Source organism: Electrona antarctica (assembly GCF_951216825.1).
Source record: "Electrona antarctica genome assembly, chromosome: 1".
NCBI lineage: Eukaryota > Metazoa > Chordata > Actinopteri > Myctophiformes > Myctophidae > Electrona > Electrona antarctica.
Genome location: NC_136806.1, coordinates 42,916,947 through 43,035,853, shown reverse-complemented (window position 1 = coordinate 43,035,853; position 118,907 = coordinate 42,916,947). Strand labels below are relative to the sequence as shown.

General features: G+C 42.4%; 4 protein-coding genes across 4 annotated transcripts; 3 read left to right on the top strand and 1 right to left on the bottom strand.

The window, feature by feature from the left end:
* The first annotated feature begins 2,736 nt into the window (after window positions 1-2,736).
* On the top strand, window positions 2,737-37,544 carry gpm6aa (glycoprotein M6Aa). The gene is made up of 7 exons (XM_079509301.1): window positions 2,737-3,072; window positions 27,335-27,527; window positions 28,383-28,539; window positions 30,083-30,236; window positions 30,731-30,807; window positions 31,825-31,890; window positions 35,078-37,544. Exons 1-7 carry the CDS (start codon window positions 3,036-3,038, stop codon window positions 35,228-35,230), a joined length of 837 nt encoding a protein of 278 aa, XP_079365427.1. The 5' UTR covers window positions 2,737-3,035; the 3' UTR covers window positions 35,231-37,544.
* Window positions 37,545-43,422: 5,878 nt separating this feature from the next.
* Window positions 43,423-53,733, top strand: lrit3a (info leucine-rich repeat, immunoglobulin-like and transmembrane domains 3a; the record flags this gene model as incomplete). The annotated part of the gene is made up of 6 exons (XM_079497132.1): window positions 43,423-43,456; window positions 43,749-43,824; window positions 45,849-46,315; window positions 50,466-50,771; window positions 52,100-52,341; window positions 52,549-53,733. 6 exons carry the CDS (start codon window positions 43,423-43,425, stop codon window positions 53,227-53,229), a joined length of 1,806 nt encoding a protein of 601 aa, XP_079353258.1. The 3' UTR covers window positions 53,230-53,733.
* Window positions 53,734-59,656: 5,923 nt separating this feature from the next.
* egf (epidermal growth factor) lies at window positions 59,657-82,065 on the top strand (the record flags this gene model as incomplete). Its single annotated transcript, XM_079497120.1, has 24 exons — window positions 59,657-59,696; window positions 61,796-61,989; window positions 63,164-63,345; window positions 64,399-64,629; window positions 65,036-65,241; window positions 66,727-66,840; window positions 67,101-67,223; window positions 70,681-70,803; window positions 71,992-72,117; window positions 72,537-72,670; window positions 73,079-73,227; window positions 73,662-73,766; window positions 73,871-74,094; window positions 75,087-75,254; window positions 75,441-75,593; window positions 75,680-75,829; window positions 76,189-76,308; window positions 77,328-77,453; window positions 77,649-77,773; window positions 78,218-78,372; window positions 79,235-79,396; window positions 80,855-80,945; window positions 81,075-81,171; window positions 81,822-82,065. The coding sequence occupies 24 exons, from the start codon at window positions 59,657-59,659 to the stop codon at window positions 82,052-82,054; spliced, it is 3,531 nt and encodes a 1,176-aa protein (XP_079353246.1). The 3' UTR covers window positions 82,055-82,065.
* Window positions 82,066-93,109: 11,044 nt separating this feature from the next.
* elovl6 (ELOVL fatty acid elongase 6) lies at window positions 93,110-118,673 on the bottom strand. The gene is made up of 4 exons (XM_079509845.1): window positions 118,392-118,673; window positions 99,306-99,437; window positions 98,040-98,191; window positions 93,110-94,890 (listed from the first exon to the last, which is right to left on the bottom strand). Exons 1-4 carry the CDS (start codon window positions 118,472-118,474, stop codon window positions 94,451-94,453), a joined length of 807 nt encoding a protein of 268 aa, XP_079365971.1. The 5' UTR covers window positions 118,475-118,673; the 3' UTR covers window positions 93,110-94,450.
* Between the last annotated feature and the right edge of the window lie 234 nt (window positions 118,674-118,907).

The window sequence follows — 118,907 nt, the reverse complement described above, 5'->3', positions numbered from 1 at the left end:
TAAATCTACCACACATGGCTTACTTACATGGGTCGGCGGTTCGAATCCCGGCTCCTCCTGTCTACATGTCGAAGTGTCCTTGGGCAAGACACTGAACCCCAAATTGCTCCCGATGTGCTGGTTGGTACCTTGCATGGCTTCCGCCGCAATCGGTGTATGAATGTGTGTGTGAATGGGTGAATGTAATGCACAATCTATGTAAAGCGCCTTGGATAAAGGTGCTATATAAATGCACCATTTACCATTTACCATTAACAAGCACTAGTTTCTATCACACTTGAATAATCGCCTTTACTGCCAGCTTTACTTCCATCGTTATATAATCTGACATTACATAACAATGTAGATGATTAATGTTTGAGATTCAAAGAATGTATTGGTCACATGTGCATACTGTAGTGTACATATACGGTATGTGCAGTGAAATGTAGGATCTCCCCGAGATCAGATTGCCCAGGCTTATACGCAGTGGTGGAAAGTAACTAAGTACTTTTACTTAGCTACTGTACTTAAGTACAATTTTGAGGTATTTGTACTTTACTTGAGTATTTCCAATTTCCAATCTTTTACTTCTACGCCACTACATCTCAGAGCCAAAATTTGTACTTTTACTCCACTACAATTATTTGAAAACTTTAGTTACTAGTTACTTTGGAGATTAAAATTTTGATTAGAAAACATACATTAACCACTTCAACCCTATACATTTATATATGTGTGTGTGTGTGTGTGTGTGTGTGTGTGTGTGTGTGTGTGTGTGTGTGTGTGTGTGTGTGTGTGTGTGTGTGTGTGTGTGTGTGTGTGCGCGCGCGTGTGCTTGTGTGCGTGTGATGACTCACTGGCTTACGTGTATACTTATGTGTGTGCAATGCATGTTCACACTAAACCTCCATGAGAACCGAATGTGTAGTTTGTCATAGTGTCACCCACCGGCATAGGGTCCACCCGGGCCGTGGCCCAGTCAGTTTAGAGTCTAACTTCGAAAAAAGGGGGAACGAAAAAACAAGAAAAATAACAAGAGATAGCCTACATTGGCAGCCCTTCATCCCCTGTGCATGCTTCTGTCGTATGTCCTTAGACCTTCAGCTCCGTTGCAGCAAGCCAGTCCAGTGTGTCATTGTCTAGGTCAATTAACCCACGATCACCATTCAGTGGCCGGTATATGGGGCTGAGTCAGCACGTGTTCCACAGTCTGTAATGGGTCCCCACATTCGCAGTGGGCACTGTCTGTGAGACCCCATTTCTGCATGGCTGCAGCAAAACGTCCGACACCTGTCCTCAGGCGGTTGAGGGTTGTCCACTCCTTGCGGGGCAGGTGCTGGCCAGGAACACATGTGGGATCCTCGATGTAGTGGTGAAGCCTGGATGGTTCTGCTGCCTTCCACATGGTCCCTCCACCTCGCCTTCACCCAGGAAGGTTGGAGGTGTCGGCTGGTGTTGTGCGGAGCAGTTCCTGGGCCTGTGTGGCAAAAGGGCGACGGGACTTGAGGCGTGTGCGCTGTGGTGTCTCCGTGACGACCTTGTGGAGGAGGTGGGATTCGCTGAACCCTGCCTTCTGAGCAAGGGCTAGTGTGGCCGCCTCTCGCCTGACCTCTGCAGGGGCGATTCCAGCAAGTACTGGTTGGTTGGAGTGGCTCGTATGGCATCCGGAGACAGTCCGTAGGGCGCTGTTGAGGGCAGCGTCCAGCTTTTGGACATGGGGGCTACGGCACAACGTCCACCGACCACAGCCCCAGTGCTAGCGCATCTCCAGTTCAACGTTGAAGGTCTCACCACTGCCGTGTGCATGCAAATGTCTGTTAGTAGCGAACCACAGCAAGCTGCCTTTGTTTTAAATGGTCCACCATTAGCAATTTGGCAAAACGTTCACACCTATCGCCGGAGTTGCAATGACCGCACCCATGGGCAACCATGGGCACCACCTACTTTCTCAATCACAGCACAACACACCCGCAGCAGAGAGAACATCCAGCCTTACACACAGGACAAGAATAAATGACATCACATCCACGCATATAAATATTACACGTGCCAGGACCCTACAGCCTATTGTAACACATGATGCACATTCCTGTAGATACATGAGCAGATCTACGTGCCATTGTTCTAACACAGTAGCAGTAACACAATGCATTTTACCGTAACATTACAGGCCTTTACTGCGTTGTGCATCCTTAGCCAGCAGAATCACTGCAAGCATGAACATGATAAGAATCGAGTGACACCTCCTTTGTGATGGTATAATTGAATCTGGATGGCTAATAAGATTAGGAGAATCCTATTTGGAAAACACAGACCCCCTCCTCTTATTTAAGAAGAGGTTAACTTAATGCAGTAGAACCAATGCTCGGAGGGTTGGGGGTTGGGGGGGGTAGCCTCTACCACTTACGGGGGGCTAGGCGAGGGTGGGCTGGGAGAGGAAGTCTAATAACAGACAGCACTTCTCTTCTTCCCCTCTGGAACATGAGGAGGGTTTAAGGCTATATTCACTGCTCGCTCTGTGCTCCACAGCTGCTCCATATCCCCTTTGTAAACAGCATTCTTTTTTCTTGCATCGACTACCCACCATCGCTCCCTCCTCTTTTCATACAAACAGCCCCCCCGCCAAACAGCCCCCCAGTCCCCCGCCCCCCGCCTGCCTCTCACATAGAAATCACCCCCTCTCCCCCTCCCCTTCCGTCTCCTCTCCTCTCCTCCGTCTGAGACTGGGAGGCTCACAGCACTCTACCACAGAGGCTGCACAGTGATGGCCAGCGCCTAGCGCGGTAGACTTCAACCGCTTCTTCCCACAGACAGACTTCCCTTGACAGAGATCACTGCTGACAGTCAGCCACTCTGAAGAGATCAGTAGACAAAAGAGTGAGAGATAGAGTGAGAGATAGAGAAGGGGAGGAAGAGAAAGGAAGGCACAACGAGAAGGAAAGGGTGCTCTGTGGACTATATTCATCAGCCGGCAACCCGGAGAGAAAAACACTTTTTTTGAATCGGCGACATTTGTTTTCACCCCGTGTCTATAAAACTGTAGGACCTGCACAATGGAAGAGGACATGGATGAAGGCCAAAGTCAGAAAGGTGAGGGAACATAGGGGTTTATTTCCATCTGTGTAGATGTGACTTGATGCTTTGTCTGTGCGTCAGCCGTGCGCTTGCAAAGACTATTGTGCAAATGGAGCCTTTTTTTCTAATTATATATATTTTCCTGAATAGGATAGCAGCTGTTTGGAGTAATTCCTTTGTCCATTGAGTGTCAGCTCTCGACTGAAGAGCGTGTCCGTGTGTTTTGGTGGCTAGAGGGGTGTGAACTGCCTTGGGTGGGGGTAGCGGGCGTGGGGGGGCAGACTGTCTTTTGTTTGGGGGTTTCACGCTTGTCGCGGCAGCTGAGAGGGAAACACAAACCGAGCCTGTTCTGTTCTCTCAGTGCACCGAGCCGGTTCTGTTCTCTCAGTGCACCGAACCTGTTCTGTTCTCTCAGTGCACCGAGCCTGTTCTGTTCTCTTAGTGCACCGAGCCTGTTCTGTTCTCTTAGTGCACCGAGCCTTTGTGTCCAAACTCAAGAGATGCCGTACGTGCACTAATCGTGCACGGCATCGCCCGTGGCACCCTGTGAGGTTTTGACGCAGGGGGAGCAGGGGTTCTCTCTCTGTCGTTCAATCAATGGAGAGGAACTGTTTTCTTTGTGCGAAAGTGGGATGCCGTTTATGACACACACACACACACACACACACACACACACACACACACACACACACACACACACACACACACACACACACACACACACACACACACACACACACACACACACACACACACACACACACACACACACACACACACACACACACACACACAGCTGCTGAGTGTGTCTGATGAGGGCTTCTCCACAGACATGACGGATTGGTCATGTTTAGCAGCGCGGCAGTGTTTCATATCCAGTGTTCCATGATCGATAAGCATCCAACTCTCCTTCATGCACCGTCCCCTCTCCCTCTGCTTCCATCAGTTTGTGTGAGACAGGGGTTGTTTGTTCCTCTCTCTAACGCTCCCCTCCTTCATGCTCTCTCTCTCGTCTCCATCTCGTCTCATTTCTTTAAAGACCAGTGTTGCTCTCAGGCAGGGAGGCAGCCAGGGATGGAACAGTTGCCATGGCAGTGCCCGACTCCAGTCATTATCTATTCTCTTTTCTACAGCGCATGACATTTCAGTAGCATGAGCATAGTTCACTCTATTGAATGTGTGTGTGTATGTGTGTATGTGTGTATGTGTGTGTGGTGCGTGCGTGCGTGCGTGCGTGCGTGCGTGCGTGCGTGCGTGCGTGCGTGCGTGCGTGCGTGCGTGCGTGCGTGCGTGCGTGCGTGCGTGTGTGAGAGATAAAGTTTGCACATGTGTGTGGGGTGCATGTTGAATACTCCAAGGAAGTAAGTATACAGTACTGTGTGTGTGTGTGTGTGTGTGTGTGTGTGTGTGTGTGTGTGTGTGTGTGTGTGTGTGTGTGTGTGTGTGTGTGTGTGGTGTGTGTGTGTGTGTGTGTGTGTGTGCGCGCGCCATAACCCATGGACAATGATATAATGAGAGCAGTTCTTGTGATTGTAGCTATTGACAAAGACATCATTCCAATTGTGTGCCGTCTTCTACCTGTGGAACAATCAGCACCTGCTGCTGAACCCCTGACAGGAGATTCTGACTGAATAGCTCTCAGTCGCCATTACTAGGTGTGTTCACAACCCCCCTTCTCCCATTCAGGCACTAGATTTAGTCAGTCGAGGTTATGATGCTCAGCCAACTGAAAGAGGCTATCACACAAGCTGCACATGCATCTCTACAGCACGTCCCCTCATTTAAAGCTTGATTTATACTTCATATGGTTGTGTTGCACGCTGAAAATAGCTGCTCATTGTGAGCTTGTAGATCTGCCTTTTTTTTTGCGTGATACCGCTGTACGATGGAGTATATACATTAAGCATTGGCTTGTTAAAATCAACATCCATAATTACTAAGTCAGGCACTCATTCCCTGGCTGTGATCTCCAGTGCTCCCCTCTGGCCCAAATACTGTATGGCTCTCTGGCAAATCTTGTCTCCTGTCATATCTGGAGGAGATTTTGTTAGCTGTTCATAAAATATGCAGCCATCGCAGCTGGCTCAGAGCGGTGGATTAATGGTGTGTTCATTAATGCACTTCTTGCGGTGAGTCGGCAGTTGGCACCATGATGAGGAACTGCATTGGTATTTCACAGGAAAACAAGGATTTGTTAAGTGCAAGACATTTTAACCACACTACATTGTGACAAGCCTTATGAAATAATGAACAGCTCAGGCTTTGTCTACAAAAAACTGTGCACCCAAGCCCAATTTGAGAACATGTATATTACCTAGTCTATGGTAATGCACTTGACTACAGACTACACCAATGTCTGACTAGTGACTGATGCTCTTTTTGCACACTTGACCTAAGATTTACCAACACTTTATTACTTTCTAAGAATGTATTACTTATACTACTAGTAGTAGTACTTGCATTAGCTGTGCCTTGCATTAGCAGTTTGGTGGAGTGTGCCACACCAACATTTAACTGCACATACACATTGTATGAGCATGTGACAAATCAAATCTTAAAAAGGTTGAGAAAACGTGTTTTAAACTCATGTCACTGTGTGTCCTTTCCTCTACTCTACACAGCACTTTGTGATGAGAAACATCCTTGACTTGCAGCGGGCCTCTGTACGCTTTACTCGCCGCTCAGGTGACCCATTAACGCCATCACTAGATTTAGAGTCGCTTTAGTGCCATTAGATCATACGAGGTGGTAATTCGTCAGATTTATTTGTTAATCTGCTGATGGAAGAGCAGTTAGGAGTAGATGGTAGCCTGGGATAAATGAAGGCAGGACTTCTTGCTCAGAGGTTCTGTGGTCAGAGAACACATTGTAGAAGTGGGACACAGGTTCCCTCTCTAGTGGTTTCAACATGAAGGGAGAAAGATTACTGATCGCCCGCTATACATAGTTAACTTTAGTCAAATAATCTCCAAAAGGAAAGTTAATCATCAGAAATCTTGACGAAAGCCGTCATTTTTCACAAGCTTTGAGATTTCCTGCCAGGCTACGACAATCATTGCTTTTATTATTTATTATTATTATTATTATTATTATTATTTTATATCCTCTCCTATGTCCATCTTTTGGTGTGTGTATAAACAAAAACGTTGTCCTAACACAAACATTAGATGCCATTGACAATGAATGGACAATTTTTAGCACAAACATAAGCACAAACATGCACAAACATTGCATAACACAAGACGAAGGTGAGGACGTACATTCTGATTGGCCGGAATGAGATGATGTATGATGATGTTTGTACGATGTTAAGAGTGCCCCTCACTTCACACGGGTGTGATTTTTATTTTTGAGTGTCGCTAGCCCCTCCTATATACAGCTTTCCCGTCACGTCTCACATTTGCCATTGACAATGAAAGGAGAATTTACGTAATATGTGCCTGAAATATGACGTAGGCCTACATTTGTGGCAACACAAACATTAAATGCCATTGACAATGAAAGGAAACTTTACGTCATATGTAGACGAGCAAATCGGCTAACCAAAATTAAATTCAGTTGTCAACTTACATGCTCATGGTGACAACAAGATGGTTTTTTTAAACATTGTATCATGGTTAAAAGATAAGTTGACAAATAAATTCATGAAGAAGTATATTCATTTTTTATTGGATCATGTACGACGACAAGAGCGCCCCTCACTTCAAATGGGTGTGATTTTTTATCCAACATTTGACCTAGTGTGTCTATAGCAGCACGAGTGCCCATATATGGGCACAAAAAGGGCAAGGTCCATAATCTCCATTTGTTCTCAGAACTGCTCACGTTTTGGCCCCACTGTTTGGCCCCACTGCTATACCTGCATCACTTACTTCAACACCTGGGTAGGCACCGCTCACTTCACTGGGTGTGATTTATTTCACTTCCTTTATTATTTTTGAGGGGCACTAGCCCCTCCTATGCCCAGCTTTGTTTGTGTGAACACAAACACGATGATTTGATTGGCCGATCACCCCATTGCGATGGTTTGATTGGCTGAGCAAAGTACACATTGAGGATAAAAAGTGAGGGCAGAAAAGTGAAGACACCAAAAGTGATTGGCCGGAATGACATTTGTGATGACTTGATTGGCTGAACACGGAATGTGTGATTTTTGAGGGGCGCTAGCCCCTCCTATGGTTTAATGTTTGTCTTTAGTTCAATGTTTGTTTAATAAACGCCATTGACAATGAAGGGAAAATGTACGTATTTTGTAACTCTTTACGTCATATTGTCTCTTTATTGTTAATGGCATTTAATGTTTGTGTTGGCACCGTCTGTTTTACATCACCATTACATCACCTAATCAACATGAGTTCTAAAGAGAATTGTTCCAATTGCCTCTATATAGTGACAGTTTGTGTGTGATATGTCAGACGTTGTGAGAAATAAAAGGATAAGGTACTGTTATAGTGTGGTGTTGGTTGCTCCTATACTGGGATATCTCAACGATAAGGTACTGTTATAGTGTGGTGTTGGTTGCTCCTATACTGGGATATCTCAACGATAAGGTACTGTTATAGTGTGGTGTTGGTTGCTCCTATACTGGGATATCTCAACGATAAGGTACTGTTATAGTGTGGTGTTGGTTGCTCCTATACTGGGATATCTCAACGATAAGGTACTGTTATAGTGTGGTGTTGGTTGCTCCTATACTGGGATATCTCAACGATAAGGTACTGTTATAGTGTGGTGTTGGTTGCTCCTATACTGGGATATCTCAACAGTGTGAGGTACCATCAGTGTGGTTGCTTTTAACTGGGAGGTCTCTCTGAGATGAGGTATTGTCACTCTGTCAGTGTGCTCCAATAAAGTAACTGGGATGTCTCTCCCCTTTCAGCTCAGTGAATGGAGCACAGGATCACAGCTTTGGCTCTGCTTTTGCTTGCGAAGAGGACAGGAATTTGTTCCCTCACTTTATATCCTTGTACTTGTTCAACAGTGCAAAATCTGTGCTCATTTACTAAATGAATGTTACGGGGTCAAAAATTCCCAGTATGTTTGCATTGTGGTCTCCTGTTATTACAGTCTCAGTGAGGCGCTGCATATGGGACCAGGCAGTGGAAGATAACCCTTATCTGAAAACTCTGGGCATTGAGCTAAGCAATACCAACAGCACAAACCATTAATTTGTCCATAAGGCCAGTTTTAAAAGCCTGTAAATGTAACATATTGTTGTATTCTCTAATTTATACATGCCAATCTACAATCTCGCAAATCATAAATCAGGCTGTAGTAGGATAGCGGAGGTTAGGGGGTTCTATCTGCTGTCGATAAATGGTAAATGGTAAAGGGTGCATTTATATAGCGCCTTTATCCAAGGCGCTTTACAGAGATTGTGCATTACATTTACCCATTCATACACCGATGGCGGAGGAAACCATGCAAGGCACCAACCTGCACATCGGGATAATTTAGGGGTCTTGTTCAAGGACACTTCGACACTAACTCTGAGGGAGAGAAAAAAGTCTCCAGGGGGCACAGTGCTATAGTTCAGTCCAGGTGAGACACACACCAGGTGTGCTTTAGGATGTTGTGTCAAACACAGTGCAATATACATGCAACTATAGGCCTACAAAGGTTATGAATTATCTTTTAATTTACTACTGTATACTGTATGCAATATATTAGGGACATTATGTACTGTACCCTAAAAAATATTTAACTTTCATCCACTTTCAACATGCAGGCATGTTATTATAAGCAAAAATCTTCATTTATTTTCCATAAGCTGACAACGTGTCATGATGTTGTGAGCTTATAGATAGCTATTTCCTCTATTTATTTATTTTTAAGTGAACGTTTTTGAAAAAAAATAGGGCTCAAGTGGTTAAACTTTTTGAATACAGGTGTGCCCTAATTGAGATTTTAACTTGCCCTCTGGTGTGCCTGCTGTAGTCTATTACAATGTGCCTGCTGTAGTCTATTACAATGTAACAGACTCAAACTTTTAGTGCAATAGTGCAATGTGCATTGTGCAATAAATACACAAGCTCTTAAAAGTACTAATAGTTCACTAATATGTCTTTATAGTTTATAGTTTTATAGTTTTGTTTTTAAGCCGTCGTGTTGCTAATGTCAAACGTGCTGTCAAAAGTCTCATTTTAAGGCATTTAAGTGAAGCAAAGTGTGTCAAATGCTTATGTTTTTGTGACTTTTTTAATGTGATGTGACAGTTACATCACATTTAAAAAAAAAGAGTTAAGGTGAACTAATAGTGCTTAAGTGCTTGTGTATTTATTGCACATTGCACTATTGCACTATACTAAGATTTTGAGTTCAGCAGCTTTATGAAGGCTGGAACAAACGATAGCTTCAAGTGGTTTGAGTTGCACTTTGGCACAGGTTGATGGCAGAGGTTTGTATTCGGAGAATAGGAGATGTTGAGAGTCTGTAATGATTTGTGTTGCTTGTTTCATGGCTGCCTGCTCATACAGGCTTTTGTATGGGCTTATAGTCTTTCCTCCCTATTACTGTTTTGTGCATTTTCTCAATCTCTATAAATATTTGTTCTTGTAATACTGTACAGTTCAGTTTAATGATGATGACATCACTGGAAAGAAGCCATATGAAAATGGAAATAGACAGGTAGTGGCTTTGCTAAAGTGGCGCTGATGTCAACGAGTGCACTAGCACCGTCTGTCTTCCTCGGTGAGGCGGTAGATAGAGGATTATGAGTCAGAGGCACCAGGTGGGCTCTGTTCATTTCAGCTGCTGGCCAAATAGCTGTGTGCACACTCTGAGCCAAAGGAGCCATCCGGGACTCGAACCAACGTCCTGCGGTACCACACACTGAGCTGAGCTAAAAACCTGCACTGACAGTTTACACAGACTTCCCAGCTGGCGGAGTAATAATGAAGCCGTTCTGGGAGATGTGTTGAATTCTCTGTAATAATAAATATATTTTCTTGAATGATATGAAAGTTTCAGCATAGAGATATCAAAACAGTGTCTGTTTTTTTCAGTGAAAAGAAACATAATTCACAAAAGTCCTCCCTCTGTTGCTTCTCATTTAACGTATTGCGTGATATTCACAAGTCTGACTTCCGTAAATAAAAAATACATAATGGAAATACATTGCAGAATATTTTGCCCAATTAATTAGGGACGTTTACAGATTATGCTAAAACCGTTAATTCATATTGCCCAGGTCTGTAATGACACCAGTAACCAGTGGTGGAACAAGTACTGAAATGTTTTACTTAGCCTAAGCAAAAGTATCAATACTGCAATTCAGAAATACTCTGTTACAAGTAAAAGTCTGGTATTCAAAATGTACTTGAGTAAAAGTACAAAAGTATTGGCATCAAAATGTACTTAAAGTACCAAAAGTAATATTACTCATTATGCAGAATGTCTCGTTTCACCAGTGTTCACAAGTGTGAAGTACATCGGTTTTCAAATAATTGTAGTGGAGTAAAAAGTACAACATTTGCCTCTGAGATGTAGTGGAGTAGAAGTAAAAGTATTGAAAATTGAAAATACTACATAGTTGTACTTAGTTACTTTACACCACTGCCATTAACGCCTCCGCCTCTGTTCAATCTGAATGGAAAAAAAGACACCTGTTATCATTTCCTGCGCCAAGAGGCCACTCTGCAAGTCATCGCCATGCCCCTTCTGCTTCAAGGGTTCCATCAAGGTATTAGCAAGGCGTGCTGGGATAACATGATGATCTCTATGATATTGGATAGTGTCTTATATACACACTAAAATCCAGTGTTAATTTAACCCTGGAAGTGCAAAAATGTAGCAGACTCAGGGAAAACAGTGGTCTCAGGTTGACCTTCCCAATCTTAAAATCACATGAAATAATAAAAAGCTGAATACCAGAATAAAGTGCTGAACAAAGTACTGCATACAAGTGCAAAGTGCTGAGTTTCAGGACAGCTACTACCCAACAGTTACATACAAGATAACATCAATATAACTAAAACTCTACGTGGTCAGGGTACAAAACCACAACCCTCTCTTCTGTCTCTCTCCTATTGTTCTGATCCTCATTCGCCCCCAGTCTACTGGGTGTTGAGGGAGTTCCTCCAATTGTTTATGCAGGGTTATTCAGGGCTATATTAGTGCAATACTTTTGAAGGTTTTCTCATTGTTCCGACTAGAATGACTCAGTGGCCAGAGTGAAGACTGAGGACATGGGGTAACAGGTGCTGAAAACATAATGTCAGACGAGGACATTCCAGGGGAGTCTCTCTAGTCTCTACCCCATATGCCTCATTTTATGTCGAGGTAAATATTATAAATCAGGCTTTACAAGGTCTCTCCAATGCTGAGAACCTCATAAATGCCATTGTACTATAAACCCTGCGTCTGCTTGGATTGGATTACAGTAATAGTCTCTCTTGTTGATAAACAACCACTGTTAAAGGCCGGCTGACAGTTGGCACTGTACATGCATCAGTCTCATATTTACTATAATAGTCTGCACATAATATATCCAGTCACAGATTCATTGGGGATGGATGTACAACATTCATTCACTGGTGATAGATTGTGAAAGGTCCCTGCACACTGCTGTCTTTTTCAGATTTTTAGCTGCATTTCTTCCCAGTTTTTCCTGAAAAACGTATCCAGTCTGCAAGGCCCTTTATACTATTTACAGAATATAATAATGAGTCTATTTTATTAATTTAAAAATATATATCTTATTCTTATCTCTCTACTCTTACCGATTACTCTGCTGTTGTTGCTCATTTGCACTGAATTTCCACTCATTTGCTGGGTTTTCCACTGACAATAATGTTATTGAAACTATGGGCTCCATTTTCATTCGATCTTTCTAAATACACTGTTTGGGGATTTAGCAGTGGGGAAGGGGTGTTCCCCCACTAAAGTTGGTTACCTGTCTAAATCCCTAAAACATAGGTGTGCATAGCTGTGGTTTGGGCGTTACAATAATTAAACCAATCAGGGGTCCACATGCCATTGCCTTTAAGAGATCCCATATCCGTTGCCCGTTATGCCCAGTGCTTCATAGCCTTACGTTCTATAGCCCATGTAAGAGTGCTGCTGCCTTTACTTGTGATGCACCCTGCTTTTTTTCCCCACCCCGCACAGAGCCAAGAACACTCGTCTTTTCATTGAGTCACAACTCCCTCAAATCTCGCCCATTTTAAAAAATTCAAAGTTCTACAGTATGTAAACTACGAAATGAGGGCTTTCGTGTGTGTAGGCCGTCTCTACGGAACGATATGAAGCGAAAAGGAAAGTTCAGCAAATCGGATTAAACCCCATTTGCTGCTATGCGGTGATGAACTGCAAATGGAATCTACCAAACTAATTTGGCACGGCTTACGGGTAAGTTACGGGTGGTTTTAAACTCCACTATGCGCCTTCCCAAATGTGTGTGACCAAAATAGCAATTTAGGGGAAAGCGTGCCAGCACGTGCATGACCAACACCTCTAGGCGCAAATACCGGTGTCGGCAAAAAATATAGCGTGAGACGCTGGACCAAAATACCATTAAGAGACCGAGCAAGCTCCTATATTCGTAATTTTCGGGCAGCGGCTGAATTGCGGGCTACGTCACAGGTAAAGGCAGCGACACAAATGGAGCCCTATATGTTCAGGCCGCTATGCAGCTTTCAAATCAGTTCCTTCCGTATATTGCGCTGCTCAGAGCAGTATAGTCACTGAATTATGTCCAGATGTCACTTTTGTGACGTCCACCCCAAAAAATGAACCAGTATTTAATGTGTAAAATCCATGATATTTACATTGGAATGAATGAGCCCGGCTGGAAAGTGTCCAAGTGGGAGTGTCTAAGTGGGAGAGGCCGGGTCTTAGCTATAGGTCCATTGTTATCCAGTGGCCTAGCCCTAGTGGTAGATCGCCCATAAAGGTCTGATCCTAGAATCGCAAAGCATTATGAATTTGACCTGATATGAAGTGAGCTGTAACATGCAATGATGATTCAAGGATTATATATTATGGCATGAATCATAGCCGTGATCTAATCATAAAACAGGGATAGGTGAAAAGATAATCTGTTGTCTGTTAGCCTATGGCACAATGGATCTAAATGACCACATAACAATCCCAAATGATAAGACTTCAATAACAATTATGAACAGGCTGACACAGTATATAACAAGAAAATATATAAAAAATGGTTTTGAAAAAAGGCATGGCCCTTTAAACATTTACACTTACACCTTATACTTCAACTTGGCGGCTCTCCAGGAGTCTATACTAGTGACTCCTTTTTTTCTATACAGCAAGGGCCCTATCTTGCGTGCCACCATATAAAAAAAGCAGATCTACAAGCTCACAACGCACTGTCGATGTAGATCAGCTAGTTGAACAATTTCAAAATGTTTTTCCAAATATAGTAAGGGGTAAGGCGGTGTGCAAGATGCGGGCCTCCAAATCTCTTTGCGGAAAACAGTAGATCTACAAGCTCACAACGCATCGTAGTGGTCCATCTTCCGGTCGACGAGTCTTCGCCCTCAGAATATGGGCCGCGAGGGTTCAAGTGGTTACGTGAAAGAAAAAGAGACTCCTTCATGTCTTTACATTAGTGGCATGTCACTCCAGCCGCCTGGAGTTAAGTGAGCTCAGACAAAAGACACATCCATGCTCAGTCGTTACACGCAAAGGTTCAGCGCGCTCCGTCTCTCCAAGGGAGGAAGAGGGGGGAAAAGGAAAGTATAAAAAAGAGAGAGAGAGAGAAATGAGGCTAAGTCGTTTCTGCCTTGGCCCGTGCAACGTTCGTTCCTGGGACCGTGGGGCTAATCTGTATAATGTGTCTGCCTCACTATTGTCCCAGTGAATTTGTTGACGTACGCTAAGTGGGTCACAGTGCTGAAGTAGCCCGGCCTATTCTCGTCCCATTCCACGCTGTGGTTGACATGGCAACCATAGTGGTTGATTAAACACGCGCTGAGATGTTTGTGTGTGCGCGTGTGTGTGTGTGTGTGTGTGTGTGAGCGAGCGCACGCGTGCGTGCATTGGGGGTATACTTAAAAAGGACCTGCTTGCTTCAGGGGAGGGGAGGTGGTGGGTGGATGCAGGGTTATAGGGAAGCGCAGAGATACACACACACACACACACTCACTCCCCCCTGCACTCGATCTCTTTCTCACCCAACCCCCCCATCTGTGAGTCTTGGGATCCAATAAAGATCATGTTAGCTGTGCATCTTTTGGCTGTGAATCGGTGATTGGTGTTGTGGTTAGAGAAAACTTAACTGATGCTTGCACTGAATCTTCATTTCCTCTCCCCCCACCCCTTCTCTCTCTCTATACAGTAGCCTATATATATCATTACATTTATGTTGCTTGACTCATTCGCTTTGATCATAACATTAGAGGCAGTGCGGTTCTATTGGTATGTTGGAATGTTACATGAACTAAAGCATGCACTACTTATAAGTCAAAGTCATAGAAGAGTATTGGTCTGTGGTCATGGTAACCCTAAGGACAACAGCGATTCAAATACTGTACCTCAATGAGCAGATCTTATGTACAGTATCCGTTTTACTTTTTACTTGGAGGCAGTGCTGGCCTGTATAGGACCTATAGGTGGTGTCACAATATTGACATACTGTAAGAAAGATTAAGGCTGCAATCTGTAATTTATTTTAATGAATAAGTATAATATATTTATAATATACTTAAAGAATAGCACATCTGCAGTGGTTGGAGGTGGTCTCCCTACTATTCCAAATGTAGGTATAGGACACCAACTGGTAGAATTAGTACTGCCATGAGCTCATAAGCACAGCAGTTGAGCTCCCTGGGCCAAGCAGGGCTTCTGTCTTGATAGAGTAGTATTTAGAAGTCCACAGTTCAAATCCCGGATAGGGTGTGAAACTTACAGATTTGCAACATTAATGTTAATATACTGTACACTATGTACTGTAATATATAATATATTTTTTGCAATTACACAGCAGCTGTTTCATGTCCTTATTGCTCATATTTTGTACTCAGACCTACTTTTTGCTACATATAGCTCTCCTATGCAACTTTGAACTACTTATAGGCCTACAACTAAAAATATCTCCACTCAGAAGAGAACTCTGGGTAATGTTAGCCCTATTCTGTTAAAGAGATTCTAAAGACACTCCCAGTAGTTTTCAACGTGGGGTCCAAGGATCCCCAGGGGTCATTGAGGGGTGTTCCAGGGGTCCCCAGACAAATCAGCAGCAGTTTAATTGAACTCTAAATCAATTCAATTGAAATAATTACAATACAAAGAAATAGAGATATCACAGCCACTGTGTGTGAATCTACTGTATTTCTCATGTGCAATTTTCAGAGTTGAATTTGAAACCAAAACATACTTTCCATCAATAACCATTTTAAATGGGGGTTATTTTGGGGTCTGCAAAATTATTAAATTAATTAAGAAGACTGAAACCAGTGAATTCAGAATGCGGAAGAAAAACGCGATCCAGGTAGGATGTGTAAATTACGTCAGACTTCGGTGCTCTATTGGTAGGCAGGTTTCTGAACTGTCCACAGCCCACCAATGAGACACAGAGTAGAACTGTCCACAGCCCACCAATGAGATACAGAGTAGAACTGTCCACAGCCCACCAATGAGACACAGAGTGAGTAGAGAGAAATTGTGCCAGCGGCCAGTTATGTGAAGATACCATTGAAAATGGGTGAAATGCTTCTTTAACAACTGATCTCAAGTCAAGAACAGAGTAGGCAGTCGGAAGTGAAAGAGTGTGCGGTGCCTAAAAGTGTATGCGAGTTGGCGTGAGAGAGTGTGTACAGTACGTGTGCATGTGTGTTCCTGTCGGACGTGACGGGGACAGATGGAGCGAGGTGGGAGGTGGGCCGTTCTGGGTGGATGGGGGGTCGTCCTTTCTCTTTATGGCAGAGAGACGCCGTCTGTTGATTGGAGCACGGAGGAGGTTCGGGGTCATGGGCAAATTACAGCCAGAGTAAAAAAGCTTATCGTGACCAAAGAAATGCCAAAAATAGAAGATCTACAAGTTCATAACACGTTGCAATGCGACCTGTTGTGAGCTTGTAGATAGTCTATTTTTAGTGAAGAGATTTAGGGCCCTATCTTGCGCCACCCCTTTACCCCTTATCCCTAAACTTAAAACATTTTAAAATTGTTCAACTAGCCGATCTAAATCGACACGTTGTGAGCTTGTAGATGGACTATTTGAACTATTTTAAAAGGATTTTCAAAATAGTAAAAAATGGCAAATAGGTTTAGGGATAAGGGGTAAGGGAGAGCCCCTTGATGTAGATGGGAGGAAAAGCGATCCAAGTACAGAACCAACTCAGGTCTTTTTTACTAGAGGTCTAGAGGGTTTACTTGCAAAAGCTTCCCCATCCGTTGGCTTCACTCAGCATTCATGAATTAATCCCTCTATTGCTGGATTTGAGTTAGTTGAAAGATGTCAGTAATTTACTAAATTAATAAACCAAACTGCTTCTCAGTCTTAGTTTCCTCTGGCATCTAATTTACATGGTGTACTGTATATGGACATGCTGTTTTTAGTCAACTGTGGGTTTGTCAGTCAATATAAAGCACATCAAAATTACAAGAGAAATTCTCCATCACAAATTGTCAGAAAAAATTAAGTTTACCAGAGAACATCAAAATAGCTCCTCATTATATCCTGTGTGACGGTTAAAGAATCAGAACAAATGCTAACTCTATATGTGAGGTTGTAGTCATCAGACTTGACCACCAAGTCAATTAGGCCAACCTTTCAACCGGTGTGGCCGTGGAGTCAATACATTGAAACAGGCATATGTTCTACAACCATGCTACAAACTGCGTGGGCGAGATAGAATTGAATCGACTACTTATGAACCACACATCTTTCATCTTTATCACAGGTAATGTCATACTAATGCAGAAAGCTATAAATAATGAATGCGAGAGGCTTGTGCTTGACTGAGCTTCGCTGCTGCTAAATTATGAATCAAGCAGCTCCCACTGTCAATTCTCACCACCTCTTGTCATTTTTCTCCCATCTGACAGAGTGAGTTCAGAAAAGATCTCTCTGTAGCTCAACAGAAAGAGAGAGAGAAAGGGAGAGAGAATGAGAGAGAGATTGGCCCTGCAAGCTATAGGCTGCTCACTACAGACACCTGAAACCACACACACACACACACACACACACACACACACACACACACACACACACACACACACACACACACACACACACACACACACACACACACACACACACACACACACACACACACACACACACACACACACACACACCCTGACTAATGCATCCATTGCTTAACTGGTTGTCATACATCACATGCCGTCATGTGACAAGACACAATTTCCGTTCACAACATTTAGAACATAACTAATCAATAAACCATCACCCTCCTTCCTCTAATCCTCTCGTGTTCCATTCCTCCTTCTCTTCCCCGGACATACATATATCCTCCGCTGTTTCCATAGAGACTACACATTTCCTTCGACCCAACACTCAGTCACAGTGTTTTAATTATGACTGTGCTTCAAGTGTGTTATCCGTAAAACGACTTCTCTGGTGATAAAATATCTGCGACATATCGCACAAATAAAATAATGTATTCTCTGTAGAAAATGTAAATGAAGTGGATCCCAGTGGCTATTAGCTCCCTTTCCTCTCCTATGCAGTAATGGCAGATGCCTATTGATTGCAGTGGGAGTGTTCTCCATCAAAGCTACAGCCGCAACCACAGTTTCATTACATGCAACATGCGATTGAATTCCATGGCTAGGATGGACAAAGATGTATTACTGTTTCAGACGGCAATGCAACGCTGAATGTTGTTATTCAAGAAGTAGACGAAGACACGAGGAAGATGAAAAATGTAATGACTAGAATGTATGACAGAGTATGTTAATACAATAATAAGTAGCACATCTGCAGTGGTAAGAGGTGGTCTCCCTACTCTTCCATTGAGAAACTAAGACCTTGATATTACTGTCTCACAAATATCAATAAAGTTATTTGAAACACTGGATTAACTGCTATCATTACTTACGAACGTTATACGAAATTATTGCAAGAGACAACAGAGTGCACATAAAACGTATGGATTGTAGCTTTAATGATATCAGCACAATTTTGCATTCCTGTGAAGTAGTCGCCACTTAGATACAGTTACGTACACCTACAATATACATCTCTTCTACACATGACACCACCATGGCAGTCATCTCTATACACCTCTTCTACACATGACACCACCATGGCAGTCATCTCTATACATCTCTTCTACACATGACACCACCATGGCAGTCATCTCTATACATCTCTTCTACACATGACACCACCAAGACAGTCATCTCTTCTACACATGACACCACCATGGCAGTCATCTCTATACATCTCTTCTACACATGACACCACCATGGCAGTCATCTCTATACATCTCTTCTACACATGACACCACCATGGCAGTCATCTCTATACATCTCTTCTACACATGACACCACCAAGACAGTCATCTCTTCTACACATGACACCACCATGGCAGTCATCTCTATACATCTCTTCTACACATGACACCACCATGGCAGTCATCTCTATACATCTCTTCTACACATGACACCACCATGGCAGTCATCTCTTCTACACATGACACCACCATGGCAGTCATCTCTATACATCTCTTCTACACATGACACCACCATGGCAGTCATCTCTATACACCTCTTCTACACATGACACCACCATGGCAGTCATCTCTATACACCTCTTCTACACATGACACCACCATGGCAGTCATCTCTATACACCTCTTCTACACATGACACCACCATGGCAGTCATCTCTTCTACATATGACACCACCATGGCAGTCATCTCTATACACCTCTTCTACACATGACACCACCATGGCAGTCATCTCTTCTACATATGACACCACCATGGCAGTCATCTCTATACACCTCTTCTACGCATGACACCACCATGGCAGTCATCTCTATACACCTCTTCTACACATGACAACACCATGGCAGTCATCTCTTCTACACATGACACCACCATGGCAGTCATCTCTATACACCTCTTCTACACATGACACCACCATGGCAGTCATCTCTATACACCTCTTCTACACATGACACCACCATGGCAGTCATCTCTATACACCTCTTCTACACATGACGACACCATGGCAGTCATCTCTTCTACACATGACACCATGGCAGTCATCTCTTCTACACATGACACCACCATGGCAGTCATCTCTATACATCTCTTCTACACATGACAACACCATGGCAGTCATCTCTTCTACACATGACACCACCATGGCAGTCATCTCTATACACCTCTTCTACACATGACACCACCATGGCAGTCATCTCTTCTACACATGACACCACCATGGCAGTCATCTCTTCTACACATGACACCACCATGGCAGTCATCTCTATACATCTCTTATACACATGACAACACCATGGCAGTCATCTCTTCTACACATGACACCACCATGGCAGTCATCTCTATACACCTCTTCTACACATGACCCCACCATGGCAGTCATCTCTATACATCTCTTCTACACATGACAACACCATGGCAGTCATCTCTTCTACACATGACACCACCATGGCAGTCATCTCTATACACCTCTTCTACACATGACGACACCATGGCAGTCATCTCTTCTACACATGACACCATGGCAGTCATCTCTTCTACACATGACACCATGGCAGTCATCTCTTCTACACATGACGACACCATGGCAGTCATCTCTTCTACACATGACGACACCATGGCAGTCATCTCTTCTACACATGATGACACCATGGCAGTCATCTCTTCTACACATGACGACACCATGGCAGTCATCTCTTCTACACATGACACCATGGCAGTCATCTCTTCTACACATGACGACACCATGGCAGTCATCTCTTCTACACATGACACCACCATGGCAGTCATCTCTTCTACACATGACGACACCATGGCAGTCATCTCTTCTACACATGACACCACCATGGCAGTCATCTCTATACACCTCTTCTACACATGACGACACCATGGCAGTCATCTCTTCTACACATGACACCATGGCAGTCATCTCTTCTACACATGACGACACCATGGCAGTCATCTCTTCTACACATGACACCATGGCAGTCATCTCTTCTACACATGACGACACCATGGCAGTCATCTCTTCTACACATGACACCACCATGGCAGTCATCTCTTCTACACATGATGACACCATGGCAGTCATCTCTTCTACACATGACACCATGGCAGTCATCTCTATACACCTCTCTACACATCTCTTCTACACATGACACCACCATGGCAGTCATCTCTATACACATGACACCACCATGGCAGTCACCTCTTCTACATGATGACACCATGGCAGTCATCTCTATACACCTCTCTATACATCTCTTCTACACATGACACCACCATGGCAGTCATCTCTTCTACACATGATGACACCATGGCAGTCATCTCTTCTACACATGATGACACCACCATGGCAGTCATCTCTTCTACACATGATGACACCACCATGGCAGTCATCTCTTCTACACATGATGACACCATGGCAGTCATCTCTTCTACACCACCATGGCAGTCATCTCTATACACATGACACCACTATGGCAGTCACCTCTTCTACATGATGACACCATGGCAGTCATCTCTATACAGTATACACCTCTTCTACACATGACACCACCATGGAGGTCATCTCTATACACCTCTTCTACATGATGACACCATGGCAGTCATCTCTATACACCTCTTCTACACATGACACCACCATGGAAGTCATCTCTATACACCTCTTCTACATGATGACACCATGGCAGTCATCTCTATACACCTCTTCTACACATGATGACACCATGGCAGTCATCTCTTCTACACATGATGACACCACCATGGCAGTCATCTCTTCTACACATGATGACACCACCATGGCAGTCATCTCTTCTACACATGATGACACCACCATGGCAGTCATCTCTTCTACACATGATGACACCATGGCAGTCGATCTCTTCTACACATGACACCACCATGGCAGTCATCTCTTCTACACATGACACCATGGCAGTCGATCTCTTCTACACATGACACCACCATGGCAGTCATCTCTTCTACACATGACACCATGGCAGTCGATCTCTTCTACACATGACACCACCATGGCAGTCATCTCTTCTACACATGACACCACCATGGCAGTCATCTCTTCTACACATGACACCACCATGGCAGTCATCTCTTCTACACATGACACCACCATGGCAGTCATCTCTTCTACACATGACACCACCATGGCAGTCATCTCTTTCATCCAGTCTTGTCAGTGACCCTTTCATTTCCTTGTCGTACAATTCTCAGTGTAAAACTTTACTTATAGTCCAGCTGCCGGGGGTGTGGAATGGGAAATTTGGTATAAAAATATTGTCTATATGCATAAATTCATCAATCCACTTGCTGACTGCGCGGCCGTCAGCATTGAGGGGTTTATATGTGACCATACCATTAACAACCTATGCAAGGCGAAAATGTCAAAATTTCATTATGCCTTAAGTAGCATGTGACGTGTCAAACTAGGGGGTTTTCATGACTCTCCTTAATTGGGCTAAAAACGGCCATAGACGAGGTCAGCACATTTTGGGCACATTTGGGCAAGTTGCTATGGCCATTTGTAGCCCAAGGAGTGTTTTTTGTGCAAAACTAATGCTTAGAATGGATTCAGAAAAAAAGAAGAAAAAACCTAGTTTGACATGTCACATGCTACATAAAGCATAATGAAAATTTGAAAAGCCTGCCTTATATACTTTACAGTGGTTGTTAATGGTATGGTCACATATAATTGCCCTATAAAAGAAATTGCTCAATACCGACAGCCGGTCAGCAAGTGGATTCATGAATGTAAGACAATATTTTAGGCGAATAAAAAAACCCAATTACTACTAAATTTCCCACTTTAAACAAAAGAAGCCTGCCGGACTATTAGAAGAATAGGCACACTCAAATGAACGCTGAGTATTTTACTGTAATTATGGGAGAAAGGAGGACATGGATCCGGGAGAAAAGAGAGCAGCTATGATTGGTTCACTTTCCTCTGCAGCATGTACAGCTGTGATTGGCTCTGCTTCTTTCCTCTGGCCACACTCACTGCAGCATGGACAGCCCCTGTCATCGCCTGCTCCCAGCCGCAGGCGATAAGGTTGATTAAATGGACCTACTGTACAGAGTTTCTTCTGGGCAGAGAGATTGAATAAGTAATGATTACCCCTCCCTGGACCACCATTGAGTTGTCCTCCTACACAGTAGAAGACTGTGGTTGTACTGGGAAGCTCTCACTGGCCAACAATATAAGACTGTGGTTGTACTGGGCAGTTCCCAGTATTCAACAGTAGAAGACTGTTTTACTGGGCAGATAGAGAGTCTACTCTAATGGGTACATTTTGTGTGCAGTTTGTTAATGAAGTCACACAAATCACACAGCCACACTATACAGGCTGCTTGTGTGCATGTCAGTTTGGAAACAGTCTACATCTGGTTTGGCCAGTATTTATTTTATAAATACTTCATCTAGAAGAATCAAAGTGCTTCTCATGAATAATGTTAGCATAACTAAAAGATTCACTTGGGGCCTGGGGACAACTGGTTGTACAGGGAAGCTCACAGTTGCCAACTGCAGAAAAACATGTGGGTACTGGGCAGTATACTGAGTATAGGTCCCAGTTATACCTGTAGACATTATAAAAGTAAGCCTGTGTGGTTATACTATGTTAATTCAGTCAGACCCAGTGTGAATGTGTATAGTGTCAGGCTGTTTATTCATTACTCTACTTTCTCCTTTACCTCTGCTCTCCTGAAATTCATGCTTACTGCTGTTGCTATTTAATTTTAATTTTTATCTGTATTCAGTCAGAAATTAAAACAGCACAAGGTACAGTCAGACATCCTACTATAAATGTGCCACGTCTCTGTGTGTCTGCGTGCGCGTCTGTGAGTACAGTTGTAATGGACGTAACTCGACAACCGTTTGCCCCACCAACTTCACATTCGACACACGCGGTCAGTGCAGTGCCCGGTATCGAGTCGGGCGGACCCACGGGTATCCAGAACCACCACAAAAGGCTCTGGTCAGGCTCTGCCAGTGGGCCTAATCAGCCTAAATCCCCTCACCTGTGCAATTTCCAGCCTCTGCCTAAGCCAATTGATTGCCATGACAACCCCACACCTGCAAATTGATTACTTAACCACTCCACTTTTCACAGTCAGTTTGCACTCTTCACACACCGGTGGACAGACAAATACAGAGATCGGTATCTGTGAGATGTGGGACACAGACAGATAGTTAAAACTGGTGCTATGACAGACAGACAGACAGACAGACAGACAGACAGACAGACAGACAGACAGACAGACAGACAGACAGACAGACAGACAGACAGACAGACAGACAGACAGACAGACAGACAGACAGACAGACAGACAGACAGACAGACAGACAGACAGACAGACATACAGACAGACAGACAGACAGACAGACAGACAGACAGACAGACGAAATAAAAATACAGGTATGGGTAGAGAACAAGCACAAACGAGTAATAACACTAGTAACAAAAGTGTAAAAAAGGTACAAAGACGGTATAAGAATGATTTAACATCCAACCTGGCCTAGAAGTCAGTAGTTGTGGTGGACTGGGTTGGGGTGAATGTATCTGTAACTACACTATAAGCACTGCAGTAAAAGAGCATGTGTGTCAGCAATCCTCACTTGGATAAAGATTAAATAAAAGAAATGGGGAAGCCGCTGAGCAGACGGCTGAGTGACGACACGGTCTGCAGCTGGATTACATCTGCCAGGATGCAGATAATCTGGGCGAACCCCAGGCAGGGCATGTGAACAGCAGCGTGTGTCTGAGCCTCATGCCTGATTTAGGACGCACGCCGCGTCGCCGAGCACTGAATATATCAGCTGTATAAGCTCACGACGCGCTGTGAGCTTGTAGATCAGCTATTTTTCAGTGCTGACACCAAGTACTATATAAGACTACTTGGTATTCAAGTCAGGGCAAAGGAAGGCAGGGAGCAGGAGGAAGGAAGAGGGATGCCCCTCTAGTTTTGTAATGCAGGTGTGAAGCAGGCAAGCTGGTGTCCATGAAGGAGACGAGGCTGATAACAACCATGATGAGTGATAACGAGCAATGAGCACCCACTGTGTGGTCATACGCTGTTCAGTACGACAGGCATTGCAAATTCATTAAATCAAAGGGGAATTCTGTTGGCGATGTAAAGGCATTCTGTGGTACTACGAGCGTGAAATTACACTTCTGCATTTCGTTAGCCGACTTTATTGATGTGATAGACTCTGATTTGGAGTGCAGTGAGCATTTGTATAGACAAATCCATGGAGCGGTGCCCTGTAGGCCAGGTGTGGGCAATCAATGCTGATGTGTCAAGCTTTAATGTTACACCTCAGCTACGGCTGTGCCCAGGGCACCCCTCCGTGGATTTGTCCATACAGGAAAATGCCCAACCATTTGCAAATGTCTCTAAGGACCGCAAGTTTGTCATTGATTCCCATGCACTCAGATCAGCTTGTAAATTGTGTCTGGTGGCTGTCAAAGTTTAGTTGATGTTACTCTACTTGACTGAGAATACTCACCCCAACACACATCCACAAACCACACATGTGTATACAGTACACACATTACACAGTCACATGTATGGTAGAAAATCCAAGAGAGAGTATGCAATCAATTTAAGACAGCACATGCTACACACCACCCCCACCCCCCCAACAGGCAATGTGACAACAGATTGAAGCCAGCTCTGAGCAGAGATTAGTCACCTCAAGGGGCCCCACAAACAGGAAGCCAGGATGGGGTCAAAGTCCAGGTTCAGAGTACAACTCTCTTTCCGTGTTAAATACATGTCAAGAGGAGGTTTGTAGGGCTTACAGTATATACTAAGGTTTGTAGAGCTTACAGTATATACTAAGGTTTGTAGGGCTTACAGTATATACTAAGGTTTGTAGGGGGAACACACTAAACCACCATGCGCTAATATTTAAGGAGTGCAGCTGGACCCAAATATGTGATTAATGTACTATGATCTCCCATTCAAAAAATGTCAAACGCGATTTGCCAATTACAACAGTGGAATGCTGGAGGCGTTCATATGGATCCATATATAGGCCAGTGTTTTGAACTGTACTCATGCAGAAGGAATGTACAATAGGAAAAGCTAGACAAAAATCTCCTTCTCACATTTTGATAATTGCAACAAAAACCTGAAATGGGCTATCCCAATGGTTCCAGCCCATGTTTTATTTCCTCATGTAACGACAATATGACATCACATGACATGATGACAATATAACCTTTCTGAATTCTCTCTAATGGAATATTTTCTCGAGCGAGTCACTTTGGACGAGTGAAGCTATAGTGAGGACAGATTAATTATAAGATGCTATCATTTCCATCTACTCGCTCAAGTGTCTCAGAGGTGCAGCTGTGGACAATTCAGAAACCTTTCCAGGAAGACAAAGGCTGTAGTTTCCATTAGTTTGAATGGGTCAAGTGCTCCTTTAAAAATCAAACTGGTGTGAAGTGGATTTATATTGGCCACATGACGTATCACGAAACTGCTGCCCTAGACAAACATTAAGTCCATAGACTTAAGGCTATGCATTGGAGTAGCCTCACAGTGGCCGGGCAAGCGCCCCCTCAAAAATTGTTTCTACAAAATGCTTTGAGCAGTGTATCAAACTATGTGGTTTTTATTAAAGTGACACTGTCACAATCATCTCTCTCTATATTTGTTGTAGAACTAATGCTTCATAGGCAGTCATAAAACTATACAGAAAGCCTATGGTGCATTTCTGAAATGTTGTGCTGGAAAGTTTACTGCAGTGATGTCAGTGGGGTCAAATCCATGAATGTAAAAACTATAACCCTTACTTCCTGGTCTTTAGCCACCAGCCTCGGTAACCACAATGTTGTCATTGTTCACTGTGATCTTGACTTAAAAATATGAATGAGTTTGATGTAATGGCAACCAGAGGCTGTATGGGCGATTCTTATCCAAGAAGAATTGTGGGAAAACGGAGAAAGCCTGTAACATTGTATCATTCACAGATATTGTTTTGAGACATGGCAGTGGCTCAGGAGGTACACACAGAAAGTTAGGCATGTTTGTGGGTGGGTTGGTTCTCTGCATCTGCACTAGTGACTTCTACATGTTAGTTAGGACGCCCGTTTAGCAGGCAGCAGATCTGGGAGGGGTTCCTAGTCTGCATGTTTTATGTAAGGATGTCCCGTTTTGTTTTTGCTCCCGATCCGATTCCAATCATTTGATTTTGAGTATATGCCAATACCGATTTTTACCGATCCGATAGTTATATTTTTATAGAACACTTATGCCATATCACAATAGTACCAGTAAGACGCCTGAGGGCGAGAAGCGACCTCGCCCTAAAGGGCATATATAACTGGCCATATATGGAGCGTATCTTGAGCGTATCTGATGAGGTCAGATCAAGATATGGAATGTCAGAACAGGTCAGCTCCATATATGGAGATCTAAGGGTGGCAGCGGGGGCAGTGTATTGAATGTACAAAGTTTGATGAGGGCCCAGGTAGGGCCGGGCCTTAACTTTCGGGCCTGTTGAGAACTCTAGTTTTCGCCTCGGGCTGATGTCACGTGATGACATGATGACCTGGGGGCTTGCAGTTAGACGTGACAGAGTGACAGGGATTGTGGGTTAGGTGTCAAAAATGCAAGGTTTCATAGTTAACTGCGACCTCCGGTCGCAACAATATCCAAAATCACAGACAATATTCATCATTATAGTCATGATATGGATAGAATATTGATACTAGGGAAGTCCCGGTCAGGTTTTTTTTCTAATTCCGATCATTTGAAAAATTTGACGTGATCGGCCCCAATTCGGAACAACCCTAGTTACGACCTCCAGGTGAAACTACTCAATGTCAGTTGAAAAGAAGCATAACCGAGGAGGTGTGCATGGTTGTCTAGTTGTCTACACCCTTTCCAAGATCAAACAGGAGGCATTATCAGTAACAAGGACTATACAAAACATAAGGACTAAATTGGAAAGATAAACAGTGTTGTCCTGGTCTCTGTCACAGCCAGCCAAGCATGATTTTTCTCTCCCCATGCACCTTATTTGCAATCAACCGTAACTTTTAGTCACTTAACTGATCTTAATCCCCACTTCTGTATGTGTGTGTTGATTTAGGATGCTTGGAGTGCTGCATCAAATGTCTGGGTGGGATCCCGTACCCTTCCCTCATTGCCACCATCCTGCTGTACGCTGGCGTGGCGTTGTTCTGCGGCTGTGGACACGAGGCTCTGTCTGGGACTGTCACCATACTCCAGAACTACTTTGAGGTGGCACGGAGCCCCATGGACACACTCGACGTCTTCACTATGTGAGTGTATACGGCTTACTACTGGACCGGAATGCATTTTCAACTGCTGCCATGGCATTGGTCCGACGGCTCACTTCACCCTAATCTAAAAATGTTGGGACTATAAGGGTTCCATGATAATGGTCTGTCGGACCAAGGCTCAGTCACACTTTAAACCACGTATTCCTAGTTTGGGCATGTCATTATAGCCTGGCGGGGCCAGACTCATAACGTGGACGCTTCCTCCCCGCATATGAGGCGGAGTTTGGCCCATAGACAGAGTATGCGGAAGCTGGAGACATCAGAAAATGACCGGGGCTAATCAGTGACTGCGTTCCAACTGCTGTCCCTACTCCCTACACAACAGTGAAAAGCTTACCCAGGCTAGTGAAAAGCAGCTTCTGATTGGTCCATGTGTATATGGTGAGGTTACCCAGATTAGTTTAGTGTTACACAACACGTCATTATTTCTAAGGTTGTCTTTCTTTGCAAAGACGGCAGAAATCATTAATATTCGACATAGCTCGTAAGTATTAAAATATCTAGTTGTTTTAGCACGGTCTGTGATGACGTCAGGTTTTTGTCTGTCAAGACACCCACTTTTCAAGCTGTCTCATATGCGGGGAGGAAGCGTCAGGGAATCCACGTTATGAGTCTGGCCCCGCCAGGCTAATGTCATTATACTGTATGTGACAAATGTCCAAATATGTAATACAAATATGGGGTTCCAAATGAACCCTTATAACTCTGTGTACAAATGGAATCACATGTACACTCTCAAAGTTGTGGGGGTCCTGGAAATTAAAATGTTTGAGAACCACTGGTATACACAGTACAGTAAGTAGCTAAGTGGCTCTGGGTGATTCTCATCTCCAGGATCGATATTATCAAGTACGTCATCTACGGCATCGCCTCTGCGTTCTTCGTCTACGGCATCCTGCTGATGGTGGAGGGATTCTTCACCAGCGGGGCCATCAAGGACTTGTATGGAGACTTCAAGATCACCACCTGCGGACGCTGCGTCAGCGCCTGGGTAAGAAAACACTGTAGTCTCATGTATGGAGCGGCATCACCCCCATTGAATCGATTCTTACCGTTTGGAAAACGTTCACTGACGGTCGGCAAAACGGCACGAGAGAGAGAGAGAGAGAGAGAGAATCCCTCACATTTTCCAGTAATAAGTAGAGTGCAGGATGTTACTTCCATCCTGGTCCGTGCTCTGGGGAAAGCCACCAAACCACGTCCTGTTATGCTCTGGCCCACGGTGTCTCCTGCACTCTGACCCCTAAGCGTGAGATGTGGAGAGGATCCTTCCTCATGATACTGTGGGGAATGTGAGTAAAGTGTCCTAACATTCAAAATCTAAACTCAAACTTCAATTCTCATCTAAAGAACAAAAACGGTCCATATGGCTTCTGGACAAAGAGCTGCATCAATAAAACCACCCACAGTTCGACAACTAACCTAATGAACTCCAGTACCAACAAAACCACATCATGTGGTTGCTTTTCCTCCCTGTGGCTGAGCTCTGGGCTCGGCAGGGTTTGTTGTCTGCTGTGTCCAAGCACTAAATGTACAGTAGTGTCTAGTTGCAGTTTCTATGTGAGGCAGAGCATAAGCAGGTTTTCACTCCAAACAAATACGGATACATATGTTCCACTGCTGACCTAGTATCAGGTCCCAGCAGAGTCCGCTCTGCTGCGTCTGCCCTTCACTTTCCTCTGCACTCTGCCCTTGATGCCCCACAGTTGGCCACCACTGCACGAGTCCCTTCTTAGAACAGGAATCCACCTTGTATCTGTGGCACAGTCAGGTTGAGATCCTATAGGACATCCAATTAATGCCCATCAACAGCCATCCAAGTGTAACTGAGGAAGATGACGACACCATCTCTACTTTCTCACTCAATGTACGGGAAGAGCATCACCAAGAGTCCCTGCTAGCAGACCCTAGTGGCCGTGCTGCTCCTGTACAAGTTTTTCTTAAGGGAGTCACCAGAAGTAGCAAGTTACATGACGGTCTACCCATTAGGGGCAATAGTACATTTTGGCCTAAGTGCAGTGCTATTAGAAAGGCCATGGGGTCACCAAAATCAATTGAGGTCATCCTCGAGAAAGCGTGACAATTCGGTAACTTATATTGATCCCTGTGGGGAAATTTGTTCTATGCATTTGACCCTCCTAACTATTAGGAGCAGTGGGCCGCCACCTAGGGGTGCTCAGGGAGCAGTTAGGTGCTCAGTATCTTGCTCCAGCACACAAAGCCAGGAGGAGGCAATCCAACCAGAGGTTTTTGATATATGTTGTTTGAGACCAAACTGGTAGATGGACAATAATGCTACTAGCCACGATGTCCGATAAAGGCCTCAAATTACAATGCAGAGCACGGATTCAGACAGCAAACAATACCAGGCACACTGTAAGACATGTCATATGGCTTAGCATTTAGTAGTACTGACAGAATAGGCAATTCATCCTTGTTCAATATAAATTAAACGGTGTGTGTGTGTGTGTGTGTGTGTGTGTGTGTGTGTGTGTGTGTGTGTGTGTGTGTGTGTGTGTGTGTGTGTGTGTCAGTTCATCATGCTGACGTACATCTTCATGCTAGCCTGGTTGGGAGTGACAGCCTTCACGTCCCTGCCTGTCTTCATGTACTTTAACATCTGGACCATCTGCCAGAACACCACAGTGCTGGAGGGAGCACAGCTCTGCCTGGACCCACGCCAGTACGGTGAGGAGGCTAAAACAACTGTCCCTCTGGACCTGTCGCTCTCTCTCTGACACAGACTGTCGTCGGGGCGATAATTTCACTAGACTAGTTTTGAATCTCTATCTGTCTCTCTCCACTCATCTATTCGCAATGATTCTCTCTTACTTATACTCAACTTCCACCCTCTGATTGTTTTCTTCTTTTCTATCTTCTTGTTGTTTCTCTGTCCGTCTGTCTTTCTCTCTTGTTGTTGGTCCAGCCCTTCTTATCTATTTTTATGTTATGTTTGAGCATGAAACAGGCATGCTGTCAATTAGAAATGAGTCTAGTTCATCACAGAAGAACAGGTTTTGCACGAGAGATATGGAAGAAAATCGTCTGTGGGTGTTTAATTGGTAGCAATCATATAAACCCAGCACCATGTGCTCTAAATACCCTCAATTTCAAAGTCGTGAACTTGAACTTTAAGGGATGCTCTACTGTTGATCAGAACCTGAGTATGGACTCTTTTTCAGGTATCGTTCCCATTGCTGAGGCCAAAACTATTTGTGCTGGATCTGAGAAGTTTTACAAGCTGTGTGAATCCAACGAAGTAGGTGAAAATAACCTGTACCTGTGTCAACCATTTTATGAACAACTAAATTAATAAACTACTTTGTTCATTTTCAACCTAATCTTCATAATACGTGGTCCTCATTAATGCTCATTATAACTTATAAGTTGGCACAATTTATTTGAATTCACTCTGTGTCTCATTGGTCAGACAGTTCAGAAATCTGCCTACCATAACCTCAATGGGGATTAAGTTAAACTACAGCCTTTCTCTTACTGGAAGGTTAGAATGTAATATAAGCCATTGTTCTTGCATTAACGTAAAAAACAAAGTTTGAAATGTTTTTTAGAAATGACCATGATGATGTCACTGGTAGCCAAATTGTCCACATCCCACCTCTGAGATGCAGAGAGGGAGTAGACAGAAATGATACCCTCATATAATGAGCATTAGTGAGGATCAATTATCTGAAGATTAGGTTGAAAATGGGTGAAGGGTCGTATAAAGGGGGAGTAAGCAACATGTGTCTGGTCAGGCGTTGGATTTAAGTGCTGCAAAAGTTGCTGTTTCACTATTAGTTTATGTGACTAAAATAGCAGCATTTGAACAAGCCAGTCAAAATGTCCCCTCATTGTGATCATCGGGAACATTTTGCAAAGGTTTTCCATTACACTAGCGCTGTCCTGTGCTGTAGTCTACAGTATACTCACAGTCACCATATAGGCCTGTCATTATAGGCAAAGATTTTACATTTTTCAAAAATAGCTATTGTAATCTACAAACTGGTGAGTCCTTTGTGGAGATGGTAGATCAGCTATTTTCGAGTACAGCACAGTATAAACCATGCTGTGGTTAATGACAGAATCACTACACATTAGTCTTTACTGTACTGTAGCTTTATAATGTAATACTGGGCAGCATCGTTTACAGTTAATTATAATGTTCACTACAGGATTTTCAACTGTGAACGTGGATGTTGTTGACCTTCACAGGCTATTAAATCAGAGTAGATTAAGAAGGCTAGTAATAATAATGTATTGTGTGTTTCATCTCCAGTTGGACATGACGTTCCACCTGTTTATCTGCGCTCTGGCCGGAGCAGGAGCTGCCGTCATCGCTATGGTGAGAGCACAAAACACACATGGATATGTACATAGATTATGGTTGATATCGACAAACACACAGATTACTGTTTATATATCTGCAAGGCTAAGAACTATGCATACGTAAATAAATATGTCACATGGTGTAGACACAGTTCAAGTTCTATGTAGTCCACCTGGATTGACATCTTCTCAGGTAGTTGTAATGGTGTATAATCAGCTACTCAATGAATACATCTACAGTAATTCATACTCCATAGCACGACAGTGTTGCTTGCTGAAATTAATTAACGGTCACACCTCCTGGCAATGGAGTATAAATGAAGCTTTAGTCGTGTGGGTTAAATAATTAGTACTTGAAAAGATGAAAATATATACAGTACAAATATCCGTACCATGGAATGAAATATTGTTCAGTTTCTCATCATGTGTGTTCAACTCAAGTCACATGGTAAAGTAATGCTGAGCAGAGAACATACCAGCGGACATACTTGACATAATGAATAATGAATCTCTTAAACAAAACCTAAATTGGTAGTGCTGTACAATGTGTTATATTGTTACTGTGCTGTTTTTCGTTCAACCTGCTGCACAAAACCGTATTAAATGCATAATTGTGTCATTCAGTACTTAGTACACAAGATTACTTGCACGATGTTCCATTAATCCATGGTTTAATACTCTGGAACAAGGCAAGTAAATGACTCAATGAAATAAATAGTAAGCCTTTTAATTACAGACCAAGTATGCGAGTAAAATAGATTAAATAATCAGTTAATATAGCATAATAATTTTATAATTGTCAATAGTATACTTACATTAATTACTAATGATGAACTTTTGAGGCTGTAAAATGTATTAATAACAGTAAAGCGAGACAAGGACTGAGAGGGTAAACTGGCTTTTACTACTACTACAACAACAGGAAGAACAAAGGTACAACAGACATCGTATGTAAATGCGCGAAATATACTCGCAATAGCTCAAAATATGACATGTACCCCTGTTGGTACTAGCATATGATTTAACCCATCTTTTTCACCATTACAAAACAACCACAAAAGAATAGCCTTGAAGTGTGTAGGCGAGCACAGCTTGATGATGGTCAAGAACCAACGACAAGGCAGGCCGAGCCAAAGTAATTACTGCATTAGGCTACTTTTTTCTTTTTCTTTTTTACTGGAATATTATGCATTAGACATTATACAATTATGCAATAGCAATACATTATGCAATCTTAATTCATTACATGGTCATTAAATGTCATGAATGCATTAGTAACAGCCTGTACCTAGGTCCTATTACACACAAAAATAACCCAAACAGATGATGCATTTTGAGCTTGTAGATGTGCTATTTCACTATGTTTTAATTGGTTAAATGGGTACCTTACCTTCTAAAGTGTTGTTGACAAACAAAAATAAACAGTTTCCAGGTATAGTGTGTGTGTATATGCTATCGATTTCCTCACATCTGTATAGGGAATAACAAATTAATAACTAATGTTTAATCTGTAATTATTAATGAGTATAGTTAATTGAATGTAATCGAAAGCAGTATGCTTGTTCTTCATGTGGGAAAAGACATGGTTTCTAGATTGACAACATAGTGATGGTGATTAGCTTTGTGATGATTGTTGTTTTGGGAGGGGTGACTGTTGACAGTGACTGGCTTTCTGGCTGCCTGTGTGGATAGCTGCCTGTATAAGATCAGAGCGAAAGCATTTTGGCGCAGTAAAAAGACGAGGGGCTTTCTCTCCTTCGCTCCCCTCGTTCCCTCCCTCCCTCGCTCTCTCCGAGGCGCTGGGCATGTCACAGTGTTGTCATGGAAACTGGGAAAAGAAAAGCCGAGAGCTTATTGCCAACATCGCTCATTAATTTGTGAGGAGCCATTTTCTGAGAAACAGAATAGTGCTCCTCAGAGGAGGATGATGGTGCAAAATGTGGCGAGAAGCTGACATCTCTTTTAACCTAAACACCATCGATGGGGGCAATTAAAGAATAGAACAAAGACACATGGCAACATGCGACATCAGACAGCTGGCCTGGCCTCACAACTGGACACTAAATCAGTGCAGAGTGGCTTCATGTTCAGCCATGCGAGAAAAACTCATCAGATCTAACAGATGGCTCATCAAGAAATGTATAAGTGAGTGATAATTGCCCAGGTTATTATTATTAATTATAATTATCATATTTTTTGTAGTAGTATTTCTGCTTTTCTGCCTTAGTTGTTTACTGTAATACAGTATAAGCAATAATACATATTCTTAAAAGAAGGTGCTTGCTGGTGAAAGGAGTGGCCGTTAAAATACAATACATTCACTCTGCTGCCATGGAAACAATGAAATAAGGACCAAACTTAGCACAATACCGCCACCTGCTGGTCCACTGATGATTGTCCACTGTTCAATTAAAATTAGATTTACAGTACACATAATACATTATATATATATATATATATATATATATATATATATATATATACTGGAGGTTGGTAAAGACCCTGAGAAGAAATAGGCTGTGTGAGATAACATGAAACATTCAATTTAGACAACATAAGATTATGAGAAAAGAACATTGATGACAGGGTTTAAATTCATGACATGACAAACCATGAGAGGAGAAGACATGAGAGGGCAAAATTAGATGTGCCACGTGGACATAATTTCTCTCCGTTGTCATTCTACCTCATCAAACCTCAAATTAACATTCTCTCTGTCCCAAAAACAACATGCTATCTAAATAACATTTGTGGACAAGCAGTTACGTGAAAAAAGTTAAGTGAAAGAAATCCCCAAAATGTACCAACACATCCATATTTTAAAATCAATGAAGGACAAAGTAGGCTTTGGCTTTCCACTTTTATATTGGCACACACCAATGAAAAAGTGGATTATTTGAGTACTTTGTCTGCCAGTGTGACTCGATACTGGAGTTTTGGTCTAGAAAACCTATTATTGATGCAGTAAATCTATCTAAATAACATACACTCAGTTCAGTGAGTCCTGACAGGGACGGGGACAAGGAGGGAGAAGAGCCTAGCATGATTGGAGTATTGGTCAGGGTGTCATAGGGAAGAGAGGGACATATCACATATGCTCTGTGTTGGCTGATCAAAGTATGCAGGAAGAGGTGTAGGAGTGGATCTGGCCATGTCTTTGATTCTCTCTCTCTCTCCCTCTCCCTCTCCTCTCTCTCTCTCAGATCCACTACCTGATGGTCCTCTCAGCCAACTGGGCGTATGTGAAGGACGCCTGTCGGATGCAGAAGTACGAGGACATCAAGTCGAAAGAAGAGCAGGAGCTGCATGACATCCACTCCACTCGCTCCAAGGAGCGGCTCAATGCCTACACCTAAATGCCCAGCATGAGGCCTGGCCCTGCCTCTCCAACCCCCCATCCATCCTTCCCTTCCTCTCTCAACTTTCTCTACTACAACTCTCTCTCCTCCTCTCTCTCTCTCTCCACCATCCCCTCCAGACAAACATGGGGAAGGATGGCACACAGGGCCCGCAGCCACTGCTGATGTCACCGGTGCGTCACATGACCAAGTTGGCGTGGGGGTGGGGTGACATCACATAAAGCCCTCCTCCTCCCCCCGCCACCGCAAACAGCATTTCAAGTTGAAAAAAATGAAAGGCCCTTTACCTCTCTCATGGACGGTGTTATTATTATTATTATTATCATCATCATTATGGCCCTTTTTAAATCTTCTGTTCCAACCGAAGACCAGTTCTCTTAATCAGGTTGTATTTCAGAAAATATTAGTGTCACAAGTAGCGACAATTTGCATACGGTATACAGTATATTTGCTTTGTTTTTACACACTTTTGTATGCGATTTAAATTTACACTTTTTTTTCCAGTGTATTTATTTTATTGCTGATTTCTGAGGGGGTCAACTGGAGCTTAAAAGCCCAAGCACATTCTCTCATGTCCGTGTTCCTGTGGAGATTCATGATGAAGAACTATGTACTGTACGAGACTAGGGGGCTAGGGAGTTATGGAGACTGAAATATTTAAAATCTCACTAAGGCAACTATAAATCAACGTAAGCCTTTTAAATATGCTATTCCCAGGGATCAAATCACTTTGATGAGAAAGGGATTCAAATCTTACCGTTTTCTTTTATTTCTAAATGATAGCAAGACAATACATGAATACAATAATAGATACCAAATTAATAGAGGGAAACCAAGTATTTGCTATTGCTAGCTGTGCCAAGCCTGTTAAACAGGCAACAAAGATCAATATCAAAGACAGTAATAGTCAGTAATTGTCGATTAACCACTTTATGGGTTATTTTGTAATACAAGGGGAATGGCAGCAGTTTAAAATGTATTTTAGGACTGTGAATGATTCCATTGTCTTTAATCATGAGCCACAAAAAGCACATGCAAACATGCTTTCATAACCCCTTTTTTAATTTCCTAAAAAGTTGAACTTTATAAATAATACTATTATGAATCCAGTGTTTTTTTTTCTTCTTTGCAGAACTCTGCACTGTAAATATTGATATATCAAAAGCGTACCTATATGTGAAGCACTTGAATTTCAGGACAACACCTGTGAGAATAAAGCATGATTTACACTTTGACATGCCAGTGTCGTGACTCGCGCACCAAATATAGACGATCTACATCTACAAGATCACAATGCGTTGTGATGTGACATGGTGTGAGGTTTTAGATCTGCGATTGCGTGAGACACAGCTGCATGGCATGGTATAAATTAAGCATAAGATGGATCACGGAAAGTCAGTCAAACTCTCCATCCTCATCGGTCTCAGTGGAAAAAGTTAATTATCAAAAAACCTTGGTGATAAAAAAAAATTAAAAAACGTGTTGGGTGTAATGGCACTTCTTGGTGGAGTAATGAGCTGTGAGAAATGTTTGTGTCACAGTACCAGTACTTTTTCGTCCATGACCAGTAACCAGTTCCGGTTTGTTTTGCCAACACATCCCACTGGCGCCAGAAGACATAATACAATGGCCTGGCCTTTTCATTGCCTGGCAATATTTTGTCAGTTTTGTCAGTATTTTTAAATAATTAAACAAAACAAAAAAGCTAGTTTATTGCACTTATTTGACCATTTCTGTGCTCTCTCTCTCTCTTTCTCTCTCTCTAGATGTAAGCTCATTGGTGTTCAACTCCGAGTTGGATAACTTGTACGTTAGGTATAACGAGTGTCAGTTTAGATGTTTTTCGTGGCATGGACATGCATTAATAAGTATAGTATTTCTGATTCAAAAAGTCATTTTATTTCACTTGTTTATTTTTTACACTTTTGACCGTCTTGCTGGATCAACCCTTTGTTTATATGTGCAGTAAAACCTACCCCCATCCCGGCTAACCGCATTATGCTACTGTTAATAGAGCCTGTAGTCTTTGAGTTGTGTCTCTTTAGTTTGTGATGATCTCTCAAACATGTCTTAAGAAACTAATACTTGTACCAACGTTGCTTACTCGGTAATGATCTGAAAAAAAAGTATACGCTTTCAGCTTCCTCCTCGTATTAGTCTTTTTGTACTTTCACTAAGAATGCTTAGTAGCCGGCTTTAAACTGAATCTGTTTTGTACATTCATGTGCCAACAGCTTGAAGTGGCTTATTTGACCTGTACGATCAAATCTGCTTGCATAAATAAAATCACTTGTGTACTTGTTAATAAATACTCAATGACTCTGGTGTATTTTTTGTTCTATTGTGAAGCTCTTGTTTCTATTAGTAGTTTACGAATTGTTACTATTAATAGTTGGAGGTATTATTAGTAGTTGAGGTATTATTATAATAAAACTCCAATAAAATGTGTTTTCTTATCATTTATTCTGTATGTGTCATACATGTCTATATAGGACAAAATAAGACTTTTCTTTTAATTGAATGTTTTTTTTTATATACTGTATGAGATGAGATGTAGTGTATAGTTCATGCATTGTTGTTCATTGTTGTTTTGTTTATGTCCCCACTTTCCATATTTAAGCCCCTAGTCTGTATATCCACAGGCTCACCACAAGGGTGCATCCTTTCACCAATATTCTTTATCATGTACACTGACAAGTGCAGGAGCTTTCAGAAGGACATATATGTGGTTAAACTTTCTGGAAACACTGCATTGGTGTCCTTTCTCCAACTTTCAGAATCAGAATATGGGAATTCTCACTGACTATGTTTTAAGGAACTAAGGAACTGATCATTGATTTTGTAACAGAGATGCATTCAAATCAGAGGGAACTAGAAAAAGTGCCCCTCGGGGCACAGGTCTCCACCAGGGCAGGTCAGGTTGTGGCCTCCTGGTGGCGCTATAATAGGCCAATGTGAAAAGGGTGCCATTTCTTCATACGCCTTTGATGGCAATTGGATGATTTGAGGCATTTTGTTCCAAAAATGTGTTTTGCAAAAATCAACCTGTTGGTGGCGCTATAACAGGCCAATGTGAAAAGGGTGGGATATATTCCTCAGCCTAGTAAGACAATGTGTGAAAGATTTCACGTAAATTGCATGCTGCATTCATGATTTGAGGCTTTTGTTCAAAACGGGGCAATCTTGCAAACTGTGAAAGCCAATTATAGCCAATTAGGATGGAATATGAAATATCGGACAGATCCAACTTAAGCACATGACCATAGAGATACTGTGTAACGACAAACGACAAAAGTCGGCCTCTTGGTGGCGCTATAAAAGGCAGATGCGGAAAATGCAGGTCAAAGGTTTGTCCTTGGCCTCTAGGGAGTGTGCATGCAACGTTTCACGCAGATCGGTGCAGTTTTAGGTAAAAAATGTGAAAAGCTGCCTCATGGTGGCGCTATAACAGGCCGTTCTGGAAAATGTGGGGCAAAGGTTCATCGTTGGCATCCAGGGAGTGTGTGTGCAAAGTTTGGCATCGACCGGGTTAACGGTGCCGGAGATTAGCTGGTAACAGACGGACGGAAGGACGGACACACACACACACACACACACACACACACACACACACACACACACGGACGGAGTGCAAAACATACTCTCTCCCCATGCCTTCGGCCTGGTGGAGACAAAAATAGAGTGGCCCACTTACAAATAATAAGCCCTATTTTAAAAACAAAATGCCGGTCTACAAACTTAATTTTTTGAAAAATGTAATCAAATAAATCTAACATTGAAAATGCTTGTATATAATGACATGCCCAAAATAGGAATGCCAGTTTGAAAATGGCTAATGAATATACAGTATATGTTTGCAGACAAGAAAACATGTGTCACGTCATAGAGTATTGACATGAAGATAGATGGGCATGGTTTGAGATAGATGCACTCAAGAGTCAGCGCCCATATGCAAAAAAAAATCAGAGAAAAATATACATAAAACTAGAAAAAGTGCCCCTCTGGGCACAGGTCTCTACCAGGCCAGGTCAGGTTGTGGCCTCCTGGTGGCGCTATAATAAGCCAATGTGAAAAGGGTGCCATATTTTGTTCTTACACCATTGATTTGGATTGGCCTTTTGTTCCCAAATGTGTTTGGGAGGTGCTATAACAGGCCAATGGGAAAAGGGTGGGATATATTCCTCAGCCTAGTAGGAAGGTCTGTGAAAGATTTCACGTAAATTGCACGCTGCGTTCATGATTTGAGGCTTTTGGTTTCAAAAGGGCCAATCCTGCAAACTTTGAAAGCCAATGTTAGCCAATTAGGATGGAACATGAAATATCGGACAGATCCATCTTGAACACATAACTATAGAGATAGTGTGTAACAATTTGTTCCGTTCTGGAAATTTGGCATCCAGGGAGTGTGTGTGCAAAATTTGGCATCGACCGGGTTAACGGTGCCGGAGATTAGCTGTTCACAGACAGACGGACGGACACACGTGCAAAACATACTCTCTCCCCATGCCTTCGGCCTGGTGGAGACAATAATGGAATTTGAGGATAATTGGTCTCTTCTTACAAATTCTTCAGTACTATTTTTTCTTAAATTTGATGTGAACAAAGGCACAAGGAAAAAGTTTTGCTCTTGCAACTACATTTATAAGCATTTCTTGTGTCATTGTTACTTATCTCTCTTATCCTAGAAACACATGCAGGGGTCAGACGTAGAGTCCCTGTTTACTACGCAAAGTATGCATATAGAGAAACTAAACTTAACTACTATTAGTATTAACTCAATCTCATTGTAATTAAGATATTCGATAAATATTTGCTGCTACGTCTGCAAGCTTCCCATGCAAACTGCTAGCCTAGCCACTTAACCGGCTAGCTGCTCTGCCAAGAAACCGATCAGCACAACTCATTTTTATATTTTCATCTATTTTGATGACGGCTAGGTGTGCTGCTGTAAGGCTCGTTTGAGCACGGGTAGAGAGCCTAATTCTAGCCTATTTTTAATCAGATTGCTTGGTCGTTACTACCTATACTATAATCTTTATTATACAATAGTGTGTGTGTGTGTGTGTGTGTGTGTGTGTGTGTGTGTGTGTGTGTGTGTGTGTGTGTGTGTGTGTGTGTGTGTGTGTGTGTGTGTGTGTGTGAGAGAGGCGGCACAGTTAAGGTTACAACATACAAGTAAGGATAAGACGGATACAAAAAAGTACTGTAGTATACAGAAGAAACAAGGCAGAAGGAAAAGCAAGGTGCATAAAGAAACAATAATAATAATAAAAGTAATAAACAGGGCAAACAAGGATAAACAAAAACATATATACAGTCGATCAGTGCGTCATAATAAAGTGTGTTACTACGTCTCATCATAAGAAAAACAAGACAAAAATAGTCAACAGTGCAAAGCCAAACAAAAAAAGTGTTGGTGGTCAGTGCAAGAAAGCGTGGGACGTGAAAAAAACAGCACAAGATACACTCAGAAATGTCTTAAGAGGTCAGAGTCATGATTTATTTTTAAATAAATCCAGGTTATGTTTTGATTGTCCTAGCCAAGCGGCCGTTGTGTGTCTCGTTGTAACCTTTCAGCGCAACAGGCACAAAGGACTTCCCAAGTCTTTCACACCTGCGAGTCGGGAGGGAGAATCTGTCGTTCCCGCGTTTGCTCCAGTACCCCATTATCTCTAGGTGGAGGGGGTGGGAGGAATTATTCAGGAATTATTCATTGTTGTATGGCTCTCAGACACTGTAGGTAGTCGGCCCCTGTCCACTCCACCCCTCTAGTACTCCCTGTCACGTTATAAATCACACACACCCCATGTTACAACTTACACCATAGTGCCAGACAGAAGGGCCTCACGCAACCACAACACAGCCCTCTGCAACAAATTAACATTTAAGGCATTTAGAGCTGTCCATCTAAGTGACATCTAAGGAAACCTGTGTCTGTTGTCCGTCTGTCTGCCTTTCTGTCTGTCCGTCCGTCTGTACATCTTGGCATCATGCAAATCGAGCTTCATGCCAAGACGTGTAGGTGGAAAATAGCCGATTTGCTCGTTTTCATATGATGTAAATTCTCCATTTATTGTCAATGGCATTTAATGTTTGTGTTAGCACAAAAATACGGATTTGCTGGTCCTACCTCACCGACCGGACCTACCAGGTTTCTTGGAAAGGTTTGCAATCATCCCCCTGAACCCTCCAAACTGGGGTCGCACAGGGATCTGTACTTGGTACCCTCCTTTTCTGCCTGTACACTAAATCTTTGGCACTATCATCACTGCTCACAATCTATCCTATCACTGCTATGCCTATGACACGCAACTGTTTCTACCCCCCCCCCCCCCCCCCCCCCCCCTCTGCTACTCAGGTGGAAGAGCGCATCGCTGCATGCCTGGCTGACATCTCACAGTGGATGTCTTCTAACCACCTCAAGCTGAACCCAGACAAGACTGAGCTTCTCTTCTTCCCAGCTAAGTCCTGCCCCATGCGGGAGCTAACTATTTCCATAGACAACGCCTTGGTAACCTCAGCAACCTCAGCCCCAACGGCAAAAAACCTTGGTGTTGTCCTGGACATGCAGTCAGCTCTTGTTCAAAGCACACATTACAGCTGTCACTTGATCCTGTAGGTTTACACTCTATAACATTCAACGAATTAGACCCTTCCTCACCCAGGAGTCAGCCCAGCTCCTTATCCAGACATCAGTCATGTCAAAACTTGACTATTGTAACTCCCTTCTTACTGGCCTACCGGCATGCGCACTTAAGCCTCTCCAATTCATCCAAAATGCCGCAGCTTTCTTGGTCTTTAACCAGCCAAAATTCTCACATGTCTCCCCGCTTCTCTGCTCCCTCCATTGGCTCCCGGTCGCTGCCCGCACAGAATACAAAACTCTGATGCTGGCATTCAAAGCAACCAAAGGCATGGCACCCCCATCTTGCACGTCTGATCGAACCCTACAAACCCTCCCGCGCACTCAGATCAGCCAACGCAGGGAAGCTGGATGTACCTTCACTAAAAACGCCGGGACAACGCTCCACACGTCTGAAACTCTTCTCCCTTCTGGCTCCAAAACTGTGGAATGCACTTCCCATTACAATCAGTAATCACTGCAGACTCACTCCCAATCTTCCCGCCGCAGTCTGAAAACCCACCTCTTCAGACTCCATCTTGGCCCATAGCACTTGCTGTAGCACTCGCCCTAGCCCAACAACCTTACAGGCGAATGCAAAGGCTCAACTTATGTAACTTACATAGCATTTTATGTAGACATAGCACTATATAGTATATATGCAGTTTCATTATATAGATATATTCCACTGTTATGATCGTAACTTCCATATGTTTCATGATAACTAGTCTTTATGTACAGTGTATATGATGTATCGCCATGTTTTTGTTCTTGCTTAATGTAAATCGCTCTGGATTAAGAGCGTCTGCTATAAATGCCTAAATTGTAAATTGACGTAAATTCTCCATTCATTGTCAACGGCATTTAATGTTTGTGTTAACACATATTAGCCGATTTCCTCAGACACATATGACGTAAATTCTCCATTCATTGTCAATAGCATTTAATGTTATAGGACAAGAATCTACACTATAGGTGAATATTGGAGGGCCCTCAAAAACCACAAGTGTATGTATCCGTCTGTCCACAGGTCTGTGGAGGACGTCACAAACCCAACTTCCATCGTTCCATCCTGACTTCTGTGTGTTTAGAATGCAACATAGAATAAGTTTGAATCCCAAATTCACCAATTTTACAAGCAACCACTAAACATAATGTTTGCAACCGGTAAACGCAAGAGTGTTAGGGTCGAAGCCAAATCACAGAAGGTGATATAAGCATTGCTGTGCAGGAGATATGGTGAAGAGAGCTGAGAAGACGGTCAAGAAGAAGAGTGGGTGCAGTCACGTTAAAGAGGGTGTGAGTATGGACGTACAGTATAAGACAATGTGACGTTACTTTCCTGCGACGGAACATGCATGCTCTGCAGGCCTCGTACAGATCATTCCAGGTTAATATAAGAGAGGGGGAGGGAGTGAGGAAAGAGAGAGAGAGAGAGAGAGAGAGAGAGAGAGAGAGAGAGAGAATGGAGTTGACAACCACGTGTTTTCCAGGGGTGTGGCTATGTCACATGAGGGGAATCCTCTCCTATAGCTTCATATCAGGTGCTAACTAGACGATTAGCGCCATGCCCAAGGGAGCGATTCAGCCCCACCTCCGGGGTGAGTGACCCAGTCAACCAAGCGAGAGAAATCCTCTGCTAATCCTCCCCACCCCCTCCCCCCGCGACACATCACACCCAGAGGTCACCTGCAAGGAGATCTTCAGCAGGTGTCCCGTTGCTATCTAACAATTATTATTTTTGGTCTTATTTAGTTTTTATTTTTCCTTTTTTTCCTTCATCTGGGTGTTTGTGGTGATGTGTTATCATCCGGACGGCTCCTGACCTGTCCTCATTCGGTGGAACCATGCGTCTCCGTGTCCTCTATGTCTCCGTGCTGCTCTACTGGCTAGTCGGCATGGTCCACTCCTCTTGTCCGGCCCGATGTACGTGTAGCTTCTACGGACGCATAGACGGAGCAGCACTAAGGTATTTACACTGACAAATGTACAATTTCTTAAACTCTTTATCTATTTGGCAACATTGTTCTTTTGTCCTTAAAAGCCCATATAGCTGAACGGCATTTATAGTGGGACATTATTAAATTAATTGTGTGTGTGCGTGCGTGCGTGCGTGCGTGCGTGCGTGCGTGCGTGTGTGCGTGCGTGCGCGAGAGATAGAAAGAAAGAAATAATCAGGGGTGCATACTTAGTTTAGACTAGTCATTGGTTAGACATGGGTTAAGGTTAGGTTTAGGTGTGCTGCCCCGTGGGAGGTTAGGTTTAGGGTGAGGGTTTGAGATAAATTATAATTGTTTTTTTTGTATATTCTATACACTTAAATAACTAGTGTAAATACACATTCAAGTCAATATTAACGTTAATATTGTACCATAGTTTTTTTAATTATTATTTGCTGGACTGTTTGTATGGTCAACATGCAGGGCAGGTTCAAAATCAGAGATATAGCAGCAAAAGCTCATCCCAGAGGTCATGAGTGGCCTGGTGTGGTTTGGGTTCACGTACAGTACAGCCAAGAGGGCAAGATCAAGAATATCGCCTACCACAACATTTGAGTGAAAATATGGGCCCACAGCATTAGTGTTGGTGGAACATGCTTAATCATAACTAGCTACTATGAGGACTCCTTATGATCAATGTTATATAATGCTTTAAAGTGCAATACCACTCAACGTAAGACTTTACTTATTACTCAACATTCCCATCAGGGTTTGTGATAATGAACGTTCTCCTAAAACTGGACACCACAGCTTCAAGCCAACACAGGAGACTCACTGCATGCTTGTTTACAAACAAATCACCAACAGTGTTCCTTTAACAAGACAGTGCCAAGAACTCCCATCTTATCTCCAAAATCTAACCCTGGTTACTCCTCATAGTACCTTTCCATATAGTGTCTTTATGTATGGACTCAGTTATTAATATAGATCTGCTTCTATCTCCCTAAACATCCCACTGCGCACCAAAACTCAATTGTGTCATTTTTCTAGTAGATGACGCATCATCCTGAAATGCCACCGTGCATAAATACTCATTCCTTTTTTAATCCAACAGCAGACAAGCTGCCAACACAGACGTATGGTCTGTAATTAGGTCTTTCCATAGCGGTAATTAGATCTTTACTCCTGGGGGTGAGTGGATTGATTCCCTGCCAGGAAATGTACACAAGCTTGGCGGAGAACCCCTGAGCATTTCACTGTGGCAGAACATCATGTTAGCTTTAAGCATACTTTAACCAACCAGCAAAATACCAAATGACCGATTTCTTTATAATTATTTCTCTCTTATTCATTTCTTATTTATTTTTACAATTCTGTATTTTCTCTTATCCCTTTTTCAATACAGTAGCAAATGACTGAACATTATTTACACCATTTTCTTAGATCCTGTATTGTCTTCTTTTTTGGGGCTATGCTTTGCATCACAATATATATATTTTTAAAATTAAATCATTACATGACTACTATCAACTATACATACTACTACAGTGTACCTCCTTACTGTACAGGGACTACAGATTTAACCCCAAATGTAATTCTAAAGCTAATTCTGGGACAGTTGTTGCACTGTCCAATATAATATCAAATAAACTGTACTGGAACTGGAACAGATTTACCAACTGCAGTACTGAATCAGTGCCAGGCCCATAGCAATATTATCAGGGACTGGTCAATTGGTAGCGATCATAGAAAGCTCTTCTGTAAGAGAATTCTAGGAGAATAAACTCGTAACCTGGCACCACTATACCCTACCACTTTAAACCTACAGTAGCATCCCTATTCTGGGGGAACGAAAGTAGCAGAACTATAAAGCTCAAGGCACGTTGCAATGCAAGTCATGCGACACATTGTTAGATTGTAGATTGTCGGTGTCTATTTTCCGCAAAGAGATTGTGTAGAGGGGGGAAAAAAAGTACAGAGTCACCCAAGTCAAATTATTAGAGGGTTTAAGTGATTAACCCAAGAAACATGTACACATTTTGCTTCCTCTCAGGACGGTGCTCTGCAACGACCCGGACACTTCCCTCATTCCCGTCAACATTCCGGTGGACGCCATCAAACTCCGCGTGGAGAGGACGGCCGTGCGGCGCGTCCCGGCCACAGCCTTCTACTACCTGACGGAGCTGCGCTACCTGTGGCTCACCTACAACTCCATCAGCTACGTGGACCCCGGAAGCTTCTACAACCTCAAGGTCCTTCATGAACTGCGTCTGGACGGGAACAGTATCTCCTACTTCCCCTGGGAGTCACTGAAGGAGATGCCTCGACTGAAGACGCTGGACCTCCACAACAACCGGCTGCACAACATCCCCACGGACGCCATCCAGCACCTCTCCAAACTCACATACTTGGATCTATCCAGCAATAGACTGCAGACCCTGCCCACTGAACTTTTGGATCTCTGGCCTCCCTACAATGGAATGCCTGTCACCTCCAATACCTCACAGAAAATTGTGCTAGGTAAGCAATAATCGGGGGGGTAAAGTTCTTCTTGGCTTTGGACCTGCGTTTCATCTTTCCAGGACCGGGATTTAGTTCATCCTGGATCCGTTGTTTCCGGGGCTCCCTCTTAGCGCTTCTACTGCCTGTCTCACTACAAGGGGGATACATTTGTGTTCCACTCGTCCATCACAAATACATGTCTTGGATGCATGTAGAAACTATGTTCCTACATGTGAAATCTATGGGCTGTTAATTAGAAGTGCATCATAAATCTAGGTAGCGACTTCAGGGAGGATGATGTATTACCACTGCTCTGGTCTATTGGGAGCAGTAACAACATTATGCTAATTAAATGTCACACTTTGAATACATATCTGATGTGCTTGTCTGCACTTGTGTGTTATAATAATAATCATAAAATAATTGGCTGCCTTTAATAACATATTATATTATAATAATCCAGTTCAGTGGGAAATATTCCAGACATATTTTGTGCAGGAAACATGGAAAATCACACCCGTGTGAAGTGAGTGGTGCAACTCCGTGTGTGTGTGTGTGTGTGTGTGTGTGTGTGTGTGTGTGTGTGAAATCACCATATATACAGTTAAAATGTGCGTGTGTGTTTGTTTGTGTGTGTGTTAGGTTGCACACAGGTGGTGATTAACAACCATGCTGTTTTCGTGCTCAGACGCACCCAGCCACCCACCCACCCACCAACACACATAGCAAGGGAGTGGTTGCACCACTCAAAAATCACATCTTGTACACGGCGAAATTACGACTCAATTTTGTGTAGAGTTGCAGAGGTCTCTACACCACATCTCTTTGCCAAAAATAGCCAATCTACAAGCTCACGTGTTGTGAACTTGTAGATCGGCTACTTTTGCCAAATGTTCACCTGTTACAACATGCCCACAATAGGGTCTGTGCATAACTGTACTCCAGGGGGTTCTAGAAGTTGGCAAAGTCATTTTCTGTTCCAACCAAGTTCATTTTCCTATACCTGCGTTGGCTTGGTAGCCGAATTGAAACAGACCCACATATCAGTCAAGTTTATTTATATAGACCATTTCATACACAATATGACACCTTCATATCGTTTTTTCTTTTTTCTGTGCTATTGAACACCCTTTACATCTCTGTGTGGGTTTTACCAATATTGAACCAATGAAAAGTATTAAAAAGCGACTAAATCTCCTAACTCGAACTCCTAAAACTGTCTGTAAAACCACATAAGCTTTGAAGATAGCTGTTTTTTCCTTAATTGATTAGAATAACGAAATCAGACGGAAATAAATCCTATCTCCACATTAATGGTCAAAAACGTCCTAACTCCACTTGATATGAGCTGGATTTGGGTAAAGCGATGATAATATACTGTAAGGACACATTCAAGTATCTGAGAATGTATAAAGTCACCGTACCAACTTTGATGAGGCAGTATTGTGTTCTAAAAACATGTTTTAAAAATATACCGGTATATATTATTATTATTATTAAATAATAGCTATAAACATATATATATATAGACATATAGACATTAAACATAGCTGGTTTATGTGCGACAGCAGAGATTTGTGTTTCCAAACATACACATTTTCTGCAGAGCAATTCAAACGAACCGGAACAGGAAATGTGTATGCCACCATCATGCACAGAGCCTATTTGGGAAGGGATGCTAGGGTTCATGTGCTTAATAACTAGAACATCTGCAGTGGTTGGAGCATGGTACTTGACCCTGGTGTCGGGTAGGACAAGTTATTTGAAGCAGACACCAGACGGCACACTTATACTTAATGTACATCGTTGCAATTACTGTAGCTTTCTTTGTCAGGAGAGGAAGACAACAGACATAACATTTTGGATTATATCTGAGCAGGATATACTGTAGGGCAGGCTATGTATAATGTATCTATAGAACAGTGATCTGATAACTGGGTTCTAACATAATTCTGTTAGAATGAGGGGTTAGTTTCCCTACTGAAGCTGGAGCCATGCAACTTATAGCTCTTTAATGCATAATGACACTTTGGTAAAGGTTTGGGTTGTGTAGTTGACGAAGAAAAAGTTGAGTCGGCAACTCTGGTAAATAATACTCGGCTCCACTGGTTTATTGCTTCAACGTTTCAATCCGGTTGGATCTTCTTCTTCTTCAGGAATAACAAGAATAACAATATTATTGTCATGATACCTTGTCATGATGTAACTTCAAATATTAGTGATATTTCTTCAATAGGTGTTCCGGTGATAAAAAGTATTTCCTACAGCTTTAAGTCCAAAAATCTGAACCAACCCCTTAAGGCATAGGTTAAACTAAAAGCATCTCTGGCCATGTCGACCACTATTACAACCCGGTCTAGGGCAGATGTTAAGTCATGTGAACCATGGGATTTATAAAAGTACTCGTCTCTAACTGCGTACTGTTTCATGCACACAATCACCAAAATCGATGATTTGCGGCTCAATTTAACTACATGAACCCTAGAGTCCCTTTTCTGGGCATGTTATAATAGGTGAACATTCCGTGAAAGAACTGCAGATAAGACTGCCTATTCTTGGCAAAAAGGGTAGCAAGTACGGACCCCTAGCTGAGGGGACCCCGGGTCAACAAAGTATATCGGGTATAAGTGGTTAAATGTAGCCGATCCTCACACTATCATGTATAACTAAATACCGGTATCATAAATTCACAAAGCCACCTCCAAATGCCAGGACTCTTTTATTTTTATTTAGTAAGTGATTTGAATAAAGTCTACCGAGAATGATACATTTCAAGCCCTTGCTGCTGCATGAGAGATACACAACATGCCAATGGAGATGAAAGTGTGGCCTCTTTAGCTCTGTTGCAAACAGGAGAGAGGGATAATGTTAAGAGGGTCTTTAACACCAAGTGAGCTAATCCCTACTGAAAAAGCACTGGCAGTACTACTTGAAGGAGAAACAGATTACACTGTAGCAAAAACACCTGTTGTCTTTGATAACTTTTTAAATCTAACTAAATATAAGTATCTAACTCGTAACTAAAAAATATATAAATATATTGTTCTAGTAGGCCTATAAAGGTTACATTCACCAATTAACTGAACCCAGGGGAAGCAATTGCGGTATTTCTCTGATCATCATAAGCACTTCTAAGCGGAATCTAAACGGATGCATACTGCAAGCGAGTTCAGTGTGTTGTATGAAGACTGCTGTAGTGCATTATAACCATATAAAAGTGTATGGCAACATGGGAGGGAGCTGATGGAAGGAGGGACTTAATACCACATAGTGGACGAAGGCCAGCTTTAGTGTTTGGCCGCCGTTAAGAACATGCTAATCTGGTTAATTGGTTTTCCTACACGTGCTTTCATGTGCACACAGTGTGTACAGGAGTGGTTGAAGTCAATGAGGTAACAAAAAGAAAAAGACCCAATAATACTATTCAGTTTTCAGCGTCACCCAGCTAATTGCTGTCCAAGTGGTCAGACTTGAGCAGTTAACGGTCTTGCTCAGGGACAGCTCAATACATTGCCTGTCTTTAGGGCAGGACTTCCGTTGTATGTACAAATACTTATCAGAGCATGAATGTCAGTCAACAAATGGCAGGGTAAATAGTCACATTCCTGTGTTATTTGGTGTTGTAGGTTGAAACATGCCCATGTAGAGACTAGAGATATATTATACGGTAGTTACTTTGTCAAGGAAGCTTGATTTTTTGAGTGTCTTTAAAATATGGCAATTTTCATCCTCCACATAAGAGCTCAGCAGGACAGCCTGGGACCCTTTCTCAATCCAGGCCCATACTGTAGTTGTGGTTTGTTCTAATTTAAAACCTATTTAAGCCTTACGTTATCTTTACTTATATGTATACTGTGTTTACATGTATTTTTTAAACAGCAAAATCATAATTTGTGGGATTGCAATTATTACCGTATGACACAGCTCTGTTTACATAGCTCTGTTTACACATTTATTTATTCATTATTTATTAGGTCTATATCTGAAATTGTACGTACATTTCTTTACTTTGGCAATATAAACATGTTTCCTGCATGGGCCAATAAAGTCCCTTTGAATTGAACTGAATAGATAGCCACTTCACCTGGAAAGACAAATAGTGGTAGGCAACTGATTTCAAAGTAATCCTACCAAACCATATACTTTATATCATATCTCTCATCATCAGGTATGCAGGACAACCCCTGGCAGTGTGTCTGCCGCCTCTCTAAGTTGATCGAGACTGCCAAGATGACGGACACACCTGTGATTCTCATGGACCGGGTCCTGATCTGTGTGGAACCAGAAAATCTGTCTGGTGTCCTTTTCCAACGTGTTGAACTGGACCAGTGTGTCAAACCAACAATCATGGTCTCTGCCAAAAAGATCACGTCTACCATGGGCAGTAACGTCCTGTTGCGCTGTGATGCCACGGGTTTACCAAACCCCAACCTTGTCTGGACCACAACAAATGGCGCTCTTGTCGACAACACAAGTAATACACTAGTACACACTGACAGCATACTCTCAGAGGATATACTCACGTATAAACTAACTAATGTATATATTTTGAAAAGCATAAACAATGGCAGACACCTCAATGTCTTAAAATAATTTCTGATTTGACTGAATGTTATTGCTTTTTGATTTGCATAGAAAATGCGGTAACACTTTATATTAAGGTCGCCTTTATAATGCATTATAAGCTAATTTATAATGCATTATAATGTGCTTATAAGGCATTATAACACTTGTTATACATTTTTGTAATCATGTATAACAAGTTATAACCATGTTTATAACATATTATAAGTGCTGGTCATAATGCATTATTATGCTCAGTGAACAGCACATTATAACTATTATAACTTAGGTGGTTATAAAGGCACATATAGAAGTGCTGTAATGTCTGTGTGATAATGCATTATAACCAATGTGTTTATTAAATGGAATAATGTCTTATAAACATCAATAATATGCTATAGCATATTATACAAAGTTCTTTCACTTTACTTAAAGGTCACAAAGTCATGCAATAGGGTATTATAAAATTATACAACTGCTAATAACCATTAAAGAATGTTGCCACTTTACTTAAAGGTCTCAAAGTCCTGCTATAGCATATTATTGATGTTTATAAGACATTATTCCAATTAATAAACACAATGGTTATAATGCATTATGACACAGACATTACAGCACTTCTCTATGTGCCTTTATAACCACCTAAGTTATAATAGTTATAATGTGCTGTTCCACTGAGCATAAGAATGCATTATAATATGTTATAAAGGTGGTGGTTATAAGTTGTTATACATGATTATAAACATTTATAACGAGTGTTATAATGCCTTATAAGCACATTATAAATGCGCTATAATGCATTGTAAAGACGACCTTAATATAAAGTGTTACCGAAAAGGCATTTTATTCAAAATTACAGTGTCCAGAAATATTTTGTATCTACCTCGTCAGTTAAGTACTCCAATACTGAGGCGCTCACATTGTGCAGGAGTAAAGTTCCTGCCTATCACTGCGGAGACTACGGGTTTGAATCCTCTGCGGTGCCTCCGGTTTGGGGGGGGGTCGTCTCAACTAAAACAATTAGCCCATTGCTAAGCCTGTCAAGCTTTTACCACCAGATATTGGCATGTCAGCCGTTTTCAAGTACTGCCATGACTGATGTGTAGGAAATATTATACATTAAAATGTCCTTAATAGCCCAGTTTACCCTGTTCAATCCTTTAGAGAACAGGTCAGGAATTGAGGCATTTGATAATGCTTGCCGTTATTTGACTTCCATGTTTTTGTGTCATTTAACAGTGCAAGAATCTCCATCGGAAGGTGTGCAATGGTCCATCATGAGCATAAATGGGGTTATGGCTACAGATGCTGGAAACTACAGCTGCACAGCCAAGAATTTTGCTGGCAAAGCCATTGCCACCATCACGGTTGAGATTGCCGGCATAGAGAGTACCACCATCATCATCCCGACAACTGCCAGCAGCGGGACCGCATCGGCCGGCCCAACAGGCCCGACCGCAACAATCATCACCTCGTCGGACGTCTCCATCTCACCCTCTTTGACCACAACCCCTCTTCCCCCAACCACCAGCACCACCCTTCCCCCAACCACCACCACACAGCCCGCCCCACCACCACCCCCACCCCCACCACCCGCCCCACCCACCACACCCGCCCCGCCCCCCAAGAAGAAACCCAGTGATGGCAGTAATCAACAGAAAGGTCCCGTTAGACCTTCCCAGGTCCAGCAAGGAGAAAATGTAAGAAAACTGGCTGCGGACGAAAAGAGCCAGAAGATAGACGCTTCAAAGTCGCTCAGAGATATGAGCATCGTGGAGGAGACATCGGACAGCGCTGTGCTGCTCTGGACAATCGATGGGATGCCTAGTGACTCCCCACTGACAGTCGTGTACTCGCCATACGGTGAGGAGGACATCAAAGACACAGTAGAGACCACCGCCGGCACCGGCAAGGTGTTACTGGAAGGACTGGTATCTGGACTACGGTACTCTGTGTGTTTGGTGGCAAAAAACACTGTGGGTAAAGACCCCTGTGTGGACTTCTACACGTTGGAAATCATACAGGTGGAAGATCAGAATGGGCTCCTACTGATAATGGGCACTGCAGCCTGCATCGTGGTGCTACCTCTTATCGCCCTACTGCTCTATAAGATCCTGGGTCTGTACAGCCAGAGCAGCAGCTCACCTCCGGACCCAGAGGAGTTGCAGAACGACAGCTATGTCACGTTTGAGACCATTACAATGAAACAAAGGGCAATGAACTCGAACTCTCACCCCACCCCACCTCAGATGTGGCCCAGGAGACCGACTCAGTCAGAGTCAGATCGATTGTTGCTATGCTCCAGGTCCAGTATTGACTCCCATGAGACCTATAAGAGTGACAGCTCCAGGTCTGAGTTTCTCTGTTGACATCAGGGGACGACAGCCATCTAGCAGACCCACTTTAAGCCTTTAACAAGCCTTTTTACGTGACATTGCTGAGTTATTAACGAACATGTTAATAATTCACTGATCAAAGGTAGCCTGTAAAAATTGTTGCGTACACTTGTGGAGATGGGGTTTGTTGGTTTGATAAAACTCAGTCAATACAATGACTTATTTTTATGTACCTATGGAGCCTTACATTCTTCAATATGTTGACATGGTTGGCATCATAGAACCACACTATTGTTGGACTTTGCTCAATCTTCAACAAAACCTTTTAAAGAAAGACTTATTATTACATTAAATGCCAAACGTTTTATTGAACCTTGGGCCACAGTTGAAGACGATGGTGACGAAAAAAAACTAAAAAAGATTTTAGTGTAGCCATTGCAGAGGCATCACACTTGCTGAACTGAGCTGGTTCTGTGCTTTGATCAACAGTCAGAAGTCAAACCGACTGGTGTGGTAAACACAAGACATTCATGCACAGTGGGGCGTGGTCATCGTCTGAAATCCACGTAACTTGAGAATTCGACATGCGCGTTCCACACCACCACAGGGAGTGCAGTGCCCAGTGTCGAGTCGGTCGGACCCATGGTTGTCTAGAACTGACACAAAAGGCCTCTGTATGGGCTCTGGACCTGATCTCTTATGGAGCTGTCCTGTTCCGACATCATTCTGACATCTGCATTTCCAACTTGCATCGTTCCAAGTAGGCTAGAGCACAATGGGCACCGCTCTAGAGGCTCTGGACAGGGCCCAAATTAGCCAATTGATCACACCTAGATCTCCATATATGTAGCTGGCCTGTTCTGACATCACAATTATGTTCTGACATCTGCATAGACTCCATATTTGGGGATGCCTGATAAAGAACTCCATATATGGGCATAAAAGGGAGACAGACAGCAGTCTGCCGCCAATGAGGCGGATGCGTGCACGAAGCGACCTCGCCCTCAGGGCGAGGTCGCTTCTCGCCCTCAGGCATCTTACTGGTTAACTATTTATCTCAAATTCATGAAATCAGTTAAATCTAACTAAATTAAACTGATTAATATTTCATATGCCATATATTTTCAATACAACCAATTGCCAATAAGTCAGCCACCCGCCAATAAAAACAAGTTGCCCGCTAGCTCACTGCATACTTTTCTTACCTGGCCTTAGTGACTTTTGAATATTAAAGCGAAACATTTTATTTTTTATGAAATAAAATAAATGAGTGCGAAAGCAGAAGCACCAACAATTCATCAGTATCAGGAATTGTGCTGTTGAAGGTCATACTCGGCTGAAAGGGTATTGTAGCGGGTGTACACTAGTAAAGAATGTTTGAACTGGGTTATGGTATCCATAACAACAAGCATTATCAATCCCCGAGCAAAATAGGTGGCTGTGAACAAGGAAGTATGACACACACATGTTATGACCCATCCATGCTTTTATATCCATATGTGTGTGCTTCACTGATCGACTTGTACTGATTCCAGATCAGTGCAAGGTCTTCTACTCTGGCTACAAACATGTCCGACATCACTGATCTTTATCTCATGGTTGCTTCAAGCTAATTGTTGCCTTATTCTATAAAAACAGACATGTTTTTTCTAATATATATTTCCAGTCTTTCTGACTAAATGTATTTGTACATGAACAATGTTGTGAATTTATTTTTAATAAACTGAATATTTGATGAATTTGAACTTTAATTATAATTCATGAATTATACCCGTGCTGTGCTACCACATCTAAATCAGAGAAAACACAAATCAACTAAGGCTGCCCCAAAATAACTAATAAATAAATGTAAGGTTATATTTATGCTAATCAAACAATTAATAGTTTAACATATGAATCTGTGAACTTCTCCCAGAAGTTCAAGAACGTCTCCTAAACAATGCAACCTGACACACCAAAGAAAAGATAGCTGTGAAGTTACACTGATGTAAGCTTTCGATATGACACATGTATACAACTGAATATTTGGTTGCTTTACTTGTGCCTGCCACACACACACACACACACACACACACACACACACACACACACACACACACACACACACACACACACACACACACACACACACACACACACACACACACACACACACACACACACACACACACACACACACACACACACACAGACACAGAGGATGGAAGTTTCAAAGACTTTGGAGTTGCTACTACATCCTCTGATATACATCGTACGTTGCAAAATGTTAAGAAGGGAAAGAAACTAAACAAATGTGAAGTATAACGTCACATTCATACAGCTCCAACATCTACACTCAGTTTCCTAGACAACGTCATCTAGACTCGCTGACTCTCATGGAGAGTCATTATCATTGGACCACACCAAGTCACCGTACCGCTATTTACAGACTCCAGGATGGTCATTGTTGTCTGTCGGGGGTGAAACCTTGGGAAAAGGTCAATGCCCTGCTGTTAGCGGAGAGCATTATAGCCTGGAGACAGGACAACTTTCTCAGCCAGTCTGTGTAACTCCTCTATGAGGTGGTTAACTGACTGACGTTGCTGCTGACAATACGACAGTCATGGACGCTGTGAATGAAGCCGTTCTCAGCAGTAAAAAAAGAAGGGGAAAAAAAGGAAAAACATGATATTAGATAACCAGGTCCGCCGCTCCTTCCCAGTTCTCTGCTAATGACTCAGACAGATAGACAGGCTGACACACGACACAGACAGACTGACGTGCAGGCAGAGATGCAGACAGACAGACAGACAGTTCAACTTCAAGGCAAGGCAATTTGATTTGCATAGCACATTTCAATCACAAAGCAATTCATCTTAAAGATGCTTTCTATTAGGTATAAAAAGGTGCATTCAGAAGAAAGAAAAGGCATTCAAAAGCATGTCAATTTGGAAATAAAGTATAATTAATATGGTACAATTATTATTATAATTTTTTTTAATAAAATGCATTGGACATTCATTGTTGCCATAATCACAAGCCTTTGATCCTATTTGTTCTATGTGTGAAATAATATCGAAATGTGAAATTTTAAATCTGTGTATATGTATTAGACTGGTCCTAACTGGTCTCGATACTCAACACTATGATATCATTTAGAATTGGTATCATGTATAGCGTTTTCTTAGTTCTAGTTAATCACCATTATTTGTATACCACATAGTTGACCCAATTATATACCATATAGGCAAACAAAAGACAAACAAAATAAGCTTTTTTTTTTTTTTTAATGTTTTTTTTTTGTGGCTTTCGCCTTCATTTTATATCTTTTATGGAGGGACAGACAGTAGGCTGACAGGAAATGGGGAGAGAGATGGGGGGGAAGACATGCAGTAAAGGCCGTCGGGATCGGGAGTCGAACCCGCGGCACACTGCCAGACTGGATTACCAGCCAAGGTGCCTGGACCACTGAGCCATAGCCCAGGCCGACAAAATAAGCTTTACTCACAGTATGTATGTATGTACCTGTACTGTACACAATATTTAACAATAACGTACAACCTTGAATAGTTAGTAGAGTTGACCCAAAATGCAATGCAAATTTGTTGTCTGACCAAAACAACAAACATGAAAGTAGACTTAAGTGTAAAATACATAAATCACAAGAACTCATAATAACAAGATTATTATTAACTTGATTTGGCTATTCAACTTTTGATCTGAATCCATAACTATACCATGATCCCTGGCTTGGCCTTTATTGGGCTTCAAATACAAGGAGTCAAGCCGGTGAGCACTACATAACTCAACACGCTGTGTTGTGTGTGTGTGTGTGTGTGTGTGTGTGTGTGTGTGTGGTCTTTCGATGTGTGTTTGTAAATGTTCTGTTTAGCTAGCTAGGGATACCACAAATCAACAGAATTCTGTGAGACCCAAAGAAGATGCCATATATGCGTCCAATAAGACACACACACACACACACACACACACACACACACACACACACACACACACACACACACACACACACACACACACACACACACACACACACACACACACACACACACACACACACACACACACACACACACACACACACACACACACACAAAGGACAGAGATCAGGGGGTGGGGTGAGGGTGACTTTCACTGTTATTCTCTCTAGCCAGCCTCATTAGGTGCATATTCCACATTCTATCTCAGACTGACTACAGCCACTCAGAGAGACCAGTCCTTCTACTAAAGCTGATCTGGGATGTGTCAAATTCACCACACGGGTGTCAGGAATTTCATACTTTGCTTCCAAAACAGCCAAGCTGCACGGGGGCCGCAGTGAAGATCCAGTGGGATCCAGACAACCTGTTCTGAGTGCCCAGACATCAACAACTGTCCTCGCTCACTGGCATCTTCTCCTTTTTCCCTTTTTTTGTTTTGTTTTTGCGCCTATCTCAAAGTCAGTGATGTAAAATCGGCCTTCAATCTCTCTCTCTCTCTGCCTCTCTCTTGCCCACTCTTGCTCTCTCTCTGTCTCTCTCTGCTGGCCGAAGCTTGGACAAGGATGTCATCATTGGTCCATCAGCGAGTGTCACAGGGTTTCGGGGGATTTGTGTGTGCTGGTTCCGACTGTGGGAATGCCTGAGAAGAAGTGACACGCCTGGTGGTGCATCTCACCGGAGCACAGGATTATGTTGGTTGCCACGCTCGTGGCCGTGCTGATTTGTTTTATGGTGCAAAGCTTAGGAGCCCCGACCCCTGGCAAAGCATGCTGGGAACGTGTACCGTCGGATGCTGGCAGAAACAGCAGCTGTGTGGGTGAGTATGTACAGACTATAGCTTAACTACAGCAAGTATACTGTACAGAGATATTCAGTAAAGTACAGGTGACATCCTGGGTCATATGTGTCAGTACAGTGTGTATGCTGACATTCTGCAACGGACTGTTTACTGTCAAATCTAAACTTTGGGGCAGCAGGGGCTCAGGAGGTAGGGCGGCTGTCGGGGAACTGAAAGGTCCCCGGTTCAATCCCAGGCTCCTGCTGGCTTTTTGTGGAGGTGTCCTTGACACTGAACATGTAATTGCTTCTGATGAGCGGGTTGGTGCCTTGCATGGTTGCCTCCGCTGTCGGTTTGTGAATAACTGTAACTAAAGATGATTACTGTAATGACAGCAAGGAACTATAGTTATATATTGTATATTGTCCCTGTACCATGTCACCCTGTGTATCTGTCCACCACCAAGAAAGGTTTGTTTATAGAGACAGTCAATCCTTTATGATCTTTTTCTTGACTATTACATTTCAAAACAGACGTCTTTAACCAGAAGAATCTGGCCAAGGAAGTAATACAACTTTTATTTATTTGTTTTGCCACTTTTACTTTATATTATAAAGTTAAAGCATGACTTCCAAAGTAATGTACTTACTTAATTAGTTTAACAGTTACCGGTATGTTTAAATTAAAACATTATCAATACTTGACAAAAAGGCAATATTAAATTGTCATATACTGGGAACAGTATCTATTTTCATATAAATTATGGAACACAATTCATTTTTGAATGTCTATATCACTAGGGGTCACCTAGTGAAGACATATTTGAAGACAAACTACACAGTCAATCACAGATATGTAAACTAGTTGCACGCACGCACACACGGCACACACACAACAAAGGTGTAGAGGTAATATGTTATTCACTACTTTATGTTCTTCTGTCTGTAACTTAATTTCCTACAAGATTCAGTTCATTAATGATTTCTACAGGAGCAAATCTGAAAAAATTACAGTAAGCATGGTAGTTTAGTAACTCAACGTGAAACAAAACACATTTTTTCCACTCCATCTGCATTATCATAGTGACACCCTAGTGTCGACTGCTCGGCTTTGAATAAACGTTTTCACACAAAAGGAAAACCTCTGTCATCCCTGAAAGAGTACAAGATTTTCCATGCATCTCACTCCTCGCTTGGCTGACCAGACGATGTACACAAGGCCAAGCCGTCTGCTCCATAGGGGTGTTGGTCAACCACAGAGACAGACAGACAGACAGACAGACAGACAGACAGACAGACAGACAGACAGACAGACAGACAGACAGACAGACAGACAGACAGACAGACAGACAGAGTTGCCTGGCTGTCCAGAGTGAGGTTAGAACCTTTGACCAGGTCACACTTCTTGCCAGGTGGACACAGATGGACACACCAAACTGTCAGGCATTCAAAGATGCATTTTAAATATACATCTGAACTGTTCTGTCCCAGCTTTCTGTAGACCCAAAAATATTTTGATTGTGGTCGGTAATAGGATAGTGATGCTTCGATTTGAAATCCTGAAATGATCTAGCCACGGCATTCTTATTCCTAATTGTTCTATTTAAATGGCTTACAGTAGGTATCCCAGTATGAATCTGGTTGAGGAAGTGTTTAAGTAAATCCCAGTTGGACAACAGTAGTAGCTTAATTAGGGCAGTTCAAGAATGGTGAGACTGCAGACTTGGAGCACAGGCACAGAGCCCAGTATGTGTTCAGAAAATACGTTCTGATAGCATTTTAGTGGAGAAATAGGCCATGCAGTTGCTCAATATTGATACATTTCACATTTAGAAAAGGTTGTTAAAAATATTCGGGTGCATAAATACATACATAAACAATACATACATTTCTAGATGACGAAGTTGTCAACAACATCAACCTGGTCTAATTTACTTTCATTGTCAAGTACTATGTAGAATTTCCAAGTAGATTCTAACCCTATTTGTATACAACTTGGACTGCACCGAGTCGACAGTACGGCCATCGTTCCTCTCAGTGCGGCGCCTCAGAGGGCTTATGTGATTTAAAAATTAAAAATCATATCAAACATTTTTTGTTGCACTATAGTACCAGGTATGTACTGTAGGTGAAGTCGATCATTCGATCATTCTATTTTGCGTGTCGTCTGCGGTTGACTTTGCCTTTGGAGATTAACATGGACAGTTTGTAGGATTATGCACAGAAAATGTGTGCATAACCGTTCCCAAGATATCATATGAACCGTTGAATATTGAGTCATACTGAACATCAGCCAAGCCACTGGTATACCAATGGTATTTCTAATGTATGTGAGGCATGGCTAGTCTGCATGTTGTATTTCTTGGGGTATTTCACAGTAACCACATGTCCCCAATTTATCAGCAGTACCAGTGATGATCAGTGGTCACCATACCAAATAACCTTATATGAACAGTATTCAAGATGGTGTCTCCTCACTTGTCAATCAAAGGTGAACCACAATATATGAACTTGTCATGAGTGGTCACCAGCGGAGTCTCGACCCAAACTGCTCCCTGTTCTGTTTGTCTTGTCTGCTTCATTGTTGTATTGTTTTCATCATTCCAGAGCATCGGTGACCAGTAGCCATGGTGACACATGACAGTGTTTAGTCTATAGCTATTAGTCTCAGACAGGCACATGTTTGTTTTGAATCCATAGCTCAGCCTGACTAAAGGGAGTGGTCACTACAGCATATAGGATAATATGAATGTAAGGTTGCAGCATGTTTCACAGAATACAGGTCCAGTGGGAACCTAAATCTTGCAGGCACCGCAACATTAAATTGTCTGGTTTTTTGTGTACATGATTTTAACATTCACAGGACATGGCTTTTTGCAGTTTTTTGCACAAATTGCGCTGTATTTATGTCATGTCATAAAAAAGTGTATTCATTATTATTATTGTTATTATTATTATCAGACCTAAATGTATCCTTAAACTTCTTGTTTATCCCAAAAATGACTTTTGTAGAAATTTGTGTCATTTGCAGAAATATTGGGCCTTAAATGCAATTTAAAAGACTCTATATAAAATATTTTGTTTACCGTTTCACACAACAAAATTAAAGATGTACTGCAACAGTGGCAAAGATATTAGAGCCATGATCCACAAATACATTAAATTGCAAAGTTTTTGACCAAGTGATGGGTTTTCTATCCAAAAAGGTTGTATATTGATGATAAAATCCATGCCATGGTCTGACTATCTTCATTCATGTGAGGATTTTCACTATGCAAATTGCAAAGCGCTTGGACCTTTGTGTTGCTAAGAGACGCAGCTGCCTTGAACTTCACCCCGTTACACCCATGAATAGATTGTGTGGAGAACGACATTGACTTATTGATTCAACACAGTTAACCGTGCCATTAGCCCAGAAGGACACAATGTGTGAAGCTGCAGCTATTGAGATGTTTAATGCTGCCTCGGTAACAAAAAGCAACCCAGGTTTTACTCAGCTGTTGGACTGAGAAATACACTGCACCAGTGTGCGCTCCAAGGTCACCTCAAAAGCTCTGTCTTGGCTATTGCTTTAATTGCAATGGTCCAATTTGCTGAGTTATGACCCAAAATGATAGCTGTTCTTACAAAATGATTAATAGCACAGAATTCAAACAATTCAAACTTTGTAAAGGACAGCGATTTAATTAAGCTATTGGGTGAGAATGCTGGAATTTTGCTCAGATAGATTGCCCCATTTTAATTGGAAAAAAGTATACACACAAAAGGTTTGATCCCAGCCAACGACCAGTGTGAGTCCATCAACAAGTCGCCTACCTAAAACAAATGTTTTTGTAAAAATCCAGAGCCTTACCTGATCTTTGGCCATGGTAAAGCCATCCACCGCATGGACCTGGATGGGAGGAACCAGAGGAGACTGGTGGCAGGGGTGGGGACTTCCATTCTGCTGGACTTCCATTCCAGAGAGGAGATGATCTACTGGGCTGACAGACACACTGGGGTCATCTACAAAGCATCGATGACAGGAACTCAGAGACAGGTGTTCACACATTTACCAAAGACACCTGAACAATCCAATGCCACTGGATGGTACCGATTAAACTCTCCTTGTTTACATTTCTATTATAAACATCCTAACAAAATCTTGTAGATCTGCTAATTTCACTATCATAGAAAGATTCTGAGTTCCCAAAAAAAAGGAAAAAAAATGCTGGTAAGATTTCTCATAACAGAAAGAGCCTCCCCCTGGCCACCCGGGGCGCCTGATGGAGGGGAAAGGAACTGGTTGGAATAACGTGTTCCTTCCACGCGCTACGTCCAAACAGGGAAACTCCCCCCTGTCAGGTGAAAAGAAGCAGCCTGGACTCATCATGCATTGAAGGAAGCATGATGTCAATCCGTTGCTCTCCCCAGGTTGGCAGAGGGAGTGTAGAGCCCAATATTAGATTATTTCACTGGGTGAAAAAATGTGTTACAAAATCGTGGGATAAAAAACAAAAATACATTTGCTCAATATTGACTAATATCACATTTATGACTAGTTGTTAACAGTATTTGGGAGCACTATTAAGGAGTCCATCATCATGATGAAATTCTCTCAGACCAATCAATAGTCTGCAGTGTTTTCACATTATCTTTTGGTAGTGCCTCAGCTTTGCTTGGAATCTCAACAAAAGTGATACCAACCAGGACCAGGTTTAGGTGCTACCTATTCCCAACAGAAAACCAAAAAGACATATGGAGTTGAGCTGGTACCATGCAGTGGAAAAGCATCATAATCATTTAATGGAATAAATAATTGCCCACTGCCCTGCAAAAGGATATTGTTAATCCTACTATTAGAGATGGAAATTAATTTGATTTGTAGGTGTGTAACGATACATTTTAACAGTGTAACAATGCGATACACATCACGATACATGGTTGACGATAGATACATGGACGATATTACTTAGCATCGATACAATCGATTATTTGCATTGGAAAATTATTCGATACCGATTATTTGCATTGCAAAACCATATGATATGATTCAAAGTCAAACGATACAATATGTTGCTATTTACATATTAATATACTTCGGTTGTTGAAATTAAAATCGATTTTTCGATGCAGTTACTGCATCATTAAAGCCCTAATTATTTGTCATGAACAAATCCATGGGGAAGTGGTGAATGGTTAATCAATTGCTTCTTTTTGAAAATGTTTCCCAGAAACTGTACTCTTCTGAGAAAGGGATCTCAGGCCTTGCAGTGGACTGGCTTTGGAACCGAACGTATTGGACCAGTGAAGAAAAGGGAACAATCAAGAGAATGGATACTGATGGGACACATGAGAAGACTTTTATAAGACATCTGACCCAGCCCAGTTGTATAGCTGTTGATCCCCATAAAAGGTACTGTACGTCTTAGAAGTTTAATGTAACAGTTGTTGCGAAAAATTGTTATCTGAATCAAATGATCAGAATCGGATCGGGAGCAAAAATAAATACGTCATCGGGACATCCCTAGTTGTCATGATGACCTAACTGTCTGTTACACAAAACATGACATAATTATATATAGGGATGTGCCGATGAGACATTTTGGCCGATATCGACATCCGATATAATGAATTGCTGTTATGGCCGATAACCGATATTACCGATGTCGATATGATCTCATTCTGTAATGAAAAATTACAATAATTTTGTCCATTCTGAAAAATACATGTAACAGGGTGTCTGCACTGCAGGCTTAGGCAAGTCAGATTTAACTTAAATACCTTTATATTTAATATTGTGAGCTTGTAGATCTGTTCAAGCTGTTACTTTGGGCTTGTTTATCTGTAAAGACAGAACTATTAATCGGGCCGATTAATTAATCGGTCTGATTGATTAATCGAACCGATGCCGATTAATCCAAAAACAACTAAAATCGGCCGATACTGATGCGTTTGCAGATTAATCTCCCATCACTAGACATAATGCTACACTGCTTCCGTCTTGGTGAGACTTCTTGAAAAAGACCATTTTTAATCTCAATGGGAATACAGAACACTAAATTAACTCAAAATAAATAAGACAACAAAAGTCCACAATGCAGCTCCTCTGTGTCAACTTCCCTGCTATATTGTTTCTGTGTTTCTAGAAATGTTGGTGCTCCATCCAGCGTGGCTGGCACATAGGTGCAACACGACTTGACTGACTCTCACATACCAACAAGCTCTATTCAGACTGAGACACAGCAGGGAGACATATTGACCAGGCCACAAGATGCCAGCCATTTTAATGCTTTCTTTTTTGTTTAACAAAATGTCAAGTCTTGCCTTGATGCCGTGAATTAACTTTACAGCATGAAAGCAATATGAATCTTGCCATTCAGTTGTTTCACCACCTTTATCCCACTGTCTGTTTGGTTTTGTCCATATGGCTATGGCCAAGCCCTACCTAATACAAGCAGTGTTGCAGGTTTGTGTTCTGGTTGTCTGCTGGGATGAACCCCAGCATCCAGAGGTCTAACACAGCGGGGAAGACAACAGTGACAACGCTCTTAAAAATCCCAGAAGGACTGAGGGCTCTGTCCATCGACCGCTCAGACAGGAGGCTCTTCTGGGTTCAGTTTGGCTCAGATGGAAAAAGCACCATTGGTTCTTGTGATTACGATGGGAATCTGATCAACCACATTGATCAGCCACTTCGGTGAGCAAATCACCCCACCCACATCTCCTTCTATTCACTTATATGTCTACTTATTAACTATAATAATCTGTGAGTAGACAGAAACAGTGGCATCTTATCATTATAAGATGCCAAGCAGTAAGGACCATTTATATGAAGATAGGTTGAGAAATGGGTGAAGTGATCCGTTAAAATAAATCTTAAGACACACAATTTAGCATTGTTTTTACATAGCTTTTTTGCTTTTGTGCTTTTCTTTTCTTTTAATATCATTACTTCTTTCATTTATCTTTCTTTTTTTTTTAAGTCTTTACAGTATGAAAAATAAAATTATTTATATTAGAATTAGTATATATTAGCTTCTGTAACAACACATATTTCCCTTTGGGACCCTAATAGTATCTCATCTTATCTCATCTTATCATAGATCTCAGTCTTTGGGGCTGTCAGTCTTCCTGGACTATGTGTATTATACTGATATTACATCACGTGCCATAAGACGAGTCAATAAGTACAATGGAGGAGAGCCAGTGAACATCAACACAAAGCGGATGAACAAACCCCCTGTTGACCTCAAAGTGATGCATCCCTTCAACCAGCCAATAGAAGACGACCCCCAGCCAACACTTCCAGGTTACAGTCTTATCAGAACTCTACAGTACTAACCACGGTAGAAGGCTGTCCTTCATGAATTTATCCTGATTCATTGAATACTTTATTAACAAGATTATTAACAGTACAAGTAGTAGGCCTACAGTCAAAAGTTATACAAAAGGATAATACAAACAAAAAAGCCCAATTGTATTTTTAGGTGATACATTCTAACCTGCAACAATTATTTTTCAAACTGTACACAGGAGGGGTGCATGGTGGTTCAGGCATTGAATGCACGCACAGACCATACGGTATGCTGATGAATCAGTATCCTCCTGAATCAGTATCCTGGCTTGAATCCGACCCTCACCCTGTCATAGAATAGTCAGTTTAGAGCAGATTTGTTTTTCCAGTGGCAGTAGAAAACATAAGCTCTTAATTGTTCACTGCTACAATGGTAGTCCGGCACCCGACAGGCTTCTTTTGTTTAAAGTGGGAAATTTGGTATATAGTCTTTTTTATTGTCCTAAAATATTGTCTATATACATACATTCATGAATCCACTTGCTGACCGGCTGTCAGTATTGAGCAATTTCTTTATAGGGGTTTCTTGTGACCCTACCATTAACAACCTATGGCAGGCAAAAATTTCAAACTTTCCTTACGCTTTAAGTAGCATTTGACATGTCAAACTAGGGGGTTTTCATGATTCTGAATCCATTCCAAGCATTAGTTTTGCACAAAAAACACTCCTTGGGCTAAAATCAGCCATAGACTTCAAGACAAATGTGATGAGGTCAGCACAAATGTGATGAGGTCAGCACATTTTTTTATTTATTTCTTACTTTCTTACTTACAAGTCCTTACCCGTTCGAATATATGAAGACCAAATGATGTACAGTGTGGGTAATGCGATCTAATAGATCATATTATTTACGGTATGTATGTATTTTGAGGTGTAATCAGTCTGGTGTCAGAGGCACTTGTCCATTGGGCAAGGGTATCAGGTACGGTCAGGTACGGTCGGTCGCCCCTAAACCATCTCGCCCCTCAATTTTTCCGACGACCTCACGCCGACCGCTCGGTCCGACTGTTCTTATATTCTTTATTTTGTTTTACTGAGAATAAGGTTAGAAATAAGTTTAGGGTTAGGCATAGTTTTACTGGGGTTAAGTTTAGGTATAGGGTTAGGTTTAGGCATAGTTTTACTGAGGTTAAGGTTAGGAATAAGGTTAGGTTTAACCGTTTAAGCATAATTTACTTAGGTTATTTTAGGCGAGTCATTTGGTATTCTGGGCAAGTAATACAGGAAAGGTGCAATTCTGGGGAAATTGCACGCCTTTGTAAATATAGGACCGTCCCACTGATTTAGCTAGCTCACAACGTGTTGGGACCTTGTAAATATGCTATTTCACCTTTTTCTTTTCATTTCAAATATCGTTCATTAATCGTTCAAACAATCGGGATATTGATTTGAAGTAGTATTGCCCATAACCAGGTAGCACTGATAATGTGTCCATGCAGGTTGTGATGAGAGGACTGAGGACTGTGTGGATGTCTGCTCGGGGCCACTGGAACAGGGGGTCTGTCAATGCAGTGAAGGCTTTGCCCTCAATAAGCAGGGAAATTACTGTGAAGGTAAGTAGCTACTTAATACCAACTCATTATTTCAACCACACAACTCTACGCCTACACCAAATCTCATCTGCAAAAATATCAGATGTACAAGCTCAAGCTACGAGCTTGTAGATCTTCTATTTTCGCTGAATGTTCGGCCCGAGAATAGGCATGATAGGAAACGTGGTTGTGGTATTTATTAATATAGCAGATTGTGTGGATACAACCTATTGTATTTGTTTTGTATAGCGGTATGCTGAAACATGACACGTGTTCCATAGATATAAATGAGTGTGCGCTGTGGAACCACGGCTGTTCTCTGGGCTGTGAGAATCTCCCAGGGTCCTACGTGTGTACCTGTCCCCAGGGATACGCTCTGCTTCCGGACAGGAAAACCTGCCAAGGTATGCAGCACAAAATATATTGTCCATATAACTCCATTTTTCTTTTTCTTCCCCTCCCCATACATTAGTGCTATTGAACACCTTTTACGTCTGTGTATTAAATATTGAACCAATGAAAAGCACTTTGGACAAAATCTCCTAACCTAACTCCTAACTTGAGCTGGATGTTTTTTTTGTTTTTTTTTATTTCCTGAAAAAATTACATTTTGGAGGTGGTTTCTGCCCGACAGCAGATATATAAAAAAGAACTAAGCTATGTTGGATTATGCCGTTTCAATTTGATATGTAGTTACCCTTTACCTCAGTATGTGTAGGGCTGCAACTAAGAATTTATTTATTTATAAGATTATTATTTTATTGTCTCAACAAATCAAATCAATAGCCTATAATATTGGTATATCGCAGCCCTACACCTCCTATATCCACCAATTAAGTTGATGTATATTCTGTATGGGATGTCTGTTGTGATTCATACTGCTGCTCTTTTGTCTGCGTCTACAACACATTGCTTCTCTGTTGGAAAGCATATGCCAGTCTGTCATCTGCCACAAGCATACTACACAGACTGACGTACGTAGCGTGGAGGCAGAAAGAGCACTTTACCTTTATAGAGCTGTAGCTGTAATGTAAACACTGTGACTGTGTGGATTTAAACAACTACCGTATCATAACATATACATCGAGACAGAATCCCAGGTTAAACACACTGCAATTTCTCACTTTCTAATCTAACAGCCATTGTTGGGGAGAACTCCCCACACACACACACACACACACACAGGAAAGGTCCAGTCCACAGGGACAATAGGATTACATGAGCAGGTGACGTGTGTAATAGGGATTTATTTAGTCAGCAAGCCCGTGGTCGGTAATCTGGTCTGCAGAGGGAAAGATACGATAGGTGTTGCCGAGACAATAGGCCCAAGATGACAATGGCAACACTTTCTATGCTTCCACAGTTGATGCATTATAGTGTGATTATAAGACACAAAAGGTTGTCGTTAAATAAAGGTAATTACATTCCTTAAGTAAAGTCAGAAATGTTTTATTGGTCTTGCATAGATGAAATGACACACACACACACACACACACACACACACACACACACACACACACACACACACACACACACACACACACACACACACACACACACACACACACACACACACACACACACACACACACACACACACACACACACACACACACACACACTCCCTGCTGTGTTAATAACCCATTCTGAGTTTCACTCAGAATGGGTTATTCTGGTTGTCATTTTTTAGGCTAGTAGGTAGTAGTAGGCTGCTAGGCTATATTTTCCAGCCTCACTGTGGAGACATATACCATTGTAGATATAAAATTAAAAAAACACTTTATGGTTTGGGTGTCAGATGACAAAATAACATAACCTTGATCCACAACAGTAATTGTTCTGCCCTGTCCGTTTTTATGGAATGGACAAGTCAGAATTATGCTTCCATTGTAGCCTTGCACTGCATTGACTATCGGCAATATCAAATAATTAAATACACGCTGTATGGTTTCTTTGATTTGGGAGTCACTGTCAGCTGACAAAATATCATAACCTTCAGCAACATTCCCAAACACATGTATGCTCTGCTCTCTACCTGTCCTCAAACGAGCATGACAGTGTAATCAAAATAATAATGGTCAGATCGCATACAGACATATTATTTATTTACTGCGGAGAGAACACATGTTTGACTGACCACTCGTCACTCTCGTGGTGTTTTTCCCCCTCTCCCTGGTTCCGTAAGGATATGTCCACATGTCTTCTCGTCAAGTAAGATGTAAACATTGAGAACTGTTTTGACGAGAGGGGAGGGGAGGCGGCTATCAGATCAGAACACCCAAACATTTCCGCGAATAATAATAATACCACCGTCGATCCAGAGCCATAGAGTAGAAGAGTTGTGACATGTCAAAGATAGTAGAGAGATGGAAGATGGTGTACTGCAGTGACAGAATACACACCAGCATCACTGACAAGCAAACTTACGAACTACAGACTGACAGCCAAGTAGCCTAGCATCCTACTAGCCTACATGTAGGCAGAAAGATGGCGCCCAAATAAGCCAAAATCCTAAGTCACTATGCCCTCCCCCTATTGAGACATTTAGATCGTGTCAAAGGTCATGTCTCACCTAGACACAGGATCGGACACAGATTTTGACCTGATCCCCCTGAGCAAGCTGGCAGGCTCTATAGAGCGTCGCAGTCCCGCCCCCTACCATGGACCAAGAAATTAATCCCAATGCATTTTTCCCATAGACATTTCTTAAAGTATTTATTTAAAGACGGTTACGCCGCGGACAAAGCCAACTCGAGTCGTGACAACTCATGACAACACAAACAATATTTTGGACCAAACAAATAATTACAAAGAAGAAAAACAACAAAAAAAGTGTTGTAACCTGCCGTTTTCTTCTTCTTTCTAATTATTTGTTCGGCCCAAAAAAGTGTGTTTGTTGTCATGATTTGTCACGACTCGAGTTGGCTTTGTCCACGGCGTAAACGTCTTTAAATAAATACTTTCTGAAATGTCTATGAGGAAAATGAACGGAGAATCATTTCCTGGTCCATGGTAGGGGGCAGGACTGCGACGCTCTATTGGCTTAATCGGAAAAGTTTCCGGGTTCAAATATAAAGCAAGAAAGTTAGTTCGGACAAGCAATAAAACACAATTTAGTAAACTCTCAGTGCAGATAACAAATAAACAGATAAAAACACACACACAACACAGTAAAGTCAAATTAGGTGATCTAGGGGAAGGGGGGACTTTCCTGAACAGATTTGTGTGATTTAAAAGATGACAAAATTGGCTTTTCTGCTTGCCAAGGGTCAGGGTGTTCCATCAGTGGGAGAAATCCTAATCTCCAACAAATTTCCACAATTCTGTCTCTGTCTTTGACTGTATTGTCATCACACTTTCACCTATTTGTTGGGGATTATAGGCCATTTCATAAAGGGATTGAACTGGAGGACAGTTTAAGAAGCTTTCTGTCTGACCATCTGGCTTTGTTTGAAGTTACTACAGTACCTGGTCCAAACATAACCTGGGAAATATTCTACGACAATATTCTACTATGTTCAATATGGCAGAGCTTTACAGCACTGAGAAACAAAATAGAAAACTATTTAAAAAAAACGGATAAAAAAAAAAAAAACAGTAACATGGTTTCAACATTCTATTACAAATCCGTTGACACCCTTTACACCACTAGCTTAAGGTCAGTATATACCTTTTTATAGGCGACCCACTTGGCTACTTTGCAGCCGTTTCTCGGATAGCTTGTGGTGTTTCCCAGGGCACTGGCTACAAACAGTTCACAAATGTCACAAACATGTCACAATGTTCACAAATGTTGTAACGTTCAGGTCATAGTGGTGTTTATAGCGTGAAAAGTGATGTGCTCCATCCATCCATCCACAGAGATCCTACCATGTGAAGCTAACATGACCCAGTGTGGTCATGGATGTCTGTCTACAGACCAGGGTCCTGTCTGCGTGTGTCCAGAAGGGTCCAGGCTGCAGGAGGACGGACGGACCTGTACGGGTACGTAGAGTACAAGCTACGTTTACAATGCTGGGACAGTCAGTTCCTTTTTGTCTTTTGCCGATGGGTTCCCACTTCCCAGACTGCTCCAAGGCATATGAAAAATAAGGTAATGACACCAACGTAATTTTCGCTATCATGCAATTCCAGACGGCAGATTTGTCGCACCATGGGAGCCAAACTACACCCGGAAGTTGGGTGGAATGCATTGGAGTCATTGAGAGCCCGGTGACCAGCTCATGAACAAACACTATTTCTGAATGACGTTTGTAAAGTAATCCCTTCTGGAAAATAACAAAAGACATATAACACGATAGTATTGTCTGCTGTGTTGCTTTTCAATGCATAATTTTATAGAGATATCTAAAGAGCACAAAGTACGTTTGAGTGTACCAATTATCACGAGACTATCCACCGTTTTCTGTCTGGCAGCCAAATCTCACAATACCTTAGTATTGATCCTCAAATAAAATGATATGCTGTGCACATCGAAAAGCAAGTGATTAGAAAACAACTTTTCTTTTATATTCCGGTACCGATTATATGACAAAGGTCGCAATTGTTCAGGAATAATGTTTGTTCACAACGGTCCAGTCGGTCCAGTCGGCTCCATTCACTGCCATGTATTCATGGAACTTATGGTACGAGGTTTGCCTGAAATTGACTCCCATGAAAGTGTCATGGCGTACCATGACATCAACGGCGTCTCTTCCTTCTGTAACGTTACTTAGATTGCTCATAAATGAACTCAAAAACTAAAATACTCAAATATAGTAAAAGCGTTTAGAGTAGTTATAGTAGAGTAGTATTTGAAAACTATTGCCTTTAGTCAACATGGTAAGAATGATGCTGTATAGAAGCTATGATGAGTCAGTAGCGGCATTAATGGTGTCAAACTCTTAACGACCCATAACACTGTAATGAGTGAGTGAGTGAGAGAGTAAACAGCCACAGGTTGACACTGACTCAGTGTGACCAACTGAAGTGGGTTAATCTTAAACAGAAGCTTGTGTGTGTGTGTGTGTGTGTGTGTGTGTGTGTGTGTGTGTGTGTGTGTGTGTGTGTGTGTGTGTGTGTGTGTGTGTGTGTGTGTGTGTGTGTGTGTGTGTGTGTGTGTGTGTGTGTGTGTGTGTGTGTGTGTGTGTGTGTGCGTGCGCACACGTGAATCACGTGGTTTGTCTGTTGCAGGATGTTATTCTCCAGACAGGGGGGGCTGTAGTCAGCTGTGTGATATTGTGAGTCCAGGAGTGTGGGAGTGCAGCTGTCTGCCTGGATACCTGCTCAGCCAGGATGGGAAACACTGCACAGCCACTGGTGAGTCATATTGACACACACAGGCTCTTATTATAGATAGCGATGTACATGTACGTGTATTAGCTACTGTACAAGTGCTTTCTTGAACCATAACTTGAGTAGTGTGTTTGTGTGCCCACCCAACTGTCAGTTCTGGTGGGGCCATAAAAGATAATCCCTGGTGTTGGCCAATACAAACAGGCACACATAGACACATACTGTATTGAATAAAGTATGTGTCTATGTGTAATAATTGTATAATTGTTATCGAATACAGTGTATTCGATAACACTTTACAACTTAGGCATTTAGCAGACGCTCAAAATCCAGAGCGATTTACAGTAAGCAAGAACAGAACATGGATAACATGCAAAATCATTTCTGTGACAATTAACTTGCTAGCACCCTCCTTACATACAGTATATATTCCTATTGTGTAGGACCTCCTCCCTATCTGCTGGTAGCCAACCTGCAGAACATCAGAAGAGTTGACCTGGATGGCAGTGATCAAACTCTACTGGAGGAACCCAGAGGAAGCATCATAGCTCTGGATTATGACCCAGTGCAACATAACGTAAGAAGAACTACTACTGCTAGTTTTCTATTTGATCAGCTAGCTAATGGCATTCACCTGGTGTCCGGAATATAAATTAGTTCCTGTTTTGACTAGGATTGAAACTAGCAGTATTTTGGGTCATCAGGAGTTAAGAACCATGGCCCAAATGGAACTACATAACATAATGTAGTTCAGTATTTGGCCTTTGAACGACTGCCACCTACTGGACATAAATGGTTATTTCATGTGCTGCATTACAATTTTGTAACTGTGAAGACAATATCCCTTTGAGGACAATAAAAAATATTATTATGGCTGTAGCTCTGACAGCTACCCTAATTACAGTTAACCATTACCCTAATTAAAACATAATTATGATTAGCTTCACTATAAGGCCTGTTTGGTGTGTTTGTTTTGAATTTCCAGGTGTACTTTGCCAGTACAGTCCTGAAGACCATTGAGCGGTTTGATGTGAGTGGTGGGATCAGGGAAGTTGTGGTCTCTGAGGGTCTGGGTTCTCCAGAGGGTCTGGCCATCGACTGGGTCAACCGTAAGATGTACTGGACCGATATCAGGTGATTGTCACATCACTAACAAAGACCACTGCATATTAATTGGAGTGCTTGGAATATATACAGATATAAATTCATTATGTATATTTGTTTAAATTAGATAAACAAAGTTCTACTGCTTGGCTTGTTAACGACATATACGTACATATATATATATACATTTTACATACATTTTACATTCTCACAAGAGCGATTCATTGAGGTGTTTGAAAAAAAGATGTCCATCCATTCATCAAATTCACCTATATAACCACTTGAGCCCTGTTTTGTAGTATTTTGTAGTATGGGTCGGGAGTCGCACAACAAAAATAGACAATATACAAGCCCACATGTGACCTTGTAGATCCACTATTTGGGAAGAATTTTGCCTATAGTGGCATGCCCAAAATAGGAACGCCAGGTTTAAAATGGTTCACTCATAATCATCTATCCTACAGCCGGTCTGCCGTGGACTACAGTACGTTAGACGGACTGAACAGAGAAACCATCATTAGTGAAGGTCTGGACAAACCAAGAGGAATCGCAGTTCATCCTCAGGCAGAGTAAGACACGCTGCAGAAGCACTTCCTGTTTTGAATCGAATAACTTTATGATTTACTGAACTGTACATTTAACAGTACATTTTCCTTCATCTTTGCTTTTTGAGGAAGTTGTTCTGGACGGACCAGGGCATAAGGCCTGCGGTGGAGCGGTCGTCTTTGGAAGGGAAGGAGCGCCGGGTCATTGCTAGCAGCAACCTCCTGACGCCGAGCGGTCTGACCATCGACTACACGGAGGACAGACTGTTCTGGTGCGACAGGAGGAGGGGGGTGGTGGAGACCTCCAGCCTGGACGGGGCAGACAGACGGGTCCTGACCGAGAACCAAGTAGGTGAGGCTGGTGTGGCGTGCACACAAACACACGTACAAGTACATGCGCGCACACACATACAGTATGTGCATTTCAGGGAATGATGAATATTTAAGGGTGGGTGCATTCGACCAGCAGATGGCTGCTCAGATGACCACACAGGGGGAGTTGTAAGGGGTTAAGTGCACACAGGGACACTTTGATACATAGATTGATCAAGCCGAGGGCCGAATAGCGATCCTCTGATTCCCTGCAGGCAGCCTTTATGCCCACTCATCTATGGATGGCCATAACCCCTTTAGACATGAGGCCGATAGCAACAGCTAATGTTACAAAAAGAGGGGTTCCAGGTCTAGATGGGATAATCTGGTACTGGCAGATAAATAACATTTTGTTTTGCTGGTTTTTCGCTGACGTTTGTGTTATATGATATAATATGATCACATATCAATATGATTGATATGTGAATGACAATATTTATGGACACTTTCTTGCTTGTAAAATGTTGATACAAATGCATGGGAAGAGAGACATGAGCTGCAAAGTCTGCTCGGCAGCTGCCCCTGCCGTAAGCCAATTTTAACATAGGGTTTGCCAGTTCATAGTTAATAATGTAAAAACAGTAAGGAGCCTCTAACGTGTTTATAGTTGTGGTAGATCCTCAGAGTCTGCACTTTCCCTTAAGCTTAATGTATTGCTTTCTACAGCCAGGATATCACAACTGTTAAAAACGTTCTCACACCTGGATAAAAAACATCTTAAAAGCAGGTGCGTAGCAATAAAGGAATGGCACAGACGCTGCCCAACTTGCACGGTACAGGATTGAAGCAACGTTTTGGTCAGTGATGACCTTTCCGAGGAAGGTCATCACTGACTGAAACGTTGCTTCTCCTGTGGTTAATAACCATTCACCTCCCTGGACTCACCTGGTGGACTGTTTCAGTAAAGAGGACAGGTGAGGCAGGTCCTCATGTAGCAGCATTTTCAGTTGCTTTCCTCCTGATTGGTCCCAGGGCAACCATTTGACCTGGCGGTGTTTGAGGACAGGCTGTGGGTGTCCGACTGGGAGGGAAGACACCTGAGGAGCATCCACAAACGAACTGGGAAGAAACTGGAACGCTTCCATGGCGACAAGGTCACGCCGGCGTCCATCGTAGTGGTGCATCCTCTCGCAAAACCGGGTACGGAAGACAGGACAGGTCACTCCTCCTTCTGTCTGTTATCAAAACACAACCCACATTGTTTGGGTTATTTTTTATATTACAGATATAACAGCTAATCCCCCAGGTTTATCTCATTGTGCAATAAAACTATTACAAATACTAATGACTGAGCATCCATGTGTCATGTTCCATGCTTACCTCTAGGGGGAGACGTTTGTTTCCACCAGAATGGAGGCTGTACCCACATGTGTGAGAACAGGCTGGGATTGGCCCAATGCTCCTGTCTGTCACACTACATCCAATCAGAAGACGGGAAAGGCTGCTTGCCTGTCGACAGGGCATCCAATGAAACAACAGGTGACATATCAAAGCTCTGGATATTTCTGTTACATTTAAAATGTTAAATTGAGTCATGGCCACAAACTGTAATGTATTTTATTTAGAATCTGGAGACAGTGAATCGGCTGACCCCATTTCCATCCAAAACAAAACACTCAACGATGAGAGCACACCCTTGGTCATACCTGGGCCCTCAGAAGAAGAGGCTGTAAACTCTGATGAAGGCAGCGAGCCCACTGAGAAGATGGTTTCTGGTGAGCAGCTACAGCCATGTCACAAAAAAACAAAACAAAAAACAGGCCAGACAGAATTACTGCTATTTGAATTTAATTTAGTTCTTGATTAAATGTAGTTATTCTCTTCATTTTGGAATCCTTGTACTACTACATCACTTAGTATTGATTGTAATGTTACTGATCTAGATCTGACTATTGTACTCCTTACTATTGGTTGATTGTAATGTTACTGATCTAGTAACTAAAAACAGTGTGGAGGGGGAAAAAAAGTGTGAAATGTGAATGTGAAATTCTGAATTTGAACGTGTTGTTGCATTTTAGACCAGGACCATAAGTGTGAAATGTGAAAATCTGAATTTGAACATCTTGCGTTTCAGACCAGGACGAGTGCTACTCACTGCGTTGTGGTGCGAACGCCCAGTGTCAGCAGGAGACAGGAAACAGCCCCACCTGTCGCTGTCTTAAGGGCTTCATAGGAGATGGAAAGCTGTGCGTGGGTCAGTGTCACACTCTGTAGGGTCAGCTTGGTGGCCTGGGGATTACACAACCATCATGTAATGTAAAAGGCATCGGTCCGATCTTTACAACAGTCAGTGCACATCTGTTAGCAGCCATGTTTCTTTGAGCCGGAGAGGGACACAGTGTAGGAGAGACATAATAGGAAAGCTCAGAGGGACAGTGTAGGAGAGAGTGTGAGATGGTAGAAAAGCTCAGAGCGACAGTGTTGGAGAGACAGGAAATATGAGTGGGAAAGGGATAATAGAAAAGCTGAGCACGACATAGTGTAGGAGAAACAAAGGGTAGGAAAGCTATGGTTACAGTGTACTGTAGGAGAGACAAACAGTAGGAAAACTTAGGGTGGGGGGGCAGGTAGCAGAGAAAAATAGAAGGAAGGCAGAGTGAATACAGTGAAAAATAGAAGGAACGCAGAGTTAATACAGTGCAGAGAGACAGCAAAGCAGAAGGAAATAGTGTAGGAGACAAATAGTAGGAAAGCTGAGATGGAGAATTGGAATCAGGTGGAATCTGATCCCAGACCAATCTTTTTTCTTTTCTGCTGGTGAACGTTACAGGAGTTCTTACTCTATCTATGGTGTGTGTGATATGAAATGAAAGCTTACCATAATCACAGTAAACATTGTCATGTCTTCAGTCATATTCAATGGCTTGAGGGGGGAAATTAAACTAACTCCAGTCACTTCAGCACAGCACAGCTGAGATGTGTGTCACTGTTCAGCTGATGCTTCTTGACACCGGTTAATGTTACTCAAAATTATGTTGTGTTTCTGCATCAAATACAACTACACCTGACCTAATATAAGATTCCGTCAAAGCTAATATTTTTTACAAGCGACCCTAGTTAGTTCGAGCTGTTGGAAAAGTCCAGATGAAAACAAAATGGTCAATTTATTTTTTATTGAAATTGTGAGACCCCAAGAATTGGAATCATATCAAATTGTGAGATAGCAGAAGATTCACATGTACTGACTCCCTCTAATGTATTGTTGTGTTTCAGATGTGGATGAATGTGTGTTCGGCCTCTCTCTGTGCAGCACTCAGGGCTCAGAGTGCATCAATACAGGAGGAGGATATCGCTGCCAGTGTCAGACTGGTTTCACTGGCGAAAGACACCATTGTGCTGGTGAGACAACACTTTACTGCAACCTTTCTCAACCAGCTGTTTAGCACCCAAACAGTCACAACAAAAAAATTGAAAGAATATTAAATATGTTGTCTTTGTTCGACACAGAGGCCGATTTAGTATAGTATATAGTATATTTTCATTCAGGTCTATGATCACCTGTTCATCTTGCTCTGCTCTCCATTCCTCTTGCAGATATTGATGAGTGTAAACTAGGAACACATCAATGTGACCAAAACGCAACGTGTCAAAATACACCAGGGACTTACCGCTGTACCTGTCAGCCTGGTTACCACGGCGATGGACACATCTGTCAAGGTGTGTCAGATGTACAATACTACTACTAACAATGTACAGTAGCACAACTCTCCCACTAGACTGGGAGAGCCGCAGCAATCAACACCTTTGTTGGGGCTTCCCAGCAAAATGTGTTAATATAGCATTAAAATCAGTTCAACCACTTTAAACCTGTATACAAAATATCAGAATCCATATTGCCGTTGGAAAATCCCTATCGAACAACCTGTACCAGAGAGGAACTGTAATATTACTGGAATACATGTGGCAACTGTACAGTATGTAAACACATAATGACATGATGTAGCTCATTGGGTAGTAGAGCAAGGCATTAGCCCTTAAGTGGGGGGTTGGGGGAGTAAGTTACACTTGCATACGCCCCAAACTACGCAATAAAAATGTTATGTTGAGAGTGCATGAACTAAAGGGAACCAAATTAACCCGTACTGTGTCCCGTCTCTACAGAGGCAGAGAGCAGGATTCCAAGGACGACCAGACGTCCCGCCGATGTCACCACTCAGAACAGTAACGCACCACAAAGCTGTCCCTCCACCCATGACTCCTACTGCCTCTACCAGGGGGTCTGCTTCTACTTCCCTGAAATGGAATCCTACGCCTGCAAGTAAGCTCCCCGCCCAAAGACAAACACCCTGAGCTCACATGAGTGTCACATCGCGATGTGTTGTGAGCTAGTTGTTTGTCTATTTTTGCTGCGTGACTCTGCCATACAATGAAGTACACATCTGGACAGTTAATGTTTGGGTTGTTGTTCAGTACAAATGTTTTTGTTTCATTTACTGTAGTTTTGGAATAATGACTGCCTTTACAATTGCATGAGCATTTGACAAAGCCAATTAAAAAACAATATTAGAATTTGTCAGACACGAGCCTAGATTTCTTATGACCTGTAATTATTTACAGATCATAATATGCTGCCATAAAATGTCCCATAATTTCTTATGTGCATGTTTGTGTCCTGAATATTCAGAAGCAACAGATGTACTGAACATGTACATGTACAGTAGTTGTTACAGATTATCGCCACTAGATGTCACTATTGATCTATGTGTGTGACTGACTGTGTGTGTGTGTGTGTGTGTGTGTGTGTGTGTGTGTGTGTGTGTGTGTGTGTGTGTGTGTGTGTGTGTGTGTGTGTGTGTGTGTGTGTGTGTGTGTGTGTGTGTGTATGTGTGTGTATGTGTGTGTGTGTGACTGTGACTGTGTGAGACTGTGTGTGTGTGACTGTGTGTGTGTGTGTGTGTGTGTGTGTGTGTGTGTGTGTGTGAGACTGTGTGTGTGTGTGTGTGTGTGTGTGTGAGACTGTGTGTGTGTGTGTGTGTGTGTGTGTGTGTGTGTGAGACTGTGTGTGTGTGTGTGAGACTGTGTGTGTGTGTGTATGTGTGTGTGTGTGTGTGTGTGTGTGTGTGTGTGTGTGTGTGTGTGTGTGTGTGTGTGTGTGTGTGTGTGTGTGTGTGTCATCCTAGCTGTATGTCAGGCTACATGGGTGAGAGGTGTCAGTTCAGTGACCTAGAGTGGTGGGACCTCCAACAGGCCCAGGAGGAGAAGAGGAGGAATGTGGCCATCGCAGCCTCCATGCTGGTCATTGCCCTGCTCTCCATCGCTGGCATTGCCGCCTACTGTTACGGGTGAGAGAGAATAGGAGAGGGAAACCAAAGGGACAATGGCAAAAGGGACAAGACAGAAAAGTGAGGAGGAAAGGAAGAACATGGGAGAAAGAGGGAGGGAGGACAGAAGGAAGGGAGGAAGGGAGAAAGAGAGGAAGAAAGAACTAATGTTTTCTATAAATGTTGTGGACGCTGGAATCATAAGACCGGGACAGATTAACCTCTCTCACAGCCAATACGTTGAGGGGTGTCTATCAAACCCACAGGGGTGTGATCCATGTAATGCGAGGGTCTGGGCACGGCAGAGAGTCTGAGAAGTGCTCACACGTGGAACGAATGGCGACATGCGACCCTGGTCCTCCACAGAGTGAGAGAGAGCATAGGGAAACTAACACCCTAACCTCACCCACCCTTCTCCTCGCCTCCATTTCCACCTGATCTGAGTCTAAGTGGGTTGATTTGTTTTACGATTGTTTTGGAGGCTTAGGGACAAGGCTGTCGCTATTCTACACTACTTTGACTCACAAAGCAACCTCCCACACTCCTCCCCTCTGCTCTCCACTCTCCCGTCCTCTCCTGTTCCCTCTCTCTCTCTCCTGGGTTGTGCTCTCAGCTTCCCTCTGTGGAAGTGGTACGCTTTCAATTACATGCTTGGTTTACCTTGTTCTACAGCAATTACACATAAAAATAGGTCATTTCTCGGCCACAAAATGGAGCCGGTGAGGTATGACCCCTGTGGAAACGCGACATGGCCTCTGCCAATACCGCCGCATTAAATTGCCTTTCGCACTTCACTGCTAGTGGGGTGTTTGCACTGCACGGTTTGGGTTTCATTCAGAAGACGAAAAAAAGAAGAAAAAATAAAACACTGTCTTATGTTCATCTGTCCCTCCCCACAAATACAAAGCCATACCATATCATACCATGCATGCACATCAGTCAGTCAGTCAGACAGACACGACATTGCACTAAATAAAATCCATCTCCTCAGGTCCAGTAGACGATTAAAGAGATCAGATACAGTATATACATGGCTATAAGGCACTTAACAATTATTACAACTCATACTGTGAATGGGTCCCACTGGGAGCTGCCCAGTATAGTCACAGTCCTCTGTGGACCACTGTCCATGTTCCTCAGTGTTATGCTCCCTCAGCTTTAGGTCCCCGCAGCTCTATATTAACTTTAACCACCAACCCCTGAGAGAACATAAAAGCTCACCCCACTGGAAGCGGCCCAGTATAATCACAGTCCTCTGTTGGCCACTGGGATCTGCCCGGTTCAGAATGACGTTGGAGATGGGATGTGATTCAGATGTTGATGAAGGGTGAAGAGATTAGTTTTTCAGTTTCAGAGAGAAGGCAGCACGAGACGGGTGTTATGACTGTATTGTCTTCGGAAGGCAATTCCAATACAAAAGTTTAAATAATGATGTTTCTCTATGTATCTGTATATTATCTATCCATCTCATCTATCCAGAACTAGAACATGTTTCCAGAAGAAGCATCCATCAGTGGACAACATTAGTGAGTTAAGTACGACAGATGACAGTGTGACAGACACGCCCAGGGTAAGCTAACATCAATTCATTCATCAATAATATTCTCCGTTTTACCACTGTAGCCCTGGCATTGAAATGTTGGACTCGAAACTTGGAGTCGTAGGCTGAGACCTGTCCACCTGTTGGTTTTCCCTCCAGTTCTACGTGGTGTTGGAACACGGAGGGCAGGGGAAGGTTGTTCATGCCATGGGTTGTCCCAGGAGAGCAGTGTGCCCATCGTGTTCCTCAGAAACAGGTACATGACAGACACACACCTCCACCCCCACTAAACACTTTTATTTAGGGGTGTCCAGGTGGTACAGAGGTAAAGCACCTACCACCACCGTGGAGATTGTGGTTATTCCTCCACAGCTAGTGCCTCGGACTTGGCAAGGCACTTTTACAAACACAACCGAACGCAACTTCTCTGTCACTGCATTAGTGAAGAATCCTACAAGTTGCTTGGTGTGCCTGTTCAGCAAGGAGTGGAACTGGGAGGGATAGGGGGGGGCGACTCCATGTGTATTTGATGAGACATGTGTTTGTTTACATCCGCCCCAGACCAACAGTAGGGATTGATGGTGAGAAGGACTGTGAAACATGGGGGGAATTGGCATAGCTTACTTTTAAAAAGATTTAAAAAATGACTTTTATTTGCCATTTCTCTGCCTGTGGTATCGTTCCTGACCGAATAACAGTCATGCTGATAAACAGTATAACAGCCGTCCCTCTCGTATGATATTGCTTTTATACTACAGTTCTACTAGAAACAATTCATCAAGTAATGGGGGGGGGGGGGGGGGGGGGGGGACAGTTCATGATTTTACTGATTGTGAATGAATTAAAAAATAATTGTAGATATTACGCTTTGGTCCGGAAATGAAAAGCAATCTATGTTTTTGTCAGGTGATGCCGTTGTTGTGGCTGACGAGGCGGGGTCCTTACCCAGACACAACCAGGCATACGAGTGTTCCATGGTACCTACTGCTGCCATGGAAACCAACAACGGCAGCATCCAAACGCTCAAATCCATAGACAACCTCATCTTTCTGGACGACCCACAGCCAACCGACCCGGATACCCCAAACCCCGGACCACAACGACCAACACCTGGAGCCCCATGCTCACCTGAGGCCTAGGGACCATTCTAGAACCACATTCACCTACTACAGTACATGCATTTGACCAACATACACACTTTAAAGAAAGTCCTCATCGTCTCAAATCCCAGAAGCCGGTACTCCAATTCACGTAAACAGGGGATTTAACTTATTGCTGGTGCTACTACCCCTACCCGTGATTATAATTATTATTCGTTCATACCTTTATGGTGTAAACTAGAAATTAGAAACAATTAATATCCTTTATAGCAATTCGGCAGACAATTTGACGATTTGTTGTGAAGTTCTATGAGACAAAATAGTAGCCTAACTAGGTGGGCTTTGAAATAATACCTACTTCGATTAATACTATTTGAAACTTGCAATATGACTAGTCAACGAAGATTTTTTTGTAGTATTCCGGCTGCTGAAGTCGAGTTTGCTTTAAACTAAAACACACACACACACACACACACACTGAAAATGTCATAATTTGCATTAGTTCTTGAAAATATGTTTGGTGACTGTTTTGAGACCATGGTGATAAAAAGACCTAGACCTGATTGTTAAGAAAATACGTTTGAGGTGGGTTGTATGCAGGTTACGGCGTACGTACTGACCCAATGCACCTAAACACGTCTGAACCTCTGGGTTAATGACACAGGTACAATAACGACTGGAAAATGTGATGAAAACAAGTACATTTACTTAACGGGACACTATCACGCATTTGAAGTGCACTTCAATTAGTTGTTGATAGTTATTCATAGTCTACTCTATGCATGTCGCACAATAAGCTTTTTTCATTATTCTCTCATGATGCATTTCTCAGGCAAGCATGTTTCTGCAACAAGACAAGAGTCTAATATTGGCATGGCACTCAGGCATTTCGTGTTTGTGCAGACTGTTCATGCTGCGTTTGTTTCAACATCATAATACGTCATGTAGCGACATGAGCAGCGATTGGTCTACTTTAGAGGCGACAGACAGACATACAGTTGGGTGCCACCGATATTGTCCCTTATCATTTGACCCATTTAGGCCTGACCTCAAAACTTTTAAAAATCCTTCTAAATCCTGAAAAAATCCTTCTACATTTTCACGATTTTTCAAAAATAGCAGACCTACAAGCTCGTAGCGCGCCACTCGGTGGCGCGCTATGAGCTTGTAGATCTGCTATTTTTCAATAGCTAAATTATAACAATGTTTAAAACACCAAAAGGGGTTCCCGCCCAAAATGGGTTAACTGTCCTTTTGCGCAGATCACGCAAACCTCAGCAAAAAGAAAAGGACAATATCGATGGCCTCCAACTGTACAGGCCTATCTAGGACCATGCCCTGACCTAGATAACTTGTAGAAAGGGTTAAGGTTTTTATATTCACAAATTGTACTCCAGTAACATCACTGGTGTAAACGTTTTGGTGCGGCTCAGTTTTAGATAATGCATTTTCGGCTCTCCAATTGGTTTTATTGATAGTGTCCCTTTAATGTTAGACTCCAGTGGGGTCTTTTGTAATAGTAATGTGTTTGTTTCCCTGCTGTACAATAACATACAGTATGTGGGTTTATGTAAGAAATAACATTCTGAGTCATTTCATCACATGGTCTGTTGGAAGAAAAAAAAAATATTTCAGGTGAAAATGTCATATGGTTGTATAGTATGGTTTATCTTCTGAATAAGCTTTGGTCAGCTAATTAAATTGTTGGTTCAGTTACACAAAAATCAACAATCCCCTTCTCAAATATTTTCTGTTCAGGTGGTTGTAGTTTACAGTAAATGTTATGCTTAATTCAGCTAGAAAGGGAGGCATTTTTGTTTGTGAAATCACTGTCTTCAATGCATTGTGTTTCCGAGGTTTCAGTGTATTAATGTGTTTAAGCATTAAGACAGGTTAGTTGATGCCGGTTCTGGTTTCAGTGAGAACATTAGAATCTTTTGCGTTTTACCAAGCTCAGAGGTCGAGTTTACCTTAAAGTGAGGGATAAGATTATTTCTTTGTTTATGTATCTGTTGATATTATGCCATTGTATATTATAATACTTGGTCCAGTATTGCATTTACTAAAGTTCATTGTCAAGCTAATAAGACAACTGTGAGAATGTAGATTGTCAACGTTGATGCTATATTTATTTTTATACAAAGATCCTATCTAGAGCTGTAAACACAGCTGTTCTTACTTTATGCTAAACAGAACCAGTCAAATGGGAGGTTGGTTGGAGTTAGTATAGTTTGGTTTGGCAAAGGGAAGGTTCAATTTATAATGTGATGCTATTGATCTCTGTTCTCTCATTTCTTTGCTGTATGTGCTCTATATATTTGGATTAGTGATAATGCAGCGACTTTTAAACCAATCTATTCAACTGTGATTATGTCGAATTTTCAGCAACCACACAGAACTGGAACGGTAAAGTTGTATGTTGATGCTTTTATTTTTTGCTGATAATAAAATCACTTCTGTTATCTACAACAACCAAAAACACTGAATAACCGTTATAGAGAGGAGTCCTCTCGCTCCTGTTGCTCATTCTCACTACATGCAGTCCTAAATATGACAAGTAACCAACAGTGAAGACAACAAGCTTCTATTCCTATGATGATAGTCCAGTGATCATCAATGACAGAGGATGACTGCAGTAGAGTACTGTATATGCTTATCCTCTATCCTCATGAGTTATAACAGCTGTTTTACTTTTAAAACAGATGTATTTAGCATCCTTACTTCCTCATAAATGAAACATCATTTATTTTATTCTGATTCATTCGATTCAGAGATAAACCCCTACCCTGTCTCATTCCAGACATATAGTACACCATATCCCTCTCCAGTGATGGAGGACGAAGATGGAGGAGTTTCTTCTACTCCATCAAACTTAACGCTCTAGTGGTGACATCTGTCACCAGAGCACCCCCCCCCCCCCCCCCCCAAACACACACACACACCTATCTATCAGTCCATCTCTCTCCATCTCCTCTCTCCCCGTCTGTGCCCCTCTCAAGGTTGACTGGGGATCTTTAATGGAGAGGCACCCACAACCTCCTCTCTGTTTCAGAAACCACTTTCACTCAGAGACCATCAGGGGCCACATCGATATTGATTTGTCCTGCCGAGCCACACTTAGCTACACATTGGCCCCCATTAGAAGCTAACAGAGAGGTTAGGGCTCCACTCTAAACAGCAGCAGATTGACTCTCAAACAAAAGATGAAATTGGGGCCCAGCGTCAATTTATTTTGTATTGCTCCTCTCAATGGGGGCAATAGGGGCCAGACTCACTGGTAACTAATAGGAACACTGGAACTTTTATATGGAACATTTTGGTGTTGCCTTAAACAATATTACAACGGATAATTAGCATTAAGCTTTAAGTGTTTATAGCTCAGTCAATGCAGAATATACTTCAGTATTTAGTAAGTTTTCCTTCCTCAAAACTCTGTTCTTCATAATGGCATCATTAGTGGTATTAGTTTTAGTTTATTGGTGTGTAGAGTAATACTTAAGACCACAGCAACCTACAGACAAAGGCACTATGAAATTCACAGTTGTTGAATGTCAGTCATTGAGCTGGTATGCTTCTGGAGGTCAGCGCTCAGGCAGAGAGGGAATGAAAGAATGAAAGTCTTTTCATCATTATGTGTACCTCCAGCTGAAGTGATCTTCTCCTCTGTCGTCTCTGGTAGATTGTTTAGAGTTGAGAGCTGCCTCCCATTTTGGCTTCAGCTAGTAGGAATTAAACACAAGATCATCAGGGTGATGTAATTCAGTGTGAGAGAGAGAGAGAGAGAGAGAGAGAGAGAGAGAGAGAGACTCAGAGAGAGGGTGAGACAGAAAGGACAGACCATGTGGAGACAAACGGGGAGAATGAAGATGTTAGAAAGCGTATCATATCATCAAATATATCTACAGACCATACAACAAGAGCTCACAGCACAGCATTATCAGAACAACAACTTTTGAAGGAAGCCACACACAGACCCCGCAAGTAGATTCCCGGTACCGGTTCTGGGTTGAGGTGTCCGTGAGCAAGAAAGAACCTCATACCTGGCAACAAAGTGTAATGAACTCTCCACACATTGGCTCTGTTTTCTTATATAATTTAATTCAGTCTGATATCTTTGTCTGATACATGTCAGCCTTTGTCTGATGTCTCATTCAGTCTGATATCTAATTCTTTGTGGTATTTTTGCATCTTTGTGTCCTGGGGGGCCGCAGGGGGGCTGGATCCCAGCTGAAGGGGGTTAAACGAGGCATTAGTCAGCCACTCAAAGGCTTTGTGTTGATCCTGCAGGTCACAGGTTGGTCCCTCCGGCTCTACACAACCACCCAGTACAACTAGTTTGTGGGATTTAGGTAGATTTAGAATATGTGCATGCAAGTAGGTGTGCGTGTGTGCGCGCACACGTGTGTGTGTGTGTGTGTGTGTGTGTGTGTCTAATTTGCATTACGGACATAGACGTGATCCTGAAGCTCAAGAATACAGAGTAAGTAGGTAGTGTCATGTCCCCTGAGAACAGAGTTCTTGAGAGAGAGTGTGTGTGTGTGTGTGTGTGTGTGTGTGTGTGTGTAGTATTTTAAGCTCTGCATGTCTTGATGAGATAAATCAAGTCAGGGTGTCTCACCATGTTGTGAATATCAGGTACAAGAACACACATCTGCGACTACACATTCCATCTGCAGGCTACAGTATACTGTATATGTACTTTATGAAGCCTGTATACTGTATCTTTGATGTATTTTCTTATTTTGGTTGAGTGTGCAAAAGACAAAAAAAATAATAATAACAAACACTTCTTCACATCTGTAAACCTGTGATGTAACAATATAATTGATTCTGATTCTCTAATACAAGTTTGTATTAGAAAATAGAGGAATGGAAGCGCTGCAGGGATCCGTTAGTGGCTCTTAGATGGGTGCTCTTTGGTGATACAGGGAAGACAATATAGACAAAAGGTATCCTTCCTCCAAGTAGTACTGCTTGTCAGGGTGTAAATTGCAGACACTCCGTCTTTGGTGAAGAATTAAATAATTTATTTTATGATGAGCAAGGCAAAGGACCTACGCGTTGACCAAAAGGTCTTCGTCAGGGTCTATACAAGTTTGTATTAACCAGGAATATTTCATGGAAACTGCTCAAATTATTTTAATTTTTTCTGTACAGCCTAGCTTATACCTCCAGTCATTTTATCCAATGGATCAGTTGACTCTTTTGTCCAGTAGATGTCAGTGGTGGATTGTACAAAGTATATGGTCATATTTTTAACAGGTAGGCTAGTATTTATGCTGCAATCACTTTGAAGGTAAATACATTATACATTTAAAGTATATTCAGTTCAGTTCAATTCAGTGTTTCATTGCTGTGAAATAGATTTGACTTATATAGGCTACTCTCTGTGTGTGTGTGTGTGTGTGTGTGTGTGTGTGTGTGTGTGTGTGTGTGTGTGTGTGTGTCTTATACAGCTCCTCAAAAATTTTGAATATTGTGTACAAGCTAATGTTCTTAATTATTCTCAATTCATTATGCATAAAGTGAAGTATTTAAAACCTTTTTTTTAACGGGTCTAAATGATTGAATGGATGGGAAAGTGACTGATGTCTGCTCAAACGTTACTCTTTTACCTGCTTTTTACTAACACTAACTTTACAACCCAACGCAAGGACAACACAAGAGACGGTCACGGCCACACAGCCAACTCAAGGTACGGCCACGGAGCCGACTTGGGGACCCAACGCAGCTCCTCCAAGGAAAACAAACAAATTAACGGAGCTGAACGTGAATCCCCCCCACCGCCCACCCATTTTTTCCCCTCACTGTATATGTTTATTTTCCCTTTTTACCTCCTTTATGATGAATTCCTGTTCTGTCTATAGAAGTGTCTATTTGTACGTCTCTAAATGTTTTGATGATTTGAACATGGTGGACCCTATTGGAAACAAGTGTAATGCTTAATTGGGTCGTCCACTCACAGTTAACAGCCTTTGTATTGAGTTTGTGCTTAAAATGTACTGTAATTCTGCAAACTGTTAATAAATTCTTCAATCAATCAATCAAACAAAGATGCCCAGAACATCGGGATGAACCTATAGTTTATGGCTGCTCCAACAGTGGTGGCAACATTCAACTTTGGAGCGAAACGGAATGGCAAAACTTCGGTCTTAACCAATACCCAATCTTTCTGTTGTATGAACACTAGGCTACTGTACTTTATACCTCATACTTTAAAGTATGAGGTATCAATCAATCAAAAATCTGAAACAGTATCACTTAACATGTTTCATTACAACCTAGTCACAATGACAATAGGACAACAGCTTGAATCACATCAATACAACAATATACAATGCAATCAGCAGCAGCAAAGACAAAAATAAATAAAAAAGCTTACTTCATTTGAGTCGTCTTCCAATAGACTGTGTGTCAGTGATCATGATGCAGGGTCAATACGTCATGTGAACCATGGCTAGGTCAAACTGAATACAAGACAGGTTTGGGCACTCCAGACTGCTTCATCTGCTCCACTTGAATGAGTAAAAATAAATATATGGCCTATTGACCTCGTACTCCTCGTAGAGACGAGTACAATATTCGCAAATATGAGAATATGAGAGCAAAATGGCCGCTGTGTGAATAGTCAATTGGGCAGGTCACAACAGGAATCTGCCCCACACATCAAGCCTAGCTCACTGGAGGAAGTTGCCAGATCATGTTGCGTTCACACGGGCAAATACAAAGCTACAGTCTACCATTCATCGTCATTAATTTTGTCAATAGAAGCCAGAAACATGAAGATGCAAAGATGCATCTGACGAGGCGACATTTGTAGCTGCTGCCAAAGCTACAATAGCTGCAAATACACTGTGTAGCTTTGCATCTTTGCAGTGGTAGAAAAGGTACTCACAATCACAAGTGTGATTTTTATCCATACTTAGGATTCTTTGTTTACTAAAGGTATACCACCAGTAGCAAGGGTGGAAGTGGAAGGCCTGAGGAAGGCCTTGCTGGTGGTATACCTGAAATGAAATGAAATGAAATGAAATGAAATGAAATGAAATGAAATCTATATTTACCCAGGGTATCTGGGCTAAGCTCAAGAACTTGTTTCCAGCCAGGCCCTGCTCATAGAACACATTTCATCGTAGTGGTTGATGCCTTGTTCAAGGGCATTTCAGCGGTGGTAATTTTAACGTGTCGGACGGCTGATTCGAACTGGGAACCTTCCGGTATCTAGACCGCGCCGCTATCCGTTCGGCCACCGCTGCCACATCTAAATAACCTAAATAAACAAAGTATCCTAAATGGATAAAAGGAGAGTGCTGGTGGTATTACTTTCTACAGACTATTCCTACCAGAACCGTGAACTCGATATTATTATACTACTCAACTTAGTGCTTGCTTCTCCTCTCTTCAAGCATATTGCAAATCCCATTCCCCACCAGGAGGCATGCCCTACCTCCCTCCATCTGGATCTTGTGATGACAGTGTTTTAGCATGCATGAAGGCACTGTGGGGAAAGGATATAAAAAGGAATGTTATGACATCATTCAGGTGTAACCAGAGTGGCAGGCTTTATAGAGACAAATCTTTGGACCAGCTGATCAGTCAGTCTATCAAATAAATACAAATTACCACATGAGCCCTACCGTCAGGATTCTGGGCTCAACATTTGGCGAAAATAGCAGATCTACAAGGAGCAGGTCTGTATCTGTAGGGTTTAAAGGGATATTTCCTTAACCATGATAGATTCATCAAAAACACCCGTCCTTTTTTCTGGTGATTGATTTTGTACTTCTAATACGTGAGGGGCCGTGGTTTTTCAATTACTGTTTTCATGCATTTTAAAATATTGTTTAGATTCTTTAGTCTCTTCGGTCCTGCAGCAGCTTTCTCCCTCCATTATTTTCCAAAAATAAATGAAAACAGTAATTGAAAAACCACACCCCCCTCACGTATTAGGACAAAATCAATCACCAGAAAAAAGGACGGGTGTTTTTGATGAATCTATCATGGTTAAAATGGAGTTACAATGGGTTTGTATAGGGAGGGGGCAGCGCAGCTAAACGGAATATCAAATATCTAAATACTGAATCAAGTAACGTAATAACTGTCTAGGTGTTCACATAAGACTGAGTAGACTATGAAATGACCAAGTTCTTTTAAAGTGAAATATCCCTTTAAGTGGTTAAAAGTCTACAAAGAACTACTACTGTGGCAGTAGAAATGGAGTGCTCAATATCTATGCAACTGCCAGCAAGACAAGACAAGGGGTAGTTGAGGTATGGCAGTCCATAGGTCCAAAAATGAAAAAAATAAAATCCACAATGAAATAATAAAAAAATTATATATCATTTAGTTTATTTCCTTGTGGGATTTCTATTTTAATTATTGGACCTATGGAATTCCATATCAAGGACAAATATCTGTGCCTATCGACAGAACAGATCTGAAGGTCTGGACTGGAGGGCACTAGTAGCCTGGTTAATAAACCAGACCGAATCAGCCGTTGGCAAAAAAAAGTTGCCTACCAGCGGATTACGGTCTGGCGAGGCTCAGTAGCACGCCTCTTTCCTACAGCAGAGAACAGGTCGGACCAATCGGGACACGGTATGCAATATAGGCGGGCTTTGGTACAGTGACGTTCAATGCTTGAGACTTTTGACTGACAGTAGCTCTGACCAATTGCATCAAAGAGAAAATGTTCCCCGGGAAATGAAATCCAAGTGGAGCCAGCCCAGACTGATATACCGCGACAGTGTTGTGTGATATTAGTCTGGTTTATTAGCCAGGCTAGGGCACTAGCCTGGCATACCTTGTGGTGAGCAGTGTGTGGGACATGAGAGATGAACACCTTGGTCAACGAAATATGTAGGGTTGAGGTCAACCCAATGGTGAAATGGTGAAAATATCTACAATCTCAGAGCTTGTAAATTTTATTTTCACTGAGTGTTCACAACAAATGTTCACCTATTATGATGTGCAGAATAGGAAGGGATGCTGTTGAAATCAACCCGTTCAATTCTAATGAATTAAAAGGGATGTATGCTCCCGATTGCAGCCAAAATTGCCCCAGACTTAAGTAGGTCGCCACCTAGTCACACTCCATATCCAGGTGTCCAATAGCCCGCATTCACAAAAAGACGAATTGGCAAAATATTTGGGGAGTATCTTCCATGGCCTAGTGGCAGGGTGCACAAAACCCTGTCTGTCTGTCTCATCTGTCTGTCTCGTCTGCTGTTTTTTTATGTATTTTATGTCGTCCTAAGCAATCGCATAGTGTGTGTATGTCCATTCCGGACTATGTCCCTATCACACTCAGTGAAAATGAAATTGTAGCTAGCCTTTCCTGTATTAAGCCCAACTCGGCCCCTGGGCCTGATGGCCTTAGAGGTAGAGTGTTGAAAGAAAATGTTCATGAACTTAAAGGTATTGTGTTGATGCTATTCCAGTATTTGCTTGACTCTCTAACAATGCCCAATTTATGGAAAATATCTTGTATTGTGCCTCTCCCTAAGAAGCCTGGAGCCACTGAACTAAAAGACTTCAGGCCCATTGCTCTTACTTCCATTTTGGGAAAATGTTTTGAAAGAGTCATAAGCAGACAAATCACAGCGATGGTTTCTAACAGCTTAGATCATCTCCAATTTGCTTATAAAAGTCAGAGAGGAACTGATGATGCAACTATCAGCCTGTTTAACACCCTGTCAAAGCATCTCCAAGTCCCCTCCCACTTTGCCAGGGTCCTTTTTATTGATTTTACCTCTGCTTTCAACAGCATGCAGATACACACCCTTCTGCAGAGACTCATTGACATAGGGGTAAATGGAGGTATTATCCATCTTGTCAGAGACTTCCTCTCTGACCGTCCTCAACAGGTCCGTGTTAATGATACTCTGTCCGACATCACTGTGCTTAACACCGGTGCTCCACAGGGGACTATCTTATCCCCCTTACTTTTCTCCTTATATACAAATGAATTCCAGTTAGATCAGGATATATTTCATTTGTTCAAATATGCGGATGATATGGCCCTGGTTGCCTTACTGAAGAAGGGGGACACAGCGGGGGAGGAAGCATACAGAGTACATGTGTCATCTCTTCAGAACTGGTGCGAGAAAAGCTCCTTAGGGATCAATGTGACAAAAACAAAAGAACTTGTCATTCATGAAAAGGAACCTGTGCAGTCCATTACAATTGGTGGACAAATAGTGGAGATAGTAGACACTTTTAAATACTTAGGCACATATATTGACAACAAACTCAATTTCAGTGAAAATACTGACCAGATTTTTAAAACTTGTAACCAACGCCTCCATCTACTACGCAAGCTCAACTCATTTGGAGTGAGTAAGCATATTATGGAGACGGTCTATAAAAACCTGATAGAGGGAATTTTGACGTTTAACATGGCTATGTGGTATGGAAATTTAAATGTAAAAGGAAGAGGCAAGCTGCAGAGAATAGTAAACCTAGCATCAAAAATCATTGGGAAGAGACAGCAACAAATAGGCTGTATCTACAAGGAGGTACTTCGTAGAAAAGCTATCAAGATAGCAAACGACCCCTCTCATCCACTCTGCAGGGAGTTCGAGCTACTTCCCTCTGGTAGACGGTACAAAGTGCCAAGAGCTAACCGTAACATTTTAAAAAAATCCTTCATACCAAATGCCATTAAGGCACTAAATGATACCATGTCTCGCTAGATTTGTTTGTTTTTTCAATGTATTTGCCACTGTTGTCCTGCACTTTTTGTTTTGCCATGAGAAAATAATTGTGTTACGTGTTGTTGCTGTTGTTGTAACTGTTTGTTTTTTACTGTTGAGACCGAAGACAAATTTCCATACGTGGACAAATAAATGAAACTAACTAACTAACTAACAAATTTGTCCAATGTCATCGAACAGCTCAGAAGAAAAATAATCACACAACACAAGTAGTGATGTTTTGATGTTTTTTTCACTCTTTGTTCAGACGTTAAAGATTCTCACCAACATTTGTTTTATACATTGATAACAGTGCAAACGCACAATAGCAGAACAGACACCATTAATGTTTTTGTGTTTTGATTTTTTAAGTCAATACAGCTGTCTTGACAATTGCAAGTTTCTTTTTGTTTTACATGTTGCTCAACATATATGTTTAGCCTATGACTCCAAACAGTTTCCAACAAATGATTCAGTGTCCAACACTGGTCCTCTTTACCGCTCCTACTCCTTCAAAATTAGTCTTTGGAAATCAATGGCAAGTTACTTTCCAGGGTGACTTTCCCTTCGTCACAATAAGCTATAGATCAGCATCGGTTTCCCATCATGCACCACGTCCACTGTGGTCACAAGACATGTCTTCCTCCAAACTGCTTCATTTCTTAACATCTGGATGTAATGAACTGGCTGTTCCTTTAATGCCTTTCATGTATATTGCTAACCGGCACTGATGTTAAACAGGTCCAACGTTTCTGATATGCATATATTATATAAAGAAAGAGATAAGACCTGAGAAAAGATCATGTTTTGCAGTTCAGTGCTGTTTAAAGCTGCTATAAGCAATAATATATGTCCAAATTTTAATGACTGTTTTGGTATTCAGACAATGAGTAAAACACTCCCAAAAATAATTTAGTCTCTGTAACACATCTAGGGGCCACAATCTGCATTCAAAGATGTTCCTAGAAGCTTTGTCATTGGTCGAAAAAAACCAGGTCGAAATGACTAACCAATCAGGAAGTAGACAGGCAAATCGATTTAATCGCCATTCAAATTTGGACATATTATTGCTTATAGCAGCTTTAACTGTCAACACACTCAGCCAGTGTCTCAAACATTTTCTTTGACAGATCAAAAACAGACCCAACAAACAACATTGAAGAAAGACGCGTACAAGAAAATGAGAACACTCAACCGTCTTCATATGATCAATTAATTCTTATTTATCAAGTAAAAATACACTATTGGCAGACATAGTTCCTTCTTTTTCTGGTAATTGACTTTTTTTATTGTTATCCTCAGGGGAAAAAAAAGGAAATTTAATGTGACTCAAAAGGAGACATGGAAACATCAGGTGGACAACTCACTGAGTCGTGACGACCTCCCACCACAGGGGGCGCTGTCTTCTCAGGTGCCCCCCTTCTGGGCACTTGCACCCCCCTCGGATTTGGATCTGCTCATTAGTAATGACGCTAAAAGCACAAAACATCAGCGATAAAACTCCCCTCCCGACCCACCCCCCCCCAGTACCCCCCAACCCCACCATAACGCCCACTTCTAGGGCCCCCTCGCCCAACCAACACCACCCCTCCATCTGCTCACCGATTTGCTGCAGTCATTGGTCCCTGCTCTCCATTGCATCTACCTCCCTTTCATCCATTTCTATTCTCCTCCCACCTATGGCAAAACTTTTTTTTCCCCCCCTCTCTTTTCTCTTAAAAAAATAATAATTTCGTAACATTTATTCGCCCTTCTTCGCCATGACAAGAGCAGCTCTGGTCTTGCTGAAGTAGGCCTCGATGAAGAATTGGAGGAAGAGCACAAAGTAGCTGAGGTACATCAGTGACGACCACACAATGTTCTGCATGTGTGATGGGCACTCCTGGCCCTGCTGCATCCAATTGTACACCAGGTAATTTACCACGCAGCCCATCACCATCTGCGTGATCTGCGTCAGCGTGATGAACATGGCGAACTTGCGTGACACACGGAAGCCGGCGGCGCGCATGGCGTAGTAGGAGTACATGACGGCGTGAACCAGGTAGTTCATGGTCATGAACCAGCCACCGCCCGCCACCATGTCCTTGTAGGAGTACCAGGAGTAGAGCAGTACGGTAATGTGGTGGTACCAGTGGAGGAAGATGAGCTTCTGTTTCCTTAGCACGATGAAGAGCGTGTCACCTGGAGGAGGATTGGAGGGGAGGGGGGTGGGGTGGGGTGTGGGGGTGCAGAGATGGGGGTTTGACAAGAGGGGAGCAGAAAAGAAATCCATTAGAAGTAGTAAAGGCCTGGGTGTGTACTTCAGCCAGAAAACCACAAGGAATGTTTGGAATGCACAAATCTCATGGCAGCCAATCCAAGCCATGATGACTATAACCTGAAGCAATGAAACAAATCGATTAATTTTAAGCATGGGCCGAGTGTCCACCAATTGTACACACAGTGTAAAACATTTTTTCCCACCTAAGAGTAAGGACTGCTACGATATGGCGCTCCCATTGAAAACAATTATGCTGGCTTGAATGAAGAATGTATTTCCCCCGTTTGATCCCTGGCTCCTGCCGGGTTTGTGTCGAAGCGTCCTTGAGCAAGACAATGACTAACTGCTCCCCGAGCGCCCCTAGGTGGATACCCACTTTAGCCAGTCTACTGAGGTCTCTTTAATATGGGTCAGCGTCATTATTCCGACAGCGCATTGGTCTGACTCGCCCCATTACTAACCCTGTCCCTAACCGCACGCGAAGCCACGTTGTCGGAATAATGCTCCGTCGGAATTACTAGCGGATACCCTTTAATATTGCCCTGATGCATAGCAATTAATGAGTGCAAGTGTACCACATTGTAGAACCAAACAAAAACACTCCAGATATTAACTGATAAAACCTTAAAACGCTAAAAAGCAAGGGTAGTTGGGAAACCTAGAGACTATCTAGGTCATGGAGGGATGCAGCACCAGGCTGCTAAACTATGCACTTCATTTTGTGTTGACTAGTAATTACTGTAGGATAGCAAACATACTGACTGATGAGCTAGTGGAAATCTACCAGGCCTCCAGTCGTGACTTAACTTGCATGCATGCGTGCGTGTGTGAGCGTGTGACACTATATAACCATAGTTATCATTATTAGTGTTTGGTCAGTAACAGAAGTCTGCCCATATTTCCAGCTCTTAATGGCTCGTACACACTCCACGATATTTGCTCCGAGTCGGGGACCATTTTTGGCGCTCACCGACAAAACTGCCGATCTGACACACGATCGGGCTTCGATCGCCAAGGTTTTGCTCGCTGTGTGAGAAAGGCTCTGCGAGAAGATATAGCGCCGATAAAAGTGCTCGCCGACGCCTTCCCGACCGTTTCTGAATATCAAGCAGGGTTGATATTTTGCTCTGTCGACCGACTGGACATCGTACAGTATGAAATGGGTTGCAATCGCGTCCAGAGAAGTCCTGTATTACAGCCAATGAGAGCACAGGACAGCTGTGCTCACTGACACTGTCTGTCTGTCTGTCTGTCGTGTCGACTGTATCGATAGATGATAATGTATATATAACCTTTATTCCTTGGACACCTATCCTGTGTCATAAAATGGTAGCTATATTAGCCCAATGTCCCAGAATTGCAGACAAAATTGGGACACTATAAAACTGAAGCTGACAATTTGGTGTAGAAGACGTACAGTACTTGTATTTATGTTTATTGAAATAAACACTTTTGCGTTCATCACAGTACATTTCACAGAATGGTCACAAGACTAAGTTCTGACAAGCACTCAAGATACATGAGATATTAGATGTGTCGACTGGGGGTTTACTGAGCACATGCTATGTCCCACCCCCTCTCCCCATATGAAGAGGTCCTGTTCAGGGTTGAACCAGGGAGCTGGCAGGGTGCAGTGCCCCCAGTGAACACAGCAATGGACAAAGACAAAAGAACTACACAGGCAGAAAATTAAGTCTGAGACACAAAATCCCTACAGTCCCTCCAGACCCTGCTAGAGGAAAGATGTACACCCCCATCGAGCAGTCTGGACTAAAGGAGGACATTTGCATTTGTAGGAGATTGAGGGATGGACAAAAATGTAATAACAGTTAGTGGGTGTTTGAGAGAGAGTGAGACACCAAAGAGATATTTGAACACCGAACAGTTCAGAAAGGAATGCCTGGCTGAACAAGGTCACAGACAAGTGTCATAAAACAACACGGGCAAATGCAAAGATAGAAAAATTCACTGTGTGTGTCGCTTTGTTCTGCAAGCGTCACTGAAGTTGCTATAATCTAGGAAAAGCACACCTCGAGTGTAATATTGCAATTATACAACACCCTTAAAAAACAACGATATAAATTCATAATTTTTTAATGCCAGATTTAGCCACTACCACAAATGTCCCATGAAAACTGCTACCCTAGCTTCTCAGCCGGCTCTGCTCAGTCAAATCAGCACAGCTGATTTTTATAATTGGTTGTGGATTGGTTCGCACAGTTGTAGGTTTGTATCTTTACAGCTGGAAGTTGAACTCAGCCAACATCAAATTGTATCCTTGCATCTTTTGCAGCAGCTACAAACGTCGGATTTGCTTTGTAGCTTCACAAGTTCACATCGCTGGCTTCCATTGAAAATTAATGGTATACTGTATCTTTGGTTTCCTCGTAACTCCACGGGTCTGCCTGCAGTCCCACCTCTTACCACTAGGGCCCAGTGCTTCAACATTGGAGAGCCTCACTGGGGGCTTGGTGTCCTCGGTAGAAAGTTGGGACTCATTCTAAGATGGTAGGGGGTTGGCCTCTGTCAGGGCTGCACAATGTCACCCTATCCTGTTTGTGATATTTATGGATAGAATGTCAAAGCGCTGTTCAGTGAGCTGAGGACGGTTTTCTCAGGAGTGTGGCTGGCATTTCCCTAAAGGATACAGTGAGAAGCTGTCAATTAGTAGGTAAAGATTCTGTCAATTAGGAGTAAAGCGCTGCGTATAAAGGAGTCAGTTAAGGTGGTTCTGGCATCTAGCAAGGATGCCTCCTGGGTGCTTCCCCAGGGAGGCACACACAGCTGGTAAGAGACAACGGAGCAGACCAAGGACCAGGTGGGGTGATTAAATCTCTGATGGCCTGGGAACGCCTCGGGATCCCCCAGTTAAAGCTGACTAACGTGGCTGGGGAAAGGGAAGCCTAGGATTCTCTAGCTGAACTACTAGCTCCACAACCCAACTCTGGATAAGTGGCCGAAGATGAATGGATGGATGTCTCAAACATTTCAATACTGTAGCCAGAAGTGAGAGAACGGACTAGCTTTGTAAGGTTTGGTTAATCTAAAATAAATGTGTAAATGAACTTACCCAGTTCTGGTGCTTTACTGAGCACAAAGGCATATGCCCAGAACTTGCTGACTGGTCCATTGTAGAAACTCTGGTCACAGACGGACTGTTTGAGTCCTTTGGTCATCAGGATGTACGTCATGTAGCTCCCTGTACGCACGGCACCGAATATACTGCAGAGACACACAGCGAGACTCAATCAGACCGTTCAATACGTTCACACATAAGTCATTTAAAGTTGTTCTCCATATCTTGTCCACACAAACCACAACTGCACTCTGTCGAGTGCCAACTTGACAGAGTACTGCTGAAAGTTACGGGTTTCAGATGGTGACGTAATTCAGATAAGTTTCAATATTTGTTGGGTAACAGGTAACGTATGTATACTTGTATGTAATCTGACACCTATCTTAATTACGTCATCATCAACAGCCAATTACGTCATCAACAGCCAATTATAAGTTATAGAATTTGACCACCATGACCACCACACATACATACATACCACTTTCGGTACAGCCGACCACAGTGTACTACTTTCAAGTAGTTTATACTTGAATGTATACATACATAAACCTTTTGCCCACCAGACATTGAAACATATCTTAATTACGTCACCATAAACAGCCAATTATAAGTTATAGAATATGACCACGGCACGACCACCATACATACCACTTCTGATCCAGCCGACCACAATGCGCAAGTAATTAGATATAAGAAATAGGAATACAAACATAAAACATAATTTGGCCATGTACATTAATAAATAAGAAATTATGAAATTAACCCATTTAGACCCGAGGCCGATTCTAAAAAAAATGTCTTCTAAATCGTAAAAGTTTTCTGAGAAACCAATGTTTCCATGTCAGTGGTGCTCAACCTTTTTCACGTCAAGGACCCCTAGAATTACCTGTTTTTGGCTGCGGACCCCCCCTCTGAAAATATGTTGTTCCAGGGCTAGATCAAGTGCCACAGGCACTTGATCTACGGTGGAAAATTGGGAGTGAATCTGCAGTTCTAAGTGGAATGGGAAGTTTGTTCCAGTTTGGGAGACAGAATAGTCTGGGACATGTGGAGCAATGTCCCAGATGGTGTCCCAAATGTTGTCTACAAGCTCACAATGCGTAAGCATCATATTGACGACATATTTGAATGCCAAAAAAAAGTGTGTGATATAAAATAAATAAATAATGACTACGTCAATTACGTCAACGGTAGTGGGGGATTTTGTGATTAATTACGTCAATAAAGGGGTTTTAAATGAGAAAATGGAAGCCTCCTCACCTGAAGACGGCAAGGGTCAGGGACCACAGCACCAGAGGTTTCCTCAGTTCAAACTTCTCTCTCTGCTTCATAACATGGCGTCCTCCCAGGATACAGGCAGCGTAGAGTGCAGAGAACAGGAACGACTTCTTCCTGTGATCAAACATGTACAGAAGAGAATTAATTAAAGACAGGGATGATTTAGATAAGCAAGCATGCCATTATGTGCTCAATCTGGACACCTCATGTCTGTGTTGACGCCGATCTCTTTGGTCAAGTCTCATCTAAAATACAGAGGTTCATAATCTCAGTGGGGACTGTTGGTTTAATTCCTGCTCGCTTACCAGTACAACCACAGTGTTCTATTACTGGCTATTCAGTAGCTCCACTGCACTGGAGCAGTTGGGTTCTACATGCCTTGCTAAAGGGCATTATCTTCAACAGTAGATACACATGAAGCGGAGAACATTAATACATTTCTCATCCACATCCTCTAAAGATATTTCCCCCTGGAAACCTTCCAGTCACATTCCTACTTAACTAAGCTGAGTGACCACTATGCCCTTTAGCAACGTGCCATTTACAGACCATAAACAGCACAGCTGAATGATTATCCCATTGGATTTTATTTTATTTGACTTTATTACTATTCTCACTATAATAGCTATACAGTATGCCAATTGTACACCATACCTTGATATTTTATTTAACTTTATTCTGACCTATATCATTTTCTTATAGTTTATTTTTATTGAATTACAATTATTGTATCATTCGACATTCGACAATATTGAGGAAGTACAAGAACTGCTCCACTTGCAATTACATCTATATTGTAAGCAGGTGACAATAAAAACCCTTGAAAGTGAAAACGTTCTCAGGATAAAATACAGGATTCATATTCAGGATTTAAAAAAAAAACATTTGCAGTAGCTGCTTGCGGCCCACTCAGGCACTGTGGTGCGTTTGTTTTTATTAACTTGTCAGAGAGTGTTGTTGTGCATCATGAGCATGCGGAGCCACACTGAAACGCCACCTGCCAACCACCAGAATAAAAACCAATGCAGTCCCAGCACTCAGCAGCCTCTTGACAGCCAGGTGGTGTGAGCGTGGTGGTGTGACAGGCTAGATGCTGAGTAAGACTGGCTGCTAAAACACTGCTTCACCGAAACGAGCAGTTTTCACTTGTACAGTCCGAGAAGGAATTAATTGGGGCAGCAGTAGCCTGAAGGTTTAGTGGAGGTAGTTTGTGATGGGATTGGGATATTATGCGACCTTGAGCATGGCACCTAACCCACAAATGATCACACAAGCTGGATAACAGCGGTTGCTGTACTGGGCAGCTCCCAGTGACTAGTCTTGCGTAGCCAGACAACTATTCCACAATCTCCGAATGCTATATAGAGTCTGGAACTACACTGACGTAATCCATCATTTGTCATTTCTGTTCAAAAAAATATATTTTAAAATATCTTTACATTTTATTTTAGGGTAGGATTTTATTTCCATTCCTGCTAAGCAACAAGCTATATATGCTTAGGTGATTTCTATTTATATTAGGATACATTTGTGCGACTGTAAAGACTTAACGCAAGACTACCGTTAGAGGACTGTGGTTACACTGGGCATTTCCCAGGGCTGAAGGCGTGTACAGTAACTGGATTGCAGCTAATGTCGACTATGGATAAGATGTTGAAGAAAGCTTGTTAAAAACAATCTGAGGGTCAATGGACAAAAGAATGGTTTCAGTTTAGCATCGGACGGTCTATTTAACATCCAATCCTCTCTCCAAATGACACCAATGTCCTCCTCTGAATGAATAGGATTCACTGTGCATGTAACAATAACAGTTAACCTTACTTGTACTGTTATTATCATGAGAATAAACTACAGTGAAGCAACAAATTAGTTAAGCTGTAATTTATCCATTCCAAACAGTACCCAAGCAGTGGATCTAACTGGCGGCTGACAATGTATCCCATTGTGAAATCTGTACTGTCAGGAAGTAGGTGGACGTCCCTCAGTGTCCCTGTACAGTAGCCATTCGGACCTCCCACCTCCACTGAACAAAGGACAAAGACGCCCCAGTCAAAGTCAAAAGCACAGAATGACAACGGGGCCAGCACTGCAGAATGACATCAGTGTTCCCCGACCACTCTGGCAGGAGAAGGAGAACAGAGGGACACACAGGGAGTCAGGGACGCTGGCCTACTTTGCCAAGGAGGACAGGACAAGACAGTGGGCCTTTGGACAACAGTCTCCTGCATTCCTCCTTACACCGTCCTCCAGTTTGATTGAAAACTAAAAAATGCCAGGGTCACCGTGCGATACATGGCATGATGTTCGATGTCACGGAGGGCAGTACAGTGGCAGGGTTCAGATCATTATCTTCCCTTTAAAAACACGCACTTCTTTGCCCTCAACTAGAGGGCGGCGGTGGATCAGGGGTAGAGTGGCCGGATGGTAACCGCAATGTTGCCAGTTCGAACCCGGGCTCCCCCAGAGTTAGTGTCGAAGTGTCCTTGAGCAAGACACTGAACCCCTAATTGTCTCCAACAGGCCGAAGGCATGGGGAGAGAGTATGTTTTGCACTCCGTCCGTGTGTGTGTGTGTGCGTCCGTCCGTCCGTCCGTCCTTCCGTCCGTCCGTTACCAGCTAATCTCCGGCACCGTTAACCCGGTCGATGCCAAACTTTGCACACACACTCCCTGGATGCCAACGATTAACCTCTGCCCCGCATTTTCCAGAACGGCCTGTTATAGCGCCACCATGAGGCAGCTTTTCAAATTTTTTACCTAAAACTGCACCGATCTGCGTGAAACGTTGCATGCACACTCCCTAGAGGCCAAGGACAAACCTTTGACCTGCATTTTCCGCATCTGCCTTTTATAGCGCCACCAGGAGGCCGACTTTTGTAAAACACATTTTTGGATATTACTCCTCCAGATTCTGTCCAACAATCTCACAAATCGTTACACAGTATCTCTATGGTCATGTGCTCAAGTCGGATCTGTCCGAAATTTCATATTCCATCCTAATTGGCTATAATTGGCTTTCACAGTTTGCAAGATTGCCCCGTTTTGAACAAAAGCCTCAAATCATGAACGCAGCATGCAATTTACGTGAAATCTTTCACACATTTTCTTACTAGGCTGAGGAATATATCTCACCCTTTTCACATTGGCCTGTTATAGCGCCACCAACAGGTTGATTTTTGCAAAACACATTTTTGGAACAAAATGCCTCAAATCATCCAATTGCCATCAAAGGCAAACATGTTTATATTACTCCTAAACATTTTGCCAAACATCTCACACAGTCCTATCCTCCTGGTGGAGACCTGTGCCCAGAAGGGCACTTTTTCTAGTTGCTCCTGATGTGCTAGTTGGTGCCTTGCATGGTTTCCGCCGCCATCGGTGTATGAATGTGTGTGTGTGTGTGTGAATGTAATGCACAATCTATGTAAAGCGCCTTGGATAAAGGCGCTATATAAATGCACCATTTTACACACATTAACTTGCATGTTTCTTCTTGTGTGAAAACTGAAAAGCATTAATTATGTCCGCTTTTCAAGGACATTTTCCTCATTAATAAGTTCAGACAAACAATTGATTTTCGTTTTGAGGCGAGTTGGTTTGGGAGTTTCTTTTTCTTGTTTTCAATTCTATCCTTGTCCTCTCTGTTCTACATACGTTTTGCAGGTAAACTAAAACTTACGGGAGTGGGGAGTGAACAGTCAGTCAGAGGAGAACATAGTAAAATCCGGAGCATTCATTTAACCACTTTCAGTCTGGCTTCCCTATTTTGCACACACACACACACCACACACACACACTATTTGTATGAATATATGGCTTACTGCAAGAGTACAATTTTACACTCTTGGGGTGAATAAAGTGTTGCATTGAAGGTGTAAAGAGCCTGGGGCATGGTCAAAAATGGTAAATGTGCGCGCGTGTGTGTGTGCGTGCGTGCGTGCGTGAGAGAGAAAAGGGAGGGAGGGCTGTTGTCTTTGCAGAGCCTAGCTATGCCTCCCAGTCACAGATCTATTTGAGACATCAGTGTGAATTCTCATCATGGCTCCACTGTGGCCAGTACAAGCTGGGCTGCTTCTAGCCTTCTACACTGCCCTGCCTGCTGCAAATGTCTCAAATGAAGAGGTCTGCCGCTAAATTTAATTTAATTCACTCATTCCTCATTAATTTAGACAGAAGTCACATGTACTCAGCGATCATGCTCCTGTTTCAACATTTGTGTGCATGTCTACCTTGTTATACTATCTTGATGCTTGTGGGGACCAAAAGGGACTATTGTTCAGGGGCCAATGACTGAAGGTTGGGGTTAGGGCTGAATTTGCCATTTAGGGGTAAGGTTTAGGATTAGAGTATGGGGCAAAGGTTAGAGTTATTGTAGAAGATCTAAGGACTTTGAGATTAAGAAGTGGTGGTAAGGAGGTGCATGCGCGTGCGTGTGACAAGGTTTCATAATTGTGGGCGATTGGATTTTACATGAGCAAACAAACTACAATTTTTTTATTTACTTATCTTGCAGGGAGTCTTGCAGCATGGGATTTACATTCCACTGCGTTTTGCAAACGTTATTGTGATTTTCTGTTTTCCAAAATGAACCATCACTGGACAGAAGCCACAACTGCTCTTGCTATACAAAATGAAAGCTAAACGTCATCAACTTGTCCTCATCATCAACACCCAATCTCTGGAATCACGTGAGCTTTCTTGGCTTAGCACAGAATCCCTGAGTTGTCTCTCATGTGTCTCCCGTCTCAACTTTTCTACTGTCTGTCGGCCTCCCTCTCAACTTTCCTACTGTCTGTCGGCCTCCCTCTCAACTTTCCTACTGTCTGTCGGCCTCCCTCTCAACTTTCCTACGTCTGTCGGCCTCCCTCTCAACTTTCCTACTGTCTGTCGGCCTCCCTCTCAACTTTCCTACTGTCTGTCGGTCTCCCTCTCAACTTTCTTACTGTCCGCCTTTCTGTCTCCCTTCAACTCTCTCCCTCACAGCGTTCCTACAGTCTGTCTCCATAAAAACTATTAAACCCAACGTTAACGACTGACAGAGGCAGCACAAAATGAAAAAGCACCAAGTCAGAGATTCTTCATTTGGGAAGTGAGGAAGGGGATTGAGGACCACAGGAGGATGGGAAGAGGAGAAGACGTTGTGAACTGTGGAGAGGAAGAACGTGAAGGTGAGGATGCAAGGAGTATGGAGTGGGCGAGGGAGGGGTGGTGCGGAAGAGAAGGTCAGAAGCAGTAGATAAGAGGGGATGTGAGGTGAGAAGTTGAATGTCCCCATAGCCCTGAGTCCTCCTGTAAACCCACTAACCCAGGCACACACAGCGCCAACACAGTCCAGTATTCACTGTGTAAACTGGTATCGGCTCAATACCGGGAAATTTTAAAGTTATAAACCAATACGGTCCTTGGACAAATATTGCCTGAAACATGACGTAAATGGCTTAATTGTAATTACATAGCCAGCCTTTAGGGTGATAACTGATATCAGCCCTAGGGCAGACAAAAATCATCACCAGTGACCACCACTGCAAGTAACTGTGATGGCTGCCACAACTGCTGTGTTGATCAAATTCCATTTTCTCCTCATTGTTGATGTCACTATACACTATAAGACTAGACTGAGTATAAATGTGATGAATATATTATAGGTTACCACCAGCCTTGAATGGTCACTGGGTGGGTGCGTAGTCCTCCCCTAATGGCTCAGACTGATACATCAATGAATGCCTGGGTGATGATAATCTATATTAAATACGTATGTAACCACTTCAAACAAAATGCCATAAAGAGAAATAGTATGAGTCACATGCAACAGTAGCCACAGTACTACATCTTAACGGGAGTGGTTCCCAAAAGGGTCTGTCTGTCAGCTTCACTAACTGGTTGAGATTTGTGTTGCGTAGCCTCTAGCCTATATAAGTGGGTGGCAATGGAACAGAACATGAAGTACGAGTTCTTTGCTCATGGATGAAGGATGCCGCAGGCAACAAAAGCGGCGGCGCAAAGCACAATGCGCGTGGAGCTGACAACAGGTATGATGAGTAGCATACTATATAGTATATACTAGGGTTGGCCGGTTGGGTGACGATACGAATCTATTGTCAATCGTGATTTTACGAGTCCAATCGCCGATTATTTTTATTAGGCGATTTTTCACTGCGATTTTTTCTTTTGCAAAATAATATTAACCTACAGCAAAATAATGTAAGTGCGAGCAAAATGCGAATCAATTTGGGCCAGCAAAGTCGTAACAGCGGCCGGGTGGAAAGTGGAAACCCCCTCCTCGTTATAATGGCATGCTCCCAGAGTCCCAGCAACAGCATCGGGGGAAGTTCAGTCCGCTCAGCTCTCACTCTGGCAGCCACATACAGTAGGCTCAGGCTGGGACAGAGGGAGGCTAATGTAGCCTACTGTACAGTATTGTTTACGCTCCGGACCCATGCAGTTTAATAATATACAGTCACACCAGAATGCACACTGCTGTCTCGTGTCTCATCACAACCCAATGCGCGACCCGTGAAGTCGGGGGGGAAAAATTAAAAGAGAGAAAAGGAAAAAGACAAATGAGTGACAAATCGTTAGCAACAACAAGCTAACAGTGGTGGTGGTGTTAGCTTGTTGGTGCTGATTCAACGCACTGATTGTACTTCACTTCATCTCATCTCCGCCTGTAATCTAGGTTATTTTGTTATTGACAATGTGAACGAACCCTGACACCAGTGCTGCAAAAACAGACAGATCTACAAGCTCTCAACGTGTTGCAAACGGCACTGCAGAGACGGTCGCGTCTGCGGTTCTCAACAAGTTTGTTTTTGCAGCACTGGTGTCGGGGTTTGTGTACGTGGTCAATGACAGACAGATCTACAAGCTCTCAATGCGTTGCAAACGGCGCCGCAGAGCCGTTTGCAATGCATTGAGAAAAAAAGACCGATCCACAAGCTCTCAAAAAAAAAAAGACAGATCTGGCCTGGGCCGTGGATCAGCGGTCCGGGCACCTTGGCCAGTGGTCCAAGTCTGGCAGTGTGCCGCGGGTTCGACTCCCGATCCCAACAGCCTTTACTGCATGTCACCCCATTTCCTGTCAGCCTATAAAAAAAATATAGGCGAAAGCCACAAAAAATAAAAAAGACAGATCCACAAGCTCTCAACACACTGCTGGCGCGACGCATTGAGAGCTTGTGGATTCGTCTTTTTTTCGACTCGCGACCCGCTGTAAACTGTAAATACGAATATATCGTCCATCTGCGATTTTTGGCCAGACGATGGGCGATAGGAAAATTTTGCTATATCGCCCAACCTTACTATATACTACTACGGTATATACTTCAGATAACATGAGTATTGCACAGCGGATGGGGGTGTATTCCTGACTTGCGTGAACCCTGTGTACGCTTATAGGAACTGTATATAAATATTTAATTTCCTATAAGCTGTGACATTATGGACATATTATTCTGAAATAGCCTACATAAACATAATTAATTAATTCATGAATCAATTAATACAAATATTAAACTCAATCAAAACCACCAACCATTCCAATGTGGTTTGTGAAATACCAGCAAGGAGCCAAATGCTCTCTCTGTATGGTTCTTTTCACAAGGCGGGACATTGGCGATGACTGTGTGACGTACGTACGTGTGTGTGTGTGTGTGTGTGTGTGTGTGTGTGTGTGTGTGTGTGTGTGTTTGTTAAACAAACAGAGCCAGTGATGTGATGCTTGCCTCGATATCTTCCCCTCTGGTTGTCTGCCGCATGAACACAAAACCACTGGGAAGAGTTAAACTGAAGCTGAAGAAGCCACTGTTCAAATCATAGTACTAGAGTTCTGCAACAGGCTGTAATAAAAGGTTTATGTAAGGTAGGGGTCTCTCATTCCTTACTATACCATACTATACTGCGAATGGCCTTCCAAATAAGTCCATGATACGGCCCACTACTACAGGATATTAAATTATTGTGAAATCTGGCCCGCAAGACAAGTCCTCTCATTATTACCTCACACATCTGTCTGTCCGTCTGTTCAAAGGTTATCTTGTGCAGTTATGAACGGATTGCGGCACAGTACAACAGGTTGGTCCTGGGCCAAGGAAGCAATTAACTTTTCATATTGATTTGCCAAAAAAAGCGGGTGGGCATGGCCTGACATAAAGGAACATAATGTCTGAACAGATGACTTTGTGATTTATAAACTCCTGTCAGCACTCCAAAAAATAAGGTTGGCCTTGGCCGGTTACAAGGTTGGTAAACTAACTATGTAACAAAATGAATAGAACCGTTTAGAACACACATTTTGGAAAAGTGCATTGGACAAGAGAAATTAATCTATCACACTGCAATATACCTCCAAAAGCATACATGCCTTCACAATAAAAGTGGTACTTTATTCTGAAGATAGCATGTATGCTGAAATGAGCTAAATTGCATTGCAAAAAATACTCTTTTCTGGTTCGGTCAACTACCCGCCTAACCAGCAGCACTCAAGAATCCTCAGTACCGGTATTATTTGATCAGACAATAGAAAATGCAAACGGTACATGGTACAGTTAAAGGTGTAGTGAAATGAAAAATACGTTTTCCACACGTTTAGACCATATCCGTGGTCATCATATGGGCATACCTTCAGACCGGTTTTAAAGGAAGCCAGTGATTTGCTTGTTTTGAGGGAAGGGGACAGAGCATTCCACACCTGAGTGGCAGTGCTGTGGAAAGTGGATATATTAGTTCTAAATGTGGGTGGCACCAGATCATAATTTATGCTCCCTCTAATGTTGTGGCTGTGGGAGTTGCTCACCTTTGTGAGGTAATCAGTTAAATAAATGGTCACTGAGGGCATAGAGGGCAGGGCTGAATTTACAATTTTGAATGTCAGTCCCATTTTCAACTGCTTGACTCTGTCTTCTACCCAGAGCCATCCTATGTCATCAAAATGCGTTGCACAATGGTGGGTCATGGGCCCTAGGCCTAGAATGAGTCAGATTAGTTTGTTCTGGGAGGTTTGAAGCTTCGTCTTTTGTGACATTGAGATGTTAGAGAACCAGGAGGTACATGTGTAGTCAAATATGGGCTGAATAAGAGCTCCAGCTAAAGACCTGAGAGCCCTCTTGTTACTCTCTGTTATTTACTTTTTTGATCGCCCTTGTTGCCATGCCTTCACCCGTCAGCTTATTGTCCAGGATACAGCCCAGATATGGGACCTCATTTTTGATAGAGATTACAACGTCGTCAATTCTGATATTGAAATCATTTACCCTACTAAGGGAATGGTTAGACCCAAAAACAATGGATTCTGTTTTACCAAGATGCAATGAGAGTTTGTTATCAGTAGCCATGTTCGGATTTTGTTTAGTTCTGAACTGAGCATCTCCTCAACCTGAGTTGTCTTCTCTCGATATCAGGAGAGCTGAATCATCTGCAAACAGGAACAATTTGCAATTACAGGCGGCACTCATACCGTTGATGTATAGTAAGAATAGGTGTGTATATATATATATATATATGTATGTATGTATGTATGTATGTATGTATGTATGTATGTATGTATGTATGTATGTATGTATGTATGTGTCTGTGTGTGCAAAGAGTGAAGAAAAGTGATATTAAAGTGTTGAGTCATCCTGGTGTAAAATTACAGGTTCCAACTAGTCTAAAATGTTCTGAAGACAGAATCGACAGTCAGCTGAAATAATGATGACAATAATTTCAACGGTTATATGAAATTCCGAATGAAACAATGCATGCACAAACGTGCACACTGCACTTTGTGTACACACACGTTATAAATGTATAATAAAGCGCATTTACTCTATAAACAGTTGACTAACAACCCACAAAACACCACAATAAAAACACAAAGACAAGCCCAACATAGAGGGAACTTGTTAGTTTGGGAGTGCAAAGGCAACTGCTGTGAAAACTGGTACTGGGATATACAAATAGTTGTACATGTACAACATACAGTGTACGTAGCTGCCTGAACTCTAGTTTTGTGACTGTAAAAATAAATCTTATATACACAAACATACGGACAGAACTACAAGCTGATCCGCAGCCCCTCCCTGACTGACCGATTAAAGCCATTAGCCAACTTGCTGTAGAAGTTGGATCAGCGTTAGCCTGACAGGAGATTCTGCCTCTTACATAACACTTGGCTCTGCAAGGATGGTTCTGTGTGCGTGCGTGCGTGCGTGCGCGCAAAGAGTGAAGAAAAGTGATATTAAAGTGTTGAGTCATCCTGGTGTAAAATTACAGGTTCCAACTAGTCTAAAATGTTCTGAAGACAGAATCGACAGTCAGCTGAAATAATTATGAAAATAATTTCAACTGTTATATGAAATTCCGAATGAAACAATTCATGCTTAAGTATGCATTGCATGCACAAACGTGCACACTGCACTTTGTGTACACACACGTTATAAATGTATAGTTTATAATAAAGCGCATTTACTCATTTTTCAAGCCCAACATAGAGGGAACTTGTTAGTTTGGGAGTGCAAAGGCATAATCTCCCCGGTGATTCAACCTTGACCTTGGGACAACAAGAAGCAACTGGTCAACTGATAGTTTGGGGCCAACCCATTTAATGATTCGTACTTTCGTAGGTAGCACAGATCCACCCGAAACTGAAGACGCGGGCCCCGAACCAGGACTAAAAGCCACAGGTCTCAGTCAGTCCATTTGAAATGACGTTTTAACCTATTCCAACGTTTTAACCTATTCCAACTGCAGTCAATATCATGAGCACTGCACTGCTGAACACCATGAATGCTTTGTAGCCAGGTGAAACACAAACAAAAGCCACCAGGAAGATGCGAGTTGAAATATCATCGTGTCGAGCATGTTTATGGCCATTATCTGCGGGGACGAATGCATTGTTATAGGCAATGATAGATTGTTACAGATCAGAATGATCTATATTGTCACATCACATGTTTACAGGTGTAAAACAGTGGGTGAAATATTTTTTGTGGAAGCTTTTTTTGTGGAAGAAAGAAAAGAAAGGGAGCGAGTGTCAAGTTGAGAGAGAGAGAGAGTAATACAAGAATGCAGGTTACATGAAAATGAATAATAACATTAATAAGCATTCACTTGTGTACTCCGGCAGATATTTTTAATATATTGAACGAGAGGCATGTTGAAGTCAGAAATTAAGCGCCTAGTATATCCATCAGATCAAAACCACCCTGGATTAGGAGAGACGAGGCATTCTTTCTGCCACGCTAACAGCTAAGTGAACGGTAAGCTAATATGACGGTGGCCGAGTGTCCGTCTGTAAAATAAAAATAAATTAAAAAAAAAAAGGAAAAGAATCTGAATATTCTCCCCTCGCCTGATATCATTGAGGATGCGCTAGGACGTGTACACACGTCCAATGCATCCCTCGATTGGATTCCCTAGGACGTGTGGCTATGTCCTACGGACGGAAACGGTTAAGTAGCTCAGTACTACCTAAATTCTCTGTGCTGCTGTGTAGATAAAATATGCCTCAAACTACTTACCTACATACCGGTATTTACATTACAGTAATACTGCAATGTAAATATGAGATACCACAGATTACAGTGTTTACACAGACCCACCCTGATCACAGGTCAGTTAACACAAAGCTCTGAAACCACTCCTCTTACACAGATTTAAGGTACCTTAACATTAAAAGGTCACATTCTGATATGATATGTTGAGACAGATTAAGTACTCACAGGTCAAAATGGTACAGGTTTATACATTTAGGCCCAGTCAGTAAACCTAAACCATTTTGTTAGGTGGTACCGTGGTAACCATCATTGTTGACGTTGATGATGTGTCTCAAAACAAAGTGAACAGAATGTCATGTGATTTTTTTTAATCACATGACAGTAGAATGATTTCTAAACAAAAATCTGTAACTTCCCAGTGCCGTTTCATCTGCACGCATTTATTTGTCATTAATATTACAGACATGCAGAAAGATGCACATACTCTCAGATATGTGCATTGTGCTTGCACACACCCAACGTGCTTTTCTCTACGTCTGTCCTTGCCAGTCTGACCAGATCTGACAGACAGAACATACTGTACATCATGGTTTCTGTGCTTCAAATCCCTCTCCAGTATCTGGAGCACTTCTTCAGCATAACGTTTTGCAGTGCCATTTCCAAATGCTATGCAGATTGATTACACCATTTATGACAAGGTAATTTTGACTGCAAATGCGTGTTTAAATCTCATCAATTTAGGAAAACTATCAGGGTTTTACAGTAGGGTTGTACCGTTTTGAATTTTATATTATTCTGTAGGCAAAAGTGGAGGACTTCAGACGCAAGCTAGAGCTAGGGTTGGGATCCAGAACCGGAGGAACCGGATCCAACATTGAGGAACTGGAATGGGTTCCATCCCATTTGGAATCGTTTCCAGAACCGGTTTATCACACTGTCAGAGCTGATATGTGGACTTTCACGTCTGCTATACAATAAATAATGACAGTGCTTCTCAACCTTTTTAATTTCTCAGACCAGCCTAACTCCTAGAGTGTACAAAATGGAACCAAATTGTGTTCCATTTGTACATAGTCAAGAGTTACAGACTCTGTAAGTCTGTAAGTGTCTGTAAGTGTTCATTTGGAACCCTCAAGTACTGTAACACAGAGAGCCCCTGGACCTTACTTTCTGTACCGTTTACAGTAGGGTTGTCTGTTGTCTCCAAATAGCAATCATGATTTATATAAATATTTCCCTTATAAGTAAGTACAAAACAATGATTAGCTGCATTTCTTTACACATATGCATTTTCTGGTTTTATACAGAATAGTGTTGCAACAGAGACTGCATAAAGATTTACAACTGGTTGCCATAGCAGCATGACATACTATGTTAAATCACAACTGTTATTAGGAAGAAGACACAGGCAATCAAATTTGCTGGAGGGGTAAATAGAGTTCAGTGTCACTGAACATTTTGGTGTTTCCGCTTGTTACTTCAGTCTGTTGACATCCAGGTTAGTCACTGCGACCCCCTGAAAGCGCCTGGTCACTGAAGCCATCACACACTCATAACCTTCACAGTATGAACCATATTACTTTAGGGCAGAGTCCGGGGCAGACCTTAGGGCAAAGTCAGAACCAATCACCGTCAACCAACTGCATGTGGCAGTATGTCTACTCCCACAGACAAGGCCTTTATGACAGTCTAGAATTCATGGCATTCAACTTGTCCAAGGATTATGAACATAATACTTAAGTGATTGACTATCGGAACCAGTAGTAAAAATACCTATAACATTTTTTGATACACACATAGTCACACACATACAAGGCCTTGAGGCTCGTAACTACCAGGCTGAGCAGTTGGTGGCCTCACACGTCGCCGACTAGTGTGCCATTAGAGTTGAAATTGCTGTGAAAGGGTTGGAATAAAACCAATGCAAGCAGACACACAAACACTGAGATTGAGACGCAATACGTCAAACTCAGTTGCCAGTTGAACAACATCTGTTTATAGTGAGTCCTGTCATTCTCCAGAGTGTAAATTCAGCATAATGCACACAGAGGTTCAAACTATCTTCCCAGGGTAACCTCCCTCAACCAACACATGTACCCCACCAACCAGTAGGAGCCATAGTGCAGCAACATGGACACAATCCTCTGCTGGCTTCCCACCTGCAAACACCAGCTGTGTTCGTTAGAGCAGGCAGTCAAGTCAGAAGCACTTACTATGTGATGCTTATTATATAACATAGGAATGAAAGCTTGTAATTCCTTACTGATAATATAGGGTGTGTTATGGTCCACTCTCTGGCAGAGCTGTAGGAACACCAAGTCATTTAGACCAGTGGACAATTAAGAAACTGGACACGACAGACAGTGGACTAATCTTACAAAGCCATCTCCTCCCAATGCGACACCTGAACTTCCAGCCTCGTCAGACTGCAGACGCTCGCCACATGAGACGCTTTCTCACCGACAACTGACTCAGCGTCTGGAATACATTAACCCTCCTTCATTACAATAACCAAGTACAATGTTCATAAAAACCTTTAGAAGGTCCACAGAAAGGGCCAATACCAAAACAAAGTGCAGTACAGGTATACTAATAGTCTGATTTGTAAAACAAATGTAAAACATAATTTTCAGCTGAATTACCTCTTAACGGTAAGGAAGGACAAAAAAAAATCTCCAGTTGTCAATGTGCACCTTCACCACCCCACAACCTTACTTGGGGTCCTGACCCATCATTTGAGAGCCTCTGCTGTAAATCATTGATAACTGAGGATTTAAAGACTGAAACAAATAGAAGTTACTTTGCACAGCGGCTCATTTCGGCACTAGATCTTGTCTCTGCTGAAAGGAAAACAGCCAGCTTGAAGTAGTGTTGTAAATCAACACCACACACACACAAGGATGTAGTATATCAGGTTTACTCCCTGAACTTAAGATCATGAAGGTTATTAGCAGATTGATTCTATCCCATATGGAAATGTGTTTGTTTCAGTACAGCCTACCTCTTCTATGATCACAGAAATAGTATCCGAGCTGTCACTGTCAGCATTACATATTTACATTTTTTACACATTTATTTTAGGCAGCTTTTTGCCATTTTATTTAGATATAATAGAGACAGGAGACTGAGGGAAGAGAGAGGGATGGAGTCAAGGACAGGCAACACCAGCCGGAATCGAACCAGGGGAACTTTTGCGCCTTACAGTACATAGTCAATGCACTATCCGGTCAACTCTAGGCAGCCGACCTCTCATTACTTCTTGTAATGTAGGTGAGCTTGTTCTACAGATGTACTTGGTGTTAGAGGAGTTGCTCTACAATTGTCCTTGATGTTGCAGTTGTAATTGGTGCTGGAGGTGTGTGTACCTGTGTTCTACACTACAGTTGTAATTACTTACTGTAGTGTTCTATGGTTGCACGTGGTGTATCTAGTGCGAGTGCCGTACATGTCCCAAGAGGGCAAGAATGGAATGAAGCAATCGTGCAACCGCCAACCACGAAGCTACAGTATGCGAACATCACACACACACACACACACACACACACACACACACACACACACACACACACACACACACACACACACACACACACACACACACACACACACACACACACACACACACACACACACACACACACACACACACACACACACACACACACACACACACACACACACACACACACACACACACACACACACACACACACACACACACACACACACACACACACACACACACACACACACACACACACACACACACACAGTGTCCCTATACGTGTCAGCGCACGGAAAGCTGCAACACGGTAACTCTTCTGTCATTTCGACCGTTTCGGACACGGGAAGGTTCGCCGGAACAGGGCCGCCCCCCTGGGGGTCTGGATTTTCCGGGGACCCCCCAGGGACCCCCACACGGTAACTGCCATTTCTCAAAGATTTTTTCCAAAAATAATGAAAGTACAGTGCACAGCACAGTACACAATACAGAGCACAGTACAGTAACTGTCTATAACAATACAGTTGCACCGCTCACTTCACTTTCACTTTCAACTTTCACTTCAATTTTCTATCATTCATTTCTTTAAATTGTGACAATGTGTTAGTATGAAGAGCAACCTGGCAAGTCTAACGTCTTGTAATTATGATGAATGTACTTGTAGTGGCCACTGGCCAGCAAACTGAGCTCTTCTGTCCTCCTCGTCATCTCCCCTACTGTTCATCTCCTATGACCATGTAACACCAGGAAAGATAATGCACAGAGATGACAGATTGATGTACAAATGTGTACAGTACACTGTCAAATCTTACTATTTAATTGATTTGGCACCTGTTGAAATAGTTTGGATGTGCGTGCAATGCGTGCATTCATGCCCCAGCAAATGCACAGATGGAACCCATCAATTCCATGCCCCTTCCCAGTGACCTGAATGACTATCCACCACAGTATCTCTGACATGCATGTGACCGTCATTTTGTCAGCAAATGTACAGTAGGACTCAGCCTTGGACATCACGTACAGCTAGGGGTGCAATCGAACTAATCAATTAGAAAAAAATAAAAATAACCAATAGACGATTTGAATAACAATAATCGACTTTGGGTGAACCGTTCTAATTTAGCTTTATAAAATTAATTGGCTAAAATAGTCAAAGTGTCAAAAGTGACAGATGTGTTCCCCATGAGTCAAGGAACTCCCCCCGGCCAATTGGAGTAACGTTTCATAAGCATATGACGCTGCATGTATGCATTAGGGGCAGAAGAAGAATTTTCACAAAACAGCAATTTTCATTGGCTCATAAAAAGAAACTTAATTTTTTCACTTTAAAAAAAATGTACTACGATGTTTTGTCCGTATAGGTCCAAAGTTCACGTGTAGAAGTTTTTGTGCATTTTGATCAAAGATCCTGGGCGGAGATAGATTTGAACTGTTTTTGATATAATACAAAATGGCGGGTAAATAACAGATCTCAAAACTCTTTGCAGCACTCAGGCATTTTAGTATAGTAGTATACGTATCAAATTGGGCTTAAAGTGGTTAAAATAGCAAAAGCTGGGTGATGTCAGTCTCAACTGGCCATTAACACCACACAGGGGCAGAAATCTAACTTGAGTTTTCAGTTTACATGACAAATTCTAACCAGGAAGCCACACCCTGGTGCCCACTTCACTGGATGGCACGAAAATGCACACGCCCACATATTCTCAATCTGACTGACAGATACACACACACACACACACACAGAAAGCCCCCACCCACACTATTAGGTTGTGTTGAAGTTCCCCTTTTGCTCTGTTGGAGGCTGGTTAAGGTCATCTGTAGTGCAGCTGTATGTGGACACGCATCAAGTGCAAGCATTGACGTGAAAACTGAACTATATTTCATCACAGTCTCTTCAATCCACCCCTCCTATTTTTGTAAATGTGCACACGGTAAACATAACATTACAAGAAATTATATTTATTCAAATTAATTAACATGGCAATACATCGCCACGCAGCTCTGAACTGGGATGTCGACACAGCACTGTAGCAGAAAAAGCAGTGTGCATGCCATCCCACTATGCGTTTGCACTGTGGTATGCTGCTCTTCTAGGGCTAATGAATGTGTCAATCTAGTCTGAGAACTGCACTTTGAGAAAGAGAATGACCCTGTAGCACTGATAGAGAGCAGCACAGTATTGGATGAGTTAAAGCTACAATCAGTCTTATGTCCTCCGACTCATTCTCCCAGCAGAGAAATGCTTCCCCATGTCCCAATTGGTCTGGTGAAAAAAACGTAATCTGTTCAATAAATGCACATGGCTTACGCAGTTGGCAAAGATAGCCAAACTACAATAACAACGCATCGAGTGTGCAATCTGACCATATTCTATGGACACTGTCAAAGTAGTAAGTGTCTGACACCAGAAGAGTAGAGACACCTCCCCCTACAACTGCAGATACGCTAGTCATATTGAGTTAACATACTCCATCACACAGATTGGTTCAAATAAGAACTTTCTTAACCACATTAATCCTGGCTTCCTTAAATCCATTTAAATTCTCTTCTTGTGAAGTTGTAGATCAGCCCATTTCACTGATAAACTATATAGGGTTGTTAAAATACATGCCAGATTTTAGCTTTAAAATTACATATAATATTTTAGATCCCATCATTCCAGGACACCCTGACAGTGTAAAACATCATGAGTCCTCCTGTCCCAGAAAGTCTTTCCATCCATCTGCAGCCATGTGCTTGCTCCTCACTCTGACACCCCAGTTAACACGCAGCCACAGCACTGCTCAGCTTCCACCCCATTGGCTGGTGCTCTGTCAGCAGACATCATAAGATGAATCTCATTGGCTAGTTCTCAGTACCCCATGTTATTATGGACAGTACCCTGTGTTATGGACAGTTCCCTGCTACAAGCTACAGAATGAAAGGCATTGTTTAACTTAATAGATATTCTCCCACGTAATTGAGCGAACTCCAAACAATCCTGTGTCATTATAGGTCTATGCTCAGCAATATAAATCAGTAACATTTTAACTATGACTTAATGGTGGTTGTTTTTTGCCTAAAGCTATCATCTCTCTGACTGTGCATCCTCATGGATCAAAATTACACTTATGACCGATTTCATGCTCCAAATTCTAATTCTTGATGGGGAACTAAAAGTCTGGCTTATGACCCTGTGGAGAGGCACACAAAACCAGACCGTGATGTTTAATTCAGAACATTAAACATCATGATTAATTCAGAATAAATCAGTCAGAGCTGTTACTAGCCATGCCATGGAGGGTACAGCCTACATAGTAAAATCCTCAGGGTTGTATCCATTTGTAACTCTAGAGAACTAGAGTGTACAAATTAAAAGGGTTCACAGTGTACCACCATAGATGGGGGTTTTCTTCCCAAGTACATTCTATCAGGATGATCTGATAAACAAGGCTGCATTGCAACACATGTCCAGTCATTAATTTCAGTATTATAACATATACATGGAGTCGAGACTTTGGAGAACCAAGGAGGGATGTGGTTCTCTCCTCGCCCAGGAAACAACAACCCATTCCCTTTTACAATACCAGGACAAGGCTGGTGAGCGGCCACAGGAATAGGAAGGAATAGACTGACAAAAAAAACAAATGCAAACGTGCGGATCACAACATAAGGTCAGACCTGTCCGAGAGGGAATTCAGAAGTGTTCTGTGACTGATCTAAAGCTCTCAGACATCATCTGGGTTCAGATGGGCAAGCTGTAGTGCATCAAAACGGCGCTTTATCTAGGCCAGATAAAAGGTGAATTATCGGTCATGTAGGCCGGCTACAGCAAACAACAATTTTCGGATGATGATGACTATAATAGGATAAATAAGAGGACACTGCGAGATGTAATCCTTGCTTAGTGGATGCAAGCAGCACGTGAGGCGGCATTGTACTCATTCGCATTCCATATAATACCTATATTCGAATACGATAATAATACATTTACCTTTACCACCGTTGCCTCAAAATACGACCACAATGACGCAGTCTATATGCCAAGTAGCAGTATTTACATGGAAGTGGTTAATATAAAATGCATTTAATTTCATTGCAGCAGCCAGCTTACCAGTTCTCTTGCATCCATCGGATGGCTTCGTCTTCGTTGAATTGTCTCTCGAATTCATACTCTTGCAGGGCCAGTACCGACATGATGCGGTATTACTTATCTGACTACAATTAACAACAATAATACAAAAAAATACGACGATATTGTTAAGTGCTGTTTTATATTAAATTTATTGGGTTTCCTCCTCCCAGCGCGTGTCTCGCATTGCTCCTGCTGTAACGTTCCTTCCTCTTCAAGCCGGTTGACAGACTACGCCCTCTGCACGGGGAGGAGGCCCCCGGGTCCTAGAACCTGCCCTCCAGTATTTTTTATGGTCAGGCGGCAGGCCGTCTAGTAAAAGCAGACAGTGGTTCTCAAAGTGGGGCCCGAGGACCTCCAGGGGTCATTGATGGCGCTCCATCGGGTCCCCATCAAAATACAATTTTATGTTTTTGTTTTGTTTTGTTTTGATTTGAAAATAGTTGATTGACAAGCTCACAGTGTGTCGATCAGCTATTCTTGCACAAAAAATAGGAA

Excerpts from the sequence above, each read along its gene's own strand:
- gpm6aa (XM_079509301.1), top strand. The coding sequence starts at position 3,036 with ATGGAAGAGGACATGGATGAAGGCCAAAGTCAGAAAG. Across the intron at positions 3,073-27,334 it reads TGAAGGCCAAAGTCAGAAAG|GATGCTTGGAGTGCTGCATC; the intron begins GTGAGGGAACAT and ends GTGTTGATTTAG. Across the intron at positions 28,540-30,082 it reads GACGCTGCGTCAGCGCCTGG|TTCATCATGCTGACGTACAT; the intron begins GTAAGAAAACAC and ends TGTGTGTGTCAG.
- elovl6 (XM_079509845.1), bottom strand. The coding sequence starts at position 118,474 with ATGTCGGTACTGGCCCTGCAAGAGTATGAATTCGAGAGACAATTCAAC. Across the intron at positions 99,438-118,391 it reads CGATGGATGCAAGAGAACTG|GAAGAAGTCGTTCCTGTTCT; the intron begins GTAAGCTGGCTG and ends GTTTGATCACAG. Across the intron at positions 98,192-99,305 it reads CTGACCCTTGCCGTCTTCAG|TATATTCGGTGCCGTGCGTA; the intron begins GTGAGGAGGCTT and ends GTGTCTCTGCAG.